General features: G+C 39.4%; 14 protein-coding genes across 16 annotated transcripts in view; 9 read left to right on the top strand and 5 right to left on the bottom strand.

The window, feature by feature from the left end:
- The window catches only part of LOC141645842 (uncharacterized), a 12,610-nt gene extending 11,547 nt beyond the window's left edge, over nt 1-1,063 (top strand). The window contains exons 2-3 of the mRNA XM_074454027.1: nt 225-398; nt 497-1,063. Coding sequence (XP_074310128.1) covers nt 225-398; nt 497-594 — 272 coding nt within the window. The 3' untranslated portion in view covers nt 595-1,063. The remainder of the gene's footprint in view (nt 1-224; nt 399-496) is intronic.
- Nucleotides 1,064-1,163: 100 nt separating this feature from the next.
- Nucleotides 1,164-2,750, top strand: LOC141646538 (uncharacterized). Its single transcript, XM_074454409.1, has 2 exons — nt 1,164-1,978; nt 2,645-2,750. Exons 1-2 carry the CDS (start codon nt 1,164-1,166, stop codon nt 2,748-2,750), a joined length of 921 nt encoding a protein of 306 aa, XP_074310510.1.
- A 35,444-nt stretch (nt 2,751-38,194) lies between these two features.
- Nucleotides 38,195-40,119, top strand: LOC141645841 (uncharacterized). Its single transcript, XM_074454026.1, has 3 exons — nt 38,195-38,661; nt 39,386-39,526; nt 39,611-40,119. The coding sequence occupies exons 1-3, from the start codon at nt 38,229-38,231 to the stop codon at nt 39,970-39,972; spliced, it is 936 nt and encodes a 311-aa protein (XP_074310127.1). The 5' UTR covers nt 38,195-38,228; the 3' UTR covers nt 39,973-40,119.
- A 7,609-nt stretch (nt 40,120-47,728) lies between these two features.
- Nucleotides 47,729-49,639, top strand: LOC141645840 (uncharacterized). Its single transcript, XM_074454025.1, has 3 exons — nt 47,729-48,226; nt 48,807-48,971; nt 49,081-49,639. The coding sequence occupies exons 1-3, from the start codon at nt 47,839-47,841 to the stop codon at nt 49,425-49,427; spliced, it is 900 nt and encodes a 299-aa protein (XP_074310126.1). The 5' UTR covers nt 47,729-47,838; the 3' UTR covers nt 49,428-49,639.
- Nucleotides 49,640-51,530: 1,891 nt separating this feature from the next.
- Nucleotides 51,531-53,269, top strand: LOC141646537 (uncharacterized). Its single transcript, XM_074454408.1, has 4 exons — nt 51,531-51,921; nt 52,452-52,604; nt 52,721-52,788; nt 52,872-53,269. Exons 1-4 carry the CDS (start codon nt 51,531-51,533, stop codon nt 53,166-53,168), a joined length of 909 nt encoding a protein of 302 aa, XP_074310509.1. The 3' UTR covers nt 53,169-53,269.
- A 3,258-nt stretch (nt 53,270-56,527) lies between these two features.
- LOC141645838 (uncharacterized) lies at nt 56,528-60,778 on the top strand. 2 transcript variants are annotated; one of them, XM_074454022.1, is made up of 5 exons: nt 56,528-57,046; nt 57,571-57,741; nt 57,846-57,928; nt 58,024-58,298; nt 60,610-60,778. In XM_074454022.1, the coding sequence occupies exons 1-4, from the start codon at nt 56,659-56,661 to the stop codon at nt 58,291-58,293; spliced, it is 912 nt and encodes a 303-aa protein (XP_074310123.1). In that variant the 5' UTR covers nt 56,528-56,658; the 3' UTR covers nt 58,294-58,298; nt 60,610-60,778. The 2 variants fall into 2 exon arrangements, with proteins under 2 accessions (XP_074310123.1, XP_074310124.1); XM_074454023.1 differs by lacking the exons at nt 57,571-57,741; nt 60,610-60,778 and having other exon boundaries at nt 56,573-57,046; nt 58,024-58,466.
- Nucleotides 58,732-60,778, top strand: LOC141645839 (uncharacterized). The gene is made up of 3 exons (XM_074454024.1): nt 58,732-59,251; nt 59,958-60,122; nt 60,207-60,778. Exons 1-3 carry the CDS (start codon nt 58,855-58,857, stop codon nt 60,524-60,526), a joined length of 882 nt encoding a protein of 293 aa, XP_074310125.1. The 5' UTR covers nt 58,732-58,854; the 3' UTR covers nt 60,527-60,778.
- A 3,740-nt stretch (nt 60,779-64,518) lies between these two features.
- Nucleotides 64,519-66,550, top strand: LOC141645837 (uncharacterized). Its single transcript, XM_074454021.1, has 4 exons — nt 64,519-65,021; nt 65,780-65,929; nt 66,023-66,105; nt 66,190-66,550. The coding sequence occupies exons 1-4, from the start codon at nt 64,601-64,603 to the stop codon at nt 66,403-66,405; spliced, it is 870 nt and encodes a 289-aa protein (XP_074310122.1). The 5' UTR covers nt 64,519-64,600; the 3' UTR covers nt 66,406-66,550.
- Nucleotides 66,551-68,855: 2,305 nt separating this feature from the next.
- Nucleotides 68,856-69,918, bottom strand: LOC141645836 (uncharacterized). Its single transcript, XM_074454020.1, has 2 exons — nt 69,259-69,918; nt 68,856-69,180 (listed from the first exon to the last, which is right to left on the bottom strand). Exons 1-2 carry the CDS (start codon nt 69,682-69,684, stop codon nt 69,106-69,108), a joined length of 501 nt encoding a protein of 166 aa, XP_074310121.1. The 5' UTR covers nt 69,685-69,918; the 3' UTR covers nt 68,856-69,105.
- A 4,872-nt stretch (nt 69,919-74,790) lies between these two features.
- Nucleotides 74,791-75,768, bottom strand: LOC141645835 (peptidyl-prolyl cis-trans isomerase CYP59-like). The gene has a single exon (XM_074454019.1). It carries the CDS (start codon nt 75,766-75,768, stop codon nt 74,791-74,793), a length of 978 nt encoding a protein of 325 aa, XP_074310120.1.
- A 5,522-nt stretch (nt 75,769-81,290) lies between these two features.
- On the bottom strand, nt 81,291-82,070 carry LOC141646536 (uncharacterized). Its single transcript, XM_074454407.1, has one exon. It carries the CDS (start codon nt 82,068-82,070, stop codon nt 81,291-81,293), a length of 780 nt encoding a protein of 259 aa, XP_074310508.1.
- A 3,811-nt stretch (nt 82,071-85,881) lies between these two features.
- Nucleotides 85,882-89,868, top strand: LOC141645834 (oligopeptide transporter 3-like). 2 transcript variants are annotated; one of them, XM_074454018.1, is made up of 7 exons: nt 85,882-85,953; nt 86,070-86,575; nt 86,653-86,750; nt 87,220-87,789; nt 88,083-88,338; nt 88,430-88,612; nt 88,984-89,692. In XM_074454018.1, the coding sequence occupies exons 2-7, from the start codon at nt 86,099-86,101 to the stop codon at nt 89,599-89,601; spliced, it is 2,202 nt and encodes a 733-aa protein (XP_074310119.1). In that variant the 5' UTR covers nt 85,882-85,953; nt 86,070-86,098; the 3' UTR covers nt 89,602-89,692. The 2 variants fall into 2 exon arrangements, 1 of the variants encoding a protein (XP_074310119.1); XR_012545181.1 differs by lacking the exon at nt 85,882-85,953 and adding an exon at nt 89,808-89,868 and having other exon boundaries at nt 85,995-86,575; nt 88,984-89,722.
- Nucleotides 89,869-90,046: 178 nt separating this feature from the next.
- Nucleotides 90,047-90,857, bottom strand: LOC141646534 (uncharacterized). The gene is made up of 2 exons (XM_074454406.1): nt 90,213-90,857; nt 90,047-90,124 (listed from the first exon to the last, which is right to left on the bottom strand). The coding sequence occupies exons 1-2, from the start codon at nt 90,855-90,857 to the stop codon at nt 90,047-90,049; spliced, it is 723 nt and encodes a 240-aa protein (XP_074310507.1).
- Nucleotides 90,858-91,491: 634 nt separating this feature from the next.
- Nucleotides 91,492-92,403, bottom strand: LOC141646861 (uncharacterized). The gene is made up of 2 exons (XM_074454840.1): nt 91,956-92,403; nt 91,492-91,861 (listed from the first exon to the last, which is right to left on the bottom strand). The coding sequence occupies exons 1-2, from the start codon at nt 92,373-92,375 to the stop codon at nt 91,673-91,675; spliced, it is 609 nt and encodes a 202-aa protein (XP_074310941.1). The 5' UTR covers nt 92,376-92,403; the 3' UTR covers nt 91,492-91,672.
- Nucleotides 92,404-105,809: the final 13,406 nt, after the last annotated feature.

The following is a 105,809-nucleotide window of genomic DNA, read 5'->3' as shown; positions in this document are numbered from 1 at the left end:
AAATTCTATTGTGTTGTTTCTTGATGATTTTGGACAAGAATGCTAGGAAAATGATTTAATCCATACTTTGAATTGTCGTCTTTTTGTTTTCTGTGTTCGGTTAGTTTGGATTTACTTTGAGTTTTCCGCTTTAAGTTCAGGTTCGAGTTAGGTTAGGTCGAGTCAATTTTATTTATTTATTTATTTATTTATTTATTTTGTTTTGCTAATTTGGTTTTGAGCAGGAACTGTCCCCACAACTGGTTTTTGGGCTGAAATCGAAGAAATTCGTTATGTTACAATGTTTCCCCTTATCACGGTCTTTGCTACGACTACTATACCAGTTAATTACTTGAAGAATATAAATTACTATATGTTGCAGGCACAAGTCCTTGCTGATGATGAATTTGATGATACAGGTATTTATATATGATGTTTTCTTATTAATTACTTATATAGAAATGAATTTGAAACGGAAAAATGGCATCTTGATTTAATTTTCTGAGCTTGTTTACAGTTTTTTTTTATGGGAAGGAAGACTCTGTAATGATTGGGATTGGAAGCGACAAAATAAGAGAGTACGACAATAGCCAGAACGAGGTAACTGAAATTTGAACAGCGTAATTGAGCAAAATGTCATTAATGGCCGCAATCTGAACGAGTGAAATTTGAACAGCGTAAAAAACCAACGGGGTTGACACAAGGGAAAATCTTCCAGTGCTGGTTGAATTGGAGGTATACAAGGTTAATGAAGGAGGCGTCTTTTGTAGCCGATAAAGTTAGTGTGCACTTCCTGACAGTTCCAGAGCAGCACGTCTTGTTTCAGTTCCACAGCGGAGAATTAGCTGATTTGTTTTTACTACAGAAGGCTCGTTTGCTGATCCCTGACATGTCTGCAGAAGATGAAGATGTCGTCAGCGACAATGTTCCCCTTTGAATCGAGTCAGAAGTAACAATGCACAATGGATTTTGATTTCTGTCGTTAGTAATTGTTTGCTCATGCTTGACATTTGATCCAACCAAACAAATTAAGCTGCTGGTTTTTGAATCTTTACTTCAAACAAAGTATAAAACTCTCTTGATATACACCGCTGAATTGTTTCGACCCGGTGACTTTGAGCTTTCTTGATTAATTATCTTGATTAATTTCTTTCTCAGTCTTTCTTTTTCGACATCTCTAAACAATGACTAACAATGAAATCGTCGACACCACAAAACCTCCCTCGTACTCATACATTCACGTTGAACATCCGGGTCACAGTATAACCCCGGTTGTTTTCAATGGGAATAATTATGATGAATGGTCCCGATCTTTCCATCTCGCTATTATGGCTAAGGGCAAACTTGGGTATATTGACGGTACCATCACTAAACCGTCCTCTACTGCTGCTACTTTCGAAACATGGCAATCAACCAATGCATTGGTCACCATGTGGATCTTCAACACGATTGAACCCGCATTACGAAATCAAATCGCGCTTCGTCCCGAGGCAAAACAGGTTTGGACCGATATAAAGAACCGTTTTTGTCAAATTAACGAGGCACAAATCTATCAATTGCAGGCTGATTTATTGGCGTGCCGTCAAGGTCCAACGGAATCCTTAGTTGCATACTATGGACGGATGACAGCCATTTGGAATGCTATATCGGAAATTGATGCTCTTCTGTCATGCTCGTGTAATCCTTGCGGCTGTAATTGGTTGAATCTCATCAACGCTCGTCGAGAAAAGCGAAAAGTACGTGACTTTCTAATGGGTCTCGATGGTCGCTTTACTAATACTCGTTCGCAAATCATCGGTATTACTACTCTTCCCTCTTTAGATCTTATTTATAACCGTCTTTTACAAGATGAGGGAGTCCGTAATATCTTTGCTACCATCACCGAGTCCACACCCGCTGCCATGGCCTTCGCTGCTCGTTTTACTCACGGGTCACGACCGTCTGGTGGAGGACGTGGTGATGTTAGAAATGATCGTCGTAATCCGTCTAAACCATCTAAGTACTACTGTATTGCTTGTCAAAAGTCGGGTCACAACCTTACGTTTTGCTACCAAGTCACGGCTAATTTTCCCGAATGGTGGGGAGATCGTCCTCGTAATCGTATCATCATCGACCCTAATGCCACTGACTTAAGTAGCGCTGTCTATGTCCCGGATCCTCGTAGTAAACCTCAGACCGCACCAAACCCAAACATTCTGGACCGACTCCCAAATCCCATATGGCGTCCGTCAATGCCACCCCGGGTGCGTCCTCCTCCCAGCCGCCTATTGCTCAGTTCGACAAAATCGATCTCAATTCTTTATCACCAAGCCAACTGGAAGAGTTGGGTGATATGTTGCAGGCTAGTAAAACAGAGCAATCAACGGACCGTCTCAATGGTAATTTTTCTCCTTTTACTTGGATTATCGACACCGGTGCATCTCATCATATGTCAGGTTGTCTTTCTTTCTTTTCGAATTTGAAATCTATTACTCCTATTTCGGTTGGTCTCCCCAACGGTGATCTTACAATCGCTACTCGAAGTGGCGATGTAAATTTATCGTCTCGATTAATCTTGCACAATGTGCTTTATGCCGCTAATTTGAATTGTAACCTAATATCGGTTTCTAGTCTTCTTATTAACACTAACCTTAACAATCCAATTTTCAATTTATGTCTTCTTTAGGACCGTATGGAGCTATGACACCGAGGGGCTCTACTACCTTAAACAAGTCGGAGACGAAAAAGCCCATGCTTGTTTAACCGGGTCTCCCAACCCCATGGAGCTATGACACCGACGGTTGAGGCACCCCTCTTCCAATATTTCCCGTTTTTTACCGTTTTTAAATAAGTCTTCTCGAACTCAGGACACTTTTCATAGCAAAACTTGTGATATTTGTTTAAAAGCGAAACAAACTCGCGAACAATTTTCTTTAAGTACTAGCCATGCTACTTCTTTATTTGATCTTATACAATGTGATTTATGGGGGCCATACTCCAAAAATGCTTCATGCGGGTCTCAGTATTTTTTAGCAATTGTGGACGATTTTTCACGCTCTACATGGGTCTATCTTTTACGCCACAAAAGCGATACAAAACAAACTTTGCTAAAATTTTTCGCTATGATAGAGCGCCAATTTGAAAAGAAAATAAAAACTTTCCGGAACGACAATGGCACAGAATTTCGGCCTCTTATTTATTTTTTTCACGAAAATGGCATTTTGTTTCAAACATCTAACGTCGACACCCCACAACAAAATGGTCCGGTGGAGCGAAAACATCGTCATATTTTGAATGTCGCCCGTGCTCTTCTTTTTCAAGCTAATTTACCTCTATATTTTTTGGGAGAATGTGTCTTAATGGTTTACTTAATAAATCGTACTTCGACATCACTTCTAAATGGCAAAACCCCCCTATGAAATGATTTTTAATAAACCACCCCCCTTCGAACATATTCGAATTTTTGGTTGTCTCGCATATGCTCGCACTTTAAACCGCTCTCACGCCGAATTTGCCTCTCGAAGCCGGAAATGCATTTTTATTGGTTATCTGTTTGGGAAAAATGGGTGGCGTCTTTTTAATTTGGATAATGGGTCCTATTTCGAGTCTCGCGATGTCATTTTTGTCAAAAACGAATTTCCGTATAAACATCTCAATATTCATGAACCGTGTATAAAATACAATTTAATTTGAGTCGTTCAAAAAGTCTTACAAAATCACATTCCCCATCCCCCCCCGGTTTTTCTACCACGTGTCTGAAGTTAGTTTAACTAGAGTTACCTCTTCGTTTTCAGCTCCCAAATAACAAGTACGGAGTATTAAACCATTTTTCACGATTATTTAATTCTGGCTAAGGCTGGTGTATCGATATCGCTAGACCTGACAAAAATTGGTCGACTCAAATAACCCGACCCGAATAACCCATCCCGACCCGAAATCAGGCTAGAATTTTGATACATTACACGTCACCAATAAAAAAATTGTGAAAAAATGTGCTTACAAAACCCCAATAATTACAACTAACTCGAAGGATTCCTATAAATAGTACTCCGTATATAACAAACCCATAATTAGTTACAACAAACTAATTCCGTTTCCTCTGTTTCTCTCTCTCTTCTTTCTTATAACTAACTTTCCCGCCAACCACCATTACCGAAAACTCCCAAGAAAACTCCATTAATCGCCATGTCGGAACCTCCACAAGAAAACCCAGCACCTGATAATCCTAATAAAAGGTTTTGCCTAAAAATGAAACCTTTTGTGACATTCAAGCGTGCAATTGAAGCTCTTCTTGATACTAATTTCAGCACTGGTGGACTCTCGATGTTTAGGGTTGATAGTGACAGTCTCGGGATTTGGGTGGAGCACGTTGATAATGTTACTGATACTGTTGACGCTACTGCCACTCTATTGCTCAAGTCTTCTGGACCTTCTCGTACGATCGTTTTTCAGAACAACATGCTACTGTTGACTCCTTTGAATTCAATTTCTCAGCGTTTTCCTCTTGATCTCAATGGCGATGATGATTTTGTGTTTCTTTATCATCGTTATGGAACTGCTGAACTTCAGATCTGGTTTGGTATGTTTATTCCTGTGATTGTTAATTAATTTGTCGATATTCTCTGCTGTGATTGTTCTTATTAGAAAAAGGTTAGTTATTTTGATGTTGATCTCAAATAAATGAAGATATTTGATCTGCGTGCTATATATGTTGTTTCTTTGGTTCATCTGTAATTAAGTTAGTATATATAAGTCAATTTAGAAAGCCGCGTGTTGTTCTTGGAACTAAGTCGTTATATTTTGCGTCATTTTGTTTGCTGTTTTCGGTCTGTTTGGGGTAATCATGTTTTGATTCGATTTTTTTTTGGTTTAAACCAGGAAATGGCGTCGCCCCTGCACCTGGTTATCGTATTCGTATTGAAGAATTACCTAGTTATAAAAACTTTCCCAATCTCACGGTCTTAGGTGAAATTACTGTACCAGTTAGTGACATTAGTGATATGTGTGAGTGTATGGAGAGGTTGCCTGCAGATGATCCTTGTGATGATACAGGTATATATACGATGAATTCATATTAATTACGCATCTGTATATTCAGAAATATAATTTGAAATCTTGATTTAATTTCCTGAGCATTCTTGTTTGTTTACAGTTGTAGACACGTAAAAATTATACAAGTGCCACGTCTGAAGTCAAAAAGTCAAAATGTTGCCACGTCGGAAGTCAAAGGTCAAAATATTGACCCGTCAAAGGAAATACGAAATAGTGTAATTAATTTGGACGAAATTTAAATAAAGTAATCCATTTTAATTATTTTAGTCGGTCCGACTCTCTAAAGTGATAAAATCCGACAAATGGGTCAAACTCACTAAATGGGTCAAATACATTCAAATGGGCCAAAATGACTACCAAGTCCATTACAAAAATACCAAGACTACCAAGTCCATTACAAAAATACCAAGACTACCAAGTCCACTTAGGGTGGAAACCAAACCCTTCCTTTTTCTATAAATACAAGTATTAGCTTCAAAATTTCAGAAGAGAAAAATTACAAAGAAAATCACACTACCAAAATAAAACCTCTCTACAAAGAAACTCTCTCTACAAAAATCCTCTTCCAAGAGAAAAGCTAGAGAACAAAGAAGACTACTCTTCGATCCGACATCAAGCGTTCATCGCCGTCAACAGAAGAGAAGCAAATCAAATTCATCCAAGGAGAATCAAGTCTTCAAATCAAGACCCTCCTATTCATCCAAGTGCGGAAATCGAATCAGTAGAATAACTAGAAGATTGTACCCGAAATCTTTAAATTAATAAAATTATTATTTTGTTGCATTCTTTTGTGTTTTATCTACTTGTTTGCAGATTAACGCAAATTTGTTGTTACAAATTTGGCACGCTCGGTGGGACATCTCTACTACTCATCTCTTTTTCCGCATAATCAAGATCCACAACAATTGTTTCAATGGCCTCGGGAAAGATCGCCGCCATGTCGAAGGGGATGACATCCAGATCTGACGGTGAAAGCTCAACCCGTCTCGGTGACTCTCTTGACAGATCTCCCATTGGTGTTGCTACAAGGAGCAGGACCAGATCCATCCTCTTTCGTACCGCTGCAGCGAGACTCCGTTCTGCATCCGTGCCTACGAGACCTCGCAAATCCAATGTCACTACCAATGCTCCAAGGGAATCATATGGTGCCGGCAACTCTAGGCCATATGAATATCCTGTGTTCGGTTCATCTTCTCCCATCCAAGTCGACGACCCTCAGCTTGTCTCGTCAACATTTCGAGAGATAATGTCCGGCACTTTTGAGGATATGACTGTTCACACTAGCCCTTTGTTTGAGCCATTCACCGTCGAGGATGGCCAGAGTAGCGCGGGTTCGTCTCCGTCGTCACCACGAAGGCGTAACGAGGAGATGTCAAGCCAACCGTCATATTCCATGGTGGCACCCGTCATGGTCATTGAGGGCGACAATATGGAAGAACAGCTTAATAAAATGAAAGCTATTCTTGAAGACCTCCAGAAGGAAAACGAAGAGAAATCCAAGCAGATTGCCGCCTTGACGAAAAAGTTGGAGAAGCGGCCTATTTCGTCAATGCAAAATGAAGATAGTGACTATGCTAGCGAGAACGAGGATGATCGTGATAAGGATAAGTCGTTTACTGCTAAAGACGTCCAAAAGATGATCGCGGAGGCCTTCAAAAGTCAGTTTGATGGAAACTTTCGCTCCGTCGGCAATCACCGTTACGTCAAGCCATATAGTAAGAAGATTGACTATTTGAGGATGCCTATCGGCTACCAACCACCGAAGTTTCAGCAGTTTGATGGAAAGGGCAATCCCAAACAACATATTGCCCATTTCATTGAAACTTGTAACACTGCCGGTACTGATGGCGATCTCCTTGTCAAGCAGTTTGTCCGATCTCTGAAAGGGACTGCCTTTGATTGGTACACGGATCTAAGCGCCGAGTCAATCGACAGTTGGGACCAAATGGAAAAGGAGTTCCTTAATCGCTTCTACAGTACCAGGCGTACTGTAAGCATGACGGAACTAACTAACACGAAGCAATGGAAGGACGAACCCGTTATCGACTACATAAGTAGATGGCGCTCGTTAAGCCTCGAATGTAAAGATCGTTTGTCGGAGACTTCTGCTATTGAAATGTGCATCCAGGGAATGAATCTGGATCTAGTTTACATCCTCCAAGGCAACAAGCCGATAACATTCCAGGATTTAGCCACTCGAGCGCACGACATGGAGATTACTATCGCTAGCCATGGGGGACGACTTTTTACTCATTCAGAACCGAAGACGGAGAGAAAGGAGTATAAGAAAAACGACAAGGCGTCCAAGAGCACTTCGAAGGAGGTTATGTCAATTTCTACTTCTAATCCAGTGAAAATCTCGGCGCGACCTAAAACAGAAACGAAGGCGACAACCTATTCAAAGGATGCGAGAAAGACACGGCCGACTCTAAGAGAGCTTGAGCAAAAGAAATACCCTTTTCCAGATTCCGATCTAGCAGGAATGTTAGATGATCTTTTAGAAAAGAAGGTGATCGAGCTTCCCGAATCTAAACGACCAAGTGAAGCTGGACGCACGACCGATCCGAAGTATTGTCGATACCATAGGGTTGTGAGTCATCCGTTGGAGAAATGCATAACCCTCAAGGAGAAAATCATGCGTTTGGCCGAAGAAGGGAAAATTCTCTTGGATCTAGATGATGTCGCTGAATCCAATTGCGTTGTAGCACAAGTGGTTACCGAAATTCATAAGCCACATCCTCATTCAACAAGCGAAGAATGTGCATGGATAATTCAGTTCGGAACTCTTGAACCGGTAAGCATCGGCAAGCCTACGGAGTTTAAGTCCATCGTATCGACAACTCCCGAGAATCAAAATCACGAGGAAGACGACGAAGGGTGGACCCTTGTGACTAGGCGTCGACGAAAGAATCAGGGTAGAGAAGTGTCGGTACCCCAAGTGCAAAAACGTCAAAAGTCAACTCGTCAGAAAGTGAGAAAATCTTCATTGAAGAAAGATAGAAGGGTCGTCATGGATTCTTTGCCAGATGTCACGTCGTTTAAGAAAATTAAGTCGAGACTACATCAAGTTGTGACGTTAGAGGATTATTTTCCCAAGTTCTACCTTGCTAAAGTTTCGGTGAATACCGTGTCTTCTACCGTCATTGAGGAAGAAAGTTGTAAAGATGATGTGGCTAAAGAACCTCCCTCAAATTTGATCGATGGTGCAAAGATTGATGCAATCTTAGACGCATTGCCTTCGCGTATGGGATGGCAACAAATGTTCCACTTGCCCGAAGAGATGCGTCAACAATTGTCTTTGGCGATTCTTCAACCGAAAGCGTATGCTGATAAACTTAAAGCCGCGGGAGAGCCTGCAGACCAATCCAAAAAATGTGTCACTTGCAATGTCGCTCTCGCTTTTAGTGATGAAGATTTGTTACTTGGATCAAAATTGCACAATCGCCCTTTGTTTGTATCTGGATACATTCGAGAGAAGAAGGTGAGCCGCATCTTGGTCGACGGAGGTTCAGCCGTCAACATAATGCCGAAAGCCACTATGGAAGAGCTAGGGATTTCTGTAAACGAACTAGCCAAAAGTCGCTTGATGATCCAAGGATTCAATCTCGGTGGACAAAAGGCAATTGGCATGATCCGTGTCGAAATCTCGATGGGAGATATGTTATCCACCACACTTTTCCAAGTTATTGATGCCAAAACATCATACAAGTTGTTGCTTGGTCGACCTTGGCTTCACGAGAATGGTGTTGTAGCGTCAACTCTACACCAATGTCTAAAATATTACAGAGATGGCGAAAAGAAGATAAATGGTGATGTGAAGCCCTTTTCTACGGTTGAATCGTACTTTGCCGACGCTCGATTCTATGAAGAGCAGGATGCGCCAAGTGAGATGTTGCCATCCTCGATCATTTCGACGGGAACCAGAATTTCAAAGAAGGTTGACGACATCAAAATTCCAGCCGCAAAAGAATTGATGGTGGTCGAACATCGTGAAAGCGTCTTGATAAAGACCAATCAAACAAATGTGAATTCGTCTACGAAGAAAGTTACTCCAACCATGCCAAAAGCAACGCCAATCTTTAAGTACGTGCCGAAATCAAAACGTAAAAATGGAGAGGCGCCTTTCACAGAGTATACACCGCGAGAAGAGGCATCTACGTCAACTAGAACAATCAATGAAGACAATCTTCAAACTTTGAAGGAGAAGGTCATTGTTCCGGTTAAACGAACAGATTGCCTTGTGGCGAGTAAACAACCGTTGTCCGGGTTCACGAAAGGTTTAATGAAAGAGGATCAAGCACCTGTTGAAGAGTCAACCAAGGGACGATTCGATCCAAATGCTTACAAGCTCATGTCAAAGTCAGGATATGATTTTGAAAACCCAACTCCATTAGGGCAAGTGATTGAAGTTACCCCGTATGGCCTGAATCAAACGCAAAAGAAATTACATCAACAAGGGAACAAGCTTGAAGTCGGAAGGGCTGGTATCGGATTTTCACATCCTGAGCCCATTCGAATTTCTGCACGACGTAAAGACAATCAAGCGTCGTCACAATATATTGTGGCAGAACTGGCGGAAAGTGAAGGCGATAATACGGAAATCTTGACGCGAAGATCTGTTTTCGAAAGGTTGGGATCACCAACTTCTACGCCTCGCTCTTCCGTGTTCAACAGATTGGGAGAAAGGGAAGAGAACATTTGTGTCCATTTAACGTCAGGTTCTCAACAACAAGGGCCAAATACGTCAGTGTTCACTCGCATTGGAGGAAAAGTGGTAAAGAAATCAGTCTTCAGTCGCATTGATAGTTCAAAGGTACAAAAGAGACGTCGACGAAAGCAGAAGAAGTCCTTGAAGGCAAAAGTTACAGTCGACCTCAGAAAAGATACACATAGTGTCATTCCCTCTCGAATGAAACGTCATCTTGAAGTAGAAATAACTATGGACGGGTCACTGAAAACAAAGGGACGCACCATCGTTTTCACAAATCCAAAGAAGGAGTCAAGTCATAGGAGGATCGCTAAGGATTTTGTTGCGTCCAACCATGTGACGGCACAAGAGTGCCAAGATTCGGATGATGAGATAGAGGTTGGTGAGACTCCTAAAACTCTCGAAGATGGTGTCCAAGCAACGGTTGATGACTTGGAAGAAATCAATTTAGGCATAAGTGAAGAACCACTACCCGTCTTTGTAAGTACCCTTTTAACGGAGCAAGAGAAAACGGAGTATGTCAATCTTCTCTCTGAATATAAAGATGTGTTCGCCTGGAACTACAAAGAAATGCCTGGCCTAAGTCCAAAGATCTCAGTTCATCGACTTGCCGTACGGAAAGGCGTTTCTCCAAAAAAGCAACCACGAAGACGATTTCGGTCAGAAATGTTGCCAGAAATTGAAGCAGAAGTAAACAAATTGATTGATGCAGGCTTCATAAGAGAAGTCAAATACCCCACGTGGATTGCTAACATTGTCCCTGTGAGAAAGAAGAATGGACAACTTCGTATTTGCGTCGACTTTCGAGACTTGAATGATGCTTGCCCAAAAGACGATTTTCCACTTCCTGTCACAGAGATCATGATCGATGCTACGACAGGACATGAAGCGTTGTCCTTCATGGATTGTACCGCTGGGTATAATCAAATCCAAATGGCGCCAGAAGATGAGGAAGCCACTGCGTTTCGAACACCTAAGGGCATATTTTGCTATAAAGTGATGCCTTTTGGGTTAAAGAATGCGGGAGCTACGTATCAACGAGCTATGCAAAAAATTTTCGACGATGTGCTGCACGACATTGCTGAGTGCTATGTCGATGATCTCGTTGTTAAATCCAAGAAAAGAGTTGATCATGTGAAAGATCTTCGAACAATTTTTGAAAGGCTACGAAAGTGTAAACTCAAGATGAACCCTTTAAAGTGCGCTTTCGGTGTTAGCTCGGGCAAATTTTTGGGCTTCATTGTCCGTCATCGAGGAATTGAGATAGACCAATCAAAAATCAAGGCAATACAAGACATGCCTGAGCCGTCTACACTCAAGGATCTTCGAAGCCTTCAAGGGCGTTTAGCTTACATTCGCCGATTCATTTCCAATTTGGCAGGACGATGTCATCCGTTCAGTCATCTAATAAAAAAAGGCGCACCTTTCGAATGGGACGAATCTTGTCGCAAAGCTTTCGAAAACATCAAGCAATACTTGTCAACTCCTCCAGTCTTAGGCGCACCAATTCCGGGGAAGTCGATCATTCTGTACATTTCTGCCCAAGAACACTCCATGGGGGCATTGTGTGCCCAAGAGAATGAGGACGGTAAAGAAAGAGCCTTGTACTATCTGAGTCGCACACTTGTTGGGGCCGAACTAAAATATTCGCCCATCGAAAAGATGTGTTTAGCTCTTATCTTTTCTATCCAAAAGTTGCGTCACTACTTTCAAGCTCACACCGTGCACGTAATTTCCAAAGCCGATCCGATCAAACACATTCTGTCAAGGCCAGTGCTTTCGGGACGACTCGCCAAATGGGCCGTGCTCTTGAAGCAATACGACATAGTCTATGTTCCTCAAAAGGCTGTCAAGGGACAAGCGTTGGCAGATTTCTTAGCGGATCATCCAGTTCCGGGAAAATGGAACTTCTCTGACGAACTTCCCGGAGAAGGAGTCTTCTACATTGATGTTCTTCCTTCTTGGCAGATGTACTTTGATGGAGCCGCTCGTCAAGACGGAGCAGGAGCCGGAGTCCTATTCATTTCGCCGGAAAAACATCTCCTGACATATTCATTCATACTTCCAGAGTTGTGCACAAATAACGCCGCTGAATATCAAGCTCTGATCATAGGCGTACAAATGGCTCTCGAATTGGGATGCAAAGATCTTGACATCTATGGTGATTCCAAGTTGATAATTAATCAATTGCTCGGCGAGTACGAAGTCAAAGAAGAAAGTCTTGTGCCATATCATAAATTAGCTTCCGGGTGCCTACGAAAACTTGATTCGGTCTTCTTAGGTCATATACCAAGGAGTGCTAACAAGATGGCCGACGCTCTGGCAAATCTCGCAGCCACTTTGGCACTGGGGGCAAGTATTCCTTCTTCAGTTCCGATTTGCAAAAGATGGGTAGTGCTGCCAGAAGAAGAGGATGACGATTTGACAGAAGACGTCAATGCAATTTTGGTCTATGTAATCAACAAAGAAGATTGGCGTCAACCGATCATCGATTACTTGGAGCATAAAAAGTTGCCGAATGATCCCAGGCACAAGACAGAGGTGCGACGTCGCTCTGCCCGCTTCATCTACTACAAAGGTATTTTGTATCGTCGATCGTTTAATGGACTTTGGTTACGATGCCTCGATGAAGATGAAGGTATGCACACCATGGAGGAGGCACATGCCGGCATATGCGGCGCTCACCAATCGGGACCGAAGTTGTGCGATCGAATCAAAAGAATGGGCTATTATTGGCCGACAATGGTACAAGATTGCATGGAGTATGCGAAGAAGTGTGATGCTTGTCAATTTCATGGAAACTTCATTCATCAACCGCCTGAGGTGCTCCACCCTACAGTTACATCGTGGCCATTTGAAGCTTGGGGACTCGATGTAGTTGGACCCTTACCAACTAAGTCGTCTGCCGGACATCTATTCATCTTGGCCGGAACTGATTATTTTTCGAAATGGGCGGAAGCTGTTCCTCTTCGAGAGGTGAAAAAGGAGAATGTTGCAGATTTCGTGCGAACGCATATCATATATCGATATGGAGTGCCAAGGTATATCATTACCGACAATGGCAAAAACTTTTACAACAAACTCATGGATGCATTGATGGAAAAGTTCAAATTCGTCCAACGAAATTCTTCGATGTATAATGCGCCAGCCAATGGTCTCGCCGAAGCTTTTAACAAGACTCTTTGCAATTTGTTAAAGAAAATGGTTTCAAAATCAAAGCGTGATTGGCATGAGAGGCTTGGGGAAGCACTTTGGGCTTATCGCACCACGTATAGAACTCCAACCCAATCAACACCTTATGCCTTGGTTTATGGAGTAGAGGCGGTCCTTCCACTTGAATTGGAAATTCCTTCTCTTCGTATGGCCATACAAATGGGTTTGGCGGAAGGCGAAAATGAAAAGCTGCGTTTAGCTGAGCTTGAAGCTCTTGATGAGAAAAGGCTCGATGCGCAGCAGAATTTGGAGTGCTACCAGGCTCGGCTATCAAGGGCGTTCAATAAAAAGTTCGTCCTAGATCTTTTCAAGTTGGCGATATGGTCTTGGCAATTCGAAGACCTATCATAATGCCTCGTAAAGCCGGAAGTAAATTCACCTCCAAGTGGGACGGACCTTACGTTGTGCAAGAGGTCTACACCAACGGCGCGTACAAGATTGTCGATAGTGATGGAGTACGTGTTGGTCCGATCAACGCCAAGTTTTTGAAGCGCTATTACGCGTAAGATGACGATTCCGCAATAAGCTCCTAAGCACGAGCCTAAACTGCACACCCAAAACAAAAACAAAAAAAAAAACAAAAACAAAATGCAACAAAACAAAAAAAAAAAAAAAAAAAAAAAATTCAAAAAGAAAAATCCCTTTAAGGAACTACGTTGGCTTGATCTCGTAAAGTACATTCTTTCGTGCTTTATGGGTACGTAGGCAGCTGAAGTAAACATCTTGCTTTAAGTCCAGCCACACCAAAAAAAAAAATCCTTTTACTCCTCGCCCATAAGAGTATAAACTATGTACGGCAAAGCAAAAGGAATATATAAGATTGAGAAATAAAAAAAAACTCAACTTATTATTATTCATCCTTTTAAAAAAAAAAAAAAAAAAAAAAAAAACAAAAAAACGCACACTCTTAAGTGTCAAAAGAAAAACGTATCTAAAACAAAGACAAAAAAAAAAAGATACAACAAATGACATCATAGAAGCCACTGCAAGTTCTTCAAAGTTTCAGAAGCATCAGTGAAAGCTTTCTCAGCATGTTCAATCTTCCCGACTTCTTCTTTTGCAGTCGTCATACGTGCTTCCAAAGAGGACTTATCGTGAGTCAAAGTCTTGACAATTGAGGAACGATCGAGTTTCTTCTTTTTTGCAGCAGCTATGGACGCAACCGACTGTTGTTTCCTCGCCTGTACTTCTTCCAATTCCTTCTTCAACCGCTCTTCCTTTGTCGCATCTTCCTCGAAATTCCTTTGGAAAGTCTCGAGTTCGTTTGTTGCTTGAGCCTCCAAAGATGCGGCACTCGAAATACGGTCGTCGATATCCTTAATCTGTTCCTCAAGCTCCAAAGGATGAGGCTGATTCATCGTGTATTCTCCTCCCACAGTTTGAAGTTGTAAAGCAGCCTTAAAATAATTCTCCACATGGGCACGAAGAGTGGAGACATCAACATTCTTTGACCTAAAATACTCAAAGACGGCTTCGCAGTCCTTTTCAAGTGCTCGAATCTCGACAATGGGAGATGCCAACAACTTTGCTCGCAACTTGTTCGCCATAGACAAATACGCTTGTCGCTCAGCTTCAAGGATCATGTTTTCTGCGAAGGAAACTTCTTTGGTTGGACTCATAATGGCATCAAACATCGCTTTCTCTGTAGGACTATCGGGATTTAATACAACTTGAAGGTCTAAAAAAATCATCTACGGTGCTCAACAAAGGCATGAAACCCTGTAAAAAAAAAAAAAAAAAAAAAAAAAAAAAAAAAAAAAAAAAAAGGTTAGTGATATACATAAAAAAAAAAGAAGGCTAAAAAAAAAAAAAAAAAAAAAAAAATTATGCACTTACCTCCTCAATGACAGGAAAGTCGTCGGTTGTAAGAAGTCCGTCCGCTTCAGGAACATCGTCAAGAAGGTGCCGAATACTAGGTTCTTCAGCCTTGTATCCAAACGATCGAGTGCTAGTAGTATTTTCCTTTACAATCTCTTTCACGGGAAGAGGCTCTTCGTCCAAAGACGAATGAGCCGGGTTAGGATTAAGTTTCACCTTCGAGGGAACCGACAAAGACGTACAAGTTGCATCATTCAAATTTGCGTCGTTCAAGTTGCTCTGACCCTTTGGTGGTGATGGCCTCTTCTTCAAAGTTTGATCCACCTGACTGCGAGCATGTTTCGTTTTCCCTTTTGACTCTGCTACGGCATGACCCGCGGATGACTGGAGTGAGCTCTGTGTAATCTTTACCTTCAAAGGACGTTTCACAAAGTCATCCGAACTCGTCAAGCCTTGAACTATGTCTCGCTTTCTTTTCACAATTAGAGTGGCATCCTCGTCGTCGGGAGAGTTAGAAGACCTTCTAGCCTCATTCAGAAGGGGAGATTTGGAAGACACTCTAGCCTCATTCCAAAGCGGAGATTTTGATGAATTTCTAACCTCGTGTGGAATTATTAACTCAGAAAATCGCTTCAACCAAGTCGCATAAGCCGGAGTGACTGAAGTGCCAATTCTTGAAGCTTCTCGCGGGATGATGAACCGTGAATTTGTTCTCAAACAAATAGAAGTCGTGAACAATTGGAAAAGGCGTTCAAGGTTGCCACCACGGATATCACGGTCAAGTACACCTGGAACATCCTGATGAAAACCCAGTTGACGCGCAAAGCGATGAGGACTATACGGTTCGACGATGAAGTTGTCATCATGCCTTAAAGTTAAGAAGCTGGATCGCGACGCAATAAGAAAGTCATTCGGTCGACGCATCATGTTACGGCCATCATCCTTGTATTCCGCATCTTCTTTAGTCCCATGAAATGTGGAGTGCCACGAAACCTGGGTGCCAGATCGAATCCGCTCTTTTGCCTCGGGAGAATGAAAGGTTTTGACAGCATCGAGACCTTGAAACTCGATCATAGTGCCTTCAACAAACGAATGGCTAACAGATCTGTGTGAACGAAAGTACTTGGCAAGCCACCCGTAAACATAGTGTGCAGCAAAACGTCCATGATCCTTGCCCGGCGTTGTCGAAGTAGAAATGTCGTTCAGACCTCGATAAATGCTCGCTAATACTGGTATGGCCAAAGAGACCATCTGGTTGCTCGCTAACAGAGAAGAAATTTTAAAGACGCTCGCTCGTATGTGGCCTAGATCATGAACAGGGAGAACAAATGCACAGAGCCAGCAAGAAAGGAAGGCTGCAAGATATGTCTGTCGTCTCTCTGCTTCCGGAACGCCTAAAATAAGAAAGAAGTCGTGAGTGGTCTCGTTCCATTGCGAAGGTTCTCCGTATGAAGAAAACTCCTGTCGTAGAATCGGAAAATGTGCCTTCCCTGTGCCATTAGATGAAGGAAAATACTTGGAGGCGCCTTTAAACCAAAAACGACACCAGTCTTCAAAGGGTACTTTGCCATTTTTGTTCGCCGAAAGAGAAATCCGGTGGAATGCAGAAAATAAATACTTGCAACTCGGGGGCAAGTACGGTTGATCGTTCTCATCAAAGCCTTGGAGTTCTTCGACTGAAGGCACTACTTCATCATAAAATGAGCCCGTTAGAGGCAGTCCGGTGATAGAGCGGATATCCCAAAGGCTGATTGAAATTTCTCCCGCTGTTGTCAATAAAGTGTTAGTCTGTGGACACCAAAAATCGCAGAATGACTCCACTAGCTGACTACTCCGGCGGTAGAGGAAAAGTGAGGCGTAAACTGCTTCATAAATGTAGACGGATCGCAAACTGTTGCGGCACTCGCAAAGAATGTCTTCTAACCATTCCCAGTAGCGCGGAATATAAGAAAATTCATATCCAAAATGAAAACTGCCGTTCCGTTGAACTTCACCTCTGGAGCTTCGAGAGTGTAAGAGCTTCGAGAAGGATGGCGTGTCGGCACTTTCTCGATGATGGGACGAGAGGAGCACCAGCAATGGTTTTTCAGGTTTCTGCCACCAGCAATCCAGACTTGACGGATATGTCAACGGCAACCACGACTCAGCAAAGGGGCCCGTCATCGAAGGAAAGATGGTGTGCTTAACTCCATTATTTGCTTCGTCATCAGCACCGCCAATCGTCACTAAGTACTTCTTGCCAGTCGTCTTAGATTCGCTTGCTTTGAAGTGCACCATATCGTCTCCTAAAAAAAAAAAAAAAAAAAAAGACAAACCAAATTACTACTCATATTTCCTTTTCAAAAAAAAAAAAAAAAAAAAAAAAAAAAAAAAAAAAAAAATGGGAAAAGAAATATAAAGTGGTGTATGTGGTGGGAATCACGTGTCACTTGGTGAAACAAACAAAAGCCAATGATGAGTTGGTGACTAAAGTCATAAGGTCAAAGTCATCAAAATGCTTTGTTCTCTCTGCAAACTCAACCCATCACAGTGAAAATCAAAAGCCAAAATCCAAAATTAATGGAAAAATCTCAAATCAAATGAAAAGAAGAAATGGAAATCAAAAACTTGTAACAAATTTGCCATGCGAAAGCCCCTGCAAACCCAAAAGTCAAACAACATGGAAATCACAACTCAAATGCTAATTGATTTCTTGTTGCGAGCAAACTTCTGCCCAATAAATTTGTTTATAATAGTGGCTCATGTTTTCCCTGAAGTACAGCGTCGTTCTTTTCGTGAAGCAGCGGTTCGGTGTCGAATCGTCAGAGGTTAGGCCGTGGTCTCAGGAAAACAACAACGTATGGCATCGGAAGAAATATACTGTATACATACAAAAGCAAAAAAAAAAAATTGGTTAGTAAATTTCAAGTATTTGCTCACCTACAAACCCAGAAGTTTTAACTCGGTGCTGTGTGCGAAAGGCGCCGACTGAGGAGGGACTTCGTTGGCACAGGACTCGGGTTTCTCGTCGTCGAAAGTTAAGGCAAACTCGAGCTCTGGCGTTTTCAATGGTGTAAAATTAAGGAGGCCTTCCCTTCCTTTTATACTTGAGCAACAAGCAGGGTTATGGAAATAAGAATTGGAGCAATAATATGGAATATTTACAAATTAATCCCATTGATACAGCCTAAAATCATTGGTTGAGTAGGTTGGCCACTAATGTATGCAATGATGATATCCCACTAATGTATGTAATGCTGCATGAAGAAAGTGGGGAAATGCACATGTGAAGGCATACACATTCAAACAAAGTAGAGGAATGACAGTTGCACTGAAGTAAAATATTGGAGTAATTATCATTACCACTGACAAAGTGCAAATTGCACATGCTCACACAAATTTACTACAAGAAGCGGACGAATGTTCAAGTTCGGACAAGACTGTACCGGCCGAGATTCATAAATCGAGACCAGATCATGCTTAAACACTCAAGTCGTTTACATGACCAAGTCTCGAGGGGGCAATTTGTAGACACGTAAAAATTATACAAGTGCCACGTCTGAAGTCAAAAAGTCAAAATGTTGCCACGTCGGAAGTCAAAGGTCAAAATATTGACCCGTCAAAGGAAATACGAAATAGTGTAATTAATTTGGACGAAATTTAAATAAAGTAATCCATTTTAATTATTTTAGTCGGTCCGACTCTCTAAAGTGATAAAATCCGACAAATGGGTCAAACTCACTAAATGGGTCAAATACATTCAAATGGGCCAAAATGACTACCAAGTCCATTACAAAAATACCAAGACTACCAAGTCCATTACAAAAATACCAAGACTACCAAGTCCACTTAGGGTGGAAACCAAACCCTTCCTTTTTCTATAAATACAAGTATTAGCTTCAAAATTTCAGAAGAGAAAAATTACAAAGAAAATCACACTACCAAAATAAAACCTCTCTACAAAGAAACTCTCTCTACAAAAATCCTCTTCCAAGAGAAAAGCTAGAGAACAAAGAAGACTACTCTTCGATCCGACATCAAGCGTTCATCGCCGTCAACAGAAGAGAAGCAAATCAAATTCATCCAAGGAGAATCAAGTCTTCAAATCAAGACCCTCCTATTCATCCAAGTGCGGAAATCGAATCAGTAGAATAACTAGAAGATTGTACCCGAAATCTTTAAATTAATAAAATTATTATTTTGTTGCATTCTTTTGTGTTTTATCTACTTGTTTGCAGATTAACGCAAATTTGTTGTTACAACAGTTTTTATTGATTGGAAGGACGGCGTTGCAACGTTTCAGATAGGAAGGGATGGACGATGGGCGTATGAGTATAGCCAGAATGAGGTAACTACCACTCGAGTGCCTGATATATACATACGGAGTATTAATTAATGTCGTTAATTAATGGCCGCAATATAATGTTAATGAGTTTGAAATTTGAACAGCGTACCTTCAAGGTCTGGTTTGATTGGAATTTTATGACGTTCATGATGGAGGCGTCTTCTATAGCGGATAAAGCTCGTGTGCTGTTTCTGACAGTTCCGGAGCAGCACGTCTTGTTTCAGTTCCACATTGGAGAATCAGCTGATTTGTTTTTACTACAGAAGGCTCTTTTTGTGATCACTGACGAAGATGAAGATATTGTTACCCTTGATACACTCTCTAATTCCTGGCTGCAATAAATCGAGTCAGAACCAAAACTCGTATTACTACTCGCTCCCTTAGTACTCACAGGCACAATGATTTTGATCTGATCTGTTAGTATGTAGTATGTAGTTGATCCAACCAAACAGATTATTCTGCTGCTGGTTTATGAGTCTTTACTTCATTTTCCGTAATCATAGTTACTTGTATAAAACTCTCTTGATTGATATACACCGCTGATCGACTTGTTTCAGCGCGGTTACTATATATACTTTGAGCTAGCTTCATGGCAATGGATCGATTTCATATCTAGTTTTAGATGATCATAGATGTATGTTGGTGAAAACAGCACCATTCTATCTGTGTGTGTGAGTGTGTGACTGAAGGAGATAGTGCAATACATGCCTTTAGGCATATTTTAGAAAAACCGATATACTCCCTCCTATTCTACATAACCTTCATTCTTTCCTTTTTCATCTATTCACAATACCTTCCTTATTTCCTTATTTAGTAAAGTTTTATACTTATTTTAATTACCTCACCTCACAACAATACCCCACCTCGCCCGCCAACAATACTTATTTTAATCACTCCACCCATAATAATACCTCACAATACCTTCCCACTCTCCAATTACTTAACCCCACTACAATACTTTACCTTATTTTACTCCATCTCCTTAATTCTAGTGCCCCCCATGAATAGAGAGGTTTATCTAGAATAGGAGGGAGTACTAATTATGCAATTGATTAATCAACTAGTGTAGATCCCCGTGCTACAACACGGTATTTTTTAGTTTTGTTTTATAAAGAGACATTTTCATTAAATTAATTGTATAAATTAACTGTATAATGTATTAATATAATTTTAGTAAGAGATAGAAAATGAAAGTTTATTTATTTTTGTCTTAAACCATTTTTATATTACTTTACTATACAAATTAACTCTATAATGTTATATCATTGCATGAAACTAATTTATGACATTAAATTACAATTAAGTGATGTAAAAATATAATCTAATTAAAACGCATATAAACCTTATAAAAAACAGGTAAAAACAGTATACCACGCACTTAAAAAGACGATTTACGAATAAGTAGACTAATATATTTTTTTTAATTAAAATAATACATTAGAATTGTTACATCCTTTAAAATATACACCATATTTAGAGTGTAACTGGTGATGGATAATATAAGAAACATATTTACGTAATTTTAAGGTGTAAGTGATGACAATAATTATGTTAAAGACTGCATAAGAAGTAGGTTTCTGTAATTTTAGGGTGTAACTGATAAAGAATAATATTTATGGAAATGAAAATTTATGGATTTTAATGAAAAAGTCATAAATATGAATTTTAATTAAAAGATTAGAGTTTAATTATAAGAATATATTAATTGAAAAGATAATAATGTAATGAAAAAAATTTACTTGTTACCTTATTTAGCTAGATGCTTTTGGGAGAGAAAACTAAGAGAATTTTTATTCTCTTAGTAGTAGAGGGATTAGGCCAAATAACATTTGAACGCCTAATTTCAAATGTTGATTTTACTAAAATTGTTTTTACTTGGTTGGATGTATTTTTTTTTTTTTTAGAAATGACATTATTTTTAATAATGTTCACAACAATATGAACAAACTTCTCTTTTATGTAGTAATTACATTAAATATTGGGACGATTATTCTTCCCAATATTTAATGTAATATTGTTCAGAGGCTGAACTAGTGGTAGCATTATTTTTGATAAAAAATGCTATCATTAGATTTTAAATTTTATATCATTTGCACATACTAAAATAGTGTATCTCTTAGTTCTTAACCCATTATATGTCCCACATTGAAAAATAATGTAGGTGTGGAGAAAATACATACTACGTATAAATAATAGAATTGTCCCACATCGAAAAATTAACAAAGTGGGTTAATCCTATGATTATAAATATGAGGTATCCTTGAAACTTAGGTATTAACCCAAATCTTTTGAGTCTCTTAAATATTGTCTTAAAAAGCTCTTAAAAGTTTGTATCATATCTCCACAATATGATATAAAAAATAAAGTGGGTATTTTTTAATTATTATAATATATATTTCCTATATTATATATCCAAATCATGTTTATAATTTTTATATAAAAATATTTTACATTTCATTTGATAAAAAACTATCTTAAAAAAATTATATAATTAGATTTGGGATAAAAAAAAAGGGTTATTTCATAGGAATAATCCAACCTAAGGCCCGTCTTCTCATATTAATCCAACCTAATGTTTAACTGAGAAAAATCCAAACGTTGACATCATTCAACTTATATTGAACCGATCCCATATTTGACCTGATAAGACAGGTTACCGAACAGGTGACTATGTAGGTCCATTTTTTTTTATTCTTCTTTTCACTTCTTCATCCTCTCGTGTATTGCTTGGACCAATCCTTCTCTCGGGAACTCAGATTCTTCTTTTGACCTTTCCAATCTCAAACTGAAAAAAGAGTGAATAGCAGCAACAAGAAATCAGGGACAAGTTGAGGCATTTGCTAGTGAGTGAGCTGCCATTTCTTTTGCCTCATTTCGAGCTTAAACCCGCATTTGATCCCAACTTCCTCCTGCGTTTGATACTAATTATACACAATCCCTTTTCTTTTTCTTCTTCTACCTGGAGTTATACAATTATACTTGCTTTGATTTCTTCTTCTTCCTCATTCATTTATCATTCTTAATTAATCAATTAAAACACAACCACACCAACATCACCAAGCTCCGCGAGTTAATCATTCCTAATTAATCATTAGCAGCAACAATCTCACCGTCGGCGACATTACTAGCTAAATATCAGACGAAAACACCGGCAGCCACACACTGGTGATATACGGCGGCGATTTCGAGGATTTTCTAATGATGGTGCGTGCGAAATTGATGTCGACAACGACGGAGTATAATTGCAGATTTAGGGAAAAATGGTTCGCCGACGACAATGGGCTACAGTTCTGAAGTCGCCTGGGTTTCTAATCGGGCAGACGGCTATGGTGGTTGATGGTGTTATCGGCGTTCGGTAGTGATTAGAGTGGGGTCAGGTTGGAGTTTGGGACTAAAGAGGAGAGCTGGGTGGATTACTTCTAGTGAACTGGTTGGTGTTGGTGGTAGTGGGTGGGGCATGGAAGCTCAGTTGTGACGTGGTGGGGGTGGTGTGTGGGAGCTTAAGGGTAAATGGAATTGAATTGAATTGTGTTTTTACAGTAGGTAAAAGAAAGACAAAGGGGTAATTAAGGTGGTCATTATACTAGAGGAAACCAGTTGTTCAGGTTGCCTCTCCAAAAGTTTAATATAAGTTAAATGATGTTAAAGTTTGAATTTTTCTCGGTTAAACATTAGGTTGGATTAATATGAGAAGAGAAGCCTTAGGTTGGATTATTCCCATGAAATAACCCTAAAAAAAATGAAATTATTAGTGTATGAATTTCATATCATTTGCAAAAAAAAGAAAAAAAAAAGTACGATTATTAATAGACAATATAAGATGTCGAACTAGGTGAGAAAAAGAAGATGAAGATTCACGGGCGAGAGCACCTAAGAGGGAGAGAGGGTGAATTAGGTGTCTATTTAAAAAAAAATTAAGCTTAATGAAAGCTTCTTTTAAAACTCTTAAACACTTTAAACAATGCTTAGATAAAAGGAGAAGTCAATACTTAAAACTAGAGAGTTAGAAGTAATCAACAACGGTTCAGCAAGCAGAAGTTACAGTGTACTCAACAGTTGATTCTGAAGATAAAAACGTGAGTAGAGTGTGCAGCGGAAATAAAACGAAATAGACACGACAAACGATCTTTTTAAAACTGGTTCGGTCACTACTCCGCGACCTACGTCTAGCGCTATTTTATTAAACGTCTCAGAAGTAAACTCATACAACTTAAGACCACCCCGAATAATAAAACAACTCCCCAACCTACTCCGGTTGCTAATGCTTAAAAGCTACTCCGTTTCCAAGACTTTTGCTTTGGGCTACTCTGTCGAAAGACTTCGTGCTTAAAGCTACTCCGCAATAAGGCTTTTGCTTTGGGCTACTCCGCCGAAAGACTTCGTGATCAAAAGCTACTCTGTTTCGAAGACTTCATGCTTAAGGATAACTCTATCCTAAGACTTTGGTTTGGTTCTACCCGGTTGTTACAAGACTCCACTTATCTCAATATTGTTCACTCAATTGAACGGAGGAGATAAAGTTTAAGTACAAACACGGGATCCTTGAACACGACTAAACGACTAGGTGCAATACAATAACTCAATAAAAGACTCAAAAGATAAATAAACAAACTTGCAAAATGATTCAAAAGATTTGAAATGAAAAACCGTTTTGCAAAGTTAATTTACTCGATTGAAAGCTTAAGTCTTTTTCAGTTTTAAACTAGCTATTGCACACTTGTAAAAATGAATTAAGTAGGCTATTTATAATTGTTCCGGGTGTAATTCCAGAGCAGTTATTTGTTACCACCCGTGCTTGTAGAATGACGTCTTTGATTGAATCCTCCTTTCGGTCTCCTGAAACGATGAACAAACTGAGGGCTCGGCTTTGGACCGAGCGAACTCACTCCGACGCTCAAGTCAGTAAACTTAAAGAGATAAGTTGTTGTTACTTGGCGAAGTATATTTTGTAGAGAGATAAGGAAGATATTACCAGATGAATAGTGATTCTTAGGTTAAAATGTGGATCCTCTCCTCAATGAGAGTTGAGGAGTATTTATAGACTTTCGCCTTTTGTCACGTAGTGGCCAAGTGGCTAGCAGGTGGAAAGACTGCTCTACCCTCGGCCGAGGGACCCATGGCAGGCCGGCGGGCCCTGTTGACTCGCCGCCGAGGGGTCTTGGATATGAGTTCGCGGATGTGTGCCCCGGCTGGCTAGTTGCCCCGGCCGGGACCCAAGAGACAGGCCGACAGGCTGCGTCTAAGTCGTTGACTTGCTTGTGGATATCTTTGACCTTGCTCAATGTGTTGACTCGGTCAGCGGGTGCAGAATATGCCCCATCAATTTGCCCCCAGCGTAGTCTATGCCGTGGTATGGGCTCCGATGTGTGTTGAGCGTATATTCTGCGTAAGACAAAATTTTCTGCCCCGGCTTCTTCTACCTCGGCTGGGTTCTGCTTAGGCCGTACCATATCTCCCCTCCACATGGATGTGTAAAGGGCATCCGATGTGGAAAAGAAAGTGACGCTGGCCGAGACCTGGGTTGAGAATGCCGGTTGTTTTTGATTGCCCCCGGCCGGTGCTACCTAGCTTGGTTGATCATGTGGCCGGCAGAGAACAGATACATTAGGAATTTGTTGAGGAACAAATACTTTATATGAAGGGGCGTGTTGAAGACGCTTGGTCACTGTTGCATTGATTGACGTTCAACTGTTGCAACGATTGACATTCCGTGGTTGCATGTCTGACACGTGTCTGTTCGCTGATTGGCTGACGTTTCATGGGCCGTGCCCTGATTGGCCCTTCTTCATGGGCTTTCCCCTATAAATAGGGCAGTTAGTCCCTGAAATTGGCCACCAATTTCATTTTCTCTAAAATTTTCTTCTCTCTAAACTTTCAAGGGCTTCTCTCTCTTCTAATCTTCAGAGTCGTTACTCCGGCTAGTGCTTTTCTTCAAGGTAAACAAACAAATTTTTCTCAATCTCTTATTTTGTTAAGTAATTGTTGCTACCATGTCTTCTGCTGATGCCGGACCTAGTAACCGTGCGCCGGGGGGTTCCCCGTCGCGTCTTGATGAAGAGGAGGCACTGGCCGCCATCCCTCTAAGGTCCGGGGGTCCTAGGTCTCCTTCTCCCGAAGTTGACCCGAAAGTTTTGGAGGGTTGGGAGGATGATGACGAAGCTGATGAAGACTTTGATGATGACGGTGAGGAAAGGATTCCTTCTGGTGATGAGAGGCCGCATCTCCTGGATCACGGCGAGGCTCGCATGATGGTCTTGACCGTGCTCGGACCAATAAATTCGCCGCTTGATTGTTCGGTGGAACTCTTTTCGAGGGTCATTTCTCCTTTGGTGAGGGGTACAAAATTGTTATCCCTGAGGAGGGTCAGGCGGTCTGTTGCCCTCCCCCGGGTCATATCGGCGTATATATCAGGCACCTGGAGTATGGGCTCCGGTTTCCTTTGAATGAATACGTCACGGCCATCATCAAAGCTATGAACGTCGCTGTGGCTCAACTGCATCCGTTGGCCGTTAGGACGATAGTTGGCTTCGTGTGGCTCTGTCTCTTTAAGGGGGAGGCCCCTACAGTTAACCTATTCCGCCGGCTCCATCATCTTCGGCCATCGACCCCCGGTAAAGTGGGGTGGTACAGCGTGCAGATGGAATCGGGCTACATTTCCGTTGATAAGCTTTCCTCCGCAAGGACCTGGAAAGAGCGGTGGGTGTACGTTAAGGTGCCGGATGACTATCCCGCCCGGTCCTTCCAAAGACCAAGTCAACTTGCGGTGCGAGAGTAAGGGGGAGCGTGAAAAATGGGTCTCCTGGAGTAAGCTCAAGATGGACGCCGTAGGGTTCCTCTTAATGCAGATGAGGAGCGGCGCGTCATTGTTTGATGCTGAGAAGGGATGGGTGCCCCCGACTCAGATTATTCTTCAGGATGAGCTGCTTTGCCGCGTCGGCCTCATACCGGCCCTCAACCAGGGTGAGTAGGGTCGGTGTGAGGCCCATCTTTGCCTGTTATGCTCCTGTTTTTAGAGCTTTGTTTTACTTCTTTTATGTAACTCTTGTCTGGTTTCTTGCAGACCGGTTTGGCCAGGACACATGCGAGGGGACCTTGAAGAGGTTAGGGCTTGATAAGGACGGGAAGGTCGTTCAGCGGCATCCTCAGGCTGACGCGCATGATCGTAGACTGGCTCCCAACGAACTCATGGACAAGCAGCTGAAGGCACTGGATCCGGCGGTGGCTCAAGCACGGGTTCTCGGAGGCGTGCCGAAGAGAAAACCAAAGGCAGCGTCCAGGTCGGCGACGGCGTCGATCCCAACTCCCTCTTCAACCCCAACGGTCCAGAAGGAGCATGTGGAGGTCGTCGATATTACCGCGGAGGTGGTGTGCATTGCGAAGGGCCCTCCTCCTCCAAAGAAGAGGAAAGAACCATCGCCGGCTTCTACCGTTTCGGGGAAAGAATGATTCACCCGGTCCTTCATCTAAGAAGATCCAGACTGGTACGGACCTAACCCGTGGTTCAGACTTAGCTGGTTCATTATGCATTCCCGATGATGAGACTCTACGATGTGTCAATGAATGTTGACATGGATGCGTTGTGTGAATTTTTGTAGATCCGCTCGTCGGCACCGCCGTTCTCACCGATCGGCAATTAGATAAGCGACACGAGAAGGCGGGTGATAGAAATGTCACCGTTGACTCCTTACTCCAGAAGGTTCCCCCCGCCGAGCTTGTGGCAGAGGGTACGAGAATATACAAGAGGCTGGCGAAATGGACTCAACTAGCCGGCTCCCACATTATGGAGCAAGAAAAGGCTATGGCCCAAGCTGGGCCATTGATCGAACGGCTTAAGCTTGATCTTTCCGCTGCAAAGGGGGAAGCCGGGAAGGCTAAGCTTGACCTCCTTGCTGCACGAAAGCGTGTGGAGGAAGCTGAGAAGTCGCTATTCGCCGAGAGGGCCAAAGTTGAGGTCGCGATGCCACCGCCGCCCGATTCTTCGGAGGAGCGGGACAGGTATAAGGGCGGTTACGACGTCGTTGTTGCCAAGAGGGAAGAATGGAAGGAAATGTATTTGGCTCAGTCGGAGGCACATAGGGACACAAGGGCTATCCTTGCCCAAAGGGAGAAAGATATTGAGATGCTTCAAACTGAGATCATCCCTAACATGTGCGCCCAATTCCGGGACCAGGCCGAGGAAGCGACCAGGGAGGCAATCAGGAAGCTCATTCCTGAAGGCTCATTCCCGTGGGAAAAATTTGACAGCCTTCCCGGATGAGATGGCCGATCTTTGCGGAAAAAGCGGCTGCGGAAAAGGCGGAGGCGGCGAAGGCGGCTCAGATAGCCGAGGCCAAGGCGGCTTACGATGCAAAGGTGAAGGAAGCCAAAGAGGAGACTGAGAGGCTAAAAGCACGTGAAAATGACGAGCTTTCCTCTGGGCCGGCCACCGAAGATGATGCTGCTGCTGCCGATGGTGGCCAGCAACAAGCGTAGGGAGACGGGCGGTCGTCACCAGACTCACCCGGCATCTCGGATAGCTTTAGCTGTTCGGGGGCCAACTATTGAGCCTTTCCTCCCTGCCATCTTTTGGCGCTTCAAATGTCATGTCTGTAACCTTTTGCTTTTCTTTTCCTTGTTTTTGTAAAACTTTGGTAGGTTGCGTTTTGGCTTATCCCTATGGGGACGACCGTCGTCTGTATTCTTCTCATTTGTAACCTGTTATCATTTTTAATAAGAGTTTGCTTATTTTGCCTCTGTCTTGGCCGAGGTCTTCCCTTGTCTTCTTGCGTTATTAATTGAGCGCTTTTTTTCATTTTTACCTTCGGCTTGGCCGAGGCAGCTAGAATGCGTATCTCAACTGCGTTTAACGTCTTTTTCTTGAACATGTTAGCATGTTGGTCGCTTCCTCTTTCACTCTCGGTCTAGCCGAGGCGTCGGAATTGCGCTTCCCAACCGCCGTTGTGAACATGTTGGCGTATCGACCGTTGTGTCCTCTGCCAGGCCTTCGGTTGGCCGAGGCGACTAGAGGTTACGGCGCGACAGCGTATGTTAGCGTATCGACCGTTGTGTCCCCTGCCAGGCCTTCGGTGGGCCGAGGCTACTAGGGGTAACGGCGCGACAGCTTATGTTAGCGTAGCGACCGCTGTGTCCCCTGCCAGGCCTTCGGTGGGCCGAGGCGACTAGGGGTTACGGCGCGACAGCGTTCGTATCTGTCAACTGCGCTGGTAATGACTGCCGTGGCGTCTACTTCCTGGTAGTGACTGCCGTGGCGTCTACTTCTTGGTAGTGACTATGGGGAGAAAATGAACACTGATGGAAAACTTGGATGATTCTTCATTAGATATGAACATGCGTCGGGGTGCCCACAGTTGTCTTGGGCACCTCTGCCGCTATACAAAGTATTTCCTGAGATTGTCAGTGTTCCAATGGCTCATCAAAGGCACACCCTCCATGTCTGTCAGCCGGTATGTACCCGGCCTCATTTCTTCAACCACTTTGTAGAGACCTTCCCAGTTAGCCGTCAGTTTACCATGAATGTTCCCTTTGTTGGTGGCGGCTGACTTTCTTAGGACTAGATCTCCTACTTTTAGGTCCCTTTTGTGGACTCTTCGGTTGTATGCTCTTCTCATTCGGTTTTGGTATACTGCCAAGTTGAGGCGTGCTGTATCTCGGCTTTCCTTGACCAGGTCTAGGGAGGCTCTTAGACCTTCCTCATTTTCAACCGGGTTAAAGGTGGCCGTTCTGAATGTCGGCACCGTTGCCTCAATTGGCAGGACTGCTTCGGATCCGTAGACTAAGTGGAATGGACTGTACCCCGTTGCTTCTTTCTCCGTGGTCCGGAGGGACCAGAGGACGCCGGGTAGTTCATCGACCCATCTTCCCTTTAGGTCTTCAACTGTCTTCTTCAAACCGTTGAGGATTGTTTTATTGGTTGCCTCCGCCTGTCCGTTGTTCTGTGGGTGGCAGACGGAGGAGTATGCAAATTTGATGCCAAGTTCTTCCAACCAGTTCATTATTGTGTCACTCCAAAACTCTCGGCCGTGGTCAAATACCATGACTTGGGGTAACCCAAAACGAGTTATGACATTTTCCCAGATTACCTTTCTTACGGCCGCCGTGGTCTTGGCAGGTACCACTACAGCTTCAACCCATTTGGTGAAGTAGTCAACGGCGACGATCAAGTACTTTCTTCCTCCGGAAGCCGTTGGAAATGGCCCTAGTAGATCCATCCCCCACTGTGCAAAAGGAAGGGGATTAAGTACCGGCTGCAGGTCTCGGGAAGGTGCATGTATCACCGGAGCATGCATTTGACAGTTGTTGCACTTTTTGGTTTTGGCTCGGAATCTTCAAGCATGGTGGGCCGAAGTAGCCGGCTCGGAGAGCTTTGTGGGCTAGTGTTCTTGCCCCCATGTGATGGCCACAGATGCCTTCGTGAATTTCTGTCAAGATATTAGCTCGCGTCTACCGGGCCGACACATTTCAAGAGTGGCCTTATCACGGACCTTCTGTATAATTCTCCTTCAAACACCAAGTACCTTGCTGCGATCCTCTTTATCTTCTGCGAGAGATCTGCGGTCCTCCAGTAATTCATTCATCGGTTTGTACTTCATTATCGGAGTCATCCACGTCGTCTCGGCCTCTATGTCGCCCACCATGCCGACGGTCTCGATAATGCTTTTGGCATTCCCGATGTCCACCAAAGCACGGTTCGACCGATATTCTTGATGGTTGAACTGGCAAGCTTTGAGAGAGCGTCGGCTCGGTTGTTCTCGATCCGGGAATGCATTGTATCCGAAAAGATTTCAATTTTGAAGTGTCGCTTTTACCCTTTCCGGGTATCTTACCATCCCGTCGTCTCGAGTCTCGTACTCTCCTCTGATTTGATTAGCCACTAAAAGTGAATCTGTCTTTAAAATGATGTGCTCTGCCCCGGCGGCCCTAGCTAGCTCGACTCCGGTTATCACCGCCTCATATTCAGATTCGTTGTTTGAGGCCGAGAAGGTAAATTTCAAGGCGTACTCAAACTCGTCCCCGTTTGGGCTGATGATAAGGATGCCGGCTCCTGAGCTATTCGCCGTGGAGGACCCGTCGGTGTATACTTCCCATACTCCGGGGTTTTGCTCTTCTTGGTATGTGCACTCGGCCAGGAAATCTGCAAGTGCCTGCCCCTTTATCGAGGGCCTCGGCTTGTATTGAATGCCGAAGTCGGATAGCTCTACTGCCCATTTGATGAGCCTGCCGGATTGCTCAAATTTTTCCAATGCTTTCTCCAATGGCTGGTCGGTTAAGACCGTCACGGGATGTGCGTCGAAGTAGGGTTTCAGTTTCCTTGCGGCGACGACGACAGCAAAGGCTGCTTTTTCAATCAGCGGGTAATTTCTCTCGGCGGGCAACAACGTATGGCGACAAAGTAGATTGAGTCTTCTTGCTTGTCCTCTTCTCGACGATCACGGACCGACCGTGGCCGAGGTAATCGCTATGTACTGAGATATAGCGTCTCCCCAAAGATCGGCCGGACGGGGTTGGGAGAGTCCGAAGATGAGCTTTCGATTGCTTGAAAGCCGTGCTCGCTCCTCCCCCGCCTAAAGACTTTATTCCCCTTCAACACCTTGAAGAATGGGGTGCTCTTGTCGGCTGACCGAGAGATGAAACGGGCTAGAGCCGCCATCCTCCCGGTCAGCATCATAACCTCTTTTCGATTCCTCGGCTCCGGTAGGTCTAGGATTGCTTGGACTTTGTCTGGATTGGCATCAATTCCCCTGGCGCTGATAAGTACGCCGAGGAACTTACCTGCCCGGACACCGAAGTTGCATTTCATTGGGTTGAGCTTCATCTTGTATTTCCTTAGTGAACAAAATGTCTCGTGTAAATCGGCTAAGTGCTCATTTGTCGGACTTGCTTTTTACAATAGCATCGTCGACGTAAGCCTCAATGTTTCGCCCTTTTTTATTTTGGAACACTTTGTCCACCAGCCTTGTGTAAGTTGCGCCGGCGTTCTTCAAACCAAACGGCATCATTTTATACATGTATGTGCCGTTAGCGGTGATGAATGCGCATTTAGGCATGTCTTCCTCGGCCATGAATACCTGATGATACCCTGAGAAGGCGTCCAGCAGGCTCAGCATAGTGTAGCCTGCCGTGGCGTCAATTAAACTATCTATTCGAGGCAAGGGATAGCAATCTTTGGGGCAGGCTTTATTAAGATTGGTAAAATCTACACACATCCTCCACGCCCCCGACGACTTCCTCACCATTACAACATTAGCTAACCACTCAGGATAAGTACAAGGCATGATAAAACCCGCCGCCAGTAATTTATCTACCTCGGCTTTGATGGCCTCATCCTTCTCGGCTGAGGAGTTCCTCATCCTTTGCTTGACAGGGCGAGCGGTGGGGAGTACGTTCAGCTTGTGAACAATTACCTCCCGGCTCACGCCTGGCATCTCGGCCGCTGAGTAGGCGAAGACGTCTTTGTTCTTCCTCAGCAGGTCTAGGAGAGCGGCCCTGAATTTTGGTTCCAGGTTGACACCGATAGTCACGGTGCGCCCTGGGTCAATTTCCACCTCTTCAGTCTCGGCTCCCTCGACCATGCCGACAGTTGAATCCATGTGGTCGCCCTCCTGTTGTAAGGATGGGCTCTTCCCCTTCTCGGACTTCTTTGCCACTTTGAGGGATTGCATGTTGCACCCTCTGGCAGATATCTGGACGTTGACCACCTCGTCCTTCTCGTCCTTTGAGACGAGATTGTGCGCTTCCCCCCGGTCCGAGACATACATCAGTGTCAGGGCCCGGATGGACATTACTGCATCGGCCTCGCTCAGAGTGACTCGGCCTATGAGAACGTTGTAGGCGGACGAGCCGTCAATGACCACGAACTCAGCTAGGACATTCTTAGCCGCATCCCCCTCGCCGAACATCACCGGGCGATCCCGATCGACCCAGGGGTACCAGGCCGGCCCCGGAAAAATCAGACACGGATTGGTGCGGGGCTCAAGTCTTCAACCTTCGGACCGAGGTTGAGAAAGCACTCCCGAACACATGATGTTCGTGTAGGCGCTGTGTCAATCGGGCACCTCTTGACCAGGTGGTTGGATATGTCCAGGTGGACTATAAGTGGGTCGCTGTGAGGGGCGATGACTCCCTCGTAGTCCTTCTTTCCAATAGTCATGTCGGGGATGTTGGAAGCGGGGACCGCTGTTTTGGGCACAAAGTTGATGGCCTGATACAGCTCGTTCAGGTGCCGTTTGTGCCCATGAGCGGACCCACCGTTCTCGTTGCCCCCGATGACAACATGGATTACTCCTATCCGTTCGAAGACGGATTTTTTATTCGAGTCGCCGGCATCAGTCTTTTGGCCTTTGGCGACATATTTGCCTGAGCTCCCCTTCCGGATCGGCTCTTCGATGGCATTCTTGGATGCGGCATAGTTGTCGATTAAGTGACCGGTGTGGCCGTGGTACTCACGATCGCTCGTGTCACCGTCACTCCTCGGCCGGGAGGCCTTTCCCACTTCGACCCTCGTTCTTGCTCGGGCGAAGACCGGCGGCGCGCAGACACGACTGTGGGGGTGTGACCATTGAAACGTTTTCGGTAGTACGGTCATCGAACTCCCCCCGGCGCCCGCCGAGTTCTGCTTCCTGGCAGATCTGTCAGACCGTGACCTATTATTGTCACGGCGTCCTTCGTCCGGGTTGTCCTCCCGGCGACTCTTTCTCTCTGAGTGCCCGGCCTCGCTGGGGCCTTCCCAGGTTTTGTGATAGTCCTCCACCTTTATGGCTTGGTCGGCCATCTTCCTGGCGGAGTCTAAGTTCAGGCCGCCGCACTTGATGAGCTCGTTTTTAAGTCTCCTCTTGGGAGGCCTTTCATCGATGCGAAGGCCACCGGTTCATTGTTCACTCACGAATCTGCCGAACCTTGGCGTCGAACCTCTTCACATAACTCCGGAGAGACTCGCCTCCCTCTCGTCGATAGTCGGGAGGTCCGATGTCTCGACGGCCCTCCTCTTATTGCAAGAATACTGGGCTAGGAATGTGTCCCTTAGGTCGGCATAACAGTATATCGACCCATCGGGTAGCCCCTTGTACCAACTTTGTGCCATCCCCTGCAGAGTCGTAGGGAAGACTCGGCACCAAACCTCATCAGGTTGCTCCCACACCGACATGTGAGACTCGAAAGCCTCGGCGTGGTCGGTTGGGTCGCCTTCTCCTTTGTATGATATGGGTGGCAACTTTAGCTTAGTCGGCACCGGGACCTCTAGGACGTAGGCATCGAGGGGCTGTCTGACCACGTGTCGAATGACACGCGGCGATCGGCTCCTCATATCCTTGGTCCGGCTCCTCTCCCCGCGGCGGGAAGGGCTTCTTCTCCGACTCTGGTGAGTCGGGCTTCTTCTCCGACTCTGGTGAGTCGGACTTCTTTCACTTCTCTGGGGCAGGCCTCGTCGGTGCTGCGGCGACACCGTCCTCCCGCGAGTGCGGGAAGGACTCAGGTCTACCACTAGCACTCTGGGCTCCCCCGGCGTCTTGACAGGGCCAGCTTCTTCCAGTGCTCCGTTCAAGTCTCTTGGAGTCACATTCTGGGCCCTGGTCTCCTGGACGGGTTCCGCCGCTCTTGTCGGTGTGACAGTGTGAGCCGGCGTACTACCAATTAGGTCCAGGAGTAGCTTCGGTTTTCTTTGCCGCATCAACCACATGTCCCATGATGGTGACCTCGGTCGGCGGTGGCGTATCCGGTATTATTGGCATCCCGTACTCCGGTTGAATTACCCGGCCGGTGGAGGGCTGCGCAACCCCAGAATTGTGGACGGTATCATCTTGGTAGAATTCGGTTTCGTCAGTCACGAATACCTCTTGTTGTTTCGACATCTTCTTAGCTTTTTGGGTGGGTTTTTGTTTTTGTTTGGGAATGAATGTGACTAGCTTCTAGTATCTTTCCCCACAGACGGCGCCAATTGTTCCGGGCGTAATTCCAGAGCAGTTATTTGTTACCACCCGTGCTTGTAGAATGACGTCTTTGATTGAATCCTCCTTTCGGTCTCCTGAAACGATGAACAAACTGAGGGCTCGGCTTTGGACCGAGCGAACTCACTCCGACGCTCAAGTCAGTAAATTTAAAGAGATAAGTTGTTGTTACTTGGCGAAGTATATTTTGTAGAGAGATAAGGAAGATATTACCAGATGAATAGTGATTCTTAGGTTAAAATGTGGATCCTCTCCTCAATGAGAGTTGAGGAGTATTTATAGACTTTCGCCTTTTGTCACGTAGTGGCCAAGTGGCTAGCAGGTGGAAAGACTGTTCTACCCTCGGCCGAGGGACCCATGGCAGGCCGGCGGGCCCTGTTGACTCGCCGCCGAGGGGTCTTGGATATGAGTTCGCGGATGTGTGCCCCGGCTGGCTAGTTGCCCCGGCCGGGACCCAAGAGACAGGCCGACAGGCTGCGTCTAAGTCGTTGACTTGCTTGTGGATATCTTTGACCTTGCTCAATGTGTTGACTCGGTCAGCGGGTGCAGAATATGCTCCATCAATAATGTCCAAGTAGTATACTTTACACATTAAAATATCTTACACTCATAAGCACAAGTGATTAAAATAATGTAAGTAGTTTGCTTAGGCAACATGCACAAGTCAACCGAAATCTTCTCCAAGCAACCGAGTATTCTTCCTCAAGAAATCGGTGCCTAAGAATGCAAGAAATCAGATTGTAAACACACATAAAAATAGGTTGGGTTTTTCATCAAGAAACAAGCATAAATGGTTGTGTTTATGGGAACCATAAACATTTCCATAAATGTAAAAACAAACAACCCATTTATAGAAAGTGTCTTATTGTGCAAGCAAACTCCTTAGCAAGACATTGAAAGCTTTATTTTCTTCAAAAGACTTCAAAATATTTCCAGAAATCATTTGTGATACTTGAAAGCATTTTAACAAAGATTCAAATAATTTCGAAATATTTCTTTCAAAGACGAGCCTTAATTAACAGTTGACTAAACTGTTGTTTTTGCACCTAAACGTAAATTCGAGTTAAGGATCTCCTTACAACGCATGACTTTAGCACTAATGACAATCTTCATCTTTGATCTTCATGATGACTATCTTGATAACCTTGAATTGACAATTGGAGTTTCATGCTACATGGTTAAAACTTAAGAGGCACACAATTAAATAACAATGAGATCAATTTGTCTTAAGGCATCATCAACAATTAACTTAATCAAATTGGGTCTCTTCAGAAGACGTGCTTCTTAGTATGTTATATGTCACGGATTGAAAAATAATGTAAGTGTGATGAACATACTACGTATAAATAGTAGAATAATCCCACATCGGAAAATTACCATAAGGTGGGGTCATCCAATTGTAAATAATAGAATTTTCCCACATTGAAAGATTAACATACTATACAACAAGTTGTACAAGTTGTACGGTGTAGAATCCGAGCTTTGTATATGTTAAAGAATATGAGCTTTATTGGAAAGTATCTAAACTCATCCATTTACATATTAAAAATATAAACTTTGAATTAGATCATAAAAAATACATATAAGCTCGAATTCTTATACATTGGTTGTACAATGCTTATATACAACAGGATGTATAATCCTGTTTGTGGAGTTATTAATAGAAAAAACTTTTATAAATAAAATCATTCATAGATGACCCTTGCTCACATGCGTATTAGAACTGGAACATTGATATGCTAACGGGGTAGGAAAATAACATATGTGTCATACTCTCATTACACTAATTCCATTTAGAGCTAATCAATGTGTATAGCTAATATATATTGTGTACTTAATACAGTGTGTAAGATGGGTTGGGAGGCGCTCTTGAGATATGTGTTAAGAGAAACGTTGTGGCCTCAGGTGTTGTGTGCGATCACCATTGCAGTGTCGAGGTAATCGGCCAATGATGTCGAACGCTGATTACAGGCGTCCAGGCGATGATGGGTGGGAGAGAAAACGAGAGAGAAGGTAGAAAATTGAGAGGAGAACAAACAAGATAGGCAATATGATAAAAAAAACGTACAAAAATGAGTAAAAATAAACTTATATTGCGTAAATAAACAGATTTATGAAATATGCAATAATTTTATATCCATTTTTCAGATTTCACCTCTCATAAATTAAAAAGTCGAGAAAAAAAAAGTAGAGTACTTCGAATAAAATTAAGCAACATAAAGTTATCGAAAGTGTATAGGTAGGCAAAGTAAAAGTTCTAATATTTAGCTATTTACTAAATAAACAAATATATAAATCTTTACTTTTAATAATAATTTCAGTTACCATCTGATACGGATGTCGCAACCTATCAAAAATAAACCCGAGGGGTCTCTAACTAATGCAGCTAGGAAAATCGGGGTCGAATCCACATGGAGGCTATCTTGCTTCTACGCGCTAAACTAAGTTTGTCTAAGTCACTGTATTGGGGGTTTGATTTTGTCACTAAACTAAACTAACTAAAGTAGGAAAAGATTTAAGAGTCTAACTATAAAGAGAATAGAACTAGGATTGTTGGTTCATCAATGAATGTCAGATGGTCACAGTTTGGGTCACAGATCAGTCGCGTGTGCCAGTCTAAGGGGCGTTGAATACGTCCTTTCGGTCCTCTATTCGCCCTAAAATACTACTAACTTAACTTTCGCCCTCATTAGAGTATTCTAAAGAATGTAGCGGGTCTCACTCCTTCCAATCTTTCGATCTAGGTCGGGGTTTTCCAAAAATAACTAGAACAATTATGCGCATTAACCGTCTAATTATCATTAAATGCTACTTGTAACAACAAAGACATGATAGCAACAAAAGATCTGTAAACCTAATTAACAACTAACAACAGCTCATTGAATGCCCTAAATCCTAGCGGGAGAATTAGCTAAACATGATGATAATAGCGAAACTAATACTAACAAAAGCAATAATAGATAATAGCATGATAAAAGATGAAGAGAATTGAAATAATAAGAACTAAACTAAACAAAGAGAATAAAGGAGTAAAGGAATAAGAGAAGCAAAAGGAAAAAATTAATACTAGAAACTAAATTAAAGAAAATAGAGAAAAAGAGTTACATAATTTAGATCCGGCAAAAATAGAGAGGAAGAACTACATAATAAAAGTTTTAAGTTGTAGAAAAGTGATGAAAGGAGTCCAGGGAAGAGATCCCAATTAATGACCTTATTATCTCTTTATATAATAGAGATATTATTATAAGATAAGCTAAAATACGGTAAACTAGAGTCTCGACTAAAATAGAGTTGCGTCCGACTTAGTAGGCTCTCGATCGAATAGTAAGGAGGTCTATCGAGAGGTTTGGTGGTCGAAAGTGGTCGATCGAGGGGTAATATGGTCTATCCAGTAGAGTAGTTGATCGATCGAAAGGCTAGAGTGGCCAATCGAGAGGAATTGTGTTCGATCGAACTCAGCGTGTACTTCCTGCTTTGCGCATTGAACTTCAAATGGCCGCCATTCTTCGTTCCTTGGGAAAATCAGGCGTTTTCGGTGGCGTTGGAAAGCTAAGAGGATGAGCTTTCATCTCCAACTGGAATCACCTGGATATCAGTTGTAGAACTCGAGATATGGCTCCTCAAAGTAGGCACTTAGTAATTTGAAGCTCTTCATTTACTCGCCCAGCTACCTTACTTCTACGCGCATCACAATTAGTAGTTTCTAAGCTCCGACTCAACTCATCTCCTAAATGCATGCATAGGGACATGTATTAAGCTTGATTATGCCCATCTCCGGTTCATACCTACAATTAAAACAAGAGAAACCAAAGTAGAAAATTCGAGGGACATTTGTAGCTAAATACTACTAAATATGCATAGAATTGCGTGCAAATAAGGCCTAAAAAGACTATAAAATGCACGCATCACCAACCGTGCACTGCACGGGTTTAAAAACTAGTATTCTATTATTACTGGTCGAAACTCTTTCGCGAATATTGGAGTCTCTATAATGGCTCGCTTTAATAAAAATAATAATGAAGATAGAATAGAATAGATATAGATTGATAGATAGAATAGATTAGATATAGATTTGTTAGTCAATATTGTATCCCTTATCTCTAGGATTGTATATACGAGTATATATATAATTAGGACTTACCTCATGTAATCAGTTTATTTATTCAATCAATTATACTTTCCGTCTCATACTTTACATAAGTTATTTTAGCTATCAATGTCAATGTCAATGGCAAAGGCCATAGCTATGGCTGCTGCTCGTCGCCAAGAAAAACCAGCAACAGATCCTAATGATCCTAAATACAGCTTTTACGTAAAAATGAAACCTCTTCGCACATTGAAGCTTGCAATTGAAGCTCTTCTCGATCCTACTTTCAAAGACGACGACGACCCTGGGTTCGGGATCGTTGGGGTCACTACTGACAGTCTCGTAATTTCTGTGACGAACAAGGATAAGAATGCTACTGCCACTCTATCTCTCAACTCTTCTGGTATGATCGACTTTCGGAACAACGTTTCATTATCAATTGTTCGATTCTGGGCTCCTTTGCATTTACTTTCTCATGGTCTTCCTCGTAAACTTGATGGTGACGACGATACTGTCACTATTTTTCATGTTCGTGGAACTAATCAACTTTGCTTTGGCTCTGGTAAGCTCCTCATCTATCAATTTTATGTTTATTTCTCGTAGACCCCTAAACTTTTTCCCTTTCTAAGGTGTACTTTGACCGACAATAATTCTCGGTTACGACTTCAGAAAAGGTAATTTTTTTTTCAAACCAATTATCTGATCAAAACCTTGAATTTGGAAAAAAAAATTCACCGCTTTTTGAACTCGTAGCCGATACTTATGGTTGTTTAAAGCTTTTTTTAATGAATAAACTTTAACCGGCCATAATTCCAGACTACGAGTTGAGACGTCAGTGAATCCTTTTCAAACTGAAGACCTCTTCGAGACGGTCAATTTGAAGAAAAAAAGTTTATCGTCAATTTGGAAAAATAGTTTATCATATTCTGAACTTGTGGTCAAGAGTATTGATGGTCAAAGAGTATTGATGGTCAAAGTTCTTAGAAAATGAAAAAGTTGAGGGTTACCCGAGAGAATATCTATATTATTGTTTATTTATGTCGATCTCAAATTACGATTTTTTTGGGGTTATTGGAATTTTGTTGAACATGAGAGTTTGTCGATATTGATCTGAAATAAATAAAAATTACGTATGCTTTGAGTTTTCCGTATTAAGTTGAGGTTCGAGTTAGGTTTGGTCGAGTCAGTTTTCTGATGTATTTTCTGCTAATCTTTACTTTATTTTCTCTGTATTCTTGTTTTAATTTGTTTCGATTTTTTATTTCGCAAATTTGGTTTTTGAGCAGGAGGTTGTGTTTTTTGGGCTGAAATCGTCGAAATTCCTAATGCTACATTGTTTCCCCATTTCACGGTCCTCCGTGAAACTACTGTACCTGCTAAGGACATAAGGGAGATGATTGACTGTGCGCTGCAGACACGAGATCTTGGTAATCATACGAATATACCATGTTTACATATTAATTACGTATTCTATATATAAGGGAGATGATTGACTGTGCGGTTGTTTACAGTTAAAGTTAATTGGAAGGCAGACTTTGCAACGTTTGAGATTGGAAGCGACAAAAAATGGGCGTATGACTATACCCAGAATGCGGTTAGAGAAGCAACGGGATTGAAAAACGAGCATACCTACGAGGCAGAGTTCAATTGGAGTTATACAAGTTTGATGAAGGAGGTGTCTTTTCTAAGCGATAAAGTTAGTGTGCACTTCCTGACAGTTCCGGAGGAGCACGTCTTGTTTAAGTTCCACATCGGAGAATTAGGTGATTTCAAGTTAATTAAGAAGGCTATTTTCGAGGTCCCTGACATGAACATGAACACTGACGGGGATGCATGCGACAGTATTACTCTTGAAACCGTCTCTATTTCCTAGCTGTTTGCTTATGCTTTAGGTTTGATCCAACCAAACAAATTATGCTGCTGGTTTTCGAGTCTTTAGTTCAATTTTATTTTTATTTTTTTGAAATCAACTGCCCGAAGGTCTTACTCAATTAATAACTTATCAAAACGAACAGCAGAGTTTGCAGACGATGGTAAGCCATCATCCTAGCCATTGATCAACTAAGATGGATGGTTGAGATTTTAAAATTTTAAGATGAAAACTTTAATGTTTTATAAATGAAACTTTAATTTATGAATGTAACTTTAATTCTTTATAATTATAACTTTAAAGTTTAAGGTTATTTTATAAATAAAAATTTAAATTTATGTTATAAAATTTTATTTTAAATATATAAAATCGATTTTTAAGTATAACTTTAGTATTTTACGAGTGAAACTTTAATCCTAAAAATTGAAACTTTAATTTTTTTTAAACAATTTTTAATATAAAAATTTGAATTTATTTAATTTTACTAATTTTTAAATATAACTTTAATGTTTTACGAGTGAAACTTTAATGCTAAAAATTGAAACTTTAATTTTTTTAAACAATTTTTAATATAAAAATTTGAATTTATTTAACTTTACTGATTTTTAAATATAACTTTAATGTTTCACGAGTGAAACTTTAATGCTAAAAATTGAAACTTTAATTTTTTTAAACAATTTTTAATATAAAAATTTGAATTTATTTAATTTTACTGATTTTTAAATATAACTTTAATGTTTTATAGTGAAACTTTAATACTAAAAATTGAAACTTTAATTTTTTTTTTTCCAATTTTTAATATAAAAATTTGAATTTATTTAATTTTATTATTTTATAAATGAAACTTTAATGTTTTACGATTGTAACTTTAGTCATAATTTTTGAAACTTTTATTTTTTAACTTTATATTAATTTGAATGTAAATATCTGCGTAACTTAAGTCCATATAGCGTTGAAACTTTAATCCTTGCGAGTCGAAATTTTAATCTTTGCGAGTGGAAACTTTAATGCTTGCAAGTCGAACTTTAATGCGAGTCATTTTTTATATTGGCATTAACCACCAACGTCGTCTACTACGACCACCGCCTGACCCACAGCCACCACCTCACCCACGACCACCACCCACGACCAACCAACACCAATACCCTCACCCACGACCACCAGCCACGACCTAAATCTGAAAAAAAAAAAAAAAAACAGAGAAAGGAGGCGGCAGAACCACCTTTGCACCACCAATACCCTCACAAGCCACCACCAAAAATCACGACAACACAGACCAGCCAACAACAAACAACTTTTTTCAGATCTAAAAAAAAAAAAGTAAAAGGGAGAAGACGAAGGAGCGGAATTGGTGGTGCGTGGTGGCCTGTGGTGGAGGCGTTGTTGTTGATGGTGGATTAGAAGAAAACATAAAGAAAAAAAAAGAGAAAGGAGAAACGGGAAGGAGGGGCGGCAGAGGAGGCGGTGGTGGTGTCGGCAGAGAGAGGCAGAGGAGGTGTTCGCTGGGTAATAGCAACGTCAATATCAACTCATACATTCATAAAAAATGAAAACATAGATAGGTGGGTGTGTTCGCTGGCAGGTGGCGGCGGGGAAGGTGGCGGGTGGTGCAGAGGGAGGCGGACGAGATGAGGAGGTGGCGAGTTGTGGCAGTGGAGGACGAAGAAAGGAGGGGAGGAGGTGGCGGTAGAGAGAGGTGGGAGGAAGAGAGAGAAGTGAGTTTGGTGAGGGAGTGAAAATGAGAAAATGTGAGATGAGATTAGGGTTTCTAGTCTTTTATATGTCAGTATTTTTTTTACTTTAATCCTAGCCATTCATTTTTTTTAGATCTAATGGCTTATATTAGGACTCATTGGACTCACCTATACTAAGGGAGTCACTTGATCTCATTTCTATATATATATATATATATATATATATATATATATATATATATATATATATATATAAGCCCAATAAAAATAAAAATAAATTCTACGCATCTTCTTCTTCCCTAATTCTGATTTCTCTTCAGTCGACAAACCCTCTTCTTTCTCTTCTCTAAATTTCTTTTAAACGACAGTCGACAAATCTCTCTTCTCCATAATTTTGATTCTAAAACGCTGAAAGGGGAGCAATTTACATCATCATCAAGGAGGAAAAACGCATCTAACAATATTTCGTGAACGAGAAGCAATTTATATCATCATCAGGAATACATCTAACAATACTTTGAGGTAAATTTCTACACCAATCATACGAACTATTATTAAAAGAATACGAACTAAAAAATATGAGCACCTAAGAATACGAGCTATTAAGATAAGAATACGAGCTAATGTAAAAAGAATACGAGCTTAAGAGGATCACGAACTTAAAAAAACGAGCACATAAGAATACGAGCTATTAAGATAAGAATACGAGCTAAAGTAAAAAGAACACGAGCTTAAAAGTGTCACGAGCTTAAAAATACGAGCATATAAGAATACGAGCTAATGTAAAAAGAATACGAGCTTAAAATGATAATGAGCTTTAAAATACGAGCAAATAAGAATACGAGATATTCAGATAAGAATACGAGCTAATATAAAAATAATACGAGTTTCAACTATTTTCATGCATTAGAAATTCTGGATAAAAAAATTTCTTCAAGATGCTGCTCAGTTCCATAGTCAATTAATTATAATAATTTAAGGGAGAAGAAGATTCATTAACTGGATGATGGAGGAAGATGAAGAGAAGTTAGAAAAATATGAAAACATAATGAGGATTAGATTGAAAATTGAATTACGTTACCTTTTTTTTGCAAAAATATTTGAAAAAAGACTAAAATAACCTTGGATGTACAATGCTCATTGTACATCCAGTTGTATAGTCTTTGAACTGACGTGATATAATTGAATATCTACTACGGAGTAAAACATTTGCAGTGCATTTTCTACAAAAGTAAAAATTCCGTTTTAATTTTAAGGATATTACCGTCATGCCATCTTAATAACAAACTGAGTTCGGCATAAATAAAATAACAACCCCACTATTTCAAACTAACTAATTCCCTTTCCTCTGTTTCTTTCTCTTCTTTTTTTTAACTAACTTTCCCGCCAACCACCATTCCTGAAAACTACCCAAGAAAACTCCATTAATCGCCATGTCCGAAACTTCAGAAGAAATCGCCATGCCTGTTCCTCCTCAAGAAAACCCGCCACCTGATCCTAATTACAGCTTCTACCTTAAAATGAAACCTCTTCGCAAACTGAAGCTTGCAATTGAAGCTCTCGCTGATCCTACTTTCAACAATGATGGATTCGGGATGGTTGGAGTCGAAAGTAGTGGAAATTTCGCAATTTCAGTTACGAACAATAGTAATGCTATTGCAACTCTATGGCTGAAGCATCCTGGTATGATCAAATTTGACATCTACACGCCTATGGTTGCGAAATTGGTTCCTTTGGATTTAATTTCTCAGGGTTTTCCTCGCGATCTTGATGGTGACGATGATACTGTCGCTGTTTTTCATGTTCAAGGAACTGATCGTCTTTGCTTCGAGTTTGGTATGTTCGTTATCAATTATTATCTGTCAATTTTATATTTTAATTTCTTTTTAAAAAACATCACGATTGAAGAAATGTGAAAAGTCGTCGATGTAGACAGTACTTAAGGATTATACTTAGTCGAGACGTTCTTAAAATCTTGATTAGTAATTTGGGAACGATACTTTAAATACTACTTAGTCGAGACGTTCTTAAAATCTTGCTTATTTAATTTAATCAATTTCGAGAATTTCATGTCGTTATTGGAGCTAACCGTCTACACTTTCTGTTTTTCGTCTTCTTGTTTTGTCGATTCTTTTCCCTTTTATTTCTTGTTTCGCTAATATGGTTTTAAGCAGGAACTACTCCCCCAACCGGGTTTTGGGCTAAAATCGTAGTAGTAATTCCTCCATTTACATTGTTTCCAAATTTCGCGATATTGAGTGGGACTAGTGTACCAGTTAAAGGCATGAAGGAGATGATTGACTATGTATTGCAGGCACAATGTCTAGCTAATAAAACAGGTATACGAAACCCGGAATAAAATAAAACTGGCAGAATATCGATTTAATTTCCTGACCTTGTTATTTTTTTTCCGTTACTATGTAACAGTTTCGGTTAAATGGGAGAAAGGCTTTCCAACGTTTGAGATTGGAAGCGAGAAAAAATGGGAGTACGACTATAGCAATGACGTATACAGGATGGAAGAGCCAACGAGGTTGACAGAAGGGCAAATATTCCGGGGATCATTCAATTGGAGTTATACAGGATTGATGAAGAAGGCGTCTTTTCTGGCCGATAGATTTGGTGTTCATTTTTTGACATATCCGAAGAAGAACATCATGTTTCAGTTCAACATGGGAGAATTAGGCGAGTTGGTGTTTATAAAGAAGGCTCTGATGGTGGTCCGTGACAGTCAACAGCGAAGTTGTATTCCGCGGAAAAAGATGCCATCAGATTGAAGATGTCAGTATATAAGTGAGTGTTCCTGCACTGCATCGACTCAGTCGTAACAGTACTTACAGTAGTACAGTGTTATTCGCAATAGTATTCGCTTGCACAATTGATTTTGGAACTTTATTATAGTTGTTTGTTCATGCTTTAAATTTTATCAAACCAAACAGATTATGCTCCTGATTTGGAAAGTTCAATTCATTCTTGGTAATCATAGCTGTTAAAAGCTCTTTTGAAATACACAACTGAACTGTTAACAATTGATGTCAGTGGATAGGATTGGTTTTAGACTGTTTCGGAATAGTTAAACGGCAACACTACTTAGAAATTTCACAAGAATTAAAATAAAAATTCATTTTATATTAGTATTATACAACTAGTTTAGATCACGCACAATAAATGGACAGTATTTATAAATTTTTTATTTTGTATTACTTAATAATGCTAAATTAAAAGCTCATTAATTGTTAATATTTCACGTTATTATATTTTGATAAGGAAAAAAAATTGAACTGTAAAGTTATTCAAGAAAATTGAGTAAATTTGAACGGTTAAATAATAGTGGTATCTCATTAATTGTTCATTTTTCTCGTTATTGTATTTTGTTTCGAAAAAAAAAATTAAACCTGAAAATTAATCCAAGAGAATTGAGTAATGTGTTGAATTATATTTTTTTTAAAAGTATTTTTTATACCAAAAAACTGATGATTCCAATTTTATAAATTCTCTCATTCTTTTTTGTCTTGAAAGTAATCAAAACGATTTATAATTTTGTTAATACAAAGTATGGGTCAAGTCATTCCTAAATAATAGCATCAATAAAAAGATTTAATATTTTATAAATTTAATATTAAAAATTATATCATTTGATAAAATGATTAATTTTAAATGAAATACATTATAACTATTAATTTCTTTATTTAGTTAAAACAGTTAAATAAATAGCTTACTTACTTAAAAAGATGCTTTTTTGAGGGAAATTTATGAATTCGCCTATTTATTTAGTAAATAGGGGATTTATTAAATACTAAAAATTACAATTGGAACTTTATGAATTTCTACATAATTTATATTCATTAGTTGAACACATTTACATAATCTTTAGTAAATTGTTTGTAATTTATATAGTGTTACTCGTGCATATAGAATTGTAAAACTGATCTACCTCCATTGATGGACCTCAAGCTTCATGAGTGTTTATGATTGAAGATATTTTTGTGTGTTTTTACAATCTGATAATGTTGGGTTCCTTTGATTGATGATAACATGCCCATTTAATGTGTGCCTTCTTAGTTTACCTATTCAGGATTTATGGTTAAATCAAGCTTGGATTAAGAAGTGTTGAGTTGTTGATCATCCAATTGTATTGAGTCATAGGCGTCATCTAATGTACAAGTTAGAAAGTAAAGTATTTTAGAGTAATAGAAACAGTCAAGACCACTGTTACTTTCACAAGTAACAGCAGCCTGGACTGTTGCCTCAATTCGTAACACTTGAACACTTTCTTATCTTTCAAAAGCCATTTATGTGTCTTATATTTTGAAAGATAACTTTCAGATTTTTATAAGGATTTGGCCTTCTAGAAAAAGTGGTTTGAATAATTATCATTTCAAATTGTTTCCCCTTTGTGCAAATTTGACTCTTTTGTCTTTCATAAAACAAGGTTTTCGTTTTGCCATTTTTGTGAAAGCTTGTCATCATGTGACTTGTTTTCCCTTCTTTGTTATTGCATGATCTCTTTTGGATAATTTCAAACACTCTTTCTCTCTTTTGCCTTTTGAATAAGAACCTTCTTTGGTGCAAGTTTGGGAAGTTGTTGAGACTCATCACATGTGATGGTACCCTAACAACTCCCTTGCTCATCCTCTCTATAAAAGGCATGCCTCTTGCTCTCATTACTTAAGACTTTTTCTGAGATTTAATCTAAGTTTGCAAATTGTTTTTCAAAGCTTAAAACCGAGTCTTTACTTTGCAAAGCTTTTAAAAGTCTTCAAGTGTTACAATCATGGCTACTGTTACTTTAATATACTAGACTCTCTCACTTATGAATTGTTGATCTTGTAAAGTTGTCCACCTCAATTCTTTTTAAGAATAAGTTAGTGGAAGCTTGATCCTTATAACATTCTTAGTGTGTGTGTAGAGTTTAGGACGGAGTAGTCCTCAACTCTTTGGCAACCGGAGTAGGTTGTGAGTTGGCTTGTTCTAGAACGGAGTAGTTCTTGAACTTGTGTCACAGCCGGAGTAGGTTGTTGTCTTTTTATTGTACGGGTTTTTAGTAGTCGGAGTAGATCACTAAAATAAATCAATAAAAAGTAGATTGGACGTAGGCACTTGAGTTCTTGCCGAACCAATTCAAAAATCTCGTATTTGATCTTCTTTGTTTTATTCCGCTGCTCTTTATTTTGTTTGCTTAACTTTAGAAGTAACAGTTCCATATACTGTCACATTTGGTCTGCAGTCTGTACTCCATAAACTGAGACAAATAGCTACAGTCAGAACAGTTGTTACTTTCATACTTCAGCAAACACTCGTTTAATCTTGCAATAGTGTTCGAAGTATTCTCTCATCTCTTTCGTTCATACAACTCACTTTAAATTAATAAAGTTGAAGTTAATTTTTTAAAATAGTAAATAATTCACCCCCTCCCCCTCTTAGGTACTTGAATCCATAAACTCAACAGATAACTTAAGCTGAAATGTAAAGCGAAATGCTTATATAAAAAGTGTTCTCAAAACAAACACAAATCCTAACTAACTTTTGACACCTCATCAATCCGTGTGTATGAGCTACTCATGATGTGATTGGTAGCTTGAATGTCTTCATTATTTCCACAATAATAAATTGTCAAAATACTGTAGAATTCAAATAAATAATTTTCAATTTTTAATATAATATAAATATAAAATTTTAAATTCATAAAAAAAATTATTTTATATTTGATAAATTGGATTATAAAATGGTTTTATGATAAGAATTTGGTGAAAATTATCGATTCGGATTGAATTTCACTTTTGCTGAAACTTGAGGGCTTGATTGCTACAAATGAAACTTATGAAGCTTAATCTCACAATTGAACAAAGCTATGGGGGTTCAATTACCACTTTCACTGTTCTAGTACAATACATAAAACAAATGTCTACAAAATAGCAAAGAACTTGTCTACGATATCCATGTAAATATTATTTGACCCTTTTTTTATTCTGAGATGGATTTTGCCGTCACGCCGTTTTAAAAGACATTCTCAATAACGAACTTAGTACAGAGCATAAATATCTTACAACCAACCCATTAATTCCAACTAACAAATTCCCTTCCCTCACTTTCTCTCTCTCTCTCTTCAATCTCTAACTAACTTTCCCGCCAACCACCATTACTGAAAACTCCCAAGAAAACTCCATTAATCGCCATGTCGGAACCTTCAGAAGAAATCGCAAACCCACCAACTGATCCTAAATACAGCTTTTACCTAAAAATGAAACCTCTTCGCAAATTGAAGTTTGCAATTGAAGCACTTCTTGATCCAAATTTAAGCAATGATGGGTTCGGGTTAATTGGGGCTGTTAGTGACGGTCTCGCAATTTCGGTTAAGAACAATGATAATGCTACTGCCTTTCTATTTCTCAAGTCTCCTGGTATGATCGAGTTTAATTGCTACACGCCACCGCCACCAATGATTGGAATGTTCGCTCCTTTGCATTTCATTTATCACAGTTTTCCTCCTGATCTTGATGTTGACGATGATACTGTCATTATTTTTCATGTTCAGGGAACTAATCGACTTCACTTCGAGTTTGGTATGTTCTTCATTAATCAATTTTCTGTTTATTCTTGTTTTCTTTGTTCAAAAATTAGAGAATAATTGGTTTTTAATTGTTTTTATATTCTTGTCGTTCTTTCGATAAGTTATTCTTGTTGACCTGAATAAAATGAAGGTTACGATTATGGTGTCGTTTCAGAAAATGTAAATTTGTCGATATTCTGCTGTGATCTGAAATAAATGAAGATTATTTTGATGTTGATTCGGAAATTCTTAATTTGTCGATATTCTGCTGTGAGCTGAAATAAATGAAGATGATTTTGACGTTGATTCGGAAATTCTTAATTTGTCGATATTCTGCTGTGATTTTTTTTGTAGACGACATTACTTCAGGATTATACTAAGTTCATTCCTGAAATCGACTCAAAAAGTTATTTGATTTGGAAAATTCTATTGTGTTGTTTCTTGATGATTTTCGACATAATGATTTAATCCATACTTTGAATTGTCGTCTTTTTGTTTTCTATGTTCGGTTAGTTTGGATTTACTTTGAGTTTTCCGCTTTAAGTTGAGGTTCGAGTCAATTTTCTTGTTTTGCTAATTTGATTTTGGAGCAGGAACTGTCCCTCCTACTGGGTTTTGGGCTGAAATCGACCTAATTGATCATGCTAAAATATATCCGCATATCAAGACCGTCACTGTAAATACCGTACCAGTTGATTACATGAGGAACATGAATAACTATGTGTTGCAGGAACAAGATCTTGGTAATGATGATATAGGTAGGTAGGTATATCATGTTTTCGTATAGAAATGAAATTTGAAACGGAAATAAAAATGGCGGCATTGATTTAATAATTTCCTGATCATGAGCTTGTTTACACTTTACAGTAGTTTTTGTTGATTGGAAGGAAGGCTATGCAATGTTCGGGATTGAAATCGACAAAAATTGGCAAAATGAGGTAACAAAACCAACAGGGGACTTGAAACAAGGGAAACCCTTCAAAGCCTGGTTGAATTGGAGGTATACTTGGTTGGTGAAGAAGACGGATTTTCTAGCAGATAAAATTAGTATGTACTTTCTGACAGATCCGGAGCAGCACGTCTTGTTTCAGTTCCACATCGGAGAATTAGCTGATTTGTATTTACTAGATAAGGCTCGTTTGGTGATCACTGACATGTCTGCAGAAGATGAAGATGTCGTCAGCGACAGTGTTACTGAATCGTCTCAGAACTAATACTCTAGTATTCACTTGCTGTTAGTAGTTGTTTGCTCATGTATGCTGCTGGTTTTCGAGTCTTAAGTTCATTTTCGGTAGGCATGGTTGTATACATTAGACAGAAGTACAGAACAGTATTACTAGTCTCAAGTCTGAAATGATGCTCTCAGCAGTATCGCTAATGCTTGCAAAAATTAAAAATCGATCCACTGTAAGAGCGTCTTACACGATAATATTGGTCATCATCATGTATACCGCTGAATGATGCTCTCCATGCATTTTCTGGACATTTTTGCTCCGGCACTCCATAAAAACCGTTTATCTACTTCAGTTGAGCCGTTCAAGAGGTCGTATCATGCCACGTTTATTTTTCTCTCGTTTTTTGTATCACATGTCTGAGGTCGGTTCAGGAGGTACCTTTTCTGATTTCATGCCCGAAAACAGAAGAATACAAGTACAACTCTTTTACATGATTAACTGTTTTACAATAAAGGAAGGCCTAGAGTTCGATTTCACCACCAACATGTTCAATTACTATCATAAATCCGTCAATTAGTTTTCAAGGAAATGTGTTACGAGGAAAACGCCTATTAACTCCCTCCCAGGCTCATAATAGGACACTAGAATCCCTACTCACCTCCCTCCCGGGTTTGTGACTCGGACTCCCTTATTCTAACTTAAGGTCAATAAGCCCACGTTATCTTCCAGGTCATCCCACTCCCTCTCCCAAGGGTCGATTTCAAACCGAAAATTAAAGGCACCCTTCTCAAGTTCTCACTCCCGAGTTCAACTCAAGTTGGCGACTAGTCTAAGTGAGGTGAGACGACTCCCAACCTAGTCAACTCCCGTCGACGGTCAAGGATCAAAAGTCAACAACAATCCTAAGGATCAAAAGAAAGACTAAAGTTGTAAACTAAACTACACTCAAAATGTACTCCTCTCCCCTTTTCCTTGTCTTTATCTGCTTGAACCCGTCTTCCTACACTTTATTTTCTCTCGGTTCGGTACCTACAAAATGAAATAACGAAAGCAGCACCAAAATTCCGGAAGATAATATAGCTTAACACAAATTAACGTAAATTCACTAATATTCTATTTTATTCAAATAAGAGTTAATAATTGTTAGTTAGGCTACTAATTTGATCAAATAATAAGAGAGAAAATATGAGGTAAAAAACGAGTAAAATAGAGTGTTATCACCGCTTTATCTGACCCGAGGAATTTCCACGTGATTTTCTTAAAATAACAATCGTTGCTTCAGAAGTTAACCTATTCGATTTCAACACTATAGAATAAGAATTAATCCATTTTTCACGATTGTTCGATTTTTGACCAAGTCTGGTTTATCGCACAAAGGCACTCTTAAATATCCTCGGTTTCTCCTCAATTTTTTTATGGCCGCTTTATGTAACACAATGAACTCTCCGTGCAGTTTCTGGACATTTTTGCTTCGGGATCTCGAAAAAGTGTGTATTTACTTCAATTTGAGTCGTTCGGTAGATCGTAACAGACTACATTTTTTTTTGTAACACTTGTGCGAGATCGGTTTCACGAGGTACCTTATCGGATTTCATGAAGTTCGATGACGTGGTTAGGGAGAAGGTCAGAGTTGCCCTGATAGAGCTTTTATACAACTATGTTTTTACTACGTTCGCCCAAACACGCTTAACCCACATGTAACATGTCGGCTCAAAAACAATTAGCTTTGTCCAAGGTTTGATACAATAATTTATTTTCTTATTTTAAACTGCACAATCAATTTGACAAGTCCAATGGCTCAGCTGTAAATAAGTCGGATGGTCTTTCTTGTGACGGAGAAAATGTGATCATATTATGATAAAAAGTAATCATACACAAATACTTATTTATCATAATGCTTATAGTTTATCATAAAATGATCATATTTCATCGTCACAAACTTATAACGCGTCTTCGATGAAAATTTGTGAAAAAATATGGTTACAAAACGAAGAACATAAATATTCCGTAGCATATAACAACCTCATTATTAGTTACAACTAACTAATTCCGTTTCCTCTGTTTCTCTCTCTTCTTTCTTTTAACTAACTTTCCCGCCAACCACCATTATCGAAAACTCCCAAGAAAACTCCATTAATCGCCATGTCGGAACCTTCAGAAGAAATCGCAAACCCACCACCTGTTCCTAATTACAGCTTTTACCTAAAAACGAAACCTTTCGATACATTAAAGCTTGCAATTGAACATCTTCTTGATCCTAATTTCAACAATGATGGGTTCGGGATGGTTGGGGCCGCTAGTGACAGTCTCGCAATTTCAGTTAATGACAATGATAATGCTACTGCCACTCTACTGCTGAAGTCTTCTGGTACAATCGAGTTTCAGAGCACCGCACCGCCGTCACGCATGGGTGCAATGTTAGCTCCTTTGCGTTTAATATCTCAGGGTTTTCCTCGTTATCTCGATGATCGTGATGATGATTTTGTGGTTATTTATCATCTTAAGGGAACTGATCGACTTCAGCTCGAGTTTGGTATGTTCGTCATTAATCAATTTTATTTTATGTTTATTCATTCCTGTTTTCTTTGTTGAAAAATTAGAGAAGAATTAGTTTTTTTTTTTTATTGGTTTTTGATTCATGTCGTTCTTTCGATAATTTATGTGAAAAAGATTTACGGTTTTTTTGTCGAATATAGAAATTTCATTGTCGATGTTCACCTGAAATAAATGAAGATTACGATTGTTCAATTTAGAAAGCAGCGTGTTGTTTTTTTTTTGTTTGGGTACTTTTTTATTTTTTTTGCTAATTTGGGATAAAATTGTCGTAATTTCTCGTGTTTTCTGTTTTGATTTGCTAATTTGGGCTAAAATTGGTCTTTGATTCATGTCGTTCTTTCGAGTTTGGTATGTTCGTCATCAATCAATTACGATTGTTCAATTTAGAAAGCCGCGCGTTGTTCTTTAATTTTGTTTTCTGTTTTCGGTCAGTTCAGGTTCACTATTTTGATTCGGTTTTTTTTTATTCTGTTCATGTTTTTGATTCGATTCAATTCATTAAAGCAGGAACTTACCCTCGTACTGGTATTTGGGCTACAATTGTCGAAAATCCTCGTGTTACAATGTTTCCCAATCTCACGGTCTTAAGTGCGATTACTGTACCAGTTGATGACATAAGGGCGATGAATGACTATATATTGCGAGCACAAGATCGTACTGGTATTTTGTTTTCTGTTTTCATGTTTTTGATTCGATTCATTTTTTTATTGAAATGAAATTCGAAATCAAAAAAATGTCATCTTGATTTAATTTTAATTTCCTGAGCCTTTTTACAGTTTTTGTTGATTGGAAGGACGACTTTGCAACGTTTCAGATTGGAAGCCGTGAAAAATGGAAGTATGAGGTAACTAATACTACTCCGGTGCTTGCTGTTTTCGCACATGACGTCATTAATGGCGGAAATCTGAATGACTGAAAATTGAACAGGTTAAAGAAGCAACGAGGTTGAAACAAGGGCAAAGCATAAAGGCCTGGTTGAGTTGGAGTTATTATACAAGGTTAATGAGAGGGGCGTCTTTTCTAGCCGATAAAGTTCGTGTGTACTTTCTGTCAGTTCCGGAGCAGCACGTCTTGTTTCAGTTCCGCATTGGAGAATCAGCTGATTTGTTTTTACTACAGAAGGCTTGTTTGGTGATCACTGACGGTGACATGTCTGCAGAAGCGGGTGCACGAGATGAAGATGTCAGCGATAGTGTTACCTATAATACCCTCTCTATTTTCTAGCTGCACTGAATCGACTCAGAACCAACACTCGTATTACTACTACGTTAATTTCTGTTAGTAGTTGTTTGCTGATGCTTTACAAATTATGCTGCTGGTTTTTTAATCTTTAGTTCATTTTGGGTAATCATAGTTGTATAAAACTCTCTATGATGGTTTCCCTATCTCACGGTAATCTGAGTCTATCTAAGAAAATTCCGTTAAATCACTAAATCCTATTTTTATCTAGATTTGTTCAAATGTCAGGGATACTGAGAGTTGCTCCTTAAGATTTGTGCCTCCTTTACCTGACCCGAGGAACCCTCTATATAATTTTTGGACAATTATTCTTGTGTAAGACCGTCTCACATTGTGAAACAGTCCATCTATATAAAAAAAACACTCCTTATCATCAATAGTAATGAATAAATGATTTTGTTATTCAAAAAGATGGGGTTTTATCCGCTCTGCCAGTTCTTCAAGTCTGATTGTGTGTACGCGGAAATAATGAACTATGTAGTTTATTTCCTGTTCAGTTTTGAAAAAAAAAAAAAAAACCACCAATCAAGGGTGCCCAAGTGGGGTGGTATGGGGTCCGCCGTGAAATAAACTACTTTCCTTTTTCTCTCGAATTTCTGATCTCGTGTCTGGGTCAGTTTAGGCGGTATATTTTCCGATTTCATGCCGAAAAAACAAATATACACCGCTTGTACAAGATAACTAGTTTATAACCTGTGCATTATATGCACGATACTTAAAGTTTAATTTTTTTTATTAAATTACTTATATAATATTGGTACCTTATAGTTATTTACATTTCTCATCATTGTATTTTGTTTTGATAAATAAAAGTTATAACTAAAAAAATAAAAGCTATAACTAAAAATTGATTAAGAGAATTGAGTAATGAGTTAAAATGTATTTTAATGAAAATAATTTTATAGCATAAAGCTAATGAGTTTCAATTTTTTTTTTGTCACTAAATTAATAACAACGATTTCTAGTTTTGGTTTTATACGGAATATGGGTTAACACATCATCTAATAATAACATCAGATTTAGCAATTTATAGTTTTATATCAATTTTATTTTATTTTTATTAAAATATTATAGCTTAGAGTTTAGTAAAAATAATATAATTTGATGAAAAGATTAATTTTAATGAAAATAAATAGATGAATTAATTGTAATTATTTGTTTCCTTATTAATTAGTGAAGGAATATAATTATCATTAGTTTCCTTTTTTGAGAATATGCATTTTAGCGGGAAAATGATAGAGATCACCTATTCATTTAGTAAATAGGGGATGAGATTTTCGACCGAGTCTGGTTTGTCGCATACTAGCGCCTTCAAATAACAATTGCTGCTCGTCAAAATTTGTACGGTCGTTTTATCTGACTCGATGAACTATCCCTGTGATTTTCTCAAAGTAACAATGGTTGCTTCATGATTTATCCTATTCAATTTTAACGCTATAGAACAAGAATTAATCCATATTTCACGATTCTCCGATTTAATTTCGACTGAGTTTGGTTTGTCACATAACGGCACCCATAAATCTCCTCGGCTTCTCCTCAAAAAATTTGTGGCCACTTTATCTTGCTCGATGATTCGATGAACTTTCCGTGCAATTTCTGGACATTTTTGCTCTGAGATCTCGGAAAATTGTGTATTTAATTCAATTTGAGTCTTTTGGGAAGTCATAAGGGGCCATGCTTTTTTTTTTCTCTATCTGTTTTAACACTTGCCCAGGATCGGTTTAATGAGATACCTTATCCGATTCCATGAAACTTGAAGCCGTGGTTAGGGAGAAGGTCAGAGTTTGCCCGATAGAGCTTTTATACAAGTATGTTTTTACTACTCTCGTCCAAACAGACTTAACTGTGAAGTTCTTGAGAGGCTATTTCATATTGTTATCCCATATGTAACATGTTGGCTTAAAAACATTTGTACATATGTTTTGTACAATAGTTTATTTTATCCTGGTTTAAACTGCACAGTCAAATTCATAAGTACAATGACGGAGAAAATGTGATTTGTTATGATAAAAAGAAATCATACGAAAATACTTACTTATGAGATAATGGTCATATTTCACCATCACAATGACGCGTCACCAATAAAATTTGTTAAAAGATATGCTTACAGAACTAATAACTCGAAGGATTTTAATAAGAAACTAAGAGTAGAGCATAAATAGCATATAAGAACCCCATTATTAGTTACAAGTTACAACTAACTAATTCCCTTTCCTCTCTTTCTCTCTCTTCTTTCTTTTAAAATCTAACTAATCAATTACAAAATTTATTTTTTCATAATTTAGAACTTTTGTACAATGTATAGTTGTAATAGCGAATGTGTTTAATTGTTAGACAATTTATTATGAGTGTAAGAATGCTTCATAAAAATTTATCAGATTTTTATTTTGTTTATTATAGATGAATGGAAAATTATTTTTAAGTGGATAATTAGTTTTATACTATAAATTATTAAAGTTAAAATTAGTAATTTTTGTGTGATATTGGTTGTACAATATAAATGTAAAATGAAGTTTTGTTGAGATTTAAGTGAAAATTTAAAAAAAAAAAAAAAAAGGGGGGGGGGGGGGGGGGGGGGGGGGGGGGGGGGGGGCGGGGGGGGGTATTTCACTTTTTGTTAAAGGTCAAGGGGTTGATTGGAGAAAAAAGATTACGCATCTGAGGTAATATCTCAGACCTTGTAGTTTTTGAGCATATACACATTTTTTCTGAGCATATTACCTTTTATAAATATAGTTTTTGAGCAATATTATATTTTTTTAGTGTAGTGTTGTAGTATATGTGCTCAAAAACTTTATACTAAAGCAGAATTCAAAAACTTTAAAATAAAACTCGGAAAATAAACAATAAGAGATACTACCTCAGATAGTCAGATGTATATATAGTCTATGAACTGGGTTGATTGCTACAATTGAAACTTAAAGGGGTTTAATTTCAGCATTGGATAAAGTTAAGGGGGTAAATTGCTACTTTCGTTTAATACAACTTTCAGAATCTTATATTAGACACTTTGGAGACGATACGTGAAATAATTGAATATCTTCTGCAATATTTGCATTGCATTTTCTAAAACATCAAAAAGTCTAAGTAATCTACTCGATATTGGATGAAATACAAATTCAGGTTTAAAACGGGTATTTCTATCTTAAATTTAAAACGGTTCAAGTAAGGTAGATAAGCCACTTACAAATTGTCTACGAAATAACAAAAAGCTCGTCTCATTATATTCATGTGATTGATATCACATCCGTTTTAATTTTAAAACGGATATTAATCATATTACCGGGTCTTAAAAGAAACCAACGGAGTATATAAAAACCTTAATAACGAACCGAGTTCGGTATAACATAACAACCCCATTAATTCCAACTAACTAATTCCCTTTCCTCTGTTTCTCTCTCTCTTCTTTCTTATAACTAACTTTCCCGCCAACCACCATTACCGAAAACTCCCCAAGAAAACTCCATTAATCGCCATGTCGGAACCTTCAGAAGAAATCGCAAACCCAACACCTGATCCTAATAACAGCTTTTACCTAAAAATGAAACCTTTTTGGAGATTCAAGCTTGCAATTGAAGCTCTTCTTGATACTAATTTCAGCAATGATGGATTCGGGACGGTTAGGGCCGCTAGTGACAGTCTCGCAATTTCGGTGAACGACTATGATAATGCTACTGCCACTCTATTGCTCAAGTCTTCTGATACGATCGAGTTTCAGAACAACGCGCTGCCGCCATTCATGGTTGAACTGTTGACTCCTTTGCATTTTATTTCTCGGGGTTTTCCTCGTTATCTCGCTGGTGATGATGATACTGTGGTTATTTATCGTCTTAAGGGAACTGATCGACTTGAGTTCGAGTTTGGTATGTTTATTCCTGCTTTCTTTGTTGAAAAATTAGTCAAGAATTAGTTTTTTTTTATTGGTTTTTTATTTATGTTGTTCTTTCGATAAGTTATGTGAAAATTCGTTGATCTTGAGAAAGTTTGTCGATGTTGACCTGAAATAAATGAAGTTTACGATTATGATGTCGCTTCAGAAAAATGTTAATTTGTCGATAGTTTGCTGTGATTGTTCTTATTGGTTTTTAAGTTCGTCATGTTGCTCGTCCAATGATCTGAAATAAATGAAGATTGTGATGCTGATTCGGAAATTATGCTGTGATTGTTTGTAGACCAATCTGAAATGAAGTCAAAAATTTCTTTGATTCGGATATTCTGCTATGTTGTTTCTTGATGATTTAATCAATTTAGAAAGCCGTGTATTGTTCTTGGAACTAAGTCGTTATATTTTGCGTCTTTTTGTTTTCTGTTTTCGGTCAGTTTGTTTTCTGTTTTCTGTATTCATGTTTGATTCGATTATTTTGTTTGGTAATTTGGTTTAAACCAGGAACTGTCCCCCCTACTGGTATTTGGGTTCAAATTGTCCAAAATCCTGGTAATAATACAATGTTTCCCAATCTCACGGTCTTAAGTGAAATTACTGTACCAGTTGATGACATTAGCGATATGTGTGACGATATTGATATTTTGCCGGAAGAACATCGTAGTAATGATACAGGTATACGATGAATTCATATTAATTTTACGTATATTCAGAAATGAAATTTTTGAAACGAAGAAATGGCATCTGAGCTTGATTTAATTTCCTGAGCTTGTTTACAGTTTTTGTTGATTGGAAGGACGGCGTTGCAACGTTTCAGATTGGAAGCGGTGAAAAAAGGGCGTATCAGTATAGCCAGAATGAGGTAACTACCGTCTGTTTTCAGTGCTTTCTGTTTTCATCCGAAATTGAGCAAAATGTCGTTAATGGCCGCAAGCTTAATGAGTGAAATTTGAACAGCGTACCTTCCAGGGGTGGTTCAGTTGGAATTATATGACGTACATGAAGGAGGCGTCTTTTCTAGCGGATAAAGCTCGTGTGCTGTTTCTGACAGATCCGGAGCAGCACGTCTTGTTTCAGTTTCACATTGGAGAATCAGCTGATTTGTTTTTACTACACAAGGCTCGTTTGGTGATCACTGACATGTCTGCAGAAGCGGGTGCACCAGATGAAGATGTCGTCAGCGACAGTGTTACCCTTGATACACTCTCTAATTCCTGGCTGAACTAAATCGAGTCAGAAGTCAGAACCAACACTCGTATTACTATACTACTCCGTTAGCTACTCCGTTGTTTCCTTACTTTCAAAATCGATCAACTGTAAGAACGTCTTACTTTATAATTGATGTCTATGTGACAGAATGAAACAGTGCAATTCGTAAGTGAAAAAGTACGACCTTACATTAATTATGCGCGAAAGTGTTAATTAAATCCCCTAACTTTGTTCAATTGTAAAATTAGGCCCCATAAGTTTCATTTGGAGCAATCAAGCCCCTTAAGTTTCACCAAAAGTGAAATTCAACCCTATTCTAAAAAATTTCACAAGAATTTTAATTAAAAATATTTTATATTAGTATTAAACAATTTATTAAATACTAAAAATTCCTAATTGCAACTAACTAATTCCTAAACCCTATATAAAAACCTTAATAGCTAATTCCGTTTCCTCAACTACCCCATAATTCCAACTAACTAATTCCGTTTCCTTTGTTTCTCTCTCTTCATTCTTATAACTAACTTTCCCGCCAACCACCATTACCAAAAACTCCACAAGAAAACTCCATTAATCGCCATGTCGGAACCTTCAGTAGAAATCGCAAATGCCAAACCTGTTCCTAATTACAACTTTTACCTTAAAATGAAACCTCTTCGCAAATTGAAGCTTGCAATTGAACATCTTCTTGATCCTACTTTCAATCATGATGGGTTCGGGATAATTGGGGTCGCTACTGAATGTCTCGTAATTTCTGTGACAAGTAACGATAAGAATGCTACTGCTGCTCTTTTTCTGAAGTCTCCTGGTATGATCGAGTTTCGGAACAACGCACCACCGCCACCATTACTAAGTGTTGGATTGTGGGCTCCTTTGGATTTAATTTCTCTGAGTTTTCCTCGTAATCTTGATGGTGACGATGATACTGTCACTATTTTTCATGTTCATGGAACTAATCGACTTTGCTTCGACTTTGGTAAGTTCGTCAACTATCAATTTTATTTTTATTCTTGTTTTCATTGTTGAAAAATCTTTTTTATGTGAAAAAAATTACGATTTTTTTGGAATTTTGTTGATTTTGATCTGAATTCTGAAATAAATAAAGTTACCATTATGATGTCGATTCAGAAAAATGTTAATTTGTCGATACTCTGTTGTTAAGTTCGTCGTCTATCAATTTCACGTTTACGGTTGTTTTCTTTGTTGAAAAATTGAAGAATTAGTTTTTTTTAATCGAATTTTTTAATAAATGTTGTTCTTCCAATGATTATGTGAAAAAAGATTGGATTTTGATGCTGATGTGGAATAAATGAAGATTATGATGTTGATTCAGAAAAATCTTTATTTGTAGATGTTCTGCTGTGATTGTTTGTTGATGATTTTCGACGACATTGCTAGAAAATTGATTATGTGATGGGGATTACGGGTTAACTATTGCTGTAACGATACAGACGGAAGCCATTAAGCGAAGAAATTTTTGATGATTACTAGTCTGTATGTTGCTTACTGATTTAATCAAATTAAAAAGCCGCGTGTTGTTTTCTGTTTTCGGTCAGTTTGGGTCTACTGTGAGTTTTCCGTTTTAAGTTGAGGTTCGAGTCAGTTTTCTGATCCTTACTTTATATTCTCTGTATTCTTGTTTTGTTTCGATTTTTTGTTTTGCTAATTTGATTTTTGAGCAGGAACTGTACCGTCAAATAGGGAACCACCTACTGATTTTTTGGCTAAAATCGTCGAAATTCCTAATACTACAATGTTTCCCCATTTCACGGTCCTCCATGAAACTACTGTACCTGCTAAGGACATAAGGGAGATGATTGACTGTGCGCTGCAGACACGAGATCTTGGTAATCATACGAATATACCATGTTTACATATTAATTACGTATTCTTTATATAAGAGAGATGATTGACTGTGCGATTGTTTACAGTTAAGATTGATTGGAAGGCAGACTTTGCAACGTTTGAGATTGGAAGCGACAAAAAATGGGTGTATGACTATAGCCAGAATGCGGTTAGAGAAGCAACGGGATTGAAAAACGAGGATACCTACGAGGCAGAGTTCAATTGGAGTTATACAAGTTTGATGAAGGAGGTGTCTTTTCTAAGCGATAAAGTCAGTGTGCACTTGCTGACAGTTCCGGAGGAGCACGTCTTGTTTAAGTTCCACATCGGAGAATTAGCTGATTTCAAGTTAATTAAGAAGGCTGTTTTCGAGGTCCCTGACATGAGCACTGAAAGGGATGCATGAGTTGAAGATGTCATCGACAGTATTACTCTTGAAAACGTCTCTATTTGCTAGCTGTACTGAATCGACTCAGAACTAAAACTCAGTGTTACTACTCAGACAGTACTCACAATTAGTAGTTGTTTGCCTATGCTTTTGATTTGATCCAAGCAGACACATTATGCTGCTTCTTTAGTTCATTTTCGGTAGACATGGTTGTATGAAAGTCTCTTGATATACACCGCAGACTTGTTTCAGTCCGGTGACTTTGAGCTAGCTTTAGATGATTCAGATCAAATGATGCTTTCAGTATTGGTTTCAGACTGTTTCGGAATAGTTAAATGCCAATACTACTTAGAATGTATAGATGCATTTCAACTTAGAAAGCATAGCATCCAATAACATATAACCAAAATAAAGCCACATCCGACATTGCAAGGAACACAGGCAGACGAACGACCACAACATACAACAAAAATAAAAGCAATACTTAATAGGGGAATTCCATCCTGAGTCTTAGCTTAGTACTATTGGTTTATGATACTAATTTGCCTTTTCCATGAACACGGTAGTTAACACAGCATCAGTCATCAGAGAAGCTTTGAGTATTTCTATAGCCTGCAAAATTACCATAACACGGTAGTTAGCATTCCATCTGTCGACATACTTCCTTCGACTCAAGTCATTTGTTTTAACTTTTTCGTTCTTTATGAGAATTACTTTAATCAAATATACACAAATGATGGTATACTGCGAAGTTACCTCCTTGACACCAACTACAACCGCTTTCTCTTCTAACTTATCGAAATCAATGGCATTGCACTTGAAGAAGGCAACCGTCATGGGTTTTGTTGGATAATAAAGTTGCTTTCACATTGGTAAACCCCGAAGATCTCATTACTTGAGTACAACCATAAACGGGACAAGTTATCCCGCTCTGAAGAGTAAATTGATTGTGGGTGTGACACATATGGATGGAGGGAAGGGATGCCTCATCATTGAGTGATAACAATGGAACAACAACATCATTGTTCGGCCTAAACACAGTGTCTTTGTTTAGTTTCGGGTCAAAGTACTTGGATTCGAGAGAACGAAAACTTTTGAACACAGATCCGAGACATCCATTCATTCCTTTATCTTTCAAAAGATCAACAACCTTAGCAAGCGGTAATGACAAGAGGTGGAAGATGAAGTCTACGAAACTCGTGTCTGCTTCTGCAAACACAACCTTATTAGTCTTGGTGTTTACCATAAGCTTTAAACGCAGCTTCTGTTCCTTCACTGTAGTCCCGCTCATCTTGCCTTGAGTTTATAAACCGCTAAAACACTCGAACAAAATAAAAGGTGGATTTTGTGAATGATAAAAGATGGATTTTGAGGATGCTTTAGGAAGTAAGGATAGGTAAATATATATAGAGGGATGGGAAGGGCAATGCAGTAAATGAGAGTAGTTGGTGAGTGGCATAAGACCTGTTAGTCTGTTACTATTGGCCCAAAAGTTGTGTTTTCCATGCTTTTGTCTAACAAAATTCCAACAGCCTGCTCTTGGAAATGCTCATTTTTAAGCATCAAAACATGAAAACAGATTGCTTTAGTTCAAATTTTAAACTTAAAGGAGTTCGAACACCTAGAGCTGGCAAACTTGACTAGACCCGACCTGTCTTTTATTTTGTTCACAAGATGAGTGGGACTAATGTGAAGGAGCGTAGAGCGAACACAGTATGTTAACATTTTGAACCTTGTATGATCAATTAAATAACTTAGTCGAAACAGTGAATTAGTAATCAAATTAAACAACTTAATCGAAACAACGAACTACTAGTCGAATTACACAACTAACCGAAGTGTGAACTGGATAAACCCATCGGATGTACGTAATAGCCTGCAAACCACGCACACCAGGTAAGCTGTATTACTCCCACATAATTGCTCCTGCAGGGGCTCGAACCTGAGACCCATGGGATTCCCACCCATGTTTGTACCACTAGACTACAGCCTTGCGAGCAACTATGAAAAAGAATGAATTATTTGAGTTTATCGGTACATGCTAAGTTATAGGAATTAAGGAATAGGACAACAATTAATCCCCACTAAACTAAAAGAATAAGAAAGCTCTAATATTTTCCCGCCTAAATAAATATTCCATATTTGGGCTTCTTTATATTCTATTTACAATTGGGTCAAACTGCTTAATTCCATATAATTCTATTTCATTTACACATTTATATACCTACAACTGGGCCAATACTGATTAATTACATACAATAACTAACCTACTACAAGATAAGAGCATTCATATATTCTTTTTACTTCTAAAACGAAAAAAATTGCCAATAATATATATTTTCCTCACACTTTAATTTAATATCTATTTCTACTCTATACAACGCGAGCATTTAAATTTTGGTTAATTTTTTTATTTTTTTTATTTAATATATACATAAGTATATTTATTACAACACATATACACACAAAATAGTTTTAGCAATTTTATATAGATAGAGTAACAGTGTTGAACCTTCTTTTTTCCTATCTCTCAATACAAAACGTTACTAATATTAAGTTTTATTCTATACTAAAATTTCAAATGGAGTTAAAATAAGTTAAATATAATTAAATAATTGTTAAATTCTCTAATGTCTCTCACAAATGCCGTGCTTTAGCACGGGATCTCAACTAGTTAATAACAAAAGAATGTTATTGTAAATTAAAGAAGAAATCACAATCACAACAATTAATTAATAGTAACAAACAATGACAAGATGGAGAATCACGTAACATGCATAATAATGACTTCTATTTATATATAGTAAAAGATGCATCAAATCATACGGTAGTTAAAGAGTGGTATAACTCTATCCTTTTATTTAAGATTGATTATTATATTTTAGGTAGTTTAAAAATTATATATTTTAAGTATATTTGGTTATTTTATAATTTAAATTTATTTAAATTTATTTTAGGTAGTTTTACAAATGTGGAGACTACCACGTGTTTGGAAAAAACCCTCTTTTATATATATAGAAGATTGATTTTACTAATTAACAAACTCTAATAATTTTAACAGAACATATTAATAATTATTATCAACAAATTTATTTGACTAATTAGTGATTATAATCCATTATTCAAGTTTTTAGAACAATTGGATTCAATTTTAGGGAAAAAGTTGCATAGAAGACATAATTTGTTTAAATTTAGTAAAAGGGTATGACATGGAAAGTTAATGGAAAAATGTATGTGAAAGAGTAAAATCTGTGAAAAAGTAAGAGCATCTCCAATGGTTGAGAAAAAGGACTTGCTTGCAATTTTTAGAAATTGTAAGCTAGTAGCTCAACCATTGGAGTTGTACACATAGATTAGCTTTGCTCAAATAATTTCAAGCTAGTAGCTCCATGGACTATGGAGCTACTTGCTTAAATGGACCTACAAGAAAAATATAACCAATAGAAAAAAAGTTGTCTCATTTATAAAGTTTTTATTTTTTATTTAGAAATTAAGAATTAAATAAATTAATAGAAAAGTGTGTTAGTTAGGTCTCATCAAACTAATACTAAATTGGCTTCACCATTGGAGTAACTTGTAGCTTGAAATTGTTGTTGCTCAAAAAAAATGATGTGGCAAAGGTAAGCTAGTACCAACTAGCTTACCATTGTGGATGCTCTAAGTTGATAAAACTTTCAGAATCTTATTTTAGGTACTTTGGAGACGAGACCTGAAATAATTAAATATCTTCTAAAATATTTGCATTGCATTTTTTTAAAACATTAAAAAGTCTCTTATTTTCCGGTTTAAAATGGGTATCTTCATCTTAAATTTAAAAAGGTTCAATTGTTCAACTAAGGTAGATAAGACAAATTGTCTAGAAAATTACAAAAAAAAACTCGTCTCATTATATCCATCAAAATATTATTTGATCAGCTTTAGTTTTAAGACGTATATTAGTCATATTACCTTCATGCCGTCCTCGACTATTCCATTGAAACAACCCCAACTAACTAATTCCATTTCCTCTGTTTGTCTCTCTTCTTTCTTGTAACTAACTTTCCCGCCAACCACCATTCCCAAAAACTCCACAAGAAAACTCCATTAATCGCCATGTCGGAACCTTCAGAAGAAATCGCCATGCCTGTTCCTCCTCAAGAAAACCCGCCACCTGATCCTAATTACAGCTTTTACCTAAAAATGAAACCTCTTCGCAAACTGAAGCTTGCAATTGAAGCTCTTCTTGATCCTACTTTCAAAGACGACCATGGGTTCGGGATAATTGGGATCGCTACTGAATGTCTCGTAATTTTTGTGACGAGTAATGATAAGAATGCTACTGCTGCTCTATTTTTGAATTCTCCTGGTATGATCGAGTTTCGGAACAACGCACCGCCACCACCATTACTAAGTGTTGGATTGTGGGCTCCTTTGGATTTAATTTCTCAGAGTTTTCCACGTAATCTTGATGGTGACGACGATACTGTCACTATTTTTCATGTTCATGGAACTAATCGACTTTGCTTCGACTTTGGTAAGTTCGTCAACTATCAATTTTATGTTTATTCTTGTTTTCATTGTTGAAAAATCTTTTTTATGTGAAAAAAAATTACGATTTTTTTGGAATTTTGTTGATGTTGATCTGAGTTTTGTTGAACATGAGAGTTTGTCGATGTTGATCTGAATTCTGAAATAAATAAAGATTACGATTATGATGTCGATTCAGAAAAATGTTAATTTGTGGATACTCTGCTGTTAAGTTCGTCGTCTATCAATTTCACGTTTACGGTTTGTTTTCTTTGTTGAAAAATTGAAGAATTAGTTTTTTTTATCGAATTTTTTAATTAATGTTGCTCTTCCAATGATTATGTGAAAAAGATTGGATTTTGATGCTGCTCTGAAATAAATGAAGATTATGATGTTGATTCAGAAAAATCTTTATCTGTAGATATTCTGCTGTGATTGTTTGTTGATCGGGATATTCTGCTGTGTTGTTTCTTGATGATTTTCGACGAGATTGCTAGAAAATTGATTATGTGATGGGGTTACGGGTTAACTATTGCTAGAAATTTTTGACAATTACTAGTCTTTATGTTGCTTACTGATTTAATCAAATTAAAAAGCCGCGTGTTGTTTTCTGTTTTCGGTCAGTTTGGATCTACTTTGAGTTTTCGGTTTTAAGTTCAGGTTCAAGTTAGGTTTGGTCGAGTCAGTTTTCTGATCCTTACTTTATATTCTCTGTATTCTTGTTTTGTTTGGATTTTTTGTTTTGCTAATTTGGTTTTTGAGCAGGAACTGTACCACATGCTGATTTTTTGGCTAAAATCGTCGAAATTCCTAATACTACAATGTTTCCCTTTTACACGGTCCTCCATGAAACTGCTGTACCTGTTAATGACATAAGGGAGATGATTAACTGTACGCTGCAGACACGAGATCTAGGTAATGATACGGGTATACCATGTTTTCCTACAAATTACGTATATATATAAATGAAATTTGAAATAAAAAATGGTGTTCTGCGCTTGTTTACAGTTAACATTGGTTGGAAGGCAGACATTGCAACGTTTAAGATTGGAAGCGACAAAAAATGGGCGTATGATTATAGCCAGAATGAGGTAACTAACTACTACTCGGGTGCTTTCTGTTTTCGAACATGACTTGTAAATTCATCCGATAAATGAGTTATGAAATTTGAACAGGTTAGAGAAGCAACGGAATTGAAAAACGGGGATACCTACCAGGCACGGTTCAATTGGAATTATACAAGTTTGATGAAGGGGGTGTCTTTTCTAAGCGATAAAGTTGGTGTGAAATTTCTGGCAGTTCCGGAGGAGCACGTCTTGTTTGAGTTCCACATGGGAGAATTAGGTGATTTCAAGTTAATAAAGAAGGCTGTTTTAGAGGTCCCTACTTAGAATGTATAGATGCATTTCATATCAGAAAGCTTAGCATCCATTAACTTATAACCAAAATAAAGCCACATCCGACATTGCAAAGAACACAGGCAGACGAACGACCACAACATACAACGTAAATAAAAAGCGCTACTTAATAGGAAAATTCCATCCTGAATCTTAGCTTAGTACTACTGGTTTATGATACTAATTCGCCTTTTCCAAGAACACGGTAGTCAGCACAGCATCTGTCATCAGAGAAGCTTTGAGTATTTCTATAGCCTGCAAAATTACCATAACACGGTAGTTAGCATTCCATCTGTCGACATACTTCCTTCGACTCAAGTCATTTGTGTTAACTTTTTCGTTCTTTATGAGAATTACTTTAATCAAAGATACACAAATGATGGTATACTGCCAAGTTACCTCCTTGACACCAACTTGAACCGCTTTCTCTTCTAACTTATCGAAATCAATGGCATTGCACTTGAAGAAGGCAACCGTCACGGGTTTCACTTCCAAATCATCCATGACCATATAATGCACAAGCGCGTCCGCCTTCATGAATCCTTGAGTTTTGTTGGATAATAAAGTTGCTTTCACATTGGTGAAAGCCGAAGAGCTCATTACTTTATAACAATTATAAACGGGACATGTCCCGCTCCGAAGAGCAACTTGATTGTGGGTGTAACACATATTAATGGGGGGAAAGGATGCCTCATCGTTGAGTGATAACAATGGAACAACAACATCATTGTTTGGCCTAAACACAGTGTCTTTGTTTAGTTTCGGGTCAAAGTACTTGGATTCGAGAGAACGAAAACTTTTGAAGACGGATAAAAGACATCCATTCATTCCTTTATCTTTCAAAAGATCAACCACCTTAGCAAGCGGTAATGACAAGAGGTGGAAGATGAAGTCTACGAAACTCGTGTCTGCTTCTGCAAACACAACCTTATTAGTCTTGGTGTTTACCATAAGCTTTAAACGCAGCTTCTGTTCCTTCACTGTAGTCCCGCTCATCTTGCCTTGAGTTTATAAACCGCTAACACACTCAAACAAAATAAAAGATGGATTTTGAAGATGCTCTAGGAAGTAAGGATAGGTAAATATATATATAGAGGGATGGGAAGGGCAATGCAGTAAATGAGAGTAGTTGGTCAGTGGCATAAATTAAGATCTGTTACTATAGGCCTAAAAGTTGGGTTTTCTATGCTCTTGGAAATGCTCTTGGAAATGCTCATTTTTAAGCATCAAAACATGAAAATACTTTCCTTTTAGTTCAAACCTTTGACTTAAAAGAAGTTCGAACACCTAGAGCTGGCAAACTTGACCAGACCCGACCTGTCTTTTATTTTGTTCACAAGATGAGTGGGACTAATGTGAAGAAGCATTGAGCCAGTGGCGGATTCAGAGGGGGTTAGCAGGGGCGCTCGTCCCCCGCGAAAGAGTAGGAATTTTCGAATTTCTTAGTTAAAATTTTCGACTTTTTTCAAGGTTTACTTTATGGCATTACCTTTTTGCCCTCCCTAACGGGAAATCCTAGCTACGCCACTGCTGGCTAGAGCGAAGCCAGTACGTAAACATTTTGAACCATGTATGATCAATTAAATAACTTAATCGAAACAATGAATTAGTAATCAAATTAAACAACTTAATCGAAAAAAACAAATTACTAATCGAATTACAAAACTAATCGAAACGATTTTTTGTCAAAACACTCGTCTAGTAAGCAACGTATGAACAAGAATTGTTTGGGTCTACTTTGAGTTTTCCATTTTAAGTTGAGGTTCGAGTTAGGTTTGGTCGAGTGAGTTTTCTGATGTATTTTCTACTAATCCTTACTTTATATTCTCTGTATTCTTGTTTTGTTTCGATTTTTTGTTTTGCTAATTTGATTTTTGAACAGGAACTGTACCGTCAAAAAGGGAACCACCTACTGATTTTTTGGCTAAAATCGTCGAACCACCTATTAACTAAAATGACTGAGAAATTTGAACAGGTAAGAGAACCAACAGGGTTGAAAAACGGGGATATCTATCAGGCAAAGTTCGATTGGAGTTATACAAGGTTGATTACGAAGGTGTCTTTTCTAAGCGATAAAGTTGGTGTGAAATTTCTGGTAGTTCCGGAGCAGCACGTCTTGTTTGAGTTCCACATGGGAGAATTAGGTGATTTCAAGTTAATTAAGAAGGCTGTTTTAGAGGTCCCTGACATGAACATGAACACAGATGGGGATGCATGCGACAGTATTACTCTTGAAACCGTCTCTATTTCCTAGCTGCACTGAATCGACTTAGAACTAATACTCGTGTTACTACTCAGACAGTACTCACAATTAGTTGTTTGCTTATGCTTTTGATTTGATCAAACCAGACACATTATGCTGCTTGTTTTTCAATCTTCAGTTCATTTTTCGGTAATCATAGTTGTATAAAACTCTCTTGTTTCAGCCCGGTGATGGCAATGGATTGATTTTAAACTCTAGTTTTAGATGATTCAAGTCCAATCATTATGGGAAAGTATAGAGTTGGTTTCAGACCAGGTTCATATCAGAAAGCTTAGCATCCATCAACTTATAATCGAAATATAGCCACATTCTGACCTTACAGGGAACACAGGCAGACGAACAACCACAAAATACAACGAAAATAAACGCGTTACTTAATTAATAGGGAAATTCCATCCTGAATCTTAGCTTAGTACTATTGGTTTATGATACTAGTTCGCCTTTTCCATGAACACGGTAGTTAACACAGCATCAGTCGTCAGAGAAGCTTTGAGTATTTCTACAGCCTGCAAAATGACCAAAACAATACAGAGTCAATACTAAATGAGGAAGGCAATCAAAAGAGTAAAACACTGCAAAGTTACCTCCTTGGCACCAACTTGAACCGCTTTCTCCTCTAACTTATCGAGATCAATGTCATGGTACTTGAGGAAGGCAACAGTCATGGGATTCACTTCCAAATTATCCATCACCATATAACGCACAGCCGCCTTCACGAATCCTGGAGGTTTGTAGGATGATGAAGGTACTCCCATATGGGCATACGTCCAAAATTTCATTTCTCGAGAACAACCGGAAACACGACAAGTTAGCCCGCTCTTAACAGCACAGCAATCATCGGTGGGACACTTATAGATAATGGGGCTGGATGCCAGATAGTTGAGTGACAACAACGGAACCACAACATCGGTGTTTGGCTTAAACACAGAACCTTTGTTTAGATTCGGGTCAAAATACTCGGATTCGAGAGCATTAAAACTTTTGTAGACAGATGCAAGACAACCGTTCATTCCTTTATCTTTTAAAAGATCGACAACCTTAGCAAGCGGTAATGACAAGAGGTGGAAGATGAAGTCTACAAAAGCTGAGTCTGTTTCTGCAAACACAATAAATCTTCTTAGTCTTGGTGTGTATCATAAGCTTCAGACTCAGCTTCTGTTCCTTCACTTTAGTCCCACTCATCTTGCCTTGAGTTTATAAACCGCTAACCCACTCGAACGAAATAAAAGATGGATTTTGAGGATGCTCTAGGAAGTAAGGATAGGTAATCATATATATAGAGGGATGGGAAGAGCAATGCAGTAAATGAGAGTAGTTGGTGAGTGGCATAAATTAAGATCTGTTACTATAGGCCTAAAAGTTGGGTTTTCTATGCTCTTGTCTAAGAGAATTCAGACAATCAAACAGCCTGCTCTTGGAAATGCTCATTTTTAAGCATCAAAACATGAAAATACTTTGCTTTTAGTTCAAACCTTTGACTTAAAGGAGTTCGAATACCTAGAGCTGGCAAACTTGACCAGACCCGACCTGTCTTTTATTTTGTTCACAAGATGAGTGGGACTAATGTGAAGAAGCATAGAGCCAGTGGCGGATTCAGAGGGGGTTAGCAGGGGCGCTCGTCCCCCGCGGAAGAGTAGGAATTTTCGAATTTCTTAGTTAAAATTTTCGACTTTTTTCAAGGTTTACTTTATGGCATTACCTTTTTGCCCTCCCTAACGGGAAATCCTAGCTACGTGTCACGGTCCGGAACTTTTGCCGGATCGTGGCGCGCACCCTTGTCCGTCTCAAGGCAAGATGCAAGCGACAAGGATCTTCGAGCTAGTGAAAGATCGCTCACTAGCACGATACTCGAGTCTCGGCAACACTCGACAGGATGCAACGAGAGCGTTAGGCTCTAGTGTTTGTCAGGCACTAGGCACTCGTAATCGGTCTCGGGGGTGTGAGTCGGGATCCTAGTGTCGATCTCACAAACACGGCTTGTTAGTAAAGTGAAGGCTAAGAGTCGTTCACAACAAAGCAACAACAAGCAATACGAAGGCACAAGGTAGGAAGTAGATTTTCATTCACTAGTACTCCCTAAAGAGGGAAATTTGATAGTTACATCCTGGTAGCAGGAAACATTGAATTTACAAGTTTAGTGTAGAATAGCGATATACCTATTTATGGAAACCTATTCTAAAACTATGCTAGACTAAGAAAATACTTACTACAAATGTACAAGGGAAATGAAATTACATAAGCATAAATAAATCTAAGGGTTCGAAGTGTGCGGATCGTCACACTCTCCCCCACCTAATCTGTTGCCGCCCCCGGCAACACAAAAATCTTGAACGGTGCTTCAGTGAGACATCCTCGGTGAGCTCTGACTGTCCATGCAGTGTTGGGGATTGTCTTGTACAACTCGGCTTGAATGTGCGCTTCGTCCCAAACAATGACTGGCCTCTTCGTCCCTTCAAGGATAGGTTGGAGGTCCTTGACATAGAAGCTGCCGAATATCATGTTCTCCAAGTCCACCACGTGCTCCTTGTCTCTCGGGAAAGTCCACTTTGCCGTTGCTTGAAAAGACCTCTCTCGGGATTCCTTCAAGTACAGGCCCCAACGGACCTTCATCTTGTCTCTCGTCACTTCAGCACCTGCATTCAAGGGAATGTGAGATCTCCAAGACGTCGAATCAGCATTTCGGCGCGCCCCCTGATTGTACGAGGCCTTATCTCTTGGGTCGACTGACCCGCAAACCAGGACGTCGATTCAGCACATCGACGCGGCCCCCTGATGGTATGAGGCCTTATCTCTTGGGTCGAGTGACCCGCGAACCAGGACGTCGATTCAGCACATCGACGCGGCCCCCTGATGGTACGAGGCCTACTTCTTTGGGCATCTCGGCCCTCATTGTCTACTCCTCGGTGAGGGGGTAGACTCTTCTTTCGTCCCCCAGACCACTTAGCATCGTAGTTAGCCTGGGTCTTGTTCGCCCTCGGCTCCACCGAACCTTTAGGCATTTTCCAAGGCCGCATCCCTTGTTTCGGCGTCGGTATCACCCTCATAGCCGAAATTCGATGCTGCCCCTTGTCTTCGTCGTTGTCTACCGTCTTCACTACGATAGAATCCATTAGTAGCATCGATCCGTCACTCGGTTTCAATACTACCAAGGCTTTCTGAAAGAACTGCATCCCGAGTACTAACTTGAAGTTATCCAGCGGAACGGTGGTGAAGTCGAGCTCCCCTGCCCACTCACCCACTTGGACCGCGACCTTCTTAGCCACTCCTTGGACGCGTCTCACTTTCCCATTGACCGGCTTCAGGCAGCTGTTAGCATCCCGCAGAACAAGCCCCAACCGATCAGCTTCTTCTTTCGTAACAAAGTTGTGGGAGGCGCCCGAGTCGATCAAGGCCCGTGCTTGCTTCCCATTCACCATCAAGTCCACGTACATGAGCCCGTTGGATTTCTTGGCGGAGGAATCTTCGTACTTCCCCATCGCGCTGATCCTTTGAAGTGAGCCCATCCGTGGTTGGTCTTCACCATCACTCGAGTCTTCGTTACACTCTTGGTGATAGTCGGCCAACGCCCCATCAAGACGTTCTTGAGCCCCTTTCGGCATCTTCTTGAACATGGCATTGACTCCGCTTTGTTCGGACAATCGGCCATCTTGTGAGGACCCTTGCACACAAAACACGCGAACGGTCTCTTCGTTGTGGAAGCAGTAGAGTTTCCCGCCTTCGAAGACGAGCTTGAGGGCGAGTTTGTAGTGCTCGCCGATTGGGCTTGACTTCCTTGCGAGCGGAACCGACTGTTCCCAACTGAAATGGCGCTGTTTTGTGGCCTTTGTCCATTGTACCCACTCTGTGACGCACTAGTATTCCCCGTTGGTGCCACCACTCTTGGTGCCTCTCGCTCCCCGTGAAAGTCGAGCAGGCGCTCCGCAGCTGATATGGCCGAAGACAGAGTTTTGGGATTCTGCCTCATGACCTCCTGTTGTGCCCACCTCTTCAATCCATCAATGAATTTGAATGTCCTGTCCGTCTCGAACATTTCGGTAATCTCGAGCATGCACGCTGAGAATTCCCTCACATATTCCCGGATTGATTTGGTGTGCTTGATTTCCTTCAACTTCTTCCGAGCAACAAACTCCGTGTTCTCGGGGTAGAAGTGATCCTTTAAGATCCTCTTGAAGTCGGCCCACGATGTCACCGTAATCGTGACCGCATCGATTTCCTTGTATCTAGCCCTCCACCACATCTTGGCATCGTCGACTAGATACATGCTTGTCGTGACAACTTCCGCGTCTTCGTCGAGCCCACTTACTCGGAAGTATTGCTCCATATCGAAGATAAAGTTATCGACCGCTTTTGAATCCCTCGCCCCATCGTAGGCACGAGGTGGAGGTGCCTTCACCTTATGGCTCCCCACAGATTTCCCGTCATTGGCCACCGCTTTCACGAGCGTGGCACAAGTGTTCTCTAACATCTCGACCTTTCGATGCAGATGATTGATCTCTTCCTCCTGATCGTCGGGGATCGCACCACTGATCGCTTGGATGCGGGTGTCCATCCCGTCCACCTTCGTCTCAAGGTCACAAACCGTCTTTTGCAACTCCTCGAGGCTCGAAGCCATCCGCATAACGATGTCCTCGAGTTTGGGAAGCTTGACGTCGATTGCGTCCTCTAAGGCATCCACTCAGTCCTCGATTGTTTCGCCCATTTTCTCGATCTCGATGAACAAATGCGGCGTGCAGAAACCCGTCCGAAGACCGGGCTCTGATACCAAATGTCACGGTCCGGTACTTTTGCCGGATCGTGGCGCGCACTCTTGCCCGTCTCAAGGCAAGATGCAAGCGACAAGGATCTTCGAGCTAGTGAAAGATCGCTCACTAGCACGATACTCGAGTCTCGGTATAACAACCCGACCCACCACAGTCGTAACACAACCCAATAAGATGGGATACGTACCTTTGGGCCCATTACTTGTCCTCACTTAAGCCCAAAAGCACAAGGCCTTGTTACTAAGTGGTGGGTTGGAATCCCTTATAAACATATCACAACCTCTTCAATTCCCCGATGTGGGATAACCTTACTCTCAATAACTGGGGTGTTACAATCTCCCCCACTTAAAGAACACAACGTCCTAGTTGTGCCTCCAATTTGACCGCAACCAAGCCCAGAATCCTCCCCCGCTAGGTGTGTGACCCGGGTACACCCGACCACGGGCTCACCACACGGTCGCAGGGTCGCTCTGATACCATTTATAACAACCCGACCCACCACAGTCGTAACACAACCCAATAAGATGGGATACGTACCTTTGGGCCCATTACTTGTCCTCACTTAAGCCCAAAAGCACAAGACCTTGTTACTAAGTGGTGGGTTGGAATCCCTTATAAACATATCACAACCTCTTCAATTCCCCGATGTGGGATAACCTTACTCTCAATAACTGGGGTGTTACACTCGGCAACACTCGACAGGATGCAACGAGAGCGTTAGGCTCTAGTGTTTGTCAGGCACTAGGCACTCGTAATCGGTCTCGGGGGTGTGAGTCGGGATCCTAGTGTCGATCCCACAAACACGGCTTGTTAGTAAAGTGAAGGCTAAGAGTCGTTCACAACAAAGCAACAACAAGCAATACGAAGGCACAAGGTAGGAAGTAGATTTTCATTCACTAGTACTCCCTAAAGAGGGAAATTTGATAGTTACATCCTGGTAGCAGGAAACATTGAATTTACAAGTTTAGTGTAGAATAGCGATATACCTATTTATGGAAACCTATTCTAAAACTATGCTAGACTAAGAAAATACTTACTACAAATGTACATGGGAAATGAAATTACATAAGCATAAATAAGTCTACGGGTTCGAAGTGTGCGGATCGTCACACTACACCACTGCTGGCTAGAGCGAAGCCAGTACGTAAACATTTTGAACCATGTATGATCAATTAAATAACTTAATCGAAACAATGAATTAGTAATCAAATTAAACAACTTAATCGAAAAAACAAATTACTAATCAAATTACAAAACTAATCAAAACGATTTCTTTGTCAAAACACTCGTCTAGTAAGCGATGTATGAACAAGAATGAATTATTCGAGTCCATTAACGGAGTCCTTTACGCCGAAATTAATTCCACAGTTTAGAAACACTCTGACAGAAATCGACATGAATTCTTCGATCATCAATAAATGCATTGTCCATCTTAAAATACGCTCGTTCACAGGCATCTTTATCTTCAAACTCAATAAAACCATAGCAAAGGCTGTCCCCAGTCTTATAATCACGAATAACCTCAGCCGATATAACCGTCCCAAACCGTGAAAATATCGTATCCAAATCCTCATCCACGGTCACCGGATTAAGTTTACACACAAATAACACATTCTCAGGACTGTCAGGAGGCTTTACATCCGCTACAGGAAGATCACCAATCGTCTCAAGCACAACCGCCCTAGAATATGCTTCCTTTGTACGAACAACTTCCTCGAGTTCTTGTTCTTCTATCGGGACCCAATCATCTTCGAGTCTCACATCGATAACCTCTTCTTTTGGCTTGCCTTTCGGGGAATCAACAGGAATTAATTCTTTCAGTTGCGAAGGGTCATCAAAGGAGTCGTCGAGAACATACGTGTGCTTTATTCGTATATTCTTAAACGATCGTCCCTTATCATCGACATAAGCTTCGTTAATTCTCGTTAACGTGTCGTGTCCTTCAACAACTTCTCCGAAAACAGTATGTTTATTGTCAAGATAGTCGAGATCATCTCGCAACGTGATGTAAAACTGAGACGCGTTTAGATTGTCCCTTGCACTAGCCATTGATACAGTACCTGTTTTCGAATGGTTCAGATTTGCGTGAAGTTCATCGTTGAAAAACCGCGCTTGGTCACCGTATATAAACTTGTAGATAGAATCGCCACCACTTTCGCTACCTGTTGGATCACCGGTTTGAGCTATGAAATTATTCTGTACTGTGTGGAATAAGCAGCCATTGTAGTATTTTTTCTTGCAGAGCTTTAAGAAGTTCTTGCAAGTTAAAGGACAATGGTCCGTGTAGAGGTCAATTACCAAATCACCTAAACTAGTCACGACCATGACCGACATTGCTCGTTTTTATTAACCGATATTATTATTGATGTACGATAAATATGAATACATAAGCCCGTATTTATAGTGTAAGGAAGACTTTCCTAATCTTAATCCGCTTATTACCTAATACAAATCGTAACTAGAAAATTATTACCTAATCGTAATATCGCTTTCCTAATCTTATACTCGTATTACTTATGGTATACTCCGTATTATACTATTCGAATCACGTATGGTGATTCACCGTTGGACTATAGCTTAAATCATACTCCCCCAGTCCCGGTCAATTGTTGTCCTTTGGTTTTAGCACAAAACCAAGGAAAAAGGAGGGGCAATTATAAGATGACAAGTGGACCAAATTGGGTGTGAATGTTCAAATTGTTCATCAAATGCAATCCTAAAAAATAAAGGATAACAATCCCCTATTTACTAAATGAATAGGCGAAACTCTAAATTTTCCCGCCTAAACATATTTCCTAAAATAAAGTTTAGTTCTTTTTAGCATATTCTATAAGTATGGTATACTATAATACACATGATCTTTCAGATTTATATATTTATTTCATTTAGTATTTTACATGCTACACGAAATTATCTCCAATCTTTTTATGATATAAAAAGGAATTCTTTTTTTTTTTGTTTAAAGTATCATATGAAAAAATTCATTCATTTTCTACGATAAAAAGTTGCGGCTAAAAATATATTATCAGTAAAATTTTATAAAATAACACCATTAATCTCTCGGAAACAGGAAAACTTTCATTGAAATACCTATTTCATCACAAATTTAGGGCTTGCCTGGAATCCATGGAATTATTAAGGGGGTAAGTTTTATTGGGCGATAATTACTGGGGAAATTAATTAGTGGGGTAATGAGTTCCTTGGTGATATGTTTGGCATAAGAGTAATGATTACTGAGTAGATCTTTTACTCCCTTAATCATTACCCAGGGGGGAGGGTGGGTAATGTATTACCCCTTCACAAGGGTAATAATTCCAGGAGGTGAATAATTACCCTCATACCAAACATGGGAAATACACCTCACATATTACTCCCCTATTCATTCCCCTCCTATTACCCTCAATCCAAGCAAGCCCTTATCATACATCCTGTTGTACAGGAAGCAGGGTACATCAGGCCCATATATTATATATTAAACTATTTAAGCCCAAAAAAAAAATTCTACCCATCTCCATTTTTCCCAAATTCTGTTTTCTCTCCAGTCGACAAACCCTACCCCCTCTTTGTCTTCTCTAAATTTCTCTTAAACGATCCGTAATTCTGAATCTAATATGGTGAAAAGAAATCAATTGACATCATAATCAAGGAGGAAAAACGCATCTAATAATATTTTGGTGAACGGAAAGCAATTTACATCATCAAGAAGGAAAAATGGATCTAATAATACTTTGAGGTAAATTTCTACACCAATCATACGAACTATTATTAGAAGAATACAAGTTCAAAAATTCAAGTACATAAGAATACGAGCTATTAAGATATATTATAAGATACAACGTATGTATATTCGATAGTCAGATTGTGTTTACAAGGATATTGGACTAGCTATATATACATCACTTTATACAGTATTTACGGAAGGAGATATTTACTTAACGGCTAGTAAATCATATTATAGGTAGGAAAGATAATTCCCTTGAATAGAGAGCAAGGAGCCGTTGAACTTAGAGCTAGTTGTTGAGATTGGGCTAGCTGTTTAGATGGGATGGACTCGTATTACCCCCCCCCCCCCCCAAGTTGTGCGTGTAAGTCTGAAGCGCCCAACTTGGAGAGTAGGTCAGCAAATGAGGTGCGTCCAAGGGCCTTGGTGAGGATGTCAGCCAACTGTTCTTTCGTGTGGACATAGCTTGGTTGAATTGTACGTTTGATGATCTCGTCCCGTAGAAATGGCAATCGACTTCGATGTGTTTGATTCGTTCATGAAAAACTGGATTTCGAGCGATGTGAAGGGCGGATTGATTGTCACATAAGAGCTCGATTGGTTTGTCTTGTGTGACACCCATGAATTGCAGCAACCCCTTTATCCACTTAATTTCGCACACCGTGTGTGCCATAGCTCGATACTCGGCCTCAGATGATGATCGTGAGACAGTGTTTTGCTTTTTTTTTTTCCAAGAGACGGGAGTGCTGCCAAGGAATAAGATGTAGGCTGATAAAGACCGTCGGCTATTTGGGCATGTCGCATAATCAGAGTCGCAATAAGCATGTAAGCGCAGATCGTTGTCAGAGCGAAGTAGAATACCCTGCCCGAGACTACTCTTGAGATATCGCACGACTTGAATCGCGGCTTGCCAATGATCCACTCGTGGTGCATGCATGAATTGGACAAGGATGTGAACTGAGTATGTTAATTCGGGTCGGGTGATAGTGAGGTAAACAAGACGATCCACCAGTCGGCGATAGGGCTGAGGATCCGTGAGTGGGGGCGATTTTGTGGAGGCTAGATGGTGGTTCGGTTCCATGGGTATGTTGTTCGGTTTGGACCCAATTAATCCGGCTTCGGTGAGGATATCGAGGGCGTACTTCCGTTGAGATATAAAGAGCCCCGTGTTGTTGCGAGCAATTTCTAGGCCGAGGAAATATTTCAATGGACCGAGGTCCTTCATGTGAAAGCACTTGCTGAGATATGCTTTGAATTGATCGATCATAGTTGTCTTGTTGCCACAAATCACAAGATCGTCGACATAAACGAGAACGTGTACTTCAGTGTCACTTGTAGATATTGAAAATAAGGAATGATCATACGGGCATTGTTTGAAGCCGTAGGAAATGAGAGCAGTGGCGAGCTTAGCATACCAGCATCTGGGGGCTTGACGGAGACCATATAGAGATTTTCGGAGGCGGCAAACTTTTCCATCGGTAGAGGTGTTGAAACCCGGTGCCGGTTTCATATACACTTCTTCGTTGAGATCTCCATGGAGGAAGGCGTTATGGACATCCATTTGATGAATGATCCATTTCTTTGCTGCTGCGATGGTGAGCAAAGTTCGGACTGTTACCATTTTGATGGTCGGGGCAAATGTCTCTTGAAAATCGACGCCTTCAATTTGTCTGTTTCCCATAACCACGAGGCGGGCTTTATAGCGTTCGATAGACCCGTCGGCATTGTATTTGATTTTATAGACCCATTTCGAGGCAATAGCCTTTTTATTAGGCGGGAGCGTTTCGAGAGTTCATGTGTTGTTTCGTTCAAGGGCGGCAATTTCGTTCTTCATCGCTTCCTGCCAGTGAGGTACCTGCATTGCTTCTTTGATGGAATTTGGCTCGTAATTTTCGGTCACGACCGCTAGAAAAATTTTATGGTTAGTCGAAAATTTAGAATAATCAATGAAATGAGAGATAGGATACTTCGTACCTGAAGATGATGATGTGACGGTGAGAACGTGAGTCGAGGGATTGAGGGGTGGTCGAACAAAACCTTTAAGGCGAGAACTCGAGATTTTGGTGCGGTGACCTTTACCCATTGTGACGGGTTCAGGAGGTGGGACAGTAGGGGTGTCGGTATGGCTGGTCTGGGTGTGGTCGTTTGGGAGTGAGGTGAGGTCGTCGTTTGTGGTGTCGAGGTGGGGCCGGGAGGGAGTTTCGACATGGGGTTCTAGGGTATTGGCGGGTGGGTTTTGTTTTGTGTCGAGGTGGTGTCCAGAGGTAGTTTCGGTGTGGGATTCGGGGGTGGCAGCGGGTGTATTTTGGGTGGTCGGGGAAGGCATGATTTTTTCAATAGGAATAAGAGTGTCGTCCAGAAATGTCGGGGTTGGTGGGTTTTCATCGTGGATGTTTAGAGAAAAATATGGGAACTCGTGTTCAATAAATACTACGTCGCGAGATGAAAAATAGGTGTCTGTGTCCATATCGTATACTTTCCATCCCTTCTTACCAAAAGGGTAGCCTAAAAAAACGCACTTACGTCCCCGAGGTGCAAATTTGTCATGAGAGCGGTTGATATTACGGGCATAGCACAAACACCCAAAGGTGCGAATGTGACTCGTAGGCGGGGGTTTTTTAAAAAGAATTTCCTAAGGAGTTTTGCCTTTGTGTATAGAACTCGGGGTCCGATTAATGAGATAGACTGCAGCGACAATACATTCTCCCCAAAAGAGGATAGGTAGTCTTGCTTGAAAAAGAAGTGCTCGAGCAACGTTTAAAATGTGACGATGTTTTCGTTCTACTCGGGCATTTTGTTGTGGGGTATCGACCATAGAGGTTTGAAAAATAATACCGTTTTCATTAAAAAAAATTTCGAGACACGTGAACTCGATGCCATTGTCGCTTCGAATAACTTTAATTTGTTTATGAAATTGACGTTTAATTAAAGCAAAATAATTTAATAAGGTTTGACGAGTATCACTTTTTCGACGAAGTAAATATACCCATGTGGATCGTGAAAAATCATCGACAATGGTTAAAAAATATTGTGAACCACATGAGGTATTTTCAGAATAGGGCCCCCATAAATCGCAATGTATCAAATCAAAAATACCATTAGCAATGTTCGTACTTAAAGAAAATTGTTCTCGAGTTTGTTTAGCACGGAGACAGATGTCACAGTGCTTACTATGAAATGAAGAAGAGCTACTGTTTTTATTCGAAAAAGGTAAAAAACGAGAAATGTTGGAAGAGGGATGTCCCAACCTACGGTGCCATAATTCAGCCTCATCGATGACATTGGTGGTAAAGAGATGCACTTCGTCTGATCGAACACCTCTCAAGTAGTACAATCCCTCGATTTGCTCACCCGCACCAATCACCATCTTCGAGGAACGGTCCTGAATAAGGCATAGTTGATGAGAAAATTGTATAGTAAGAGATACGTCAAGTAAAAGACTAGACACAGATATTAAATTGCAATTTAAATTCGCAGCAAATAAAACGTTTCGTAAAATAAGACGAGACGATAATCGAATATCGCCGCTTTGAGTGGCCATGGCCGTGTCCCGATTAGGTAGGTCGACACTCAAAGGGGTAATATTGCGTAAATTGATAAAATTAGCGAGGCATCCCGACATGTGATGGGATGCACCCGTGTCAATTATCCAAGAGGAAGTGGAAAAATTACCATTTAATTGTTCAGAGGTGTCGGTCTTACGGGATTTCCACCACTGAGTGACTTCCACAAGTTCTTTAGGACTGAGATTATTTAAATCAATCCTATCAAGATTATTAACCAAAGGGCGAGAGGAAGAGTTTCCATTACCAGGAGGATTAGACGTGTGACCAGTAGCCATATTTGCCCGCGGAAACGACGGTGCCGTATCAAAATTCTGTGTACGGGAAGAAGAAGCAGTCGTGGATGATTTTCATTGTGCCCATCGAGCACGACCTGCCTCGTCGGGAACGAAGACTGCTTGACTCATGTCAGTCGCATTAGGAGGTAGATAGATGCGGTCGCGAGGTCGGTCACCCCACCATTCGGGAAAATTGTCGGTTACTCGATAACAGACTTTAAATATGTGACCGGGTCTCTGACAAGCGATACAAAAGGGTCGATTTTCGGAGTGGTTGGGTCGGTCAGTATGATTTCACTCCCCCCCCGAATTTTTCTGTCCATGGTTAACACGAGTGGCAAAAGCCATTGTGTCAAGTCGTGTATCAGTTTTGACGGGGTTAAGGGAGCGAACTCCTTCTTCCTGGAGTAAGCGATTGTAAACAAAATCAAGAGTAGGGAGTGGATTAGTACCGAGAATCTGAGAACGCGCATTATCATACCGTTCATCGAGTCCCATGAGGAAATCACGGACTCGTTTCTTCTCGCGGCGAGAGTCCATAATGGTTACCCAGTCACAAGAACATGGGTTGCACGAGCATGAGGGAAGTGGATCAATGTCGAGAATGTCATCCCATATGGTAGTCAGGCGACCATAATATGCCATAAGTGACTCGGTTGGTCCTTGACGACAGGCAAGGAGATCAGCCTGCAAGCGATAAATACGAGCGTCGTTGTTTTGGCAAAAGCGATTTTTAATATCAGTCCATACTTGCTTAGCCTCGGGACGGAGAGAAATCATCTTCCTGATGGATGTATCGAGGGAGTTGAAAATCCACGCGGTCACCAATGCATTGGTGGAACGCCAGGATTGGTAATTGGCTGCCGTGGTTGCGGGTTTGGTCACGGTGCCATCGAGAAACTCGCTTTTCCCTTTTGCAAGCAAGGCAAGGAGAAAAGTACGGGACCATTCATCGTAATTGTGTCCATTAAACATGACTTGAGTAATATTGTTGCTTGGATTTTCGACATGAATGAAAGAGTAGTTTTGTGGTTTCGATGTATCAACGATTTCGGTGTTTTCGGGATTCGTCATATTGAAAATTCGAGAACGAAAAAAAACGGCAGAAGGAGAATGATTGTGTTTTGTATTATAGAATTAATAACCTAGCTTTTGATACCATATTATAAGATGCAACGTATGTATATTCGATAGTCAGATTGTGTTTACAAGGATATTGGACTAGCTATATATACATCACTTTATACAGTATTTACGGAAGGAGATATTTACTTAACGGCTAGTAAATCATATTATAGGTAGGAAAGATAATTCCCGTGAATAGAGAGCAAGGAGTCGTTGAACTTAGAGCTAGTTGTTGAGCTTGGGCTAGCTGTTTAGATGGGCTGGACTCGTATTAAGATAAGAATATGAGTTAATGTAAAAAGATTATGAGCTTAAAAGAATCAAGAACTTAAAAATACAAGCACATGAGAATACGAGCTATTAAGATAATAATACGAGCTAATGTAAAAAAATACGAGTTTAAAGGATTACGGGCTTAAAAATACTAGCGCATAAGAATATGAGCTATTAATATAAGAATACGAGCTAATTTAAAAAGAATACGAGCTTAAAAGGATCAAGAACTTTAAAATACGAGCACATAAGAATATGAGCTATAAAGATAAAAATATGAGCTAATGTAAAAAAAATACGAGCTTCAACTATTTTCATGTATTAAAAATTTTGGATAAATTTTTTTTTTCCTCACGAGTCACGTCATATGATTTGCTCCATTATAATAATTTAAAGGAGAATATGATTCATTAAGTGGATGATGGATGAAGATGGAGAGGAGTTAGAAAAATATGGAAGCAGTCAGAGAAAGTAGGAGGATTGAATTCAAAATTGGATTACGTTATATTTTTTTTTTTTTGTAAAAGTATTTGGAAAAAGAATAAAATAACCTTGGATGTACAATGCTCATTGTACATCCAGTTGTATAGTCTTGGAACTGCTATTTCATGATTAACTAGTATTGGTGCCCGGCTTCGCCCGGGCTACCTTTACTTACCATTACATTTTCTTTCATTAAATAAAATTACTTAAAGTTGCATAACTTATAAATTTATCATTAATATATTTTTTATAACCTATCCTAAAATTACGATGAAATAAATTTTGAGACAAATTCACTACTCCCGGTATTACTATTTTACTCTTATTAATGAAACAATAGTAATAACATTTCACTACTTGCTCGTAATCATTTTTACTTTCACTACTCCCGTCGTAATTATTGTTATTGTCACTACTGCCGCATTTGACAATTTCACTACTCCCGCCGTAATTATTGTTACTTTCACTATCACCGCATTAATATTGATTATTTCACTACTCCCGTTGTTGTTTCTACCACTCTCGCTAATCTCGTTGATAATATTGTTACTTTTACTATTCCAATGAGTGGTTCTTTTCTTTACTAACGAAATTACTTTTACTACTTAGGCATGCAAGTTTAAGAGGATTATATATTTATATAAATATATTATATATATACATTAAATCAAATCGAAAGACTTATGCAATATTATATATTATGGAATCTAACTTGCATTATTTATAACCTACTTATTACATTTTTGTATGTTAAATAATTAACATCTTTATATATCTAATAAACTATAATAAAGTTTAATAAAATTGCATAGATTTTAAATTTAATTTATAATTTTATGATGATAATAATTAATACCATAAGTGTCCATGTTTATACTAATTAATTATTTTATTTTAAGGAAATTGACATTCTTTTAGTCTTCTATAAATTATAGGAAAATTACCAGGCATTTTCTTTCTTTTAGTCTCCTAGAAATTGTCTATCTTAATTAATTATTTTATTGTAAGGAAATTTACCATCTTAACTAATTATTTTATTTTAAGGAAATTGACCATCTTAACTAATTATTGTATGTTTAGGAAAATTATCAAACTTATATATAATTTAATTTTAACCCAAACTATATAATATTTGCATTGAGATCCCTTAATCGGGTCCATCACACGGTGCTAGTGATTTAAAACTATATAGTATAATTAATTTGTATAATTTTCTTTAATTACATGGAAGTCCCTTGGTTTCTGGATTTAATATATAGTATTGATACGATTTAGACTTTGATTTTTCAAATCAAAATATAACGATGAGAAGGTAAAAAGAAAAAGATTAGCTAATTTATATTTTATAAGTATAATACACTAAAAAAAGTAAAAACTCTATATATACCGTGTATATATTGCACGGGAGCTAAACTAGTTAATTTACTAAAATGGAATAGGACAGCAAATGACCTGGACGGAGGGAGTATATTGACTAATACTACACAAATAATTATAAGTTATAGGTCGTCTTTATTTTCGCAGTACATTATGTATCATCTTTTTGCAAACATTTTATAATTTTGTTATTTCCACATCATTCTTTCGGGTAAAATGTTATATAATAAACTTGTTAACAAAAGTTTTGATTTGGGTTTAAATAAAGAAGTAAATAATTGGTGAAAATAGGAAAGGATCAAGGAGGATAATCTTTTGATTGATTTCTGGTCTCGGGCGTGTGGCTGGTGTGTGTGAGGGTGTGTCGATGGGTAGTAGAACTGAGGCGGGTTGTGTCGTTTTTGAGCACGGCTGCTTTGGCGCACGCAAATGGCGGGTTTGGGTTGCGCCAAGGAGTAGGGATCAACAGGTAAAAATATGTTATGGTTGTTGTTTTATTATTTTATATAGATATAGATAGATTGACTAATACTAGACAAATAATTATAAGTTATAGTGTCTTTATTTTCGTAGTACATTATCTATCATCTTTTTGCAACATATTTTATAATTTTGTGGTTTCCAGGGAAATATAGCAAATCACCTCCATAAGTTTGATAGCATGTACAATTAAGTCCCTTGACTTATAAATGTAGCAAATAAACCACATAAGTTTATCTTAATGTGCAATTTACCACATATCTTATTTTTAGTAATGAAATTAATGAAATTTATTACTCCCTTCGCTTTTTTTATATATGACGTTTTGCATTTACGAGGTAAGCCTTTGACTTTAATATTTACAAAAATATATTTGTTCAAAAAATATAAAAATGGTACTATTAAATTCCTTACGAAAAACTCTTTCATATGAGTATACATATCATAATATTTAGTCTTATATTTTAAGAGATATTGAAGAGAGAAGGGAGTGTCTCGAAATGTGAGCAAGTCATATATAAAAAAATAGAGGGAGTAAATTAAATATATTTACTACGAGTATTATTAAAAGTCAAAAATATTTATCAAATATTAATCCTAAAATTCCTACCTATTAGTAAGCATGTTTAAATTTTTTATTTTTTATTTTAGTGAAAAAATATTCATAATATGAGAATTTTTATTTTTTAGTGAAGTTACAATGAAAAGTTACATATCACAAATTTTTTTGATCTTAAATTTGGTTCACATTTTTTGTTGAATATGTAAATATTATATTTAATTTTTAATAGATATATTTAAAATGATTTTTATAATAGAAAATAATACGTTTTAGTTAAAAAAAATGGTAGAAAAATTGATTTGGGCTTAATTGCACATAGTACAAAAGTTATGGGGTAATTTGTACATCGCCGGTTATTTCCACATCATTCTTTCCGGTAAAATGTTACAGTACATAAACAGATAAACTTGTTAACAAAAGTTTTGATTTGGGTTTTTAAATAAAGAAGTAAATAATTGGTGAAAATAGGAAAGGATCAAGGAGGATAATCTTTTGATTGATTTCTGGTCTCGGGCGTGTGGCTGGTGTGTGTGAGGGTGTGTCGATGGGTAGTAGAACTGAGGCGGGTTGTGTCGTTTTTTAGCGCGGCTGCTTTGGCGCACACAAATGGTGGGTTTGGGTTGTGCCAAGGAGTAGAGACCAACAGGTAAAACTCAGGTAATATATAGTCGAACACAATTATTAGTCTTCCTGCCATAATTGTCTTAGTTTGCCTTGGTTATATATAATCCAATACAGTACACCTCCTTCTCACAAACCGTGTTTCTATCAAGGTAATATCATTTCCATCATAAACAAAATAATGTCAGGAGCGGAACGAAAGGAGGATGAAGCTTCAAGATGCGAAATAGAAGAGGTGGCGTTGGTTGTACCCGAGACAGACGACCAAAACATGCCAGTACTCACCTTCAGGGCATGGTCACTAGGACTCGTCTCCTGCGTTCTCCTAATCTTTCTCAACACATTCTTCATTTTCAGAACGCAACCACTCACAATCTCCCCCATCCTTATGCAAATTGCTGTCTTACCCATTGGTCGCTTCATGGCACGTGTCCTCCCAACCCGCACTTTCTCCCCCTTTGGACCCCGCTTCAAGTTCACCCTCAATCCGGGTCCCTTTAACATTAAGGAGCACGTCATCATCACTATATTCGCTAATTGCGGAGTGTCTTATGGTGGTGGTGACGCGTACTCCATCGGTGCTATTGTTGTCATGAAGGCTTATTATAAGCAGACCCTTTCTTTTATCTGCGCCTTGGTCATCGTCCTCACCACACAGGTATCTATCTATCTATCTATCGATATCTACTCGTTTTCTTTCTTTATCTATTGTATTGAAATTACCACTGTGTACAGGTAGTAGGATATGGATGGGCAGGAATGTTAAGGAGGTATCTGGTAGACCCGGTTCAGATGTGGTGGCCGTCAAATCTCGCTCAAGTCTCCTTTTTCAGGTCACTCTACAAGATACAAATATAACCAAACGTGATTTTTCTACGTGGTATTCCTGTGTTTTTTCGAATTCTACGTGGTACTCCTTCGTTTTTGAAAACATCAGTGGTACCCTTAAAGTTAGTGAAATTTTCCTAAAATACCCAAACTACTAAAAATTACGTTTTTAATCATTTAAATTTTGTAATGAAAATATGTTTACGATTGAGTAAACAAGGTTTATCTTAATAGTAAGACAAATTATTGTCGAAAAATCAATCAAAAATGTATAAATTAAACATCTAAAAGAGACGAATTAGAGAAGTTTGGGTATTTTAAGATGTTTTCATTAATTTTAGAGGTACCCTGATATTTTTGAAAAGCGAAGGGGTACCACGTAGAATTCGAAAAAACACAGGGATACCACGTAGAAAAATCCTTTAAAAAATTTGTCAGCTTTGTCTGAATCCGAAACTGGATATTATACTGCAGGGCACTCCACGAAAGAGAAACCGACTCAAAGGGACTAACACGGATACAATTCTTCCTTATCTTCCTAGGAGCGAGCTTTGCTTATTATGCGCTACCAGGTTATCTATTCCCCATCTTAACATTTTTCTCCTGGGTATGCTGGGCTTGGCCGCGCAGCATCACCGCTCAACAAATTGGATCAGGCTACCATGGTCTAGGTGTAGGTGCATTCACCTTAGATTGGGCAGGCATCTCCGCTTACCATGGTAGTCCCCTGGTCACCCCGTGGACTTCCATCGTCAATGTTGGGATTGGTTTTATCATGTTCGTCTACATTATTATCCCGGTGTGTTACTGGAAGTTTGGCATTTTTGATTCCAAGAAATTCCCTATATTCTCAAACCAGCTCTTTCGCTCCAACGGCCTTAAATATGATACCACCCAGATTCTAACCCCCCATCGAGACCTCAACGTTGCAGCTTATAATAATTACGGCAAACTTTATCTTAGTCCTCTTTTCGCTCTCTCCATTGGCTCTGGATTTGCTCGATTCACTGCCACTCTCACCCATGTCGCCTTATTCCACGGAAGGTATGTCCTGGATTTCAATCAATCAAATAGGAACATACATCAGATGTATTACCTCAGACCTCGTTAGTATTTGAGCTTATGTGTATATTTTGAGTTATAGTAAAACTCAAATTTAACTGAGCTTATATGTAATGTTTTTGAGTTATAGTAAAACTCAGAAACTTAAAATAAAACTCAAAAACTTTATTGTAATGCTCAAAAACTAAGCAATTGGTGGTAATACATCGGATGTATAATCCACTTACTGCAGTTAAGCGCATAACATTTTCGTTGAGTTTTTTTGTGATGTTCAGTGATATCTGGAAGCAAAGCCGGTCAGCAGTCCAAAACATGAAGCAAGATATTCATGCAAAGCTGATGACCAAATACAAACAAGTTCCGGAATATTGGTTCCTTATACTATTAATTCCAAGTGTTTTGTTGTCCCTCTTAATGTCCTTCATTTGGAAGGACCAGGTTCAAGTACCTTGGTGGGCTTTGCTACTTGCATTCGCTTTGGCGTGGGTAGTCACTCTTCCTATCGGCGTTATTCAAGCAACTACTAACCAGGTACATAGTACTCCCTCCGTCCCAGTCAATTGTTTACATTTGCTTTGACGAATATCTTCACTTGTTGACGTTTGTTTGGGTGTGAATGCAGCAACCTGGTTACGATATTATAGCACAGTTCATATTCGGATATATCTACCCGGGAAAACCTATAGCCAATCTGTTGTTCAAGATATACGGGCGTATCAGTACCGTCCACGCCCTCTCGTTTTTATCTGATCTTAAACTTGGGCATTATATGAAGATACCACCCAGGAGCTTGTACACAGCTCAGGTATTTTTCTTTCAAAACCGTTGTTAGAGTAGTTAATTGGCGTAGTGTCAGTAAATAAATACGGGTTTGTAGCTCCAAGTTAGCGAGCCTTAATCCCCTATATACTAAAAGAATAGTAAAAGTTTCAAGTTTTCCCGCCTAAATCACATTTCCTATTTAAAATTTCTCTCTAAGATTTTTGTAATAAAAAATTCGTTCTTTGTATACTAAATCATAACTAAAAGATATGCTAATAAAAAATTTATAAACAATTTCATTAATTTTGTTTAAAAATATATAATACTATATATTTCATGAATTTTTTTGATTGGTTGTATAGTTCAATTTTTTTTTCTTAAAATAATTCTATAAATACCGCGCATTTTTTGCAGCTTGTCGGAACACTGGTAGCTGGGATCGTCAACCTTGCAGTAGCATGGTGGATGTTAGCCACGGTAGATAACATATGCGACGTGGAATCTCTCGATCCCAACAGTCCATGGACATGCCCTAAATTCCGAGTTACCTTTGATGCATCTGTGATTTGGGGCTTGATTGGACCGCAGAGGCTGTTTGGGCCAGGAGGGCTGTACAGGAACTTGGTGTGGCTATTCCTAATTGGAGCGTTCTTACCCGTGCCCGTCTGGTTGCTCCATAAGATATTTCCGAAAAATAAATGGATTCCTCTGATTAATATTCCGGTCATATCATATGGTTTTGCAGGAATGCCACCCGCGACACCTACCAATATAGCCAGTTGGTTGGTGACGGGTATGATTTTCAATTTTTTCGTATTCAAGTACAGGAAAGAATGGTGGAAGAAATACAATTATGTCCTGTCTGCAGCTTTGGATGCCGGAACTGCTTTTATGGCTGTTTTGATTTTCTTCGGGTTACAAAATAATAACAAAAATCTGAAATGGTGGGGAACTGAGATCGATCATTGCCCCTTGGCGTCTTGTCCTACCGCTCCTGGCATTGTGGTTTCCGGCTGCCCTGTTCATTATTAATCCTAATTATGCCATCAAATTATACGTAGCCGCGTAGGTGGTCGCTTTGTCATGTAGATTAGTCCTTTCTATTCATATTTCACTATTATAGTGTGTTCGGTTATTTAGTCACATTTGGGACGTCGTTTATGCTTCGTTCTGAGTTGATTTAATCGTGTCAGTCGGATCATTTTACTGTCCAATGAAAGCCGATTTTAAAAATACAGTCCTCGCCGCTTGTTCTGGTGAAATTCGCAACATTAACTTGGAGCGACTTAATCGATAAAAGAAACTTGGATTTTAAATCATGAAATACAACCGCGAGAAGAGGCTAATATAGATCCAGAGAACATAATATTGGATAATCCGTAACATTGATGAACAAAATCAAAACGACAGACACTATTTAATTTTATTGAAGCGATGAAGCAAACAAGCAAGATTCGGCTAGATAGTAGAAATGAGACTAAATCTTTCGCTTTTTGAGGAAGACGGTCGTCAGCACAGCTTGGGTCTCCATAGATGCCTTCAGTATAGCTACACCCTGTGCAGAAAAATTGCATCTATCAGTCGAGATTATACTATTAAAAGAACAGCAAATTAAAATGTAGGAGCGAAAATAATAAAAGAACCTCTTTGAGAGTAACTTGAACTTCTTTCTCGACAAGGCAACCGATATCCTTGACATGAAACTGGTTCATGAGAGTAATCCCTGATATTGTCGACATGGGCTTGACATCAAGATTATCCATCACCATATACGTCACCACCCCTTTGACAAATCCGTTACTTTTGCTGCTTGAACTTGCCACATCAGTGGACTCTTTCGCGGTCACATAGACCATCTCCCGTGACGTTTTGTTATGACACTTCGGACATTCTACGCTAGGGTCATCAGTCACATAGTACTGGTGTCGGTCTGAGGCTGAACTGTACGTGCGACACATACTATTGCAGTGGTAAAAGCGATTGCCAGCAGCGGCCTGGGAATTAGTCAACGACAACAGAGGAACATCGACTTGAGCCGATGACTTGAGGACCGTATTTTTGGAGAGGTTTGGTTCAAAGTAGTCAGAGTTAAGGGATTGGATGCTTTTATAGAGGGTTCCAAGGCAGCCAACCATGTCTGGTATCGTAATCAAGTTCACGACAGTACCAACCGGCAAAGACATGAAATGGAACAGAAAATCCACGAAGTCTTTACCGGCTTCAGCAAATAAAACTTTGTTAGTCGTGGTGTCGACTAACAGCTTCAATTGTACTTGAGGTTTTGCCATGGTCTGATTATATCTACTGATTACACAAATGTGATGAGTCTTTTTATACAGATGAAAGCCCTTTAATATAATTAAATTTTTCAGTTCAGAATGCTAGAACATGGAAAGACAGTCATTGAAGACGGTCAGTCGAAGAGTTGCAAATTTATGTTCTTCAAGACTTTTGAATACCAAAATTGTAATTAACAGCGGTTAAATTTTTAAAACGCTAAACGTCTCAAAGAAATTGCTGTCTACGATAAGTGGGGAGATTAGATATCAGAATATAATTCCTGAGAAGATGTCAGCGAAAGTGTTCCTCTTGATACCATTTCCTGCACTAAATCGACTCAGTTGTAACAGTAGTAGGGTATAACTTGCAACAGTCGGGACTCGGGATAGTAGTACTCTGCTAGTGTTACAACTTAGTATTCATGCTTTAAGTTTGATCAAACCAAACAGATTATGCATCTGATTTCTTAGAATTTAATTCATTCTCGGTAATCATAGTTGTTAACAGCGCTCTTTATATACGCAGCTGTACTGTTAACAGTTGATGACATGGAGCTAGCGATGTCAGTAAATTGATTTAGTATCTAATTTCAGATTGATCAAAATCCGACCATGAAAGTTCCGATAGAATCTTCGTTTCAGATTGACAGTGCAAAAGTACTAAGTTTCCATACAACCAGAATGCCAACATTACATAGAACTTATACATGCATTTCAAATTAGAAAGCTTAGCATTCATTAACAGTGCAAAAGTACTAAAGTTTCCATACAACCAGAAAAACATAAATATAACACTAAAACATAACATTCGGAATTCTTCGGGTTCACTTCATTTTTCCTTGGCTTTCGACAATCATCCCTATAAACGCGAAAACTAGTACCAAGTAAAGCGCTTTCCTGACGGTAGTGGACGGGTAAATCCTCGAACTCGAACCTCCACCAGTCTTCTTTCCAAGAAATACATTAGTCAGTACTTCATTACTCTCAAATGACGCTTTTAGTATCGCCAACGCCTACACAAAAAAAATTGAAAACCATAAGAACATCCTACATAATAACGCGTTTTCAATGGGGGTTCATGGGATTCAATTGAAAATTAACGAGTACCTCTTGAGAACCAACTTGAACAATTTTTTCCTCCAAAAACCCGATACGAGTAACATAAGGTTTGATAAGAGACATAGACATGGGTTTGACATCTAAATTATCCATTATCATATAAACAACACCATCTGTCACAGTTCCAACAGGAGTTGGGCTTGGGCTCGGGTTTAGCACAGAATTATCGACTTCGCTCGACTCGAGGTTCGGATAATTGGGAGATTTGATGGATTTGAATAGAGTGCTGATAGGATTCACCATGCCTTTTGCATGCAGAATGTTTGTGACAGTTGACAGTGGTAAAGACATTATTTGTGAGATGAATTCTACACATTCTTGTCCTGCTTCTGCAAATATTACTTTGTTTGTATTTTTGTTTACCATTAATTTCATACTTACCTTCTTCTCATTTGTTGTACAAGACATTGTGAGAAGAGGGGGAGTAATATTTTTAGAAGAGATGTGATTTTTAGTTCCAAGTTGTGGACTTATATAGAGTAAATCGTAAATTATAGAATAAGACGGTTTTACACAGTAAAACGAAAAACTATTTATGTTCATTTAGTGTTAGTGCTAATAAATAAGTTGTCTTGTCAGACAGAGCGGAGTTTAGTGGTTACAACTTGTGAAATTCTCAAGGGACTCAAGGTTCAAGCTTTCCAAAAACAATATTGTGAAGTATTTATGGCCCGAGGCTCTGTCTTCTAGACTTTGAGCTTGTCACCCTCGGATGGTTTACCTGTTACACGTGGTTTACAGGCTATCGCGTATACCCGAAAGATTACCCAGTGCGCACTGAAGGTAACGGTTACGATTCTCATGTCACCAAAAGAAAATAAGTTGTCTTTTTACATCGGGAAACATAATAAGACCATTTCATCGTGTCAGACCGTTTTACGCAATAATTACTAATTAAATTGAGACTCTAAAAAGTTGGTGTATTTGTTGGGAAGAGCATTCCATAGGGAATGAACAAGGATTTGAAAAGGCATTCCAAAGTGGCCTTTATTAATGCTCTTTTACTCTTTACAAGGAGTACATCTTCTGTGTTTTAACTTTAAACAGTAAATCAAACAGTGTTGCATGTCTCGAAATGAGGTAGGGGAGTTGGGAGTATGTTTAAGTAGCACAATAAATTTAACTCAAAAAAAAAAAAAAAAAAAAAAAAAAGTAGCACAATAAATTGTTTGTGCTGTCTATTGTGAATTGTGATTAGACAGTAATTTCACTTGGGCAAGTAAAATCAAGTAAGAGATCAAGAGGCAGTCAGGCAGTTGAGTGTGAATGATATCAGACTCAAGTCATTACAATGTGAATTCACCTAAACTAGTTTTAAACCCGTGCAAAAATGCACGGGTTTGCTATCGAAAAATTAGAAAAGAAAAATATAAATAACATGTATATATAAGTCTGTATCATAAACGGTATTTAGGTAAAACTTGTTTAAAAGTTTTTCCAATAAAGAGCCTATAATGTCTTATCCTAACCATTTAAATATATACGTGAATATGTAATTTATATATTTTGTATATTTTTTAAAAGTAAATAAATTTAAAACTTTAATAAAAAAATCCCGATTAAGTCGGTGAAAATTTCTTCATATATTAAATTAACTGAACGGAATAGTTACTCTTTTCGTATGCAAATTGATATTCATAATTAAACGAATCCAGAGAAATTTGATTAGGTTTTGAAAAATGAGAAAATGGATAGGATAATGAGAAAATAGATTGACAAAAACTGAGAGGGGTAAAACTAAAAAATACGTATATAAAGGAGTAAAATGCGTATATAAAATAACAAAGATCTACTTTAATTACGTAAACTTGTATATATATCATTCAGGAAGCACGAACACTTCTAGCGTGTAGCTCGTCCATGTCCAACACCAACATTTGTACGACGCTTGAAAATTATGTGTTGGACACTTTTCAAACTGTGTCCAATTATTTATTTATGTTTTTAAAAATTTGGACATTTTTTAGACACTCGAAGATCATTTCAACTCAGCTATAATACAAATAACTTATTATATAATTTAAACATTTTTCATGATAAAACCATGCTTATCTTTTGCATACATGAGCTATATTATGTATATGTCGGAAAATATGGATTATTATAATTTAACCATCATGTTTTAATTAATTAGCACATACTACATAATTTGAATTTTTATATAAAATTTAACTCTGTATAAAATACTTTACAAATTTAAGATCATACTTTTAACTATAAATAAAATATAAGGAGTATAATTTTATTAAGTTTTAAATACATGTCTCATGTCATATATTTTATGGGACGTTGTGTCGCGAGTTCTTTTTTATCCATATCTGTATAAATTTCGGTGTTACCTATGAAGAATGTCATACACAAATGGGTTGACATTTGTGCCCATTAACTCATTAAGATCCAAAATTAATGCAAATAAAAGGTCACAAATTCTCATTCTAGACGAACACTATTCGTCTATAGGTTTTTTCACAAATGAAAGTGGATAGTGCAAGTGGGTGGGAAATGAATACCCCCACTTGTCCCCGCACTTTAATTTTGTGAGAGTCTCACTGTCCGTCTATAGTTATAGACGGATAATAGTCGTCTATAATGAAACGGATTGATAAAGGGTTGATCTTAAATCCCAAATTTCCGATTAACAAACACCAAATTTGCTGTTACTTTACCTCATTCTTTTTCTCTTGTAAGTTGTAAATACTCCCTTCAATTTTGCTTTAAAAAACTTATCTCTCTTATGAAGATTTATTTCACAAAAAAAAAAAAATATTAAGATTTATGCAACAATGAATGAGTTAACTTAGCTCCTTTTAAATAGGTGTCAAAGAAAAACCTTTTTTTTTTTTTTTTAATATCTTTACTTTTTTTGTGAAAATATATTAGGGTTTTAGTTATAGTGGCTAATTTTAAATTTTCAAACATAATAATTTTTTTTATAATGTATTCTTAGATTTATGAGATGAATTATTCTCCATTGCATATTATTTTTCTTAATTTTATCCCTTTTAATTTTGTTATGCCTTTTAACTTAATTTAATGTCTTTAATTTTTTTTTTGTCTTCAATGTTATTCTTTAATTTTATGTCTAAAATATTTTTAAAATCTTTTAAAGATAGGACAGATATGACAAAGCATCTGCCATTTTACTATTAACAATTTAACATTGTACTTTGAGTAATTTTTATAGGCTATTAATTTTTGTTATTTTACTAGTTGTTCCTCCGCGCGCGATGCGCGCGGAGTTCCAAAGCCCATGTCCATCTCCTTTCAAACATTCAAGCTTGTGTATAATTCGAAGAAGATTGTTGTATAATATTTTTTTAAACAACAATTGTCTTGAGAATAATCTGTAAGGTAATATAGAGTTCACACTTATATATATATATATATATATATATATATATATATATATATATATAGTCACTTTGGAATTTGGAATATTTAAGAGGACTCGTAAGATGTGCATAGAGAGGGATATAGATCTCTTAATGGCTGCAGTCTGCGACCTGTGTATAATAAACATAAATGCATAACACGAATAGAGGCTCGAGGGAATAATTTCTTTACAATTGTCCTTGTAAGTAACACGAATATGTCTTACTCGACATTAAGGGTAACACAGGATTCCTTGAGGATTTCAAAGCCAACAACAATCACACAAAAGCAAGCATTCAGTAAGTCGATAGAACTTGTTGTCGTCGTCGTTGTTTATAATGGTTTATCATGGAAATTTGTTAAATGGGGTAGTATGTTGTTGAAACAATGTCTTGCAAAATTTTATGCAAGCTATCCATCCAAAAATACATCATACGACAACTTACAGTAGTTGATCTATTCTAGACTTCTAGGCAGTTACTAAGAATTTAAGATGAGAACATTGATTTTACAAGTCAGTTGATCATTAAATCTGAAATTTTCAAGTACTGCTCGCGAGTGGCGGCGACTAACTGAGGCAATTGGAGAAAGGAGGTTATTAATCATTTTAGCTGGAATTGGTTCATTTCAAGGCATCCAATCCTAGGTTACTTCTCTTGCTCATTCATTTAGAATAACAAATTGTGGTACATGAATCTCTACAAAAACTTACCTAAAAGCCTACTTAAGTTGATATACATTTCATGCAAAGCTTATGGATGTTTAACTCACGGAGGTAGCCAACCCGACACTGTTTGAGACCAAGGAAACCTAATAATCCAAGTAACGGGTTGACTACCTCCACTGGTAAAACAAACCACAATTATTATCCCAAGTTCCTAATGATGATTACGATAGAGCTAAAGACGGGAAAAAATATTGACAGAAAAATGAAAGATAGAACAGTAAAACCTCGAGTAATGTCATTGTATCTGAGACAGAGAACCACGTGTCCACTTAGATACCAAATAAGCATAAGAACAAACAAGCCGCTTCTTGAATCCCCTGAGATCTAATGTCACATTCTGGTTGTCCAAGTATATCCTTATAGTCTACTCCCATCCCTTCGATTTACTGACATTAAGGTCGGTTAACACATGGTCTTCCATGTCATAGTCCTTATATAATGAGCTCTCCCTTGGAAGTATTTTATAGCCAATGTACTTGAGACCAAACTGCACAACCGGTTCTCCATAATAAGCTTCAGCAGCCAATCAGATCCAAGAGGTACCACTTGGATGAACACATGCCCCAGTTTGAGAAAAAGAAAATGTGTCATAGTTTCACCCATGCACACCAATCGTCACATCACTTCTTTTAAGTGCCCCTATACATCTTCGCTTATGGTTTCACAACTTTGGCCCTACTGATAAGTATAATAACAACTACACAAGCAAAAGAAAAAAACCCGATAAACTGACTAAACTACCCATTCATGTACAAGCCAAAAATACTCAAATATCATAAATCATATTACAAAGGGGTTAATGTATCACAACTTTCTTAAATGAAAAATATGAAGCCAATGGCCAAGCCATGATATGGCAAGTAGAATATAATGGTTACAAGTCAGGAAATATGCATTCAAACGTAAGCCTACATTTGAGTAAAGCTTATGTAACCAAAAAAAAAACTTTTGAGTAAAGCTTGGTGAGCTTGTACTCAAAATTCCCAGGACCAGGACCATCAAGAAGCACTTTCTCAAACATTCAGTTACTTAAACGCCAGCCTACATTAGGAAACTTTGAGTACTCAAAATGTATAGTTACTAAACGAACCTGAATGACATAAAGTAATCAGAAATTTAGGTGTAATTCGAGGTCTAATCCAAACCCCCAATTTGGAAAACCCTATTAATGAATGTCTGTTATTATAACAAAATAAGCATAATAGACCGAAATCAGAAGCAAATCAAATTGACCAACTCAAAAAAAGTTCAAGCTAACTTTCAACAGAATGATTCACTATCTATGTAATCCCAAATTAATCAAGTCATAAAAAGCTAGAATCAACCTTGAACAGATCACTAAGCTTTCGATTTTAAGGCCAGAGTGAATAACTTAATTAAATAAACAAGGGTACGTTTAATTTTAATCTACAAAAGGCATAATTAGCTATAATTAACCTTTACAAAAGGACCAATTAGTATCCCAACTTGAGGGTGCGTGGTTCCCAACTTTAATGGGTATCAGATGGAGCAACCTAATCAAATAAATCAGTGCATGTCTAAGGAAAGTCAGAGGAACAACACACCTTCCGATCAGTGCCACCACGAGGATCACAAAAAACAGGGCCAAGCCAACCAACCTATACAAAGCACAAGTTAACATCGACGTCTGAATGAGAAACGACTTGCGAAACTAAAAATCACAATCTTGAAAGCACCAACCAATAAAGCCAAACTGTACATCAATAAGAACAAACAGAACATGGCTAAGATAGACCGACAAGAAAACTTGCATCTTAATTAGCTAAAAAAGGACCCAGCAAGTGTTGCATATTAATAAGCTCATTAAGAACCCAAAAAGGGAGGGCACATGATTCTTGACATTAATAGCGGTCAAAGGGAGTAACGTAACTAAATAAACAAGGGCACGTTTAAGATAGTTTGAGGAAAACCGTACATCCTAACCACCCTAAATATCATACATCTTTGTTTATAGCTCAGATACGGAGTTCAACTCTGTTTTCATTCTAGTTCAATACCAAATTAGACCACACAGATTAAAAAATAAACACCCAGAAACTTGGCATGAAACCGTCAAAAGTTCGAGTTAGTATAACAAAATAAGCATAAACAGACTGAAATTGGAAGTGGGAACATTCGGATAAAAAAATTATTAGCAAACAAAAGAAATTAAATTGTAAACTGAAATGGAACGAAGAGAATGAAACTGACCCGTAATCACCAACTCTTCACTGTCACTAACCACTTCCAGCCACTGTGGGTGTTGTCACCTGTAACAACGACCCCCGATATCTACCCACTGCCACCAATCAATAACGATGAGCACATTAAAAATAAGAACTAAAAAAAAAACTAAGAACCCAAAACACCCAAATCAATGCAAGAAAGAGAGAAAATGAAGGGTAAACAAATGGAAAAAGAGGAAAGAAGAAAGGGTAAATGAAGGCGTAAAACTGAAATTGAAAGTGTGAACATTCGGTAAAAAAATGATTAGGAAACAAAAGAAATTAAAGTGTAAACTGAAATCAAACGAGGAGAATGAAACTGACCCGCAATCACCAACTCTCCACTGTTACTAACTACTTTCAGCCACCGCGAATGTCGTCACCTTAAACCACGACCCCCGATACCTACTGTGACCAATCAATAACGATGATCGCATAAAAATAAGAACCCAAAAAAATAAGAACCAAAACACCCTAATTAATCCAAGAAAGAGAAGGAAAAATGGAAAAAAAAAAAAAAAAGGAAAGAAGAAATAGGAAGGGACGGAGTAAACAGATGGAAAAGAAAAGTGTACAGGAAAGGAAAGAAGAAAGAAGACAAGACTGAATAAACAAAGGAACATTAAGATCAAGTAAGAAATTATCCAATACTTGAACCACAGCTTCATAAAGGAGATATAGAACAAACAAAACTGAGACGACCCCAGCATGCAGGGAACATCAAGATCAATTAATCGATCAATCAAATATTGAAATCGCAATACATGAACAACTAACAGTCTAACACAACGAAAAATGTATTAAAACACTAATCAAGAAACCGAATCAGTAAATGAAAAAGGAATAAATTAGCAGATGAAATTATCCAGATCTGAAAAACACAATACATGAACAATTATTAAAACACTAATAAAAAAATCGAAAACAGTAAATGAAAATAGAAGAAATTAGCAAACGAAATCAACCAGGTCTGAAAAACGCAATATATGAACAATTAACGCAAATGAAAACGTATTAAAACACTAACCAAGCAATCGAACTAAATCCATGAAAATCGATATAATCAGCAAATACATTAACATCTATCACAACCAAAAAAACGCATTAAAACACTAATCAAGCAACCGAAAACAGTAAATTAAGAAATGAAATTACCCAGATCCGAAGATGCAACCAGCTGCACCGAAGAAATTCCAGATCAACAACCTCTTTTAAAGTCGTACCCAGATACTATGATTGTAGAAGTGAGTAAATTAATTGTAGAAGTGAGGAACAAATTAAGCTATGGGAAGCGATTGAAGAAAGAAGCGAGCAGAAAGGAGAAGGCAAATGTTGTTGATGGTGATGAAGGGTAATAGCAGGCCAAAGATTGAAGAAACAAATAGAAATAGGAAAGTAGAAAGAGGAAAGTAGAAAGTATTGTTCATCACGTGAGACGCACAGGAGTTACTGCTCTACTGTTCAATGAAATATTTTCCAAGGTACAGATAATGAAGGAAGAAGGTATAGAGAATGAAGAAAGAGAAAGAGAATGATAGAGAAACAGATGAGCGAGAAAGAGAAAAGCAGCAGAGAAAGAAAGCAAATAAAAAATATGTTTAGGGTGAGTGAGCAGTGACCCATGTGCAAGGGAGGCTCCTGTTACTGCTCTACTGTAGCTAAGGCAATATTTTCCAAAGTTCATACATTTAGAAGGGTCTTAGATATGCTATGTCAAATTTAACAATAAGTCTTGCTGAAGACGGGTCGGAGCAAGTGACGGATAATGCCACTCACAAAACGAATAGGGGGACTAGGTGGGGCACTCCCATGTGCTTCCCTCTCTCCTCTATATGGGTCATTTGTGAGGAAAAATGATATTCGTCACTCCAAAGTGACGGATACGTGCTGTCACAAATGAGATTTTGTGCAATTTTAATTTGTATAGGTTAATGTATGTAATTTATATACTCCATGGTTAATTGAATGTTGGATTGCCATACTAACCAAAAGACGCTTGCAAAAACTGGGAAGTGGGAAGCAGTTATTAGAAATTAAAAATTAAAATAAAAAGTTGATATATTGACGTGGCTTCACCACAGGCTAGCAAATGATTTTGCTTTAATAGAATGTAGATTTGGTAAAATTGACCCGATCAAAATAACTCGACCAGAATCCAAATTGAAGACGCAAATGTGACCCGAAATTCGAATTGACTTGACTCTATTCAACCATAGTGAATAACGATATTGTTAATCAGATTACTAACATTCCACTGCCACATAATGATATTCCAGATACCCTCTTTGGGGGTTGTCCGTAGATGGAAATTTCTCTTCCAAGACATCAACTTGGTTAGCGCAAGGTTTGTTCGATCAAGCTCTTGACAAATGTGAATTTCAGTGGATTTGGAAATTGAATGTTCCTCCAAAATTGAAATTTTTCTTTGGAAAGCCTGTGTTGACGGCCTTCCAACGAAAAGTAGACTTCTCGAGAGTCATATTGATGTCCCACCTCATTGTGTTCTGTGCAACAATCCTATTGAAAACAAAGATCATTTCTTTTACGAATGTCTCTTTATTGGGTCTGTCATCCAAAACCTGAACATTATTAGTTTCAACGAGTTTTTGTCAAATTATGATAATATTACAAGCCAAATTAAAGTTTTCTAACGAAACTTAATTATCTCAAAGATTTTATTCCAAAAGATTATTTCATTAAGATTATTTTTATTTGGTGGAATAAATGGTTTCATAAATAATGATATCTATACAATATAGTTAAAAGGTAACTTAAGTCATTTAATTTTATTCCACCATGGCACCTTTAATTTAAGTCATTTAATTTTATTCCAACATGGCACCATAATCTATAAAATACTATTAAAAGGCTAGCCTAAAAATGCCACATAGATAATGCCACATAAGATGAAAAAAAAGCCACATACACAATAACAATATGACTTGGCAAACTAATATGACATGCATTATCAATTTATTATTATATTGCATTAATTTAATTCACTTATTTTCTTTAAAAATCCATCCATATTCCATTAGTTTTAAATTTAATTAACTAAAAAAAACTATAATAAAAAAATAAGCATTAACTATAAGTTAATAATTTCAAGGTATTTCATATGGAGTAGTATTATATGTATTCGAAATAAAAAAACTGAATATATAAGAAATTAAGAACGAAAAAGAATAAATAAAGTTAAAAAAAAAATTGTATTGTCACTGTTCCGGGTGTAATTCCAGAGCAAGTATAGTTACCACCCGTGGCTTGTTGAATGATGTCTTTGAGTTGGATTCTCCCTTGGTCTTAATCGTTCCTCTCGGCCTCTCCGCAACAATGAACGGCGAGGGCTTGGCTTTGAGCCAAGCGTACCCCTCCGACGCCAAGTCAAGTAAACTTAGATGTATAAGTTGTATGCTAATTGGCTAGGAATATATTGTAGAGAGATAAGGAAGATTATACCAGATGAATAGTGTATTTAGGTTAAGTTGTGTATTTCTGGATTGGGATCCTCTCCTCAATGAAGGTTGAGGAGTATTTATAGACTTCACCTTTTGTCACGTAGTGGCCAAGTGGCCAAGTGGCTAGCGGTGGAAAGAGGCGATCTACCCCTCGGCCGAGGGACCTATGGCTGGCCGGCGGGCCCCGGTGACTCACCGCCGAGGGGTCTTGGATATGAGTACGCGGGTATGTGTTAGAATTTGGCGGGTTGTCATGCCGGGACCAGTTAGCAGCCGATGGGCCGCATCGGCTAGGTCGTCTAAGTCGTTGACTTTTTGTGGATATCTTTGACCTTGCTCAATGTGTTGACTTGGTCGGCGGTGCAGAATATGCCCCATCAATTTGCCCCAGCGTAGTCTATGCCGTGGTATGGGCTTCGATGTACGTCTGAGCGTATATTCTGCGCAAGTAGTTTGTAGAAAATTTTCTGCATCGGCTTCTTCTGCGGCGGCTTCTTTTGCCTCTGCCTGGTCTTTCTTAGGCCGTACCATATCCCCCCTCCACATGGATGTGTATTGGGCATCCGATGTGGAAAAAAGAAAGGGACGCTGGTCGAGACCGGGTTTGAGAGTGCCGGTAGTTTTTGATTGCCCCGGCCGTATTTGTCTAGCTTGGTTGATCATGTGGCGGCGGAGAACAGATGCTTGGGAATTTGTTGAGGAAGGTGAATAGGCAAGGAGATATGAATAGGCGTGTTGAAGACGCTTGGTCAGTCTTTGTTGCATTGATTGACACTCAACTGTTGCAACGATTGACATCCCGTGGTTGCATGTTCGACACGTGTCTGCACGCTGATTGGTTGACGCTTCATGGGCTGTTCGCTGATTGGCCCTGCTTCATGGGCTTTTCCCTATAAATAGGGTAGTTGCTCCGAAAAATTGGCCACCAATTTCATTCTCCAAAATTTTCTTCTCTCTAAACTTCCAAGGGTTTCTTTGTCTTCTAATTTCCAGAGTTTGTTACTCCGGCGAGCGTTTTCTTCAAGGTAAACAAACTTTCCAATTCTTAATTTTGTAAGTTCATTGTAAACATGTCTTCTGCTGATGCCGGGCCTAGTAAGCCGGCGCCGGGGGACGACCTCCTGACAAGGCCTGGGGGCCCTAGGTCTCCTTCTCCCGAAGTCGATCCTCGTATTCTGGAGGAATGGGAGGATGACTCTGATGTCGATGATGAGCCAGACGATTTTGATGATGATGCTGAAAGGGCTCGTCCTAGTAAGGCGAGGGAGTACGTTATGGATCATGGTGACGCCTGTAAAGTCCGTCTTGACTGTGCTTGGACCCATAAGTTAGCCCGCTGTTCTGGTGAGATATTTTTCGAGAAACATTTCTTCTTTGGTGAGGGCTACGAAATTGTTATCCCGGAGGAGGGTCGGTGTCTGTTGCCCTCCCCGGGCCACACCGGCGTATACATGCGGCACTTGGAGTACGGGCTCCGATTTCCGCTGAACGAGCATGTTATGGCCATTATTAAGGCCATGAACGTTGCTGTTGCCCAACTGCACCCATTGGCTATGAGGACCATAGTCGGCTTTGTCTGGCTTTGTCTCTTCAAGGGGGAGGCCCCAACGGTGAACTTATTTCGCCGACTTCATTACCTCCAGCCGTCATTCTCTGGCCGCGCCGGGTGGTACAGTGTGCACACGGAGAAGGGTTATGTCTCTGCTGACAAACTTTCCTCTTGCAAGGGCTGGCAGGGTCGGTGGGTGTACGTTAAGGTGCCGGATGACTATCCGCTGCCCCGCGACTTTCAGCACCGAGTTAATTTGCGGTGCGAGACTAAGGCGGAGCATGACAGATGGGTCTCCCGGAAGAAGCTTAAAATGGACGTCAGCAAGGTCCTTCTTACGGAGGACGAGAAAGCGCGATGAGGCTTTTGAGTTGGACAAGAGTGGGCTGCCGAAAAGATGGATCCCCCCGACGCAGATCATTCTTCAGGATGAGCCGCTTTGCCATGTCGGCCTCATACCGGCCCTAGCGCGGGGTGAGTGGGGTCGGTGTGAGGCCCATCACCGTTCTCATTGTGTCTTTGAACTTTGATTTATTTCTTCTACTTAATTCTTGCTTCGTTTCCTTCGCAGGCCATTTTGGACCGGACCTGTCTGAGGATATCCTCCGGAGAATGGGGCTAAACAAAGATAAGACCGTTGCTAACTTACGTCCCAAAGCTCTCCCCAATGACCGCAGGAGGTCGCCGACTGATCTCATGGAGCAGCGGCTAAAAAGCTTGAGTGCGGTGGAGACCGGGCGAAGGTCGTTAGTAACGTGCCGCGCCACACGCGAAAAACGAAGTCCTCGGCGGTGGTGGCGTCGACATCGGCTCCGCCTTCCATCCCCCCTGTTCAGAAGAAGACGGTGGAGATCGTTTGTATCTCCAACGGGGATGACTCCGACGAGGAGGAGGGGTCGCCCCTTGTCCGTAAAAGAAAGCAGACGGCCTTTACCGCGACCGTTGATTCTGCTGCTGACGAGGAAACGCGTCTTTCGGCCAAGAAGGCCAAGCACGGTATTGTTCTATCTCGTGGCTTCGATTTAGCTGGTTCCTTAGACGCGCTCGTGACAGGCTCTCGGCATGTCTGCGTATGTCGATACTTATGCCTACTTTAAATTTTGTAGATCGGCCGCGATCGTCGCCGCTCTGTTGGGCGCAAGTGGAGGGGAGTTCGTGCGGGTGGTGATCAACACGTCACCGTGAACTCTTCATCCCAGAAGGTTTTCCCCCCAGTGCAGGCAGTAGGTGATCAAAATGTCACCTTTGTCCCTTCATCCCGAAGGTTTCCTTCTCCCGGCCTACTGTGCCGGTGATCAAAGGGTCACCTTTGTCCCTTCATCCCATAAGGTTTCCTTCTCCCGGCTCATAGATGAGGGCACGGAGCGATCAAGGAGCTGGCGAGGTGGAACAGTCTTACCGGTGCTCGTATCGTAGAGCGGGGAGGGCCGTGGCTCAATCCGCTTTTGAGCTTAATGCCACTAAGAAGGTGGTCGCGAAGGCAAAGCAGGATCTTCTCAATGAGCAGAGGCTTAGGGGAGATCCGAGAGGGCGCTCTTGGTGAAAGAAAACTTAGGCGGGACGTTGAAAAGGAGGTCCTTCCGAGAGAGCCAAGGCCGAGGCTGCGGCGGCACCCGAAGCCGCTAAGTCTTTGGAGAAGTGTAAACTTGTTCGGAGGCACGCCGACCTCTACCTCCAGCAGAGGAATGAATCCGGGGACCTGTTTAAGGCCCGGTCGGAGGTGGTTCGGAGCAAAGAGGCCGTCATTAGGCAAAAGGAGAAGGACATTGAGATGCTTCAAACCGTCATGCTCCCTAACATGTGTGCTTGAATTAGGGATTTGGCCGAAGGAGAGCTGCTAGGGAAGTGATTGAAGAGCTCTTCCCTCTTGATGGTTCCTTTCCGTGGGAAAGATATGACGAGCTGCTTGATGACAAGCTCGAAGCCAAGGAGAAGGCCGTGGCGGAGAAGGCTAAAGAGGCGGTGAGGGAGAAGGCGGAGAAGGAGGCGGCGGCGAGAAGGCGACTCTTCCGAGAAGGCTAAAGAGGCCACGGAGGAAGCCAAGCGGGCAAGGGCACCGAGGCCGCCGAGGCTAAGGCCGAGGTCCAAGCCGAGGCCGCTAAGAGAGCTTTCTTGGGTTACCCGTCGAAGAAAGTGCGCATTGCCGCTGGCGATGGTGAGCAACAACGGACATAGGGAGATAATATCTCGTAACCTTTTGTCTTTTGGCTTATGCTTGTAATTTCTTGTAATTCGTTGAACATTCTTAATAAGAGTTCGTTTCTTTTGCCTCCGGCCCGGCCGAGGTTTTTACCTCACTTCTTTTTCTTGCGCTAGTATTTGTGCGTCTCGATTGTACCTTAGCGTCTATGTCTTCGTCTGGGTTGTCTCCTTACGTTATTAATTGAGTGTCTCTTTTGTTCCAGCCTCGGCTTGGCCGAGGCGGTCTAGAGTGCGTATCTCAATTGTGTTAACGCTTCCAAGGCATTTTGAACGCTCTGCGAGTATCACCTGCGTTGGTCATTGCCATCG

This window comes from Silene latifolia, chromosome 3 (genome assembly GCF_048544455.1).
Source record: "Silene latifolia isolate original U9 population chromosome 3, ASM4854445v1, whole genome shotgun sequence".
In the NCBI taxonomy this organism is placed as follows: domain Eukaryota; kingdom Viridiplantae; phylum Streptophyta; class Magnoliopsida; order Caryophyllales; family Caryophyllaceae; genus Silene; species Silene latifolia.
The sequence above is the reverse complement of the archived record's forward strand: the minus strand, read 5'-3'. Positions and strand labels throughout refer to the sequence as shown.

Coding starts and splice junctions, on each gene's coding strand:
- LOC141646537 (XM_074454408.1), top strand. CDS start 51,531: ATGTCGGAACCTTCAGAAGAAATCGCAAACCCACCACCTGTTCCTAAT. Junction 52,605..52,720: donor GCGAGCACAAGATCGTACTG/GTATTTTGTTTT, acceptor GCCTTTTTACAG/TTTTTGTTGATTGGAAGGAC. Junction 52,789..52,871: donor GTGAAAAATGGAAGTATGAG/GTAACTAATACT, acceptor AAAATTGAACAG/GTTAAAGAAGCAACGAGGTT.
- LOC141646861 (XM_074454840.1), bottom strand. CDS start 92,375: ATGTCTTGTACAACAAATGAGAAGAAGGTAAGTATGAAATTAATGGTA. Junction 91,862..91,955: donor TTCAAGTTGGTTCTCAAGAG/GTACTCGTTAAT, acceptor TTTTTTGTGTAG/GCGTTGGCGATACTAAAAGC.
- LOC141645836 (XM_074454020.1), bottom strand. CDS start 69,684: ATGAACGGTTGTCTTGCATCTGTCTACAAAAGTTTTAATGCTCTCGAA. Junction 69,181..69,258: donor TTCAAGTTGGTGCCAAGGAG/GTAACTTTGCAG, acceptor GTCATTTTGCAG/GCTGTAGAAATACTCAAAGC.
- LOC141645837 (XM_074454021.1), top strand. CDS start 64,601: ATGTCGGAACCTTCAGAAGAAATCGCCATGCCTGTTCCTCCTCAAGAA. Junction 65,022..65,779: donor TCGACTTTGCTTCGACTTTG/GTAAGTTCGTCA, acceptor GTTTTTGAGCAG/GAACTGTACCACATGCTGAT. Junction 65,930..66,022: donor GCTGCAGACACGAGATCTAG/GTAATGATACGG, acceptor GCTTGTTTACAG/TTAACATTGGTTGGAAGGCA.
- LOC141645841 (XM_074454026.1), top strand. CDS start 38,229: ATGTCAATGTCAATGGCAAAGGCCATAGCTATGGCTGCTGCTCGTCGC. Junction 38,662..39,385: donor TCAACTTTGCTTTGGCTCTG/GTAAGCTCCTCA, acceptor GTTTTTGAGCAG/GAGGTTGTGTTTTTTGGGCT. Junction 39,527..39,610: donor GCTGCAGACACGAGATCTTG/GTAATCATACGA, acceptor GGTTGTTTACAG/TTAAAGTTAATTGGAAGGCA.
- LOC141646538 (XM_074454409.1), top strand. CDS start 1,164: ATGACTAACAATGAAATCGTCGACACCACAAAACCTCCCTCGTACTCA. Junction 1,979..2,644: donor AATCCGTCTAAACCATCTAA/GTACTACTGTAT, acceptor TGTCTTCTTTAG/GACCGTATGGAGCTATGACA.
- LOC141645840 (XM_074454025.1), top strand. CDS start 47,839: ATGTCGGAACCTTCAGAAGAAATCGCAAACCCACCAACTGATCCTAAA. Junction 48,227..48,806: donor TCGACTTCACTTCGAGTTTG/GTATGTTCTTCA, acceptor ATTTTGGAGCAG/GAACTGTCCCTCCTACTGGG. Junction 48,972..49,080: donor TCTTGGTAATGATGATATAG/GTAGGTAGGTAT, acceptor TACACTTTACAG/TAGTTTTTGTTGATTGGAAG.
- LOC141645839 (XM_074454024.1), top strand. CDS start 58,855: ATGTCGGAACCTTCAGTAGAAATCGCAAATGCCAAACCTGTTCCTAAT. Junction 59,252..59,957: donor TCGACTTTGCTTCGACTTTG/GTAAGTTCGTCA, acceptor ATTTTTGAGCAG/GAACTGTACCGTCAAATAGG. Junction 60,123..60,206: donor GCTGCAGACACGAGATCTTG/GTAATCATACGA, acceptor GATTGTTTACAG/TTAAGATTGATTGGAAGGCA.
- LOC141646536 (XM_074454407.1), bottom strand. CDS start 82,070: ATGACGAATCCCGAAAACACCGAAATCGTTGATACATCGAAACCACAA.
- LOC141645834 (XM_074454018.1), top strand. CDS start 86,099: ATGTCAGGAGCGGAACGAAAGGAGGATGAAGCTTCAAGATGCGAAATA. Junction 86,576..86,652: donor TCATCGTCCTCACCACACAG/GTATCTATCTAT, acceptor CACTGTGTACAG/GTAGTAGGATATGGATGGGC. Junction 87,790..88,082: donor GTCGCCTTATTCCACGGAAG/GTATGTCCTGGA, acceptor TGTGATGTTCAG/TGATATCTGGAAGCAAAGCC.
- LOC141645838 (XM_074454022.1), top strand. CDS start 56,659: ATGTCGGAACCTTCAGAAGAAATCGCAAACCCAACACCTGATCCTAAT. Junction 57,742..57,845: donor ACATCGTAGTAATGATACAG/GTATACGATGAA, acceptor GCTTGTTTACAG/TTTTTGTTGATTGGAAGGAC. Junction 57,929..58,023: donor ATCAGTATAGCCAGAATGAG/GTAACTACCGTC, acceptor AAATTTGAACAG/CGTACCTTCCAGGGGTGGTT.
- LOC141646534 (XM_074454406.1), bottom strand. CDS start 90,857: ATGGCAAAACCTCAAGTACAATTGAAGCTGTTAGTCGACACCACGACT. Junction 90,125..90,212: donor TTCAAGTTACTCTCAAAGAG/GTTCTTTTATTA, acceptor TTTTCTGCACAG/GGTGTAGCTATACTGAAGGC.
- LOC141645835 (XM_074454019.1), bottom strand. CDS start 75,768: ATGTCGGTCATGGTCGTGACTAGTTTAGGTGATTTGGTAATTGACCTC.